General features: G+C 40.4%; 6 protein-coding genes across 12 annotated transcripts; all 6 read right to left on the bottom strand.

The window, feature by feature from the left end:
* Positions 1-1,665: 1,665 nt before the first annotated feature.
* On the bottom strand, positions 1,666-22,463 carry LOC116320713 (ras-related protein Rap-1A-like). Of its 6 annotated transcripts, none has more exons than XM_031740389.2 (8): positions 22,322-22,463; positions 15,234-15,322; positions 13,115-13,183; positions 12,744-12,800; positions 11,434-11,574; positions 7,238-7,381; positions 6,785-6,915; positions 1,666-2,744 (listed from the first exon to the last, which is right to left on the bottom strand). In XM_031740389.2, the coding sequence occupies exons 2-7, from the start codon at positions 15,288-15,290 to the stop codon at positions 6,826-6,828; spliced, it is 558 nt and encodes a 185-aa protein (XP_031596249.1). In that variant the 5' UTR covers positions 15,291-15,322; positions 22,322-22,463; the 3' UTR covers positions 1,666-2,744; positions 6,785-6,825. The 6 variants fall into 6 exon arrangements, with proteins under 6 accessions (XP_031596249.1, XP_031596250.1, XP_039467820.1 ...); XM_031740390.2 differs by having other exon boundaries at positions 15,234-15,327; positions 22,322-22,441; XM_039611886.1 differs by lacking the exon at positions 22,322-22,463 and adding an exon at positions 22,085-22,285.
* A 1,065-nt stretch (positions 22,464-23,528) lies between these two features.
* Positions 23,529-28,978, bottom strand: timm17a (translocase of inner mitochondrial membrane 17 homolog A (yeast)). Its single transcript, XM_031740446.2, has 6 exons — positions 28,863-28,978; positions 26,775-26,874; positions 26,426-26,489; positions 25,941-26,069; positions 25,129-25,239; positions 23,529-24,412 (listed from the first exon to the last, which is right to left on the bottom strand). Exons 1-6 carry the CDS (start codon positions 28,886-28,888, stop codon positions 24,336-24,338), a joined length of 507 nt encoding a protein of 168 aa, XP_031596306.1. The 5' UTR covers positions 28,889-28,978; the 3' UTR covers positions 23,529-24,335.
* An 897-nt stretch (positions 28,979-29,875) lies between these two features.
* Positions 29,876-37,323, bottom strand: lmod1b (leiomodin 1b (smooth muscle)). The gene is made up of 4 exons (XM_031740451.2): positions 37,193-37,323; positions 36,744-37,054; positions 34,028-35,725; positions 29,876-33,949 (listed from the first exon to the last, which is right to left on the bottom strand). Exons 2-4 carry the CDS (start codon positions 37,017-37,019, stop codon positions 33,923-33,925), a joined length of 2,001 nt encoding a protein of 666 aa, XP_031596311.1. The 5' UTR covers positions 37,020-37,054; positions 37,193-37,323; the 3' UTR covers positions 29,876-33,922.
* Positions 37,324-39,355: 2,032 nt separating this feature from the next.
* shisa4 (shisa family member 4) lies at positions 39,356-51,424 on the bottom strand. Its single transcript, XM_031740438.2, has 5 exons — positions 51,112-51,424; positions 47,852-48,029; positions 43,370-43,506; positions 43,089-43,280; positions 39,356-42,237 (listed from the first exon to the last, which is right to left on the bottom strand). The coding sequence occupies exons 1-5, from the start codon at positions 51,188-51,190 to the stop codon at positions 42,197-42,199; spliced, it is 627 nt and encodes a 208-aa protein (XP_031596298.1). The 5' UTR covers positions 51,191-51,424; the 3' UTR covers positions 39,356-42,196.
* Positions 51,425-53,890: 2,466 nt separating this feature from the next.
* Positions 53,891-66,538, bottom strand: ipo9 (importin 9). The gene is made up of 24 exons (XM_031740405.2): positions 66,259-66,538; positions 64,500-64,561; positions 64,296-64,382; positions 63,484-63,685; positions 63,180-63,268; positions 62,906-62,992; positions 62,627-62,746; positions 62,385-62,485; positions 61,906-61,964; positions 61,645-61,796; positions 61,452-61,550; positions 60,689-60,795; positions 60,467-60,606; positions 60,022-60,184; positions 58,915-59,141; positions 58,606-58,754; positions 58,070-58,198; positions 57,691-57,966; positions 57,404-57,570; positions 56,931-57,064; positions 56,720-56,839; positions 56,383-56,496; positions 56,185-56,261; positions 53,891-54,682 (listed from the first exon to the last, which is right to left on the bottom strand). Exons 1-24 carry the CDS (start codon positions 66,404-66,406, stop codon positions 54,572-54,574), a joined length of 3,120 nt encoding a protein of 1,039 aa, XP_031596265.1. The 5' UTR covers positions 66,407-66,538; the 3' UTR covers positions 53,891-54,571.
* Positions 66,539-69,572: 3,034 nt separating this feature from the next.
* On the bottom strand, positions 69,573-106,277 carry LOC116320732 (guanine nucleotide-binding protein G(s) subunit alpha-like). 2 transcript variants are annotated; one of them, XM_031740425.2, is made up of 12 exons: positions 104,535-106,277; positions 102,537-102,609; positions 97,351-97,405; positions 96,544-96,663; positions 88,793-88,905; positions 75,943-75,997; positions 74,575-74,648; positions 74,390-74,448; positions 74,025-74,145; positions 73,007-73,137; positions 72,212-72,279; positions 69,573-71,595 (listed from the first exon to the last, which is right to left on the bottom strand). In XM_031740425.2, exons 1-12 carry the CDS (start codon positions 104,671-104,673, stop codon positions 71,449-71,451), a joined length of 1,155 nt encoding a protein of 384 aa, XP_031596285.1. In that variant the 5' UTR covers positions 104,674-106,277; the 3' UTR covers positions 69,573-71,448. The 2 variants fall into 2 exon arrangements, with proteins under 2 accessions (XP_031596285.1, XP_031596286.1); XM_031740426.2 differs by having other exon boundaries at positions 88,793-88,890; positions 104,535-106,275.
* Between the last annotated feature and the right edge of the window lie 4,450 nt (positions 106,278-110,727).

A 110,727-nucleotide genomic window follows, 5' to 3' on the forward strand; every position in this document is an offset into this window, starting at 1 on the left:
AGCGACGAGTGTGCATGTCTAAAAGCTTTCAGCCTCATCTCTAAAGTAGGCTACATATTGACATACTTCATCCAGTAAATGCAAACTTGGACCTCCAGGAGATGATACTGGAGTGAAAGGACGACACTAATGACTCTGATCATTTCAATCAAAAGACGACGGACAACAATATGCTGCAGAAAATATCAAAATGCAGCACTGTTTAAAGGAAATATTAGAGCAGTGCCAAGAATCATACCAGCTGATTGGCCAAACATACACTGACACATTTAAAGCGGTCAGCATCGTGTTAACGCCTTTAAAGGACCTTTCAAGCTGTTCTTTCCTGATAAAAAAGGACATTCCAGCATTTCTGTTTCAGTGTTTTTATACTCTGTATGCATGTGATCCATGTTGTTGCCTTCTAGGATAAAAGTGGAGGTACAACTGGTTTCATAAGCAGATAATGCACTTTTGTACAGCCTTCACGTGGCTCGTACTACAAAGATTAAATGAAATGACTGATGTGTTACCACGTTTGATCCAGGTTCTGAAAGTAATACATTGTGAGGATGATCGCATTTTGCATCGGTGAGTGCTTTGATTTTACTCAAGCCCACTTGGTACCAAAGAGTCTTTCTACTTTTCCGAGGGGAGTCGGAGAAGCTGAAGGAAGCTCAGAGTGGAGAGTCAGGGGGATGGCAGCATGCATTCTTTCACTGAGAGTGTAATGAATGCAAAAGTGTTTTTTTGATATTACTCCGCTTCTCAGCCGCTAAAGGGATTAGGAGCCTGATGAAGGCTGGGGTGTAGGTGATAAGAGTCAAAAACAAGAAGAAGTGAGTCATACGCTCTGATCCTTTCACCACCGTCCTCACCAGCAGATTTTTAGCATCCTCCTCTGCGTGACACAGACATCCCCCTCGGAGACATAAGGAGCTTAGATGATGCAGCATTTTTTTTTTCCTCCCTCCTACAAGAAAAACTTGAAGGAGACTTGCACTAATAGCGAGCTGGCTGCTTCTGATTTGAAAAACAGGTCAAGCTGTAATTTTATATGTTAACTATTTAATCATGACTTAGCATTACAAAAGAGTACAAGCACGCACTTATATTCTTGAGGTTAGAAAAACCTACATTTATGCTGCTTCACCTCCACGCAATGCACGGTTTAACCTTCCATCGTTTGTTGTATTTATATCTCTGCGCTCTCCTTTGCTCTGGAAATCAGAGAGAAGAGATTACAGAAAATCCCGTCTTTCAGGTGAGAAAGTGGGATTAAAAAGCAGGCTCAGAGTACAAGGTGTGAAGAATCCCCCTTTTCCTTCCGGATGCTCACAGTGTTTGGTGTGAAGCAGGATGTTGAAGGTGCACTGTGTGCAGTTTGATTATCCGATTAAAAGCAGCATTACACGTTAAAAATTAACTGCTGGCTTTGCATGGTTTACTGTGAGAGCTTCTAGGAGGTAGCGTGTCCATGTATTATTCTTGTTAATATACTGACACCTAATGGTAAAGCAAAGCACGTGGAATAACAGTGCACTGAACAGTTTCTCCATTCAAAATCACTGGGTAACTGATTCCAACCAACATTACATCCCCAAACAATTCCCATTTTTGTTCAATGTGAAATTCCAGAAAACAAGAAAATCTTCTGATCTCATATTTCATCCCAAATAAGTCAAATCCACTTTGAATAAAAGTTTAATTCACAAAAATACATTGACCAGTATAATGAAAATGTACTAAAATGTACTTTAATAATCCATAAAAGCTGGAACATCATTGACAGAAAAACACAAGAAGCATTATTAGAGTTGGTTTAGTATAATATATTTCAGCTTCGAGAGACATAGAAATCAATCCTTATTTTTCCCCATATTTCTTCTATAAAAGACCCATTTTTTCTGAAGCATTGTTATGCAAAAAGAAAAATGGCAGAATATATTATGGGAGCTATGAAATCCCGGTGACTGAGTATAAAATTAAGTCACATCAGAGAGAGATATCGGCAGAAGAGAAGTCCATGAACAAGAGGGCAAACAAAGAAAACAAAATGTAATAAAAATAATAATAATACATATCATATCATAGACCTCGATCTATCATCACTGACATGACAGGCGTGGAGAATAGGTGTATGGCTATAAAAAAAAAAATCTCACTTTTCCACTTTGATTTCACTTGAAAACATCTACACGTAATAACTGATGCTTTTTTTCATGCTCGTTTTTGAAGAATATTTATAATCATACAACTAAAGAGGTCAACTTCCATGTCTTTCAAATACAATATTGAAAAAGATGAAAAATACTGAATCCAAGTTCTAACTTTGTTTTCCTTCTTAAATGCTGTTATTTCTTTATGTTAAGCTGTCAAAAAATAAAAATAAGGGGCTGGCCATGTAGGCAGCTCGTGGACTTTTTTTTTTTTTTTTTTTTTAACTTTCAGAGGCTTTGCTGCATTTTAATCAGAACATCGTCAGTTTGTGGTGCTGTTGTTGGTGCAGAGGTGGACGCTGCCCGTTCAGCGTTCACACTCAAACTGAGACACAGAGGAAGGTCCTCGGAGGCGAGAGACCAGAGTCTTCTCTCTCTTACTGTCTTTCTCTTTTCATTCTCTCTGGTGTAGATCATCCTCATCTTTGATAGGAGCAGTTCAGTCAGCTGATTCACCGTTTATGGCTGATGGAGGAAGGGTGGGGTCGGGGCTGTTGGAATGCTGGCACGTTCCAATCAGGGCAACAGTTCTTCATTACAGCATTTCTGCAAGACAGCACACTGTCAGTCGTTCCATAGCCAACCCAAACCACCCTCAGAAAGAAAACTAAGGCGGCAGTGCCCTCTAATGGCTGCTGAATGGCATTGCAAGTGTTGCAATTTCATTAGAAGAAAAAAAAATACACGGGCATATAGCATATATTATACCACTTTAAAGTAAAAGCATTAATGATTACAAGAATGATGTGCATAAACCTGGGATTTTAACACTTAAAAATAAAATTATAAAAAAAAAAACTTATAACCTGCTTTTTGGACCCTTAATACAAAGTTTTGCATTCTTGAACCTCTTAGCGCTTTTCTTGCATCTTAACCAGACCTTGGAAAAGAGATCAAATGTTTTACACAAAGCCTCTGGGGAAAATCGCACCTCAGAGCAGAAAGTGAAGCCAGCAGTCCAAGAGGGAGCACAGAGAAGTACTCCTGCATTATGTTCCTCAGAGGCACTTTCAGTGCCAAAGGCTTTAGAAAGCAGAGTGATCAGCATTTTGTGGCTTCTCTCAGCTGAGCAAAACTTCAATCAGTCCTTTTGCCAAAAGTCATGTGATGAGGTCTGCCGAGTTTCTGCTTGGGATGTTTAAACACTGATCAGGTGCCATATTTCCATTAACAGTCTGAGCTCTTAGCTCATGCTCAGCCTGTGCTTAGTGTAGCTGCTGCAATTAAATGAAGGTCTGTCTGGGCGGACACAGAGCTGCTGGTGTTCAACTCACAAACAGCAAAATGAGAACAGAGCACAAATAACATAATAGGAGTATATGCATGATGCTACAAGTGCAACTAGCAGGCTCGTGATTCATTTGCAGCCCAAGCTACCTTTCAGAGAGGCAGTGACAATAGGTTGGTAATGAGCGCAATAACAGATGCCCTGCAGTAACCATTCTTATTTCAAGTGTTCATGCGGTCTACTCTCATGTTGTTATAATCACATTCTGGCTACAGCAAATCTTGTTTTTCTTATTAGTCTTACAGTTAGCTTTCATAACTTCCATATGTTGTTGCTCGGTTTCTGATGAAGTATTCATTAACAGACCTCTTCAGACACATAGTAGATCTCCTTCAAGAATATTAATGATAGCTTTATTTCATAAAGGTGTTTGGAATCTAGGGCCATGCAAGCTATCAGCTCCCTAAATTTATCCCTCTCCCAGTGAATACAACGACAGATAAAACCAGAGACTCAAAGTTCATGAGCTCATCAGGTCAGCATGCTGGGAAAAAAGCCACAAACTGACATGTCCCATTAACTCTCTGCGTCCTGTCTGTGGCTGGCACTGTATCCCCTCTCTCCCTCTCGCAGCCTATGAGCTGGTGGGCTGTGAGCAGTGGAACAGCGAGGTTGAAATCCCGTTAGTGCTGGTTCATTGGGCTGGCCGGCGTGAGTCGGGTAGGGTGGAGGTGGGGGGTGCTGGGAGTGCTGACGCCACCCTGGGGCATGCTAACAGAGGCCCCCGCTCTCACACACTGGAGCTCTAACTGACCAACACAGATGGGTTCAGACGAGGAACGCAGTGGGTGGTTCAGCGACCCTGCTGTCTGGGCTGGCTACAATGGCACTGTCTGTTTCACTAATCCAGTTTTATCTGCAATATCAAAGTTTTATTCCTCCACCCTGGAAGTTAAAAGTAACTGAAGACGTAAAATCTCTCTGTTGGCTGTGTGAACCTGTCAGGTCTGGCAACACTGAGGTTTTGTTCTGACAACAGAGCCCAAAATACCAGCTAACAGATTGTAAGAGCTTCTAAAAGCGACTGCACTCTAACCAAAACACTGGAGGGAAGAAGGAAAAAAAAAAAAAAAGTTGTTCAGACTGTCGCTTGTTCAGCTACACCCTTTTTAATTTCAAACAACGAAGACTGCAGACAACAAAAACAAATATGAGCTCCATTTTGCTCTTTTAATTACATTTGATTGTTTTCACAATATCATTCACCAACTAACAGCGAATAAACTGTTAAAAGCTTTTTATTCTTGCACACGATTAGATTAGTTTTTTGCTCCAATCCTTATGGCAAAATATCCCATAGGCTTGTCAGTCCTTTATTATTTATCTGTAGGCTTTATGGATGTACACTCCTTATTTGTGGGTTCAGTATAATTATAAAAACAATAGCCAATTACTGATCTGGAAACATTAAAGCAGACTCGGGAGAAGCAGTTCATGTTTGGACATTATATTAAAGCCAGATGTTTATTATTGTGGAAATGCTATGCCACTTTATTACTGACAGGGAAATGTACTGACCAACTGTGAAGAACTTATTTGTCTACTTGGAAAAAAAAGCATAGATCTCTTAAAAAAAACGTTAAGGGTCAGAGTCCTGCTCAAGGGCACATCAGCTTCACTGACACCCAGGCTTTAGTCCTAAAACCCACTCATGTTCCATCCTGCAGCCCTTTGATCACCACCAGATTTAGTCCCCGAGCCCAAACCAAACGCTGGCAAACATTTGGGTATTTAGGCTCCTGTGCTGTCGGCAAACACAGACCAAACAGCTAGTGCAAAGTGTTACGTCATTTGCAAATTCACAAAAGCTAACAGTTACATCTCCTTTGTACAGCGTCTGATCCAGATTCAACCTTTCACACAGCTACTTCAGCAAACAGGTTTAGCCTTTGACAGAAGGTCAAATGACACATCATGCAAACTAGTTTGTTTGAAGCATTCTGAACAGTTTACGCTTCACTATCTTCAAAGTTTGGAAACAATGAGGCCCGATTCAGTTATCTCCATGTGAGGGTGGCTGCACATCCTAAGTTCTTACAAGATTTCCTCAACTGAATAGATTGAGAGTCACCTGAAGGAAACTTTCTACATATGTAGTGGAAACTTTCGAAACTGGTGAGGGGTGGGTTAAATGGGCTCAGTTCTACAATGAGAATTATGACTTCTGAATAACAATGAAGCAAAAGCAAGTACCTAACAGCTTCCTCAATGTGCTGGCCATCTATTAAAATCTCATATATAAGACTTATACAACTGTAGAAGAAACAAGGAAACATATTAGTGTTTACAGAAAATGCTTTGCAGCTCCAATCTGCTCTCATGCTGTAGTCCAGACTTTGACGAATTAACTTTAATTATTGCCTACGGTCATTCTAAAATTAACAGACAAGATCGTCTGTTTGGAAGGATTCACAGAAATAAGCACTTAGCGTGACAGTTTTCAGACTTCCTCATTACCACTGTCCACTCAACACATTTTTTTAAAAATCCTGTGAAAAAGATTTCAAAAGAAGCAGCTCTTCGTCTGGGAAACAACATGCTGACAGATCAGGATTTTCCAGATGTAACGGGCTGCTGCAGCTTGCTGAGGTCTGAAATTTATCTCCAGTTATCGCAGACTGACTCATTCATATAACAGGAATGAAGATTTAAAAAGCATTTCACAGGTCTGAAGGGTAATTCACGGATGCTTTCATTTCTAGACATTCACAAGGCCTATGCGTCATCAGTATCAATGAAATGATATTCACTGAATGACGAGTGAAGTTGTTTGTAGACTGTAAGAGAGCTAATGACAGATCAGTGTTGTGTATCTGCTGTTAGGTGGAAAAGTTCCTCTTCAGACAGTTTTAACCCAAGAACCTCTCTTGTATCCAGTTAAATGAATCACAGGGAGCCAGGTCAGGCATTACCTCATGTTGCTTGCTATTTCACACACTATAATTGTGTAATCTATCGTCTCTACCTGAACCCTCTCTTATACCTCCAGCTGCCTGGAGGGGGGGCTCCATCTCTAAACTGTATATTTTGAGTTTCTACAGGTATAGTAACCACTACAGACAGTTTATTTAGACTATAAAATTAAAGTTGTTTCGACTTAACCGCACGCAAACAAACCCACATGACTAAAACGACAACTGATGTATGCAGTACAATCGGAGACAGCAGGAAGATCAAAGCCATTACATAACAATTAATCTGACAGCTTGTCTATGAATCATGAAGTTGTGAAGATGCCAGCTGCATGGGTATTTAAGACTAATGTGTTTTGAAACTGTAGACACACACACACACACACCTGGCTCAGAGCTGCTGCAGGGGCTGAAGGGAGAAGGGTCTTTAAAGCAGGACACAGTTGGATTTCTTTTTTGCCTTCTTCTTTTCCACTGGCGTTTTCCTATTTATCTGTCTGACCAAGTCATAGAAGATCTAAGAGAGAGAGAGAGACAGCACAGATAAAATGTTAATAAAGCTCTAAACCTTATACCTTTAAGTAGCCACACACAGCCTCGTCACTAAATGGATTTGTGTGACAGTTTGCAGACACAAGGTTTAACAGGATGTAGCCCAGACAATCAAGTATAATCCATCTGAGCTCATTATTACCTACATGTTAGAGAAACCTTAATTATGTGTCTTAAATAAATACAATTCTACTGATGATTGCAGTACACACATCCAACTGTGACAGACGGAAAACAAACTGAAAAATATATAGAGTTGCGTTTTTGGAGGGGACGTTTGTACTCACATCAAGGACGTTGATCTTTGACTTAGCAGAGGACTCTAAAAAGGCACAGTGGTTCCACTGTCTGGCCAGGTTCTGGCCCTGCTCCTTCCCCACCACACGCTCATCCTCCAGGTCGCACTTGTTCCCTACAAGGATCATCGGCACCTGAGGACAGGTAAGAGCAACCAGGTTCTGTTTGTGCCCACATGATTTATCCCCCATTGTCTGGTCATATATTCCTTGTTCATGCATTTTTAAAATTTCTTTTAATGTAAAACTTAACATTTTATTCACAAAAACTTTTCAGATTCCTCCAAATCCATTTGTCCTTACAATCTAGACTCCACTCTGTATGTCAGCAGGCTTTTTTAGGATTTAATATACATCCTACAATTTGTATTATTCACAGCTGAAGCTGTAGTCTAGCTTCACATCCGACACAGATAAATTAGAAGTATACAGGATACAAGTATACAGCTTGAATCACAAGACTGTACATAATGACAAAGGTGTTTCCTGTAAACACGTTTGCATTAACTTTTCTTTTAGACTTGACTCTACTTTTTGTAAACTTAATCATAAACCTTTTAATGCCATCTTGCGGTGAACAAGGACCCTTCTTTGGAGGCGCAGCTGGGGATGTTACAAAACAAACATCATCAAGATTGTTTTAATCCATTTGTCACTCTTTACTCTACCTCAGGGAACGGTTAACAGTATAAAGGCCTGGGCTTTTTTATTGAACACACCAGCCACACACATACAAACAAAGGGGTTAAATCTCTGGGTGGACTGAAAGGTAGTGAAAAAGCAATATTTGCAAAGAAATGTACAACTCAAAGTAAAAGACTGAAGAGATGAGTATTAACAGTCAGTGAGTGTTCTTTTCTCTGAGGCCTGAATTGGAGGGTCACAAAGATGATCAATAAAAAACGATCTCCTTCCCGGTGGGAAAGTAAAGAAAATCATTTAGGTTACACAACTGTGTCCAGAGAGATTAAAGAATCAATATGAACTGACGAGGAAGGTGGTTTATTTTTAACTTTTGTTTCTTTAAAAGGGAAATAAATTAAAAGCAAAGCTGAGGGGACAGTCACTGAGATTAAGTGCAGCCGGTTTTGGAAACTCCTAAAACAAGCAATGCTGCTTCTTTTGTTCTCTCAAATGTTTTAATAACCAAGGTCCCCTCAAAAAAAGAAAAAAGAAAAAAGAAAGCCTGAGGAGGACAGAGTATTCTGGGCAAAACTTCAGCCTCAACTGTCAAAGTAGGCAGAGCTGGGGCAGTCAGGGTGTCGGGATGCGTCTCATCCTGCCTGCTGTTTCCTGCCCGGCTATCTAGGGAGAATGCTGGCCCGGAGGAAGTTATGACAGCCCCGCCCAGCTGGGATAACATCGCTTTCCTTCCTGAATATTTTCAAATGTTTCAGCTGGATTCCATGCTCCAGCTGCTCTCTGGAATTATATGACACAGAGAGTCTGTGTGTGGATGTGTTCATTCAGCCTGTGCTGCATTTCCACATTGAAACTTGGCTTAATAAACTAATTACTGTAAAACTGTATGTTAGAAAACATCTCAGATGTGAGGAAGACTTTAAGATGTTGTCACAGGGTTCATTCACGGGATATCTGTGTTTGTGATACAGCTTTGGAATCAACCGATGGAAAAATTCTGCATGCAACAAAAGAGGCGCCAATAATATATCAGCTGGGGAAGTCTATTTGTGGCGCCAAATAAATTTATGCATGGGAAATCCTGCCTTCGCTCTCTTCTGAGGATCTACAAATGCCCCCCCAGACATGTCTTGTGGATGTGGAAAATCTACATATTTTTAAGGAAAATACCAGTATCCTGACATGCGCTCACTTGTCCATACTCTTTCTCCCCCCCCAGCAAGTCTTCTTTTCAGAGGTTGCTATTGGAACACTACCGCCAGGCTTCTTGAGACAAAGTAAGCTATAGGGTGAGTATTTTGCGCCCTTTCTATGGGGCAGATGACAGGAAACTGAGATGTTTAGATTAACCCCACAGAGGTTGGTGGTTGATGTTTGATATCTAAACAAATCGTCAAGCTGAACTGCTGAATGACACTTCTCCCAGGGGTCCCGGGAGAACCAGTGGTATGCTCTCCTAACACAAACTCTTGAGTCAAGCTGGGATAAAAAGAATGGTGAGATGGCTGAAAGGATGGAGGTATGCAGGGAAAAAAAAAAAAAAAAAAAAAAAAAAAAAAGTTCAGCATCAGCAGAACACAAGGCAGCATTAGCCTACTTGAAGAATCCACACAACCCACAGAGAATCTGTTCAGACTTTATTAACATGCTACAGACAGGTCGTATCCCGCCCACAATGGCACGCCGAAGATTGGATTGTGGGTAACAGTGAACAGGCGGATACAGAACGACAAAAATGAATGGAGTTGGTTCTTTAAAATGGAGCAGTGAGTCACAAGCATTGGAGTCAGGCATTACTACCATCCTAGTCACACGGGCAGAGACTGAGGTGGCCCGGAAAAGTCATGAGACCTCTCTTACATAAGAAGTGTGAAAGGAAATGAAGGAAGTGAGCTTTAATTCACTAGTGTCTGCTCACTTACTTTATTTTTGCCACTAATGGCTCTTCTAAAGAGATGGAATTTGACCCTACTGTGTTCAATGAATGTACAACCATTAAAAGCCCTTTTAATTGAGCCTGGTGATATTAAGTGCATCTGTACATTTTGCCCGCTTTGCAGTAAATGGTGCATGTCAGAGCTGAGAATAAGAACAGCTGTAGCAGCATCGACAGTTTCTGCTTTAGCTCTGCAGTCACTTGAAAGATTTCTCAAACTAAGAAATCTGCCTTCTTGGAAGAAAAAGGGAAAACATGCCCAGCATTTCCTTTGGTCATGCATTCTTGCAAGGGGCAAAAAAGGATAAACAGATATCACGGCTATCAAAGGTAAGGGCACAAATGACCAGTGGACTGATAGCTGGCAGAGTGGCCATAATAGCCAGATAAGCTGAACTGTTTAAACTGAAAGACGTTTTCAAAGGGAACAGATTTCCAGAAGAAAAGAAACATCAACTCTTTCCTTGCGTGTCGAGAAGCCACTGGTCCTGCAATCCATCTGTTAGCCTGAGGCTAACCTCAGCTCCCAAACCATGGAAAGCCTAATGAAGAACCACAGCTTCACAACCCAGAGTTTTTGATGAGCTGAGGCTCTCCTTGCACTTCATGCCTGACAGTCCAATCACCCACATAGAGTGCCAGACCACATCAACACCACAAGGCTGGCCATCAAACAGAGGGGGGAAAGAATGCAACAGAAGCTGAAAAGGCCAGTTCAAATAAAAGCAGCAGAATAATTGCACAAATATAGAGTAAGGGGAGCAAGAAAAAGAGAAAAGAGAGGTATTCTGCTCCAGGCTAGACAGAGGCTTTACAGATGGCTGACGGGGAACAGAGAGACGTAAGGAAGCAAAACCAAGAGGGTGGGTTATGGTAACATTCATTCCCTCAAGAGATCACCAAAAAAGGGCATCTTAGATCCTGCTGACGCACTATCGGCTCGACCAGAGAGGGGATAGAGGGCTTACTCGCTCCAGCAGTCCCACAATTTAGCAGATACATAGAAAACTGGAAATGTGCTGGTGACAAACAACAAGCTTGGAAAATAAGGAGATGACACATGCTCTTATTTGTAGCGTCGATGTGAGGCAGGCCTGATGGAGAAAACCACACAGTATACAGAAAAAAAAACCCACAGGAGTAAGGGTTTAACATCCAAGATATTCCCCTACTTTTCTCCTTAGCCTAGTGAGCACGAGTGCTCGGTGTCTACAACAAACACTGATGAAACCGCAGGGACATACACACACACACACAACGTTAATATTAATCAGTGCTCAGTTATGCAGAGTACACAAGTTTGCCACTGTTTATACTCTATAAACATAACACTGTGACACTGATTGTGTTATGTTCAGATAATACAAATCTGCAATTAATTGCATAACACAGAGTGATTATAGTGTTGAATGGTATCTATAGCAACAGTCTGATCAGGCCCCTGAAAAATGTAGGCAGCTGAGCCCACGGACACAGGGCGTTTAGGTCTAACTGTACTCGTTGCCACTACTCTGCTTTATACAGCCCACGTGATTAAAGAAAATTTTAGCCACAAACTGATAAAATTATAAAACACTTGTACGCTTACACCAGTATGCAGTATACTTACATCCTCTGTGTCCTTTACTCGTAGAATCTGTTCTCTCAGGTCTTGGAGGTCGTTGAAGGTGGACTGTGCTGTGATGGAGTATACCAGGGCGAAGCCTTGGCCATTCTTCATGTACAAGTCCCTCATAGCTGTGAATTGTTCCTACACAAGGGGAAAGAAAGATGGAGAGGCTATGAGCACTGTCATACAGCTTCCAACGTTTTATATAATTTTTACTGATTGTTTTTTTTTTTTGTTACTCTTTTGTTCGATGCACCAGTTTGACAATTACATTGTAATCTTCTCACAGATATGCAAACTTGACTGGATGGTTGAGTCTAAATAATCATTAAATCATTTGTCAAGCTTAGTTTGTTGGCTCTAGATTGTCCCTTTTGTTTTGACTGGTCCATTTGTCAGAATTAAAACAGAAAAAAAGAAAATAAGCAATTTCAGGCCAGTGTGCGTCGATGAAACTGAACACCATTTTATTATAAACTGAATAATCACAGTGGATTGGTTGAAATCCCACTGGATAAAGAAACAGTATTGTGCAGGATAACAATTCTTGGATGTCTGTCGGGTTTTTCAGCAAACGCACACACGCACACTGTAATGCAACGTGGGTCTGTTATAGACAAACCCACACTTAAAACAGTTTTTGCACATATCTAGGATAAGAGATGATGTGTTTCTCAGTCGCCAGTTCCCACACAGACAAATGTTTCAGACATTTTCTTGCACGAGGACACCAGTGGGGGGTAGGGGGGCAGAATCAGACTAATGTTAGATTGTTTTAGAATATTTTGTACACCAATCATAGATACACCATAAAAAGGCATCACAGTGTCCGCTCATAACTGGATGTCATTTCAGCTAATAAAGATCTCATTGCCCAATGTATCTGTGAAATACAACTTGTTTTAATGTTTCACAGTGTGCCAGACAGTCACATCTTGTATCAAATATCATTTATGAATATGTAAAAACTGCAGCTGAGGAAAAAGATATCTGGTGCCAGGAGTCTGTTTCTTTTCCCCCAGATTGAGCCTGAGTAGCATTGACTAATAGCATCTGAGCAGGTCACGCTCGAATGCAGGTAAACAGTGTGTGCAGAGAGAATCGACTGCTTTCTGACTACAATTTAGCTTTAAATACATACATAAATAAATAAAATATGACTGTTTTCCCTAGAGGCCAAATTACCAAACAATACCTAATGGATTCTCTGATCTGAATCACCTCTTGATTTACTAAAATACATATTCAGGAGTGCATATGCACAGCAAAGCTGGGCATCTGGAGATTTCAGTGGCAGTGACTTTACTTACTGTGCCGGCTGTGTCAAGAATTTCAAGCATACATTGCTGGCCATCTACCTCCACTTGCTGTAAGAAAACACATGTAAGAGCATCTTTAATTTCGGGTCACTGAGCAAACAGAATTCATAGGTTATATTCATAGGTCATACACTGAAGACTGAAAGAGACAGCTAACACTGAGGGGAAAACATGAAAGCAACCACACCAGTAGTATGAAGTCGCAGGGAAAAATAAAGAATGAAAACTAGGAATGAGAGGGTAACAGTGAAGAAGCAGTTGAATGAGAAAATTTCCAAGCACAATAATATGTGAACCTGAGGAGCAGCTGGTAACAATCAGCTCATTTCAAGCCAGCACTCTGCCTCTCACGGGACACTCACCTTTCTGTATGAGTCTTCTATTGTAGGGTCATATTTTTCCACAAAGATTCCTTGTACAAACTGAACTGTCTGTAAAGGGAGACACACAGAAAGCCAACATCAAACTTCTGGAGTAGCACATGCAGCCAAAGTGCCATATCATCTAACACTTTGTCCACCTACGATCATCACAACTAGACAGGAATGAGGATGTTCATGAAGCCCAGCTGTGACCAAAAGCACCACATAATTATTCTACTGGCACACTTCTAAATCTGCATGTGCTTGAACTCTGACCATTTTTATTTATCAAAAAATATTCAGTTAGAATAGTAAAATGTAGAAAGTACAAGGGGTGATCCCGAGTTTAGGATTTGCACTTGTTTCCTCATTGCTGTGAACCCAGAAGATGCAGAGAGTTAAGAGCTTTCAATGCAAGCAAAATTGAGTAGCGCAAAAGAAGTTACAATAAAATAAAGTTTAAAAAAAAAAAAAAAAAAAAAAAAAAAAAAAAACTGCCTGCACATTCACATAAAACAATAGTGGATGACAGGATCACAGGATCCTTTTCATGGTAAACAATAATCCTTTTAGTACATCCAGCCAAGTGAAGAAAACTCTTCTAGATGTCTATTATCCAAGTCTACCACAATGAGAAGACTTCAAGACAGCAAACAGAGGGTTCGCCACAAGGTAAAAACAATTTAGCCTCAAAAATGTTGAATATAGTATCCAGCAGTTTAGGCCAGATTAGACCTAGAAATGCAGAGGTGCCAGCCCAGTGTGGAAACAGCATTATTTAGACCAATGAAATGAATCACTCAGTAAGAGAATAATATGAAGCAATAAATATGGAGAAGGCTTGGAAAGAGGCACACATCTCCATCTGTAAAAACATGCTGTAGGACTGCATTAGCATGTGTAGCTTCCAATAGCACTCACCATTTACCAGTGATGTGACAAAAGACAGAGGCAGCTAACTCTGAAGCATATAGGAATATACTGTCAGTTCAGATCATTGACAGGCCAGTGTTTCACAGTACAGATGGCCAGAAATCTAAACCACACTGCAAAACCAACCCAGAAGTTTTTGGAGGTTGAAAAAAACAAAACAAAAAAGAAAAACAGAAATATTCTGCAATGGTCAAGGTAATCGGCTGATCTCAATCAAGAAAAGAATTTACATGCTGAAGACAAAACTAAAGGCAGAAAGCCCCACAAACAAACAACTACAGTCAGCTGCATCAAAGGCCTGGCAAAACATCACAAAGAAGAAAAGCCATCTGTGGTGATGTTCATGGCTTCCAGACTTGGGCGGTATTAAAAATGAACATTTTATATATAATTATATTAGTTTTTCCAATTACATGTGAGGCCTGTGCATAAAAATGGTTATAATGCCAATGTTTCTGATCTTCAATTGCATAGCAGTTGCTTTATTTCAAATCTCATATGGTACACAGAGGCTAAATTATGATAAATGTGTCACTCTCCAAATAAACGGCGATGTCCAAGTTTGGATTGTGCTCATAGTGCTGTGCATAGCAGCAGGTTTACATTGGTGGGGTAGATCAAGTTCACCTAATAACATCTTAATCCTGCCCATTTGAGGGATTAACCTGACACCTGGTTGAAATTAGCTGAGCAAAGCATACGACACATTTCACAGGCATCTGAGGTCTCCTGACAATAAAATACATCACTGCTCTGGTTCTGTTCTCTATCAATCTTAAGAAAAGTAAAAACCAGATTACGATGTCTAGACATACAAACACAGATGAGCTTAGGACTGGCACACTTTGAACGTTTCAAAAACCCTAACAATAAAACCATTATATGTATTATATGTATACATGCAGCTAGTATTAATAACACAGGCCTTGGAGATAGATTAAACCCTTGTCAGCAAACAAGCATGTTCTCAATAAATCCTTTACGAAAAAATTAAAACAGTCAAAAGACAGTTTCATCTGGGCTCTATAAACCTCCATAGTTAACAATCTTTTACCGCATAGTTTCCTTCAAAAGCTAGCAAAGCCTCTTGCTGTTTTATTGACAATTATCTACAAAGTCTTTAGGGAACACATGGCAGGAGTAAGAGGCAGGAGATGCAAGAAGAGGTTTGGAAGGCCATACTCACCAACGCAGACTTGCCCACACCTCCAGAGCCTAACACCACTAGCTTGTATTCACGCATGGCGGGATTGCTTCACTGGACAGCCCAACAGTCTGCACTGGACAAACAGGGAAAAATCAAAATTGGACAAACAAAATGAGCAAAGGTGTGAAAAGACAGTGGGGGGAAAAAAAAGCAAAAAATAAATCTCTTTTCAGGCAAATCAAAGGGATTCTTTTTCCTGTCTGGTCTTTGAGTTTTTCCCACTCCAGAAAGAAAGGATTCTAGTCATTCCTGGAGGATATAGAGGAGAAGAAGGACAACAATGGAGGGAACACCCATAAGTGGAGCTGCTTCAGGGTGGAGGAGGTGAAGAGTATGTGACCCCTCTCTAACAAAAACCAGCTGTGCTGTGTATGTGTAGGGGGGAACTGAAGGAGAGAGGAGATGATACATTGATCTGGCAGATATTCCTCGTAATGACACAATCATTTGGCTTTCACACACCAAAACACACCCTGCTTCCAGATTTGTTAGTCACTGAGTCAATTTTTGGTTTTATAAAACAGCAATATGGTGGCGGTCTCCTTCGCTTATGACAGAAAACAGCTGAGGGAAGTGGAAAATGTGATGGAAGGAAATTGTGAAGTAAAAATATCCCTTTAAGGAACAAGGAGGTTACGAATCACTGGCACACACTGTGGCGTAAAGTCAGATGGGGTAGCCAACTGGGTCACTACAAGCTGGGCTACAGACTCAGAAGGGGTTTAGATGTAGCTAAGCAATGTGGGGATTTCTGATTCCTTATCTACTGATCTAACTTCATATCAAGCAGTATCTCAGGGTTTTTCCTGGCTCAGAACAGGTCTGTGATGAGTGTGTACACACAGCAATAAGAATAAACTCTGTGTACTTTAAAAGCAATCAGTCTGGTACCTTATTTGGCTGAAATCTTTGTTACTTCTCAACATTTTATAGACAAACATGTCTATTATAGTTGAGGAAATTAAACCCCCATTAACAAAACTGGTTTAGAAAAAACAATATTTTAAATAGGAGGAGATTTTCCAGTAATTGTCAAAGCTGCAGTAAAAAAAGACATTCAAACTTGAAATATAAACAATTCTAAATTACTGATACAACCACAAACTGTGGTGGGGATGTATTTAGAGAATACTAAAAACATTTTAATATCGGTTTTCTTCAAATACACGGCAGCTGACTGCCAGCTTATGTTTTAATGAACCAAGCGCTTTTGGATCAAGGGCTAAAAAGTGCCGCTTGTTGACAGCAAGGCTGTAATGAAAAAAATAAATAAAAATCAGATAGTAGCGCATGCTGAAATTAGGTCCCAAGGACAACTGTATAGCCTCGATTAATCATCAACTCTTTTGCAAACATCAAAAGCCCAATCATCAGCTACTCTGGAAGCAGATGATCCTCTTCTGCACTGCTTTTTTTAAATAGCACACGCTAAAGAAACTCTCAGGGGGAGTGGTCAAAGGACGAAGGACCTCCAGCTTCAATCACAAGCAGGGACCATGTGGGACAAGAAGGCCAGAGTGTGCATAATTCATATTCTCTAATCCTCTGCACTCAAAGAGAAGTTCTCCTTGCATGATTAAGGGAGGGGAGCCAATGGGCAGTGAAGAAAAAGAACAGGGATGCGTGAGTGCTATCCAAACGCGCACCCCTGTACGCTCATGTAAACATTCAAGCACAAAGTCAAGTGCATGCAGTGTGTTACATATACAATGTGGTACAGACAATGTCACACTTAGATTTAGGCTACACTTCACTTGTCAGCTATGTGCACATCACAATTCCACTGTGAACGCTGTGGACTGACCCTTGCTAAGACGGATGACGTCAGGGGCTCGCTCTGTGACAGAGGCACTCAGATTATTATGTGCCGGCTTCAGAGGTCATTATGGAGGATGAGTGTTCCTCCAAAAAAGTGCAGTCAAATTCTAGCTCCCATCTTTACCATTTCAAAACTCAGTTTGCAGCAATTGTTTCTAAGGGTCCACTCCTCACATGTGTCAACCAATAAAGTACCTACATGTTTTTTTAAAAAGGAGTAGAAAGGTATAAAAAGACAGTTTTCTTTACTTGGACAGGCTGACTAGCAGGAATATTTAACATGTTATTGATATGAAAATGTTGGGAGGAATGCACCTACAAACTGTCTGCCAACAAAAATTAAGACGACAATAGAAAAGAAAGCATCACAAACTACCAGGCAGATTAACTACTGTACAAAAAAAGAGAAGTGTGCAAAGCTGAATATGACAACAAAACAAAAAGGTCTGTGTGGATCGCCTTACAAAAAAAAAAAAAAAAAAAAGATAAACCAGAATAAGAGCCAGTCCTGACTTATTTCGAAGGATCAAGTCTCACTAATGGCTGGCTCGGTAAACAGGTTGACGTTCAATATCATTCATCTGCCTTTCCAAAATCAGAAACTCCAAAAAACTCCAACTCTGCCTTTATGAACTACAGCTGGTGACAGCAGTCCTTTTTCTGATCTTTAAAGGTGCTGTAAGCTGGAGGGACCCCTAACAAGAACCTACAGAAGGGGGACAACAGGACCAAGAGCCACTACACCAAAAACTCCAAGGCTGCACAGCAGAACAAGGACTGCTGGTCTATAGTACAAGACCGTGGAGTGGAAGTTCAGCCGCAGCATACGCGGCACACTGTTGAGATAAAAGTAAAATTAGAAAGTAAAAGCACAAAAAAAGACTCCAAATCTGTCATCTACATCTGGAATTTTCAGCACTGTAAGAATTACTTCTGACGTTAGCAGAGGGATTCCTCATTTCACAAGAGACGGAGATGTCGCCAAAATTTTGTTTCCTCTAAGAGTTTGCTGTTCAGCAAGTTAAAAATAATCTTTTCATTTACTGGACTAGTTTAGCATTAGTGCCGATCTCATTCCGATTTCACATCCCCTTTTTCACACAAATGTGATGTTATTTTCAGAACAAAATGGAAATTAAGCCTTACACTCCGGGTTTCAGGGTTTTTCACCGTGTCTCTGATACTGAAAAGAAGTTAAGTTTAATATTACTGACATTTAAAGGAGTTTTGTAATCACCTGCCTAACTGTAAGCAGATCTGACAGGGTATGGTTTCCCTTATTGCAATTGTGGGTGCTTACTACAGCATATAAACAAATATATATTTAAAAAAAATAGTCACAGGCGATCATGTGCTGGAAATAAAAGTAACTGAACTGCCAATGAGTACTGAGACCACACCCAACTTCTAAAAAAAAATTATTTTACATCATTTCAAATTAAAAAAATAATACAGAATACAGGCATGCAGCTGAGAAAGAAAGGCAACCTCATGGGCCTCTCTTACTAAATATTATATAGGTCAAACCATAACCGTCAAACCCAACCTTCATTTTGATCTTAGTCAGACCAGGGGTTTCCCCCTTGCATAGAATATTGCAGTGTCCATTCAAAAGGTTTTCTCCATTATTTAATGCCATACTGATAAAATTATTTTTAAACATTTCAATTTACTCCATCTTAAAATAATGGGAACAAATGAAAGACACCTCGCTTTTCTAGACAGGGGAAAACCATGTACACACCTGTAAAGTTTGTCAGTGTCACACTGACAAATCCTGTCCTGAACACCAGGCAAAGAACCTAAAACCACTTTGGTGGTAGTTCCCCCTACATGACCTGTCACTGGGAGCATATTTCTTTAGCATTATGACTCGCACACAGAGATTCTCACAGTGAAAACAGTACCAGACAAACTACTGCAGCTGCTAAACATAGGTGACAGTAACCCAGCCGGCACTTTCTCACCAATTAGCACTGTTGGCAGCACTGATATAGTTTTTTGTTTCAGCTCCTACCTTCAGGCAGGAGCTTCACAACCATCCATGTATGCACAAACAAACAAGCTGAAACACAGCTTTTACCCGTGACATTGATGAACACAGCCTGCCAATAACATATCAATAATCTTAGTGTAAAGTAATTTATATCCCGCATTTTTATTAATTTTTTTTATTTAATAATTTTACAGTTGTGTTGCTACTGATGCACCACAATAAATATAAAAAAAATCTAAGTCTAGAATCGGATTGCTTTCCTAAACTTTCATATGGCAGTCTATGTATGAAAACAACCAGGCAAAGTCCTGGTGAACTAACACGGAAGCTCAACTACAAATGAAGACCAATAAACCACTAAAAAAAAGGAGATACTGCTACTAATAAAGTATTGAGAAACAGACCAAATTTTCTTAGCTCAGAGTGTCTTAATTGATGCTAGAATCACTGGGCTTGGTGCCATCTTTCACACCCCAAATGAACATATTGATTACAGCTCAAAGAGACTCTGCTTCATGTTTAATTTGCCAGCAACAGATTTTTGTTTCTTTTGAGTTTTCCTTGAACTTGCAGCTACCTGCAGCCTCTTCTGCAAAAAGGTACCAAAGTGAGTGAAAAGAATACTCTCGTTCTGACACCTTGCCTGCATGATACCAGGAAAACTACACACAGCACAAGCCTGCAAACACAGTCACAATACCCGCAAACATACACACAGGGCCATTTAAGGACATCAGCTTTTAAAACCAAACCCCTCTCTTTCCACTGCCCTCAACTACACACTGTCATTCCCAAGAAAACAAACACACCACTGCTGTTAATCTGCTTTCGTAGTAACCCCAGCAAATAAGGAGCGGGAGAAGGCCACATGCCACAGAAAACATGCTCCTCTATGACATCACTGCATCACTCACCCTCTACAGCCAAAGGTATGTATCCATCTAAGGCTGGGAATTGGATTAGGTGGCGCCGGTAGCAAGAGCATGCAGCGAATGCAAGTCTGGATAAACTGCAAAACTTAATTTAGTGAACAGGAGGCTGTTCAGCTAAAGTACAACCTCCCAGGATCCACAATTTCCTGGTCTACTGAGATTAATCCAACAGCAACGAAGCTGTCACACAAACTGACTCAGCAGGATGGGATGACTGACAGCTGCCCTCCGTATCCTCCACCCAGTGCGGATGGTGAACATGCACACATCCGCTGGTTACGCTAGCAGCACAATACCAACTCTTGTGGGTTTTCGCTTGCTTGTCAAACTACATGTTGATGAGCTACGCTGTCAAAAACAAACAAAAAAAAAAACAAAAAAAAAAAACCCCTCTACTTGTGGTTTAGAGTGAGATAACAGTTGCTCCTAATAAGTGTTTTTATATGTTGAAAAGTGCTTGATCGCGTGTTACCTCGACTAAAAGTCGCAGTTCACTACACATAAGAAAAAGAAAACAAAAAGTACTAACTTCAGAGGCTGCTGACAGCTAGTCGATGATTAGAGTATAGACAAAAATATCTACAAACATTCCTTCGATCTTAGTTTAGTTGGGTCTAAGTTTAAAAGCACCTGTAATTTACTGGAGGGCGGGAGATCATTTTACTTTACATGAAATGTAAAGTACATGAAATTTCACCTGTAACAGATTTTCAAGTCCCGCTGTATAAATAGCTTGGCAATTAATTGTAACTAATTATTTTGAAGTGTATCAACTTAAACTTGTCTGTAATTTCCTGTAATTACTGCCAAATTACAAACCTCGCCAGGAAATTAGGAATTTACAAGCTTGTGAAATAAACGCTTACCACCAGAGTTACAATAAAGGGGAATGCCATGTTTTCACAGGTAACTAGAGTAAAATACTTTGTGAAGAAATACTCTCTTTTTTTCTTATCTCCTACAACCTTAAATGTCCCCATGAGTCAGAGCAAAACTGCAGCCAGGCACACAAATTCTGTGACTTAATTATGACAAAGACCCGTAACTGACAAGCCTTGTCAGCTGAATGCATCTGTGTTACTGAGGCCCTGACCTGTAACCACATCCTCTTTCCTAAGCGCAAAAAGGCTTCATGCTGATAGGATGGAAAAGGAGTAGCTACCTACTAAAATAACCTCTTCCAGTCTCTGTTCCTGTTCAAGAATCCTGACAGCAGGCTGGCTTGCTTGCTAAGAAGGAGGGTAGGGGTTATTGGCATAGATGGCATCTTTAAAGTCAGGTTCGAGGAAATGTGTCATTTCAATAAAGAAAAAGTGAAATAAAGTACCCTTGAGGCAGTGAGCCTCTTTGTAAAAAGGGCTGATTAACTGGGAAAGTGACCTGCTGTGTGTTTACAGTTTTAAGGATGGGGCACACACCTTTCCTGCTTCACATCTTTCCCCTGCAGCAGAAATAATACGCGATAGGCTGTCACGAAGCTTGGAGTCAGACAAGAGAAAGTAATTTGAGCTCTTTGGTTATCTCACTGTGAATCTACCTAATTTGCTTAAGGCAGCGGCATATGCTTATCACTTCAGGTCATGCCAAGTCCCTGCAATCTGTGGCTCGGACTAAACCACACAGCACAACACTGTCGATGTGTGATTATTACCACATGAGCTCCAGCAACATTAATCAAATTCTGGTCAAATCATAAGCCTGCTTACAGATAAACCCTTAAAATGGCATAATCTATAATCCACGCGAGTGAGGCCGGCATCTGTCCGCAAGCAGTCTAGTTTCAAACCAGCAACTAGCCTAAGTCCCGTTATCAAGCTTGTTAGCAAAATGCCGCTAACTAGCTAGCTTTAACTGCCTGCTGCGGGCCGCCGACACTTCACAAACCGCTAGCTGCGGCTCGTTAGCAGGCGAGCTAACTAGCCGACACATTCCCGACCTCTGCGCACTATCAAAACACAACCACCCTATCAGAAATCTGCCCCAATCAACCCTACCTTACTATTCCCGACCAAACCAGACGTGGCAAGCACTAAATCAAGCCACACTGCATTGTATTTTCTCGGGAAAGCCACAGCTAACGTTACCTGCCCTTCCGTCTGGCCTTGACTAAAATGGGAGTGCACACTCCGGTATGTACTTGCGGGCAATTCCTCTCCTTTATCCGGCGAAAAAACACACACGCATACACACACAGACACACACGGCGTGTGATGATGAATTCGCTAATGGCCACGCGAGCGTCGGCGCTACGTAGTCCCGTGCAAATGACTTATTATTCGACCGCATTCAGCACGTAGTAAAGTTTGGCTTTCTGCACTTACCGTATCTTGCTCGCTGTCTCCTCGCCGCTCCGCAAGTGTCAGTTTGCCTCGGGCCCGTGCGCGCAGCAGACGTCACTCCCCGCTGATTCTCATTTTTCTTAAAAGGGCATGACACATCGGCCGCGCGCCCCGCGTCATTTGCATGATAACGGACTGCACAGTAATGCTAAGTACCAACACTAGTACACTCACGTAACCTGTTTTATAGCAAATAACCTTTGTTGTAACGTTAAGCAGTGCTCAAAGTTAAGCACTTTCTGGTTGTGAATTATGTGAAAAATGCAAACAAATGTAAAAAAAAAAAAAAAAAAAACAACTTAATTTTGTGTACAAAATAATTACTTTTCACTGAGATTACAAATTGTGTGAGATAAAGTCTAAATCAAGTCTCAAGAGCCCCAAGACCACACGTAAAGTGTATTTTTCTTGAAAAGCAGTCAAAGCTGATTCTTAAAACTTTACCAGCCATCAATTAGACTTTAACGATTATTGATTACTTTAAAGGGGGGAAAAAGGTCCTTGAAAACAGTTAATATAAATATGCCCTACTCCCTTTAATGATTGAGCCAAAGTAGAGCTGACAGCTGACACAACAAATTAACAGTAAATAATCACCAACAAGTTCGGGGACTGATTAAGCATGTTTTCTGTGTCACTGTGTCAAAAAATTTATTCTGGCTTCCCAAAACTAAAAATTATGGTTGGGAAGGTTGCTCATGACGGGCATTTTACACAATTTCCTTATCATTCATAATTAAATATTTTTAGGGGAGGCTGCTGTTGCTTTCCTTATCTCTATTTATTGTTCTGGGATTTTATCAGCTTCAGAAGTAAAGTCTGAAACTGTGCCACGGGTACAGTTCTAAAAATCAAATAGCCCACGTGCCGTGCGAGCTGCATAATTGTCCCCTTTAATGTCCAGTTTCTCATCCGGTGTCCACCTGTAAATTCACAGCACTGGCTCTAGAAGGGATAACTGGTGCATGACACGCACATGCAACAATGTGAGAGGAAAATGCTTCCTTATGTGTCCTTTGTAAATACATCTTTAAAGAGTCAGCTGCACCAAGCTGGGCAGGCAAAGAGGGCAAAAGTGGGGGGGGTTTTTGTTTTGTTTTGCAAGGAGTTCCCTCTAGTGGAGAAGCAAAATCCTGCTCTAGCTTGTAATCTATAGTCCCTAAATGTATTCATAAAGCTCCAAAAGACATACTTTACAACTTATTTCTTTAATGTACCAGAGTACAATCTGTCATACAGATTTAATACAGAATACATCAATCCCTTGCTTGAGTTCTCCATTAATATGAAATGTCTGCCTTAGTTTGTCATTAGCAGTCTTTTCCTCACTTGTGCTGAATGTAAAAACCACCATCACATAAAATAGAACAATCTGACACAACTCCTTACCATTGAAAAATAAATAAATGTAAAACAAACTAATATATTCCAGGAATGGCATCTGTGTGTCTGTGGTAAGATGTTTGCCTTCATAACTCTGAATAAAATCAAATAATGAAAAAAAAAAAAAAAAAAAAAAAAGGCCAACCAAGTGTTGCTGGCCAACCCAAGCATGACAATAAAGGCAAATATAGATTAACATAACTGAAAGCTTTACTGTATGTACATATAATTAATTATGTTCCATGTGTGACATATTTTTTGATAGATTCAACATCTCAGATTCTACCTAGATACATGCAGTCTATACTGTATGTAAACAAAATAGAAAAGCACATCTCATCCTCACAACAATTCTCAGCTGTCTGTATTTTACCACTGCTAGGTGAAACAGATGCACATGACAACCCTGACAATGGCAAAAGGCAGATGTGTACATGGCTCCTGCAAGAAGGAAAATGGTGACGTGTTTTGTCGTTCACTTCTCCGACAGTCCATAAAGTTGGGTGCACTTTCTACTGTTTGATGTGTGGTACTCTGCAGCGCCATTTCTTCTTTTTAACTTCAGCAAGGAATTCAAAAAAGGCCTAGAGGATAAAGAGGTGAGGACTTCCTCTCACTGATATTGTCTGTAGTCTCCAAAGGGAGAGGTGGGCATGGGAGCAGGGGCAGGTTCCTCTGCAAACTGGGGTCCTAAGGAGGAAAAAAACTCAGAGTGAGATCAGAGCCAAAAGTCTAAAAGAGCAAACTGATGAATCAAAAAGACTTCCCAAAGGTCCTCACTGACATATGACGACTGGGTGTTTTTTTCCAATTATTCAAAAACAGTCACAAATTAAAATATAGTCAGTTTCTTCAGAAAGCTGACTCAGTCTTCAAATATTCACATTTTGCCATAACTGTAGTATCATCACTGATAAACACTGTTTCAGAATAAGTTTTAAAGATGATCAAATTCAATATGATGATCAAGTTCTGTTTTGTCCCACAATACAAACACAAGCAGTAAAATTTTGAACATTTGCAGAAAAATCAGATGAGATTTATCACACATATTAGACCTGATGTTTATAATCCATGCTACTGTGTGCATGGTGACTGGATACTGTTTTCGGCAAAGCATGTGAGCAAGCTGGGGGTTGACTAACACTCCTAAAGTACAGTCAACAAAGATAAACATATCAGGCGCTGGGCAACAAGAGCTGAAGTCGCAGTACATTCAGTGTTTTTTTTCTTTGCCGCAGTCATGTCATCTTTCATCTAAGTATTCTTTCACGCCTGATGGCTTCTGGTGCTTAGGTAGACTTTTATGTACAGTAATTTATCACAATGGGTCCTCGTTACAGAAAACACTCTTCAGTCTCTTTCATTGAGTTTAATAAAAAAAAAATCACCTAAGTATAACTCACCAGTTGGAAACTGTGAAGAGGCAAACCTAGTAAGCAGGATTCCAGCGCCCTCTATCAATGCCAGCAGGATACCTCCCATGGCGGCAGAGCCAAACATGGCTACCGGTCCATCTATGGACAAACCAAAAGCATTAATTGACTAAAATCACATAAAACATTCATTTCTGCACTTAAAATGTAAATTCAACAAGACTGAGATGGTACTGTTTGTTAGAAAATGCTCCCACCGTCAATTTTTGTATCAGTTTTAATCCACTATTTTTGGATACAACTTATTATAATCCATTTCAATAAAAGGTATATAGCACAAGTGTTTTCATGCTACTTTCCGCTGCTCGCCATTCCTGACGCAACTCCACTGGAAATGGGAATCTTTTGCTTGTCGGGCGAATGTGTAAACCACTTCTGTCCATTCAATCTTTTGTTAAAGTTGTTCAGAATTACATGAGGACCCCACAGTCCCTGTACAAATATCTTCAAGTTTTTCTGCTCCAGTAAAGTAAGCAAAATGACCAGAAAGTGATGCAAAAACTAATCTATAAAGAGAAGTAGACCAAAATTAAAATATGCAGACCAGTTACAAGAATCAACAACTCCATTTCCTCATACTGACTGCAGGAAAGTCTAAACTGGATTTACTGGACCAGCTGTTGCAGGTTTTGTTTCTTTTTTAAGAAACTCCCACAAGAAGCCACTGAAGTAAAAAGCCTGAAAATCTCACACCCAGGAGGGGTTGTAATAAATGTGGACATGCATGTGAAAGCACATTTGCTGTTTGTATGAGGTATGCAAGTTTTCTGTTGGCTACTCACTTCTTGCAGCAAGAATAGCTCCTGTCATGGCCCCACTTGTTATTGAGTTCCATGGATCCTCCTTCCCTCGCACTTTTACTAAACCGCAGTCAATCATGGAGAAGAGGCCTCCCCATACTGCGAAGCTACCTGCAACACGCCAAAGAAAAGATTTGCATCAGCTGAAGTTATCAGTGAAGATACGCTTGTCACTTTGTCAAGCAATCATCCACGTCACATATTTACACAAGTGACTTCTACCACTAACACACTTCAACAGCAAATAAAGTATTAAAAATTCTGTACACAGATTATGCCTTCGGGCTCCAATAGCAGCTTATTTAATTAAAGGATAATTACTTTAATATACGGAGCTGAAATATTTCCCAAGATTAACTTGTCACCATCGGAACTGCAGACGATGTACAACATGCTGCTGACTACAGCCCATGCTCTTTACAAAGGAAGAGAAATGACCTTTGAAACAGTTCGGCAATTGTTCTTACCCCCGAGCTGTGGGGCTCTGGTCTTGATAGCAGTTAAGCTACCCCTCATTCTGTGGCTCATCCCCTACATAAAAAAGAGAGACAAAAAACATGCATCAGTGGAAATTCACTGTCAGGTCAGGATTTCTGAGACCAAAGATTTAGAATTTTCAGATTATGATTGATAACATAAGTTGAAAAGAAAATGGTGCGTCTTCGAAATTCAGGTTGGGTTAAAAAGAAAATTTCCTGTTTACAGGGACAGAAACACTGCTTCATCATCAAGTGTTTTTGAGTGTGACACCGACCCCAAGGACAGTACCTTGAATGTCAGCTTTGACTGAGATCAGAAAACAGTCCTTGAACTTACCGAGGGTGCATTTCTGAAGCCTTTCACTGCCTGAAATATTCCTCCTCCAATAGCTCCCATGGTGAAAGCTCCCCCACAGTCATCCACAATCCTCCAGGGGCTAAAAGCAGAACACAGACATTTTAGTTTCCTTAAGTTAATAATGTCATGACATTTGAGATCTCTCATTGCATGTTCATAACAATCTCTTAATGTTCCCTGTAAGTCTAAATTAATCCAAAGGTAAAGGAAGAAGAACTAGTTTATTACTGGTAATATGACAATAAGATATAGGTCATCTGAATATCAACATTCGTAAAATCTAACTATACACACACAGACTTGGCCTTTGAGAGGGAGACCGATGTAACAGTGAAGCTGTGAAGAGTAGTCAGATGAGTTTAAATACATCCAAAAGCAACCAACAGTGCACAAGAGACGTGAAGAAGAGATTCGGCAGGGCGGTGGTGATGGAGACTAGTGTCAGGGCTGATTTATGACAGCAAGAGTGAAAGGGAAGGTTTACAAAAGAATAGTAGTGAGACCTGCCGAGATGTATGATGTGCAGACAGTGGCACTAACAAAAAGACAGGAGGCTGAGCTGAAGATGTTAAGATTGGCAGTGAACTAAGAGACAATGGACAGGATTAGAAATGAGTATCATAGCGAAAGCTCAGTTTAAACAGAAACTAAGTTTGAGAGGTAAGGCTGAGATGGTCTGAACATGTGCTGTGGACGGTTAGTGTGTCCATACATACATACATACATACATTATATATGTGTACACACACACACACACACATTTGACCAAAAAAAAAAAAAAAAGAAAAAAAAAAAAAAAGGATGCTGAATACAGACCTGCCAGACATGAGCAAAAGCGGAAGCCCTCAGAGGGGCAATGTAGTGGAGGAGGGCATGCAGAGGGTTGGTGTGACAGAAAACGATGCTAGGGATAGGGTGAGATGGAGGCAGACGAAGAAAAACACAGACACGCACACAAACACACAGGGTCATTCTCTCTGTGTCCTATTTTAATGACAACCTCTGACCCAGTGTAAAACATGAAGCATTACGTTTCAACACAAGGTCTGAGCAGTGAGGATTATACTTCGCGTGACCGCATCTCAAATTTAAACAAACACACTGCACGTTTACTTTTCACACACGACTTTATTAGAACAGGTTTACATGGTTAGATGGTTGCATTCTATGTAATATGACTTCTGGTCAAAATCAGGAAAATGTAATCGTTTATGTATGTAAAACTGGATTCTCCATTTTAGTCATAGCCATTCGTTTATGTTAAACAGATGCATTACATCTTAAATCACGAAAAGAACATTTTGCAGTGATACTGAAGGACAGTAACCTTGTGTCCCGTGTTTTTGACCATTAGTATCCGATCTTAAATTGTTATTCAAAGCTGGCCAAAATAATAAAAACATAAGTGGGAGAAAAACAGCGAACCAGGCCAACCTTTAACTTTTAAAAAGTTTATTTAGTTCACGATTGTTATAAATTAAACCTAAACCAAAATAAGCATACACGAGGGCAGCCACCGGGAAAAAGTGTATGTAATTGTAAAAACATTTATTTTAAATCCTCAGTGACGCTGTTAAAAGTTCATAAACTATTTGAACAGGACATGTCTCAAGCTAGCTGGAGTCATAAGGCTGCAGTCTAGATAGCGCACAAGTAGCTAATCCAGCTAGCTTACTTGTGCGCCAAAGCAAAATAATACTAAAACAACTACTCCAACTTTTCCCGAATGGCTACCAGTATGCGTTTACAATAGATGTTATATGCCTTTTTTAAGCACCGGTTTGTGGGGTCAGTAAATTTAAAGCAATGACATGTGGCAATAAAACCGACAAGGTCACAACGTGACTTAGCCGTCCCGACGCAAACTACCTTCACTTGTGTATGCGAAGTTAGCATTTCTGCTAACGACAGCTAGCCGGCCGGTTTCGAGGTGTTTCGGTCGTGTCACGTGATATAAAATAAAAAACATTAAACACAACTAACATGGCATGCATTCAAAACGCAGCCCACTGCAGTACACGCTGAAACAGTGCGGAAAACGGGATTAATTTTAATTTTAGGACTCACCATGGCTCTCTGGCATACTCCTCCATTTTGTTCTTTGCTGTTCCGCCTGACGTAACGATTATCAAACACCTGACGTAACGACACTATAGAGACAACGTCATGTCTTAAAGGAACAGAGCATGCAGGGGTGAAGGACGAGCTTCAGGCTGCTGTCCTGAGAGTTTATTAAAGTTATTACAGCCTATTTCGTAAAGCTATCCATAGAAATACCAAAAAATCTTGTAAAGAATGATGTAAAGTAAAAAAGCAGAACTGTTCAATCACTATAGACTTATATTATACTTGAGTATTTTTAATTCGATGCTGTTTTCTCTTTTTTAACTGATATTGAAGCATCCAGATATTTATTTTGTCTGTTTATTTTGTTTTTATTTTGTCTATATCTTTCTTTCTATTCTATTCTGAATCAGCTTTTACTTAAGTAAAATTTGCTTAAGCCGCTTCAGATCAACTCTGCTGAGAATCATTAAAGCGATGCCTGGGACTTCCAGTCAATCAATCAGTCAATTAAAACAGATTATTATGGATTTTAAAATCTTATTTGGTTTTCATATGTACCTATTTTCAGTGATATCAACTTTAATAGCAGGAAATGAACTAGGCATATAATTCTTTTCTTTCTCTCTTTTTTGCTATATTTTTCAAGTAACCTGTATTTGACAACAGTATAATAAAACTCAAAATTCAGTTTTTTTGTGTGCCACGCCAATGTTTTTAGTCCCCCCTGCCCCCATTGGCCAGCTTTTTAATTATCAAATAAGGGATACTTTGGCTTACCAGAAGCAAAGTGCACAACCAACTGGGTATAGTGTAAATATGCACTGTATGTGACATTGCAGGTAACGGTCTATATACGTGACATTTAAAGTGGAATAAGGGACAAACTAATTTTGCTCATTATACAGGATGTCCCGACTAAAACGGGACAGATGGCAACCCTACCCCCATATGGTCACCCCTATGAAAAAAATCTGTAGACGCCCCTGAAAACAGGTTCCTCAAAGGCAGGCAGATGTAACTAAAAACATAGCTTTTATTAAAGGTTGTTGCTGAAATCCAGAAATGCAAAAGTCAATGAGAAGACGCAAACTGAATCTAACAGCAGACAGGGAAAACATACAACATGACCATGGAATTCAAAATGCAAAGTTCAATGGAGTCAGGACTAGTTATACACATGGAAGGTAATCAGGGGAATCGGAAACATGAGTGTAATGAGACACTGTCCAACCAAATCAAGAAACAGGAAGTTAAACTAATTGCAAGAGACGAGATACAAAAGACTACCAAAATAAAAGAGGAATGAATAACTGAAATACTGAGTCAACCTAAGAACGCACTGAAGGGACTAAATAACTCAGTGGATACAGACTGCGATACTTAAACATAACAGGAACAGAAAGTGCAGCATAACAACACAAAACCTACACAATTAGAAACAATAAACCAGAGCACATAAAAATAAAAATAAACCCCACCTGGCTGCTGCCATCATTAATGGTGTAATAATTCACAGTTTGTTGTGAACAATTCAGTGGGGTATGAATCTTATTATAGATGTATTAAGCAATCCTTTGTAAGCAACACAAAATAAAGCTGTAAAATAATAAAAGCCAAAGATGGCACATTGTACTTGAGATGTTTGCTGATTCACATCGATAAGCAACATGAAGCAAATTAAAGGACAGCCAGACATGTATATGAGAGTTTTGACATTTCTATCAACAGAAGCAACGTCACACTGATCGCATAAAGCCTTATTTACAGCAACAAAGCTTAAAAAACAGGTAGAAAAACAAAAGAACACCCCTTAATAAAATCTTTTTTTTTTTTACATGTTCTGCAACACAAATAGAAATCTTCATAGCAAAATAACCACACTCTGCTGTGCTCCTAGTGTTTTCTTAGTAATAGCAATGCAATGTACTTAGAGGCCTTCTGATGGCACTGAAAACCAGTAATCTCAACATTTCATTCCTTCTCCTCTTTTTCTTCCTTCTGAGACTATTGGTCAGAGTAGCAGCTACAGCTAAAAGACAGAAGGCTGGCTCACTGCCCATTATTAGGAACGAGAAAGGAATGACTTACAGAGCAAGCCCTCATTGAGAAATGACCAAATATAGGCATTTTGTGGATGCAGAGACTGAGGCAAGGCTGCAGAGAGATAAACTGGCCTGCTGCTGCTGCTCTCTTTTTTCTCTGGATGATGGCTACCTTTCCAGCTGGTGGGTGGACACTAGACAGCTCCCAATGTTTCCACGTAGCTTTAAACACATTATGTAAAGAGCAACAGATAGAAGAAAAGTTCTTCGTGGTCCACTGCAGAAGCACAGATATACATGCTACGAAAACATCCGCTAGTTGATATAATGTTTTTTGTCTGGTAAAGGTTCTGCCTTGTAGCTTTTTTGAAATTAATCCATCAAGAAATGCAGATACATAATAAATTTAAAAAATCTGAATCCATGTTTATTTCAGTAGTTAAACTACGAGACACGAGAGGCCTCCTGCTTTCCTGGAAAGGTATTTTTTAGCATATGGACACCGCAAGTTTCCACCTTACCCTAAGTAAGTTATTGGACCCCAGCTAGCCACAAAAATCATAGTGATGTCGTAAAATCCTGATGTGAGTACAAGCCATTGCATTTTTGAATGTATATACAGCTGTGGTCAGAAGCTTCCATACACTCATCATAGGCATGAATGTGATGACCATTTGGGGCTCATAAGGATTTCTTCGAGCTGCTCCTTTTCCAGGGTGGAAGCATCGTACAGCATACGTCTTTATTTACTTTAAAATGCAAGAATTGTGTTTGAATTTATTTGTAATTTTTTCTAATCCACACAGGGTCAAAATTATACACACAGGCCAAAAACAGACACAGACTAAAACCTATTAATAATAAGTGCTGCTGAAGGTTTTAAAGTGTCTTTTAACTCAACAAGGCCGAGGTCTATTTGCTTCTTGCTAATGATCATGAGAGATTACGATTGGTAGTTCCTCTTTGTCTCCATAAAAAGCATCTGTTTGACAGCAACCACTGAATTCCCCAATACTCTGAATAATGGGAACGTCCAACGAACTCAATGAAGTTCAGGAGAATTGTAGATTTATACAAGTTGGGAACGTTTCATGGAACCATTTCTAAACATGCCATCACCATTGACTGAGAGGGTCCCTGATCCAAAATCTACACCTTAAAGCACAACTGAAATTTGCTGCTGACCCCATGGACAAACCAAATGCCTTCTGGAGAAAAGTTTTATGGTCAGACAAGACAAAGATTGAACTATTGTGGTACACTGACGAGAGTTATATTTTAAAGAGTAGAGGTGAGCCTTTCAAACCAAAGACATCTGTACCAACTGTGAAGCATGGTGGCAGTGGTACTGGTACATTGCACAAAGTGGATGGACAAATGAAGAAGGAGGGCTATCTCCAATTTCCTGAATTTCACCTCAAATTAGGAGCCAAAAAGCTGAAACTTGGACAAAGTAGGTTCTTTTAACAAGGCAATACTTCTAAACAGACAGAAAAACTAATAAAAGGCCAAACCTCAATCCTTTTGAAAATTGTGGGCAATGTTTAAAAGGCAGGTCTGTGCCAGGAAACCAACCAATTTAAATAAAATCTACCAATTCTACCAGTATTAGTCAGATATCCAGCTGGAAGCTTGCTGATGACTACCAAATGTGTTAAGGGACATTTAACCAAGTATTATTGAGGTATAAGTATATATTTGAGGCTGTATGTATAATTTTGACCCCGTGCAGACTTTGGAAAAATTAAAACTTGTGTACCCAGTTCTTATTTTTCAAAGAAATTAAAGCTGTGTGCTGTACAATCATTGCACTATGGATAAAGAACAGTTCAAAGAAATCATTAAAAGCCTGAAACATGCCCATGATCAGTGATGTAAACGTCTGAGCACATCTATATTCATACAAATATAATCATATGCACATATATATAGAATTAATGACATTATCATATACATAATTTGATTTATTGTAGCTAAAAATTATAATATAATAACAGATTATTAAAACATTCCAATCACTTCTATCAGGCAGGTATCATTAAACTTGCAAACATAGCAGAATCTTTTATTGAAAACATACAGGCTCTGTAAGAAAAACGTGTAATAATGTATGTGCTTCATTACAACACTCGGGTTTTTGCTAATCACATTAAATTTCCTTTAGAACTGATATTCACTTTTAAATAGCACATTAACCAACAGTAGTGTTGATTTAATGGTGTTTCGGACATTTTGATGTAAAACCCAGGCTAGAATGATTCTGCACAAAACACAACATCAGACGCTGAAACTTATCTTCCTGCACTTCCTGATAAAATGCATGATGTAATTATTTCCGTGCTAAGACTCATTCGTTATGTCCCAGGACTCCACTGGGCTGCTTTCCAAACCTGCCTGAGATGTCTTGAGATTTGAGACACACAATCAAAGACCACCTTGACCTTTTTGTTTTTTCCACCCACCCAGATTTTCTTAAGTCAGGCCGCCATGTTTGTTAATTCCCTGATATTCCCAGTTTGATTTACAGATTTACAGCTAATAAGGTGGATTCCCTCTCCACAAATAAATAACTTTTCAAATTAATCTCAATTACATACTTTTGAGTATTAGTTTTATAGAGTTGTTTGAATCTCTTATTAAGCTCATCACACACTCCCCCACACGTTCAGATGCATATACACGCCAACATGTTATATGATCGGCCTCATATTATCTAGTGCAAATAACCAGCCAAGCGTCAGTATGAATGGAAGACAAACAGCCTCAAACCCATGGCACTCTCTGCAGAGAGCCCTTCATCACTCATTCTCCACAGAGTCTTTTTGGTCCAGTGTTGTTGGGAGAACTCATAGTGAGGGCTGTTCGTCCAATCGTCTCATGTTTCACTGTCTTCATCTGCCCCACTGCACTTTAACCAGCCAGGGGAATTTATAAAGTTTATCCCCTAGAAACCCTCTGGTGAGATGTCTGTTCTCCCTCGCTCTTCTTCTTCTTCACTTTATATTCCAGCAGGAAATATCACTGCAGCCACTTTGGCACCGGCACCTGTGAGAAAAATAAAACATTAGTGAATCCAAACACAGCATCGGTGAGCTAACCTCTTCGTCAACCCTTCTGATGTACCTTCTTCAGCTGTTTTATATTGGTTCCTCTGATAGAGGCAAGCAGTTGGTCCCTTGAGTTCTTCGTACCACCTGGGCGGTTTGCATCCACCATAGGAGGTGGAGGAGGTGGTGGTCCACCCCCAGGAGGAGGTGGAGGTGGTGGTGGAGCCGGACCTCCAGCTCCTTTTCTTGGAGTGAGCTTTGGCGAAGGCACAGGTGAAGGGATGGGTGAAGGTTTAGGCGAAGCTTTGGGAGAACTCCTCAGAGATCCTCCACCTCCGCTCTTGGGCACCTCAAGTGTTCCCTTCTTCTCCCCATTGGCCTGGGCCTGCTTCTGCTCCTGCAGGCGCTTCTGCCTCTGCCTGTCCATGTTCCGACTCAGTATGTTTGTCGTGGTCATTCTGGGTCCTGCTAACTCAAAGTGATAGCCCAGCTTGAGCAGGGTGGTGTTGTCTTTCAGGATCTTGACCATCTCCATCTCGGTCTTCCCTCCGCAGATGTGCCGCTGGTTCTGAAAGCGCAGCTCGGTCAGCGTGGAGTTGTGCTGCAGCGCCTGGATGAGAGACAGGATGCCCTTCCCGGTGAGATGGTTGGAGTCGAGGTTGATGCTGGTGATAGTCTTGTTGCTGCGGATCGTGCCGGCAATGGCATAAGCGACATGGTCGTCCGCACGGCAGTTAGCGAGAGCGAACGTCTTGACGTGGGTGTTGTTGTGCAAAGCTTCTGCGAACTCGATGAGCGTTTTCGTCTTGATGACCTCTGAGTTGTTGACGTTGAGCTCAGTGAGGGAGGGGTCGTTGCTTCGCACCTGCTGCATGAGCTCATCAAACATGCTCGAGTCTTCGTCTTCCTCCTCTGCCTCCTTCGCCTTGCTGTTAGGGCTGTTTTTGGAAGCACAGTTAGCAAGTTTCCCACTATCCTCAGCTTTCTTAACCTTACCGTCCTCTCTTTGCGCCTTCTCCTCTGGTTTCCGCTCAGCATTAAACTTCTCTTTCACGTGGTCACTGTGGTTAACCAACTCTTCTCTGTCTGTTCTTTTCTCCATCTTGTCACGTTTCACCTCGTCTTTCTCAGAAGGTTGTCGTTCGAGTTTGACATCAGGTTTGTTTTTGTCTTCAGATTTCTTCTCCTCTGCTTTAGCCTTCTTCTCTTCAGGTTTACACTCTTGAAGCTGGCTCTCTGATGCCTTGCTCTGCTTCTCCACCATTTTAGAGACAAGCCCATGTGTCTTGATACTGTCTGTTTTTCTCTCCTTTTCCTTGCCCACATCTTTCTCACTTTTTTCTCGTAGCTTTGAGATAATGTCTTTGGTTTTGCTGTCATCTCGTCTCCTGCAGTCTTCCCTCCTTTCTTTCTCTTTGCTCTCATCCTTTTTCTCCTGTAACTTTGAGATCATGTCCTGTGTTTTGCTGCCTGTGCTCACTCTGTTTTCTCTTCTGTCTCTCAGCCTGTTGTCCTCATATTTCTCTTTGTCACGGTCCTCCTCTTTCGTGTCGCTCTCTCTGCTATCCAGCTTCCTGTTTCGACTTGAACGCCAGCTCCCGTCTTCTTTTGAACTTTCAGGACCTTTGCTGTTTCTGTCCTCCGCCTTGATATCTCTTTCATTTGAGACACTAGCTTGTCTTTGCATTCCCACTTTCATATCGTCATTTCCCTCCTGGCTGAGACCCATCTTCCTCAGGTACTCCTGCTTCCGGCTCTCTTTCTTCGGCTCTCCCTGCAGGAAGATGAGGAGTGTGATAAGGAAATGTTTCCTCATCAGTATGACAAAACAAAAAATTACATGGGTCATTTAACATCTGTGAAAAGCAGCATGTCAAAAAATGCGGCACTCTAAACACAATAAATCACAGCAGAGTCTCAATTTATTAGCTACAGAGCACAGAAAAAGTAGTAGCACAGACTTACAGCAAATATTGCATGACATGTAAAGTATGACAAGACATCTGATCGTGCAGATGTGCTGTCTTTTATTGTACAACAGCGTCTCACAATAGGGCATGTGTGTTTACAGTCAGCAAAAGGACACAATCCATTTTTTTAGCACAGGGATACATCTGCAGTGAGGAGCTTGCTAAGTGTTTGATTTGTGAGCCTCCATCTGTTTTGCTGTGTGAGGCCGTGGCCCTGGCAGATGCATCCTTAAAAGGCAGTGAGCATAGGAGCAATCAACCAAGGAATTCCACCAGGCCGGGATTAAGAAGCTCCGCAGAGCCGCTGCTCCAACCACTTAAGTGTCTCCCTTTTAAGCACACAAACTGATTGAAATCATGCTCCCTCACAGACAAACTACTAGCAATAAAATTTGTGTAGCATCTCCAGTGAATTACACAAATGCCTTTTGGAGAAGATACTTGTGCTTTGCTTGCTTGGGAGATGACGATTAAGGGTAAGGAGTGGATGTAGGCAGGTCATAGATGGGGACTCACTGCTTTTCCTGGCACAGGAGTCAACTCTGGGGACTACTATTTTTAAGCTGATGGGACTCGGGGTGTGTGAGGTCCAGTTGCTTCAAGTGAAATGAAAAATAGACATGAAAGCTATCCAGGCGGCTGTGGGTATTATGCAATGCTGTAACATATCAGTCAGTTTGATTTCATAGCTCCTTTTAAATCTGGTTATGTCTCAAAACTGGCAAAGGCAAGTCAAATATAAACATATGAAGAGAGAGATGACGATCATACTTCATCTTAAAACACTCATGAGTCAAAGCCAAAGCATATTTCCTCACAAACCTCAAGTGATGATTCCCTCTGGCTGAGCCTCCCTTTGGTGTCTCTCTGTTTCGTCGTTGCATCCCGGACATTGTTGCTCATAAGTGGCTGCGCAGGTTGGCTCTCCCCTGGAATGATGAGCCCATCCTCGGGGTTAACATCTGGCACCTTCATCATGTCCATCTTCAGCTCTTCTATTTCCTCGGGGGAGAGGGTGGACAGCAGGTTGTCCAGGTCTGGGTCCTCGCTGACCTGGCGACCTATACGGGTCAGGCCTTTCATCTTTCGTCTGGACATCTTGTCCTTACCTTTGTTTTTGGGTTTGTCCTGGTCTGGAGAGGATACACGGAGTTTGTTTCTTTAAAGGTGCTGATGCTGCTAGCACAAGTAAATCCCTCGATTTAAATTCAAATTATAAGCTGACTATTCCTATGTGTTGATGTCCTGCTGTTGTGTCATGTCCCACTCACCAAAAAGCCACCAGAGGCATCAATCCTGGTGCAAAGAGGCTGGTCTCAGAGTCTTGCAGCGAGGGTTACAAGTAACGAACTGTGAGAGGTTCGCATCATCAAAGTGGACTGTGAGGCTGGGACATTCTTCGAAATCCTGTGAAAGTGCATGTCCATATTTAGTTCAGGGTACACACTCCTTTAAAGGTAATGGGAAGGGCTGAAGTTTACAGAGATGCCAGAGCAGGCTTACACAGACTTCCTATTACACAATCTGTATTTATATTGGAGCCCAGTTCAGTGATGTTTATACAGTCCCTCGCAAATAAAAACCTTTTATAAGAGCTCGCTTTTAAACCAGTGGGGATTACTACTCTATTGTAGTCACACAGTCAATAACGTTTTGCTGTAATACAAAGGCCAGTGTATAGTTAATAAAATATTGTATGGAATAAAAATAAATACAAATATAATTAATATATATGTTTAAAATATGCATACTGTATTTATGATACTAAATATTCCCATTATAGATTAAATATTTATTTAATTATTTAATACAAAGATGTGATACTGTATTAGTGTTTCACTGTATATTTACTATACTTAATTTGAGCTTTTTTACTTTTTAAAGACACTTTATGGTATTGTGCACTCGACAGACAATTCATTAGGCACACCTTGCTCATCCTTTTGTCTGTAGAACTGCTTTGATTCAAGAAAGTGCTGGAAACATGCCTCTGAGATTTTGGTCCATATTGACGTGAAGGCATCACACAGCTGCTGCAGATCTCTTGGTTGCACATCCATGATGTGAATCTTTTGTTACACCGCATCCCAAGAGTGCTTTATTGAACTGAGATCTGGTGACTGTGGAGGCCATTTGAGTACAATGGACTCACTGTCAAGATCATGACACCAGTTTGAGATGAGACTTTTTCACATGGTGCATTATCCTGCTGGAAGTGGCCATCAGAAGACAAGTACACTGTTATCATAAAGGGATGAATGTGGTCAGCAACAATACTCGGGTAAGCCGTGGTGTTTAAAAGACACAAAGTTGGTACAAAGGGGTCCAAAATGTGCCAAGAAATTACCCCCTAACACTATTACACCACGGCCAGGGTGAACTGCCGATGCAGGGCAGGGTGGATCCATTCTTTGATGATGTTTTTACCAAATTCTGACCGACCATCTGAATCTGACAACAGAAATCAAGGCACATTTTTCTAATATTCTACAAATTTGAGTTACTGTCGCCTTCCTATCACCCTGACGTAGTCTGGTCATTCTCTGACCTCTGGCATCAACCAGAGATTTTCACCCCAGAGAACTGCTGCTCACTGGATATTTTCTCTTTTTTGGACCACTCTCTGTAAACAGTAGAGATGGTTGTGTGGGAAAATCTCAGCTGGTCAGCATTTTCTGAACTACTCATACCAGCCCGTCTGGCACCAACATCCGTGCCACATTCAAAGTTACTTAAATCCCTTTTCTTCCTCATTCTGATGCTTAATTTGAACCTCAGCAGGTCGTCTTGATCATGTCTACTTTACTTCAGCTTATTTTGTTTTACTTTGTATTAACTAAGTCATATCTTAAAAACTTCAAAAACAAAGTTATGTGAAAAAAAGTCATTTTTATTAGAGAAGAATTTATTTAAACTAAAGGCAATTAATAACTGAATGGACAATAATGAAACTGTTTAATTCAGAGAATATCTAAGCATTTTTTAAAGTAGAAATATTTTTTTAATCATTATTACTTGACATAACTTATGTGTTATCTCAAAAGCTGCAGCTTCAGCCTTTCAGTGAGTAATCCTGTGATCCTACATTGTTTTCTCATTTCTTTCCTCCCAATATTTATATGCAAATATTTACAGGCAAAATAAGTACATATATTTAAAAAAAAAACACTTAAAAAGGAGGGTAACTTTAATAATAAAGCTATAATAAAAACTAATTAAATAATGTTTTTTAGAATTATGATTGTATTTTCAGTCAAACAGTATTGCTGGTATGAACTCATCCAGTGTGTAAGTTCCCTGTTAATATATAAAACACTTTTAAACACCACATTTAAGCTGTTTTGGGGGTGAATGTAGACATCTAGTGGCCAGTGTTATAGATAAAAATCACACTTCTTTCTTTAAACTGAGAAAGACACACAGACAGCAGTTTGTTACATTCCAAAGTTAAATTTTATGTTAAAAGAAATAAACATTTTCCAGTCACTTTATTTTACAGTGTCATACCATCCATATGACGACAGACATGAAGCCATACCTAGACTCTGAACCTGATGTAAGTCATTAAAACACACTCATGGAGTTGGTTGGTTTAGAAGCACAAATGAACAGAAACATCATTGATGTTATATCAAACTACTTATGAAAGCATCTTTACAAAGAAAATCCCAGCGTCTTCCTTGTGCTTTACAAAGGCTCGACAAATCTGTACACGTGGACGTCGGCATCGGAGTGAGTAATTTATGCTGCAGACTAGCTGTGACAGTAATATTAGCTCTCAGGTGTTAACATTATGTTTGAGCTGCTTAATACACTACACCTGAAAAGACAATCCAGGGATCACCTATTAGGAGGAATCGTGTTTTTCAATTCGAACCTTTTAAAGAAGGATCAGGGATGCCCTCGAAGCTAAAGGAGATTACAGGTTATGGGCCCTGACCTCACTGGAGCCCAAACCTGCAAGGACAAATTGAAAAGGACAGTTTGACATTTTGGGAAATCCACCATCTGCTTTCTTGCCGACTTAAAGCCAGATGAGAAGACTGTTAGAGCCAGGAGCCAGGCAGGTGGACGGCTAGAGGACGACCGGCTGGGGTTACAGATGGGAACATGCTGAAGTTATGATCAGGAGAAATTCACGCTGACAGAGGAAAACAGACTTCACCTCCCCCAGAATCGAATCTCAATGCCTAGAAACAGTGCCTGACACTTATTAACATATGTTTATTCTGTGCAACACCCTGCGCTAGAATTCAGATTTTTTTTAAGTTTTGGTAGGAAGTTTCTTTTTTAAACAAAGACCTTTACCCTGCTTCTAGTCTGATGCTGAGGTAGGCTATCGGCCACTTGCTTCTCCTATAATTAACCACACATGTGCAGAAAGGGGCTGACCTGATAGCAGAGTGTGGTGGGTACCACATAAGTGCATTTCCCAACAGCTCAACCTCTTTTTGCTACTTCAAGGCCTCGAAATTTCAAGATAAATGTACATTTTCCTACATTTTTTTTGCAGTTTGATGGGAACTGTTTCACATCTTTAATACAAAACATAATCAGGGTACAAGTTTGTTCAAATAAACTGACGTATCCAGGAAGCAGTTAAGATGAGCAAAACATTATGAGCTGCAACACCCGTGTTAAGGAAGCCAAAAAGTCTTTTTAATAAAGACTTTTAGGTTTAATTATTTTTGCATGTATTTATGCTGCACAAAATTAATACAACTACAGTAAATGTTACTGCTAACTTCATCATTTTTGCTGATTCAATGTAGCATTTTTGTTTTGTTTTTAAGCAGAGGATTATAGACAATAACTATATTTTGGTGCCAATTTATCAAATGTGCCAATAAAGGGGGAAAAAGCAAAAAAAACCAAAATGTGCACCCGTCAACAAGAAAGCAAACACCTTCTCCAAAATGTCAAACGAGTCCTTTAAAGAGAGGTGATCTTTCAGCAGTAGTCGTTTTTGGCTTCGTAGCGTAGTCCAGAAGGTGAGAACCCATTCACAGTTAAAGGTAACTTAAATAGTAATAAATAGTAAATGGAAAGATGCCAAACGTCATATCTCATGGTACAATAAAAATACACGGTTTTAAAATAACTTGTTACAATATCATAAAATATTTAGTTGAAGAACAGATTTACAAAATATTTATTTAAATAGTTAATCTCTTTTTTCCCCATGGTTAGTTACTGTAAGGCGGGATATTTTATTTTAATCAAGCAGCGTGACCTGCAACTCCCCTGTCCTGATATGTTAGAAAGAATAGACGTTAACACGGATTTCACTGTGAAACACCCTACCCGTCACTATGGAATTAATCAAGACTAATTTCTAATTTATTTAAAACCAGAAAAGAAGCAGAAGCGGACAGATATCTTTGACCGGGAAGCATGCTGATGTCGAGATCGTAAAGAAGGGTGCCACTAATAAACTACTTCAAAGTAATTACTCGTGTCAGATATTAGAAATACGAGACAAAGTTTAAACCAACAGGTGACAAAGGGCTTCTTACAAAGAACTGGGAGAACCATTTAGATCTATAAAGCCACCTGCCTCAGATCCAAACATCACTTTTGCAATCAAACGTGGATCCCTTTTTTCCAGTTTATTTTTTTGCTTAGTTAGAAACATCAAAGACAAAGAAGAAGCACGTGATGCTATGATAACTGGTGAAAGTGGATCAGTGGCAGAGATTACCTGGAATGTAACCACAGGCAGTTATCAATTTATTCAAACTTAACAAGGGGGAGGAGGTAAAACATGTTTTTCCTTTTACCAAATAAAGATCGACAGCATGTTTTTCTAGAAGGTAACAAGCACGCTCTTTTGGCGACACCCTGTCACTGAGGTGAGTGTTTCAGATCACGAGGCTGGTGAAACAGCGCCAAGACGCAGAAGACGCAGAAGCCGCCTCGCTTTCAGGATCATGTGACGCCTGCCCAGAGGAGTCAGGCGTCAGATTGCAGGACAGACTTTGATTTACATTAATACTGTGGAAAAGTAGGACGACGCTGCAACTAAACAACTAAAACAGAACTTAAAGTGCCTCCTGTTTTCTTTCACAGGCAACCCACTGCTAATCGAGCTGTAGCGGTTATTTTAGCGTGTGACTGTGTGCTTAACTGCATCTGCGTGTGTGCGTGTGTGTGTGTGTGTGTGTGTGTGTGTGTGTGTGTGTGTGTGAGAGGGAGAAAGTGCTGCTGCCTTCTTTTGAAACAGTCCCTTCTCTCAGCTGCAGTAGTGTCCCGCTGTGTGCGTGAAGAGGAGCCCATCAGTGACCAGGATACTGAGGTGGAGAGTACGGTGGTGGGGCTGAAAAACAAGTAGAAAAAGAAGACACACACATGCACACACACAGTCAGCGCTTCACTGAAAGTCTTGAAGTTTGTGCCCAGATTATACCGGTATTTTAGCTCCGAGCTAGACACGTTCATGAAACAGACTACAACTACACAGAATACACATGGCTGGAAAACCAAAATAGTGACAGGGTAAGAGTGAGAGAGAGTTTTAAATGTCACTGATATTTCTGTATTTGGTGATTTAATGAAGCTGGATGAAAACAAAGTTATAAAAATTCATACTGAGGGCACAAAAAACGTCCGTGCTAAATTTGACAGTTTATGGGAACAGTTGCTGGAGAATAGAGGTAAAAAATAAAAAAAAATGTGATTAAACACAAGTCAGCTGGAAAATTGTCCCAATCCGTTCAAAGGATTAGTGAAAGTTTTAATCGGCTGGGAGCATTAGGGGAAAAGTCCCCAAATTTAGTAAGATTCATTATTAAAATATGACACAATGTTGTTAAAGTAGCAAAGAGATGTGCTACAAATGTGAAACTAGTGAAGACACTATACAGTTCTCCTCTGACAGAGGACAATGTTCCTAATCAGAGAGGACAATGTCCAACCATTGGACAGAACAAAATTCAACACATGCTGGGGTGAACTGCACTAAAGTCTCTAATATTTAAGTTAAAAAAACATTACGGAGAGATCAGGTGATCACCCAAAGAACCACTTATACAGTAAGTTGGCGCGTCATTTGTTGCTTTACATGCAAAAGCAGTTTTTGTTCTTGATTGTGATTTGACATACACTGACATGACCAGGAAACCCTGCAGCCATGTGAGCTCACTCTGAGGGAAGTTATGCAGGTCTTACCCTGACTGTATGCAGGATCCACCGGGCGTGGTACGTACGGTCCTGGCTGCATCACCGGGTACTGTGGAGGCATGCCAGGATATTGGGGTGCCATAGGGTATCCAACGGGTGGATACTCTGAGGGGCAAATTGGTTTACCATAAGCATCGTACATGGGCTCAACCGGGTAGCTGGCCATGGGGATCTGCTGAGCTGTGGGTTGAAAAAGATCGCACAGTTACAAAGGAAAATCCATACTTCATGGTCGTCTGCATCATCGACATGACAACGAGAGGTCTCACCATCATAAGGTGTCCTGCCCCTCTGCTGCCTTCTCTGGTAAAGGTAACAGCAGGAACACATGAAGCAGCAGACCATGGTCGCAATGATGGCCACAAAGAGGAGGATGGAAGACGCAATGCCAGCTAAAGTGGTGGGGCTGAGGAGAAGAAGAGTGGAGGAAGTAAGTTAAAAAGCATTCCCTTTCTTCCTTTGATCATTCAGCCTCATGTTGTTCCTCCCCCTCTGTGCTGCTAATTATGACTCACTCTGGAGGGAATTAAAGCAAAGGTGGCTGTGATGTGAAGCTTTCGATTTAGCGAAGACTGACCCCGACGTCGCATCCCAGCAAATGCCTTAAACTCTCCACCTCTCTGTCTCGACCAGATTCCACCACCTCATGATCTCAGAGAAGCAACAAAGCCCTCCATTTTATCTTAGCCTCCGCTGCCCACTGATCTGATCTCCCACCAGGCTCAATAAGCCGCAAGTTATCCGCTGGGTGCTGAACAGTGCTGGATGGTTTAAAATGCTGTGGAGAAAAACTGTCATGCCGCTGCCTCAGATACAAACATGCTTAGACTAGCATCAGTATTTTTCCCAGCTAAATAATTTCTTTCATCACAGGAGACTCACAGAAAGCTGAGCCACCACTGACCAGATATTATAGCCAAGCGAACAAGTCTATGCATCTTCATAACCTGAGTCCCAACATAACACAACAAGAGGGGACGCAGTGACATTTGTACACCAAAGTCTAATCCATTTGTCCTTTCGTGTTTGTGGCAGGACCTTCACTTGACCATTCTTGACTCTGTTAATGGTTTGTGTGAAAAACAAACTCAAAGGTCTACTTGTTAATTTTTTTCCTAAACTACACTTTCTACTTCCTGATTGAAATCCAGGGGAGGCAGCTAAATGCTCCAAATAAGTTACTAAGTAGAGTTAAGGAGTAATGATTTTACTCCATTTCACTGCAACACACAGGAGACATGTTTTACAATTATTATGTCCTACAGTCTAAGGAGCTTGGAAAGAAAAGCATCTGGACTCCTTTAAGTGGCTTGAAGATGTTTCACCTCTCATCCGAGAAGCTTCTTCAGTTCTAGGGTCAAATGATGGAGAGTCCCAGTACCATTTGACCCTAGAACTGAAGAAGCTTCTCGGATGAGAGGTGAAACGTCTTCAAGCCACTTAAAGGAGTCCAGACGCTTTTTTTTTTTTCCAAGCTCCTTAGAGTACGATGACCTGGATGACTGAGAACCTTCACAGACCTAGACATACATTTTACCATCTTTAACAAGTGTTATCATTTGGCTTTAGTTATGAATCTACAGCTAACATCCATTTTCAATATCCTTTTGTATACAGTGCCATGAGAGCGTATAAGTAGACGCTTCCTCTACTATGTTTTCCCCGTTCCTGTGTGTTCTCAGAGTACTCTGCAAGTCCAAAGATATGTTAGGTTAATTTGTAGGTTTAAATCAGCCTATAGGTGTGACACTGTGTGGCTGTCTGTCTCTCACTATGATGTAATCCACATAAGTGGCCGACGCCATGACCAGCCCTCGTGCATTTGCGTGGTGTTTTATGTGTTGATTACCTTGTGGCCGTGTCACAGTGTTTAATATGCAGTGCCAGCGACGACATAAACAAATAAATTGTCAGGGTTTTTTTTGCTGTCCTGGGTTTCCTCTCTTGGCTGAGGTCAGTTTTTCGTTCCCTCCAGAGTTGAAAGTATTTGTCCCTCAAGTTTTTCCACTTCTGTGTAGATTTCTTCAACTTCATTCTGACAGTTTCAGCAATCTACCTCCAGGAATTTCCTGACATCTGTGAATCCTTATATTCTGGCTATGATTATTACAGGGAGTGCAGAATTATTAGGCAAGTTGTATTTTTGAGGGATAATTTTATTATTGAACAACAACCATGTTCTCAATGAACCCAAAAAACTCATTAATATCAAAGCTGAATGTTTTTGGAAGTAGTTTTTAGTTTGTTTTTAGTTTTAGCTATTTTAGGGGATATCTGTGTGTGCAGGTGACTATTACTGTGCATAATTATTAGGCAACTTAACAAAACAAATATATACCCATTTCAATTATTTATTTTTACCAGTGAAACCAATATAACATCTCCACATTCACAAATTTACATTTCTGACATTCAGAAACAAAACAAAAACAAATCAGCGACCAATATAGCCACCTTTCTTTGCAAGGACACTCAAAAGCCTGCCATCCATGGATTCTGTCAGTGTTTTGATCTGTTCACCATCAACATTGCGTGCAGCAGCAACCACAGCCTCCCAGACACTGTTCAGAGAGGTGTACTGTTTTCCCTCCTTGTAAATCTCACATTTGATGATGGACCACAGGTTCTCAATGGGGTTCAGATCAGGTGAACAAGGAGGCCATGTCATTAGTTTTTCTTCTTTTTATACCCTTTCTTGCCAGCCACGCTGTGGAGTACTTGGACGCGTGTGATGGAGCATTGTCCTGCATGAAAATCATGTTTTTCTTGAAGGATGCAGACTTCTTCCTGTACCACTGCTTGAAGAAGGTGTCTTCCAGAAACTGGCAGTAGGACTGGGAGTTGAGCTTGACTCCATCCTCAACCCGAAAAGGCCCCACAAGCTCATCTTTGATGATACCAGCCCAAACCAGTACTCCACCTCCACCTTGCTGGCGTCTGAGTCGGACTGGAGCTCTCTGCCCTTTACCAGTCCAGCCACGGGCCCATCCATCTGGCCCATCAAGACTCACTCTCATTTCATCAGTCCATAAAACCTTAGAAAAATCAGTCTTGAGATATTTCTTGGCCCAGTCTTGACGTTTCAGCTTGTGTGTCTTGTTCAGTGGTGGTCGTCTTTCAGCCTTTCTTACCTCGGCCATCTCTCTGAGTATTGCACACCTTGTGCTTTTGGGCACTCCAGTGATGTTGCAGCTCTGAAATATGGCCAAACTGGTGGCAAGTGGCATCTTGGCAGCTGCACGCTTGACTTTTCTCAGTTCATGGGCAGTTATTTTGCGCCTTGGTTTTTCCACACGCTTCTTGCGACCCTGTTGACTATTTTGAATGAAACGCTTGATTGTTCGACGATCACGCTTCAGAAGCTTTGCAATTTTAAGACTGCTGCATCCCTCTGCAAGATATCTCACTATTTTTGACTTTTCTGAGCCTGTCAAGTCCTTCTTTTGACCCATTTTGCCAAAGGAAAGGAAGTTGCCTAATAATTATGCACACCTGATATAGGGTGTTGATGTCATTAGACCACACCCCTTCTCATTACAGAGATGCACATCACCTAATATGCTTAATTGGTAGTAGGCTTTCGAGCCTATACAGCTTGGAGTAAGACAACATGCATGAAGAGGATGATGTGGACAAAATACTCATTTGCCTAATAATTCTGCACTCCCTGTATTCCTTATACCAATGTGACGATTCGCATTCAAAAACTGCAGTGAAGAATTAGCCAGAAATGCACAGGAGGAATTGACAGTACAGAACCGGCCAATCACAATCACTGTGGGCTGTTACATTTCCAGAGAGGTGCACAGCGTAGGTTACAAAGTGGGATTTCAGAGGAGTTTGTGGTTACAATGTACCTACAGCATAGATTTAACCCGTTAGCCTCTGATGGTGCACACTGACTTTCACCCTATGTCAGCAGCTATCAGCTTCAGCCCCCACTATAACCCTGAGTTTGATAAGCATCTAAGAAAATGGATGGATATACATTTAAAAATGTGTAAAGTTTCAGCTTTTCTAGGATAACGTCTTGATGCATTCTCAATCATCCAGGAAAGTAAATCTCCAAAAGTTGAATCTGTTCATCTGGACGTAGCGTTTTGTGGGAGAAACGTTTCGTCACTCATCCAAGTGACTTCTTCAGTCTCGAAGAAGTCATCCAAGACTGAAGAAGTCACTTGGATGAGTGACGAAACGTTTCTCCCACAAAACGCTACGTCCAGATGAACAGATTCAACTTTTGGAGATTTCTAGGATAACAGTCCATTGCTAATTATCCTAAACTTTGATCGATCCATTAGCTGTTTTTTGTGGCTTTACACAACCTTTAGTCTTTAAAGGCCCCATCCCAATCCTTTCAGTAATACCATTTCTCACTTTCAACATTTTATAGGCTTTCACTAAAGCTAAAGATCTGTTAAATAAACTGAGAAAGGATGATTTGCAAAGTGTCACAAATTATTTGGAAATAATGACGTTTCAGAGACTTTCTGAGAGTTGCCCAGAAACTGAGCATCGATGCTTATGGTCTGGAATGTAAGTCGGAGCTTTGTGGAAAACCATCAGCTGTCTAGAAAGTCATAGTTTTCTGTGAGAATTTCCTCCTAAAAAGCAACGTGCATGCTTCGAGGGGATAAAAAGCTCCTGCAGTGATTGCCTTGACTCGAGAACACAAACCGTGACGCTTGATGTCAAGTAAATGAATAAATAAGTAATAAAACTGAAGCCCCTGCTGCTGCGTCTACACCCACCTGAACTGGAAGAGCATGCAGCGCTTCTGCTCTCTCTCCGTGATCATCTTGAAGGCGTCCAGGCAGCAGTAGCGTCGGTTGCAGTTCCCACAGCAGAACGTGATGAGAGGGCAGTCGAAGCCGTTGTGCCAGGTGCCATTTTTATCCACGTACCACAGACACTGCTCGTTCCCACTGACTGCAAAACAACAAGAGCAACACAAAGTGAAAGGGAGGATGACACAACAGGGGAAGTGATCAAAAAACTGGCTATGGAAGGAAGCAGAGACATGAGGAAAACAGCAAACGCTACTTCACATGGCTCTTTAAAGTGATTATCTTCCTTTTTATCTCTCCTTTTTGACACGCCGTTGTTTGTTTGTATCAAAGTCCTGACTGTTAATTTACAGATCCAGCTCAGGGTTGCCTCGAGCAAATCATAAATATGTATTTTGAACATTTCCTGGCACTTCTTTCTTACATTTTTCTTATTCCAGACCAGACAGTCACAATGCATTATTCAGCAGTTCCCTGTGGCAGAGGCTGAAAACTGATTCGGGCTCCAGTACTGGAAGGTACCCAGGAGATTTAAGGGACCTGAATGACTGCAACTAAAGATCACTTTCACTGTCAGTAAATCTGACAGTTACCTCTTCTATTAAAAGACGATGTAAAGCACCAAAGTCCTGCATCTGAATATGAAGTACGTATTAAATATTTGGCATTTTTGAGTGAAAACTCAAAAATGGCCTTAATTTTTGCCATTATTAAGGAAGATCCACGCACAGCCACCACAAAATCTGGATGAAAGAAAACTCAGTTTATTTTCCGCGGTCTACGGGCTTACAAAAAAATGATGATTCACACAAACCTTCGAAACACATGCCGTCTCCTGAAAGAATAAACACATTATAAGCCCTTAATTAAGCTGAAAAACGAACGCATGATTATGTTTTCCACATCGTATAATTTAAGGCAGCGCTAAATTACAGGTCACAGTGTGTTTGTGAAGGCTTCACTGCTTTTTTATCCATCAGTTTTCATGTGGAGCCTGGGAGAAAACCGACACACTCTGGGTTTTTCTGCTTCACATTTGGCTTTTGGGGGGTTGACTACACACGACTGGTTCACATACTGCAAAACCAAGAGTTTTACAACACAACTGATGTGTGCTACGCTTAAATAAATGAAACGCATTTTAATAAAACTGTGTTTACATTTTTTAAAAACCCATAACTTTACTACAGTACTAGTGATTTTGTTTTCCACACAGAAAAAAACATTACGCTAGGTCATCCAACCCGAGCTGCAGCCCGTATGTAAATAAGATGACACATTTAGCCCGAGAGAGCTGCTTTTCCGTACTGAGCCGAGTGCATTAAACTGATGGAAACTTCACAAAGGCCGTCTACGCCACAGTATCGGGCCAAGACTTGTATAGACTTGGCTCCTGAACTAGCTGACACTAAATTTGGTTCATGACCTTTGAGTGTTAGCCCTGACAATGCAAGTTGTCCAGCTTTATACAAGCTTTAATTTTAAAAAAAGAAATCTATTACTGTTTGCTGTCAGTATCATTTAGATGCTTGCACTGCTGTGGCCTGTCTCTAAAGCACCACTGGGCCAACTGCGACACAGCTTAACTTGCTGAGTAACAGAAGCAGCCGTGGTGCAGTAAGTCCTACCTCTGTTACAATATTCTGTATTTGAAACCATTTAAAGAGGTTTTAATTTAACTTTATGAGCCCAAGTTTAACACATCATACTGGGAGGAGTTTTATTTGATTATATTAATCAGTCCACGCCATTTAAACCAGTGTGGTCTGTACAATGCAGTGTAGTTCATTCCACAAACGGCAATTATTACAGCAATAAACATTTAAACTTTTAAATTTAAGCCCGAGTTTGAGTCACAGACTGTATAAAACACAGACGTGGCCACCGTGACGTCACACATTATGCAAACTTGGGGACTGAAAAATAAACCACATATATTTCATCTTTATTTGACCAGTGCTTTAAACTGTACCACTGACTTTATCTGACAGTTTTTCATGATCTACCAGGTTCTGCAGAAATCCTGGGTGCCATGAAGAGCAGCGAAAATCAGAACAGCTATTTGCAGGGATAGGGAGATTTCACAGATAAGCAGGGAGCATTGTAGCTTTATATATAAAAATATGTCAATGTTGTAGTCCCCTTAGGCTGTCTAAAGGGCCAGGAAGCCAGATCATAAAGTGCACAGTGATGTATACTACACATTGAATCTGCTATGCTACACAGAGTCCAGGCAGCAGCTGATGCAGATCTGAAGCACAAAAGTTATTCAAATCTTGATATATATACCTGGTATATATGCCTGGTATTATCTGTGCATTCATACAGGGTTTTTTTTTTTTTAAAGTTATATTAAAAAGTACTTTTTACCTATTAGCCTTCCAGCACTGTCTTTAAACTCTAGTCTGAGCAGTTCTTCTGGAGAAAACATTTTTTTGCTTTGTATCACCACATATTAGACGCCATATATAACAATAGTGATATACCAGGTTATTTCCTGCATATAAAATATATAAAGACTTGGAAAAGACTCTTTGCATCGACTACATGTGGACAACTCTTGCTTATATGTAAAAAGCGTGTATATTATCAGCCAACTGACATGTCGCCCGACTCCACTAAAAGATCATAAATGCTTTTTTTTTAATGAATACTTCATATTAATTTTTATTTTTAAATATGAAATGAAGCTTTTTTTAATTTCTGTTGATATATTAAGCTTTAACACACTTCTAATTTTGTTCCAGTATGTACATAGAGTCACTTAGCGCAGTACAAGCCATGAGTTACATGAAGATAAATCAGATTTTCACCTGAACAGGTATCTTAACGGTAAAGCACGAGTCAAAACTAGCTAGCTCCCGGTTCTCCGCTAACTATAGTAGATTTAACGAGCAACGACAGTTCAGTTCATATATAGATGAACTGCTGCACGACTAGTTCCCGTCATAAAGGAGCCAGTGAGAGCTAAACGTGTCCGCTGAACAGCGTTTAGTTCCAGTGATTTAGGCCTAAAATAAACACCGAGGCTCCGGGCTAACAAGTAAACAGCCAAAAGCGCTATGAGATCACGGTGACTGCGGTTCGGTGTGCGGGATAAATAAGCAGCAGTGCCGCAGAAAAGAAAGGGGGGAAAAGGAAAGGAAAAAAACGAGGCAGGGATCAACCGTTACACCGTTACCGTTAGCTAGCGGCGGGGCCTGGATGTAAAGCCACAATCTTACCCTGAGAAGTGCTGAGGACGACGGCGAGCACCGCCAAAGTCACCGAGATGAGGGGCATATTTCCCCCCGGAAAGATCATTCCCGTTTGGATTTTAAACCGAGTAATTTTAAAGAGCAGGTGTTCTCATCGGTGTGCACGAGCAGAAAGAGGCGTGCTAACGGTCGTTCTCACGCATTATCCAGGCTAGGGAACAGCACGGGGGACGGGACGGCTCTGACAGTCCGTAATTTATCCGTGGAAATGACACAGCGCTGCTGTGACGCCGCTCACCCGGGACGAGGGGTGTGCTGCCTTCACGGACTGACTGAAACGTTAGAATTATACCCCATCACTCGGCCGTCGACAGGTTGCCAACAACAAAAACCAAACCGCGTCACCAGTATAATTACATATCATAATGACATCGGAACGGAAACACATCTTTTTACTCAAAAACACAAATACACAGTAAGCCTTTCACATTTAAAAAAAAGGAAAATTATGAGCAATAACATATCAGAGGTACTCATTATGCACAGTGGTCTTTATCAGCATGATGCGCAGTATATCAAAAAGCATAATCACTGACGTGAACATCGTTTTAAATGCTTTGGATGTCTCGTTAAGAGCTCGCGTTTTCGCGCCGCCTTGAATGCGTCTTCCTACCCCCAGCCTGCGCTGTCTGGATTTTAGCAAGTACCTGAAAAAACTGCTTTCTTTAATGTCACACTGGGCTAAATATCCTGAAACCGTGGAATGACCACATGTTTGAAAAACCTGTTATTTATAGGAGATTAAAATAAACCACCTAACTAAGCCATATAAGCCCGGGTTCATTATTTTGTCTGTAAAAATATGCAACTGTGAACCTCATTTGTATGAAGTTTCATTAAGTGGAAGGAAATAACATAGAGATACGGAAAACTTTTCAAATACTCTCTCTGCCCACACAGCTGATTCCGCTCACCTGTTTGACCTTCTTAGTAGCTTTGCTGCAATCTGTTAAGCTGGGAGACATGACACATTTGGAAGGAGAAGCACTCCACTCTGCACACACCAAACACTCTTAATGATAATGTGTGTTATGGACATTTTTGTGTTTTATAGTCATCTAAGTAGTGTTATATATTAACAAACTTTTAGATGTTTCAGATCATTCAAAAAAAAATAGATAAAGATAATCTGAGTAAATACAAAATTAAGTTTTTAATTTATGATTTCATTTATTAAGGGAAATAAGTTATCCAAACACAGCTGGCCCTATGTGAAAAAAGTTATTCCCTCTTCTTGTTTAAACAGAAGCTGTTTGACAAAGTGAAGTAAGCTAAAAGATCTCAAAAACACATCATGGTACAATCTGAAGGAAGTCAAGAACTGACGAGAAACAAATTCAATGACATGTATCAGTCTGGAAAGGGCTGAAAGGCCATTTCTAAGGGTTTGGGACTCCAGCGAACCACGGCAAGGCCCATTATGCACAAATGGAAAAAACTTGGAACAGTGGAGAGCCTTCCCAGGAGGATAGATGCTTTTGCGTGACCTTAAACAGTTCATTCATGTTAGAAAAATCTCCAATACGGCTGAATCAAAGCACCTCTGCAAAGAACAGTGAACCAAAATTCCTCCACAGTGACGTGAAAGAATCATTTCCAGTTATCCTAAATGCTTGATTGCCGTTCCAAGGGTGGCACAAGCGGTTATTAGGTTTGGGGGGAAATGACTTTTTCACATAGAGCCAGATTGGTTTGGATAGCTTTTTTCCCCATTAATAAATGGAATGGTTATTTTAAAACTGCATTTTATATTTACACAGGTTATCTTCGTCTCATATTGAAATTTGTTTGATGATCTGAAACAAGTAGGTGTGACAAATATGCAAAAATATAACAAATCAGGAAGGGGACAAATACTTTTTCACTGCTCTGTGTTATAAACTGTGTGTAATCTAATTTTTGTATAATCTTTTTTTCTGCACATTCCTCTTTTCATAGACAAATATTCACTCTTAGACATCCTTTGCTTGCAAAGGTAAATACCTCTGTGAAATCTGTAACTTGTTCACTGTGTCATAACTGATGTCATGGGTGACAATATGGAGGAATATGTCAACCATTCCATATATTATCCATACCATATTTCATATTCCATACACCTGGCAGCCCCTGTTTAGCCTCGTTTACCCCTGTGGTTTTAGCCCTCGTGTGAAGTTCGTGTTTGAGTCTGAGCCGTCTGGCATGTTGACATTCATAATTAGCAGATTCCATTTTTAAATCCACATTAGCTTGTGTTGCTCACAAAGGTGCATTGGGGTAAGGACCTCAGGAGTGAGCATAAACATCACATCCTTTGGATTTTCTTGGAAAATTTAGTCATGAGTTCTATTAAAATAGAAACAAGTCTGCAAGAAACTCATTTTTAAAGAATCTGTTTGCATATTGGCGTTATATCCACAACCTTTTGGCCTCTTTTCTGACTAGAACTACTTTTCTCTTTTTACCCTCTTGGGCTTCCAGATCTGCCACATCTGAAAAGCCTCGGCTTCTTTGGCATTATAAGGCTCAGGACATAGTTCTGTTAGGACACTGCACTCTGCTTTATGTTTGTGGCAAGCCTGTAAGATCTTAAGTCCTGTATTTGTTTTCTTTAAATCCGTGATTAGTTGTTAATTCTGTAGTTTAATAATAATTTTGTTGCTTTCTATTCCACCCTGGACTCCAGATATGTCAGCAATCAGAGTCCGAGTAGGTGAAACGTTTTTCTGTTTCAGTTTGAGTCGGACACAAAGACAGGAATCTGGTGATCATTCTGAAAATGTTGTCCTGCTGGGACTTTTATTTAGAAATGTTTTCATCCCAAACGCCAATGGGTACAAGGAAATGACAAGGCTGTGAATCACCATGGCAACAGTGTTAATTTCCAAATACCCACCGTACCCAGATACACGACAGCGGGTCTGAAAGCGCTTCATTTCCTGTCATAAACAGTCTGTTTTATGGAATATAAGGCCGCCAATGTTTCTCTCTCTCTCGAACATCCCGGTGTTTGTTTTCCTTCAGTCCATGTAAAATCCTCCTGGAAGTGTTTCTCTGTCTTGCACCTCACTCGTTTCGTTTGTACAGAAACACACACAAAAAAATAAACGGCCTAAATTACAAATAACACATGGCGGAAAAGTCCGTACATACATCAAGGTTCAACCTTCTCGTCCAGTTTGAAGTTCCTTCAAAATGGTGAGACTCTCTTCGAGAACTGACCGGTGCAGTCGCTCACCTCGCCACGCTGCTCATTTTAACAGAGTCCTTCATCCCATCACAAGAATGAAGTAACAGGAGAGTTATGGACACGTGCATGAGTCTCTTCCCACCCCATCCCCCTCCTCTTTTATCAACTTTTCTTTTTCTTTTGCTGTAAATTCATCGTGAGGGACATGTGACGGGGCTGATGATGGAAGATGATGTGCTGGAGCTGCAGACAGCGGGGCTAGAGGCCTATAGACTGAAGGGTTTGTCTCTCGGCTTGGTTGAGGTGGCCTGAGAACATGCTGTAGCATGGCTGCTGGGCGAACTGTGTCAGGAAGTCTGTAAGGTAAGCCTGAAGAGGAGACAGAGGGTGGAGGTCAAATCAGTGTAATCAGGTGGTAAATCCTGTGGGGAAAACTCAGGACAATCAGAGCACAGAATGATGAGCTTGAACGCAGGTAAGACTTAAACATTTCTTCAGCTCAAACATTCAGTAGGATTCGAGGATAAAGCGATCAGATTTTGATGTTGTGACTTTACACCAGCGATTCAAAGCATGAATGGTTCCAGCCGGTCTTTGTACCCACCTAAAAATAAATGGATGGTTTGTATTTAAGGATTCAGAAGATGGTCTCAGAGCTGTCACGGCGACTTCTTTGTACAACCCAAACCTTCAACTTATCGTAATCACCGACAGGAACAGCAGCACATTAGCATATTTTAAAAAGCCGGAACCAATAATGTATTTTTTCATGCAATTCAGTTTTAGTCAGCGCTCACAGGGCTTATCAGCCTTATCTCAATTTAACCCGTTTACAGCAGCAGTTCAACATGAACCAGCAGGTAAACACCGTTGTTCCGACTTACATTATTATTGACTCGGTTCCTCAATAGTACACAACTCGACCCAATGCCATACATCCTGAAAAACGCTTGTTTACCAGCAGATGAAAGTGCAAATTGGGTGTCTTGTCTCCAACGTTAATCCAGCAGGCCTGACGGCATTTTATCCTAAAGCTCTGTTATAATTACAGCATCTTCTCATCTGATTTGACATTCTAGGGCAGAAAATGCTGGTAAACTCGCAGCAATGACCTTGGCCACTCTTAAGGGCTGCAGCCTCCCGGGGAGCGTATATATGAACATAATGTATTACAGTATGTCTGCTGGCATATTGGGTACAACCCAGTACTAGCAAGGTGACCTAATAAAGTGGCTGTTAAGTGCATAATACAGTCAATACATATTTCCCTTGTTAATACTTTGAATAGCTCATTATTGATACTCAAGTATAAGCTACAAAAACGTGAGCAGAATATCTACACAGGTTTAAAGATGGCTAACAGAAAGGTAGTTAGTGAGGAGGTTTATTTATGTGCAACTGCTAAAAATCTATACATACACAGATATACTGTTGGCATCGCTTAAGTACATTTCAGCCACGGCCAAAAGAAAAGTACAGCACTGTAAATTGAGTTGTGTTAAATGAGGTTTAATTATCTCAGGCAGACATTTTTATTTATGAAATAGCAAAAATCCATGTTTTTTATGCTTATGCATCAACCAGTGAAGCTTAATCTGAGCAAGCAAACTATCAATGATGACTAAATGTTCAATCTACATGACATTTGGCATAAATATCTAAATTATTGTTACTAATTCAAAGGGAACCAGCAGAAGTCTTTGAGTTGTGTTTGACTAAGTGAAAGACAACAGAGAGGGCAATAAAATGTCAGAGGAAACCAGCTCCAGCAGTAAAACACAAAAGCTGGCTTTCATATTATTATTCTCTGTCGCTCCTCAGCTCCAACCAGTGTGTCCCACCCACGGTTAGATCTGAAGTAAGACACTTACCTGCAGGTCAATCTGATATATGGGGTCTTTCAAGGCATCTGGATCATCTTCATCGTCGTCCTCGTAATAATCATCATCTACAAAAATAAAATTTTATTCGTTGAGGTGAAACAACGTTCTGTCATGAACACTGAGAAAGACAGAGGGAGCTGCTCTTAGAAGAAATGAAGGTGAAATCCAGTGAGGAGATACTGGTACCGTATCTGTTAGCGGCAATGAGATCAGAAAGAAGCTGCCCTGCCAGCCCTTCGTCCTCGTCATCATCATCCTCCACCTCGTCCTCCCCCTGGTCCTCCCACATACCACTGGAATCTAAGATGAGCAGAAATAACAGCTGGTTACTGAAAGATCTGCTGTCCCAGCAATTCAATAGAACAACTGAACAGACCTGAGTTAACATCACATTTAGGAACTACAAATATAATTGAATAAATGAGCGCATTTGTAAAAGGACTGGAGCTCCCCAACAGGTCTGTGTGATATTTCTGACTTCTGATGGCGGTGTACTGGGGTCCACGAGTACATACTGACTCACCTTGGCTCCAGTCTGCGGCGTTCGTCCTGCTGGCGTTTGCCTCGACTACAGTCGAAAGCTCGTTAATGATCAACTTAAAGATCTTAACCAGCAAAGGAATGTTGGTCCAACGCTCTGGATCTGTTCAATCGAAACATTTGCATTTTCTCATGATAAAACTTCGACTTTCAGCAGTCTCTTTGTTCAAGTTCAAAATCATTCAGCGTCTTACTCTTTGCAGATTTGGAGCGTGTGCGGATGCCGTCGTCTGGACTGTAGATTTCTTCTCCTTTCACCACAATGTCCTGGAGACGTTTATCATCAGTGTTGAGACTGTGCTGCAGCAGCTTGCAGAGAGCCACCGTGCTGCAGGAATTCAAAAGAGTACATTTGAATGGACACATTCTTATACATCGTTTTTACACTCTATTTGACCCTTGTTCACCCATTCATACAAGCACTTTTTTTTTAAAACGCACGAGTGCTTTCACCATGGTGTTCACTTCTTCAGATACAGTCCATAATAGACAAAGCTAAGAGTTTGTGTATTCAGGTTCTTAGTCAGATCCACCTTTCACTCATCCCAATCACTTTTAAAACACAACACAGCCTGAACTCAAAGGTGAAGGTTTTCATGTTCTGGCATGACACATGTTCTTCTTTCTTTCACTGTAGGCCAAAGTAAAATGGTTGGAGTTTTCTTACCTGACCTTCCCCTCGTACTGCCCGTAGAAAAGGTGCTGCCTGCTCATCCACTCGGTCATGACGAACTCCAGGGCGGGTTTCCCTGTCGGTCCAGGCAGACTGCACAAAAACTCCAGCAGAGGTTCCAGCTGAGAGTGAACCAGGTGGGCAAACACCATGATCAGAGACTGGAGAGGGAGGAGAAACAGGAGGTGGTTCAGATACCGGCATCTAATGGAACTCAATTTTATTTAAGAAATTCAGCCTGCGGGCCTTCGGCAAAGCCATCAACCATCTTTCCTTCCTACCTGCATGACACTGAGGGTCTCGGCTTGCTGCATCTTGCTCAGAATCGCTCGGAGGATCTGATCCAGCTGCTCACCGAGCTCAGTTCCAGCCCGAGAGATTAAAGTGGACACCAACCTGCCCACGAAGGCGGCAGTGAACTCGGACGTCCGGGGGTCCAGCAGCTGGTTGACCACCTGCATGACGTACCAGAGGCCACTGTTTCCCTGGTCGTCCCGCCACTGGGCAATCTGCTCGAGGGCGACGGAGACGTACGCCCGCAGACACTCACCGCCATTCTGGAGAGAGGAGCGAAGTGATCAACGCGTTACACCACATGCTACATATTACATAATTAAAGTGACCACATGTGACCTTTTGCTGAGTCTTTGTTTTGTTTACCTGCATTATCGCATTGTCATCAGTGCGCAGGGTGCACTGTGCCACCACAGGAAACGCCTGGCACACCAACAGCTCTGACAGAGGGGGTTTGGTGTTTCTGACAACTGTGGTCAGGATGTCTATTGACGTCTGCGACAGAGCAGGAGAACAGAAAGAGAAACCGATGTTTTCAGAAAGAATCATGATCTATCCTCAGCAATCGTCTCAGCTGGATGCAGAAAATGTCAAGTATTACATATTTAAAACACAAAAAACCCCACATAGGGCATTTTTGGCTTTGACTGATCCAAATTTCGTGGGCCAGTTCTTGTTTTTGTTGGTCTGCACGCTGACTGAAGCAATACTTATGCCCACTGTTACATGAAGACTCTTACTTGTATATTTTTTCTTCTTTAAATGTGGCAAATGTCACTGTGTAATCATTTCAAATAGGTTATTTTGAAGTAACATAATAAATTATTTTATAAAAGCAGACTGACACTTTATTGCACCTCGTAATTCTCTGAACAGATTTGTATATGCCACCTGGTACTTACAGCGCACAGTCCGGTGGGGATCTTGTCATGTGGAGCCTGCATGATGCTGATAAGTGTGGGGATGAGACGCATCTGCATGGGGCCCTGGCAGCCTTCAATCTGTGCCAGTTCCTTAAAGATGTCCTGAGCCAGGGATGCCACCACAGGGTCTGAGGACACAAGGAGACAAATCTTATCACACCTTGTCCTCATCCGGGAAGCACTTTGCTTGGAAAAGGTGGTACAACTTAAGATTTTGGAACCAGGTGCTGATGACCAGAGCATGCTGAGAATTTAGTTCAACAGTCAAAGAAGGTGTGAGTCAAGTACCGTTGTTATATTTAAGGAAAATGGCAATGGTGAGGGGGCAGATCTTATTCTCAGCGCTGGTGGTGAAGGCCGGGTCAACGGTGCAGACGATGCACAGTGTCTCCATGACGAGCGTCAGCACCTCAGAGCTGAACTGGGCGGCCAGTTGAACCAGTCCCTCTAGGATGCTGGGGAGGAAGGGCTGAAGGACATGTGTGCTCTCCGACAGTTTCAGCTGATCACAGTACCTGGAGACAGACATGGATACACGAACACACAGCATCCTTAATATTTTTATGACTTTATAGTCACCGCTTTGAGGTGACACCTCTTCATGTGGGACTGTTGGCTCTACTTCATGATCAGTTTCATATTTTTGTGATGGACAAAACTAACAAGCACAGAAACCATGAAGCAACTCAAGTTCAGACGAGAAAAGGATAAAAACATCTAATCCAGATGCAAAAACCTACGAGACATAAAACCCAACTACACAGCTCCGGAAAAAAAATGAACTTATCTGATTACCAGTTGAAATTTAGACGAGAAGATCAATGTTTGGTAAAGTTAAGCATACAGCCACTAGTCGGTTATCTTAATATCACTTAAATAGTTTACCTAATTTATCTTGTGGCTGAGTAACTTCTTGTAGTCACTGATGATGGCATGGCAGACCCACAGAGAGCAAGATGCTTGAAAGTGGACCTTTAGAGGTTCCTTTAGAAATCTTTTATGAGATTCGGACAAGTCTAGGATAGTGGTTTTCCTTCTGTTCCCAGGTTTTGTGCAAATCTGAAATACCTGCCTGCTTTTTTAAACAGTTCCCTCGTGTAAAAGGCTCCAGCCTGTAGCATGGACCCTGCACTATGCCTGGTGTATTATTGGTTAGTTATGTCTCCCACCTGTTAGTATATTTTATTTGTATTTATTTTATTTATTTGTATTTATTATTGCTCTTAACTTGTTCTGTGAAGCACTTTGGCATACCTGTGGTTTTTAAATGTGCTATATAAATAAAATTGTATTATATTGTATTGTATGGACCAAGACAAAGATGTTCAATCACAAAATAAAAAGATGGTTTTCTTTTGGCGGTGACTCGGTTACAATTACGAACGGCTAGCTCACCCCCAAATGGCCCTGACCGCGGAGATGCGAACGGAGGGCGGCTGGCTGTCATGGAGGCCGCTGACTGTGGCCTGGAGAAACTGCTGGATGAGCTCGGGAGACATGGCGGCTGTGAAGCGACTGGCCGCCCACAGAGCACGGCCGAGAAGGAAGGGAGACGCCGCTGGGAAAGAAAAAACACAAGCAAGACGAGTTGAGGAACATACAGACTTAAATAACCATTTTCATGTTTCATTGTAGTTTGACGGCTCAAAAACTTGTTAAAACACCTCAAATATTAAAATGCAGTCTTTTTATAGTTTATGGGGGGAATTTGACGCCTTGTTAAATCATTCGAGGTCAGAGATATAACAAAGGACTCAAGTTAGTTCTCGTCAGAAGTTCCACGCTCTTGCAGACAAAAACTCAGGAGCTTTGTTCCTGTTTTTCTGCTGACCGGACTCACCCGCCAGGTTGAGATCAGCCAGGATAACGCCGGCCAAAAAACCGTGCATGTCAAACTGGATGCGGCCATTTTTCACGTTCTCTGTGATGATGGTCTTGACTGAGCCGAGGGCCAACATACAGGCCTCGTGGATCTTCCACCTGATTTAAAATAAAAGCAGCATAAGGAACAGAAAGCGAAAACAAAGAAAGCCAGACTGGCTGTGACCGAGTCTGCCCTCACCAGTGCTCATTGCCACCGTTTTTAGCCTGCTCTGCCTCCTGGAGGTGTCTGGTTGCAGCTGCTGCCAGCGCTGCTGCGCTCTCATTCTGAAACTCTGCAGCGACGGCCTGCAAACAGAGGTCAAAGGTTACCGTCATGAGACACCTGATCAGGGTGAACCCCAGGCTGAAAAGCGAGATCATGAGCAAGTACGACTTTGACACCACAACAAACTTCTGAATGTGTTTGACTGCACAGATCTAACCTCCTCTATCATAACACTGCATGAAACACACACAGTGTATAGTGAAAACAAAACTGTGCCCATTTCTTTCACAGCATTAAAATCTGCCTCCAGTGTCTGTGGAGGTTGTGTGTGTGTAGGAGAAGAAAAAGCAGAGCCAAGAGGATTGTTTCTCTCAGTCTAAATACAGCTGCCTGGCAGACACGCACATCCTCATGTTCTCTGCTTTACAACCTCAGATAAATTCGATTTCTTTCATTTCGTTTTCATTTGATATAAATAATAACTAAAAGTTGTAAGATAAAACCTGCAAACTTATTGAAATACCTCTCTATAACCATCTTGGAACTGAAAAGGCTCAAGTCAGTCAAACTAAACTAGATCAAGGAGGCGTGTCAATTTACAAAAAAAGAGTGCCTCGCTGTGTTTAAAAGCAGCCGTCATCTGTCAGCCAATTAAATAACAGCCCTCATACCTGAGACCTTTATCCAATAAGATTGCTTTATCTAAGCAGTGATAATTTTTTTGTTGTTCTCTCACCAGCAGCAGGTCCTGAGCAGAGATCCTGACAGAGTAGGAGAAGGTGTCATCATCCTCATCCTCCACAAACTGCTGCGGGTTAGCTGTCCACACTTTGATCTGAAGAGAAACAACACAAATATACTTGCAGCTTTTTCTTTCTTACTTCCACCTATGCGTGCATCTTCTAGCAGATGTTGCAGTCGTTTCTCACCTGGTCCTCAGTGATCTGCATGTACAGGATGATGTAATAGATGAGTTCAGGCAGCGCCTTCCTCACTGTGCTCTTAAACTTGTTGTTCTCCAGCAGCGTGTGGACAAACTCAAAGATGCTGAACACCAAATTCTCAAAGCCCAAAACCTCACCTGCAAAAAAAACCCAACCAGCCAAATAAATAAATAAGTAAATAAATAAATAAGCGGATAACAATATTAATAACCATGTGTAACACAGCAAGGCTTTAATTCTGCTCACCGTCTGAGTCTACTGGGTCGTCCACTTCCTCTGTATAGTTCACTTCTGTTCTCACATAAGTGAAGATCTGGTTAAGGATCAATGCACTCACAAAACCGTTTTTCTGTCAATAATGGCTGTAAATTTAATTATTATATGAGATGACACTATACAGACAGTTTGTTTGTGAAGTCCATTACCTTGTCACACCCCACTCTGCTTCTTTAAGTATGTCAAAGGAGGTTTTGATCCTGCTGAGTAAGCAGGTGATTTTCATACATTAGAAACTGCGACAGTGATGTGGATTAGTGGTTTAGAGAAACTGTTAAATAAACAAGAGATCACAAGTCACAGCAAATGTCCTGTCTGTCTGCAAGATGCCCAAAAGGAAGTCAAACCTCGAGGTAAGAAGTGTTCCTTAAGCCCCAAAACAAATGCTCTTCAAACGCTTGCTGGGAGCGAGGAAACAGCTAATACAGAGATGACATTGTAAAGGATATAAAGCTGCACTTTCAGTCAGTGTATTCCACACAATGGGTAATATCTGCTGCATGGAGGACACCATGGGTTTAGGGAAGTTCTTTACCAATGCTGTCACTGCCTGTGAGACGAATAAGCAAACAAAACAAGGATTTGAACCCTGGAAAGAAGCTACAGACAAAAAGAAAACTAAAAGACTGAATTAACGTTTGCAGATCATAATCAGTCCTACAAAAGCGTCCAAGTGCACTGAGTTTCTCACCTTGAGGACTTCCATCTTGAGGCCGCTATCAGACGTGGGCCCATCGGGCATCTGCAGGGCTTGGACAAACGCTTCTGTGAATTGCTGCACCACAGGAAAGATCAACGCTTTGGCTGCACCCTACACACAGGTCGAAAAGAACGATTATTAAAAAACACAGCAACAGCGACTCAGGACTATACCTTCCACTTCCATGCAGATGTAAAAGTGATGCATGAGTAGAAGCCTTTTTGAAAGGCCATCAACTCAAAACTGAAACCTTTGCTGACCCCGCCTCACCTTTTCAAGCTCTTCAATAGCACAGATCAGGTTGGCACAGGTGGTGAATATCTCCACTGCTCTGGAGCGAGTACGAATACTGTAAACCTGCAACAGTGAAAACAGTTCAGGGAGGCAATCCATGCTGGTGTATCACACAAATGCAATGGACAATCATTAATGGCAGTCACAGAAAACAGGACTGTTCAGACTGACAGCTGTAAAATGTGTGCCTGCATCCACAGAGTCTCAATACTGATAGAGATAAGGAGCACATAAGGAGATATAGGAGTACCTCTGCCATGGTAAAGATCTTATACATCTCTGGTAAGATGACTGGAGCCACTAGCGGCATCTGGGTGTCTGTCACCTCTCGAGTAAACTCTGCAAACAAAAAAGTTGTAAACAAAGACTCTGAAAAACGTTAATACTTAAAGCTAATCTTCAAGAACTTAGCTGTAGTCTAAGCTAAAACACCCCCAACTGTTCCTGAGATCACAGTCACTTTAAACGTTGACTTCCAAAACAGATTAAATGTTTGTGCAACCTTTAAAATTCCCTAAGGAGACTTATTGTGTTATTTATATGTTACTACATACCCGTGAGCACCCTCATGGCCCCGTGCACGGCATTAACGTCTCCGCTGACCAGCATCTCCATCAGGAGGGTGAAGAGCTGCGGCCACGCCTCAGGCCAGTCCCAGTGGGCGATGGCTGACACGGCGTATGCAACACTGGAGCGGACTTTGCTGATTGACTCCCGCAAACCGCTGGGCAGCAGCTCCCTGATGGCGGCTTTTGCCTGGAGGGGAACAACAAGAGTCCGACTCGCTTTGGCTTCAATCGTGTAACAGGGGTGTAGAGTTGGGTGATCTGCTCCTGCCCTCTCTCACTCTGACCACTGATTATACTTACTAACAATCAGACATAGGTCACTTTTACAATTATTTTCCTTCTTTGAGACGAGGATGGATACCAAAGGCTGTTCTTAAAAAGGGCAAATTATATACCACTGCAGGATTTATAAGCATTGTTGTTTCTTCTTCTCAATAATGGATAAGTTATTCTACTTCTCTGAGCGGGCAGCCATCTCTCAGATACTACAGCACCATGTGGCCCATAGAGTGAGCCCCTCCCTGCTGTAAGTGACAATGGCTTCACACCCCTCAGTAATGATGAATCATCCTTTTCCCATTGCACTGTTGGAACAATACTAGCCAGGTGATGAGCAGTGCCTGAAGCAGAGCGTTTTTGGTTTTTAATACATCTGAAAGGAGGCCTAAAACATGTTTTTTTTCCACTGTCATAGTGAGTGAGGAATGATGGAGCTTAAGTTTGAATTTACAACATAATTAAAAGTGTCTGAGATGTCTGAACATGTTTCCTGAGACTGAGGATGAAGCAGGGTTTACCTGATCTGTGGTTTCAGGAGGCCTGAACTTCTCTGACTGGGAACACCAGTGAGTCTCCACATACTGCTTCAGGATGACGGACGCCAACTGTAAACATAACCAACCACACAAACAAGAAAATGGGGACATGATGAGGAACAACAGAAAAAGTGGTGTTTGTTGTAAAGGTTCATTTTTTTCTTTTTCAGTTTCTCTCCTGCTCACCTGACGAATGGCAAGTGCTCCCTGAGGGTCGACTGTGAGTTCTGCCAGGTGGACGCCAAACTCTACAATGTGAACAAATCAACGAGGATGACAGGATATAAATACACAACTAAATACACATCAGCTTGCTTAGAGCATGATGAATATAGAAAAAGAGCCAAATATGGATGTATAAATACTGAATTTATACATGAGATTTTTGCTGATCCTACTCATTTCCATTATTAATTTTCACTATGGTTTAAAGAGCCTGGCAAAATATCAAAATATGCATCCTTCAGCAGCAACAGGATGACAAGGGGTCAGTGTGTGACATTAAGTAAGAGACATGAGACACACCATACAGGCAGAGGGAAAAAACTCGAGCAGAGCATGCTTTAGTCTGAACCTGGCATGCAGGGTGCCAAAGACATCAGGGTGACATCAGGCGCCAGAAGACAATGTTAGTGCTGACAATCCCATAGCGCAGCTGCCTTAGAGCGGGGCCAGCGGAAAGGGTCGGCTCGCTGCGATGCTGCAGTACAACCGACATCAGTGCGCACAATTAGCCTTTCACCAGCAACACGAGGACTGCAGGACAAACAATGGGAGGTGTCAGAGCTACACCCCCCTGGCTACAGTATCCATCTGTCCCAATTTTACTAAAAATCACAAACAGAAAGTGTCTTTTTATTTCTCTATCAAAAAAAGAAGAAAAGTAATCAAGTCTTCCTTTTTCAAGTCTTAAAACTTTGCCAACAGATGAACTGCATAAAGCAATACCACAAGATTACTTCAGGATCTACATTAACATGTTTAAGGGAAACAGCATCACTACTCCTTTCTTTTTTCCCCTCATTGGTCAACTTAATAAAATTCTGACACACAATCTGTGACTTTGATTGTTTCCTCCTACATTGAAGCCTCAAACTTTTCCCACTCCATATGAAACATTAACAGCTCTTTCATTGGTCATCCTGAGTGTGCTGCCCTCCCTGCTGGTCCTGATGGTGCAGGAAGCTGGAAGTCTGGGAGAAGCCCCTGCCCCCCGGGACACATCTTCGCGGGAAAAAAACAATCTGGCAGTAAGGCATTCGACTGTTACCATAGCGACGGCGCAATTAATGAATGTTTAATATTGGGCAGGCGGCGAGCCCACTATTGTCCGGGCGGTCAAACAGCGGATTTTGGAGTTTGCGTGAACGTGACCAAAGTCGCTGCACTCAAAAAAAAGAGAGAGACAGAAAAAAGTGGCAATATTTTTTATCAAGATGTTCACGCGCACCTGGCTGAAAAGACCACGCGACTCTTGTCTTTCCCTTTGGTTTACTGACGCAGATGTTGAACCCAGAGTTGATCCCGCCGCCGTGCTGCTGAGGCCGGGGTGCACACAGCTCCCATGTGCTTCACCAAACTTGGTAACTAGGTCCGAGCTACTGACCATACTTGTGACACATCCGGCTGTCCGAACCGATCAGCCTGAGCAAAGCAACCGGCCAGTCTCGAACCCCAATCAAAGATCATCATCATTATTATTTTAATCATCACCAACTCCTGGAAATGTGGCCTAATGTTAGCTCCGGGGAGCCAGGACAGTCGCTCGGCTAACGTAATGACTGCTAGCTTAGTCACAAAGTTAGCCCCAATAACGGCGGCCGTCAGCTGTTCGTGCGCTGGGCTCGAAGCGGAGGCCCCCGTGCTGTTAATAAGCGACAACACCCGGTGGATGGAGCCCCGGTTAACTTCTCAAAGCGCTGTTCAGACCCCGGCTGCCACTCACCCTCTGTCACTTCCAGCACTTTGATCTGCTCCTCCGCGGCGGCGCGCACTTCTTGGACCGGGGACAGGATGGCCGTCAGCGTCTCGATCAGAGCCTCTTTAAGTCCCTGTTGGACCGAACCGGGCCGAGCGCTACCCGCTGCACTCATGCCTGCTGTGTTTTCACCCGCAGCCCGCTACAGTCAGTCTACCAGCAGCTGTAGCACCACCACTCGGGGAGGAGCGACAAGCCACGGCCACAGAGGCGAAGCGCGCCAATGCATGGAAACGCGGAGGCGGGGTTTTTGCGGGAGGAAGTGTGTTTGTCGTCCGGTTAGGCCCACGTGTTTTTCTTCCTTTGTTTTTGTTTTTATATTTTAGCGCCCTCTGGTGGAGCGGAGGAAATTTATGATTTTGAGCTCAGGTAAATTATTATTATCATTATTATCATCATTATTATTATTATTATTAATAATATTATAGTTATTATTATTATCATACTACTAGTAGTATTGTGTATAGTAGAGCTCTCATAGTAAAGGCTATATTAGAGATTTTGTGTTATTGCAGGCATGGTTCACGGAAGCTTAGATAGTGAGATCCACTGTGATGTTTGGTATGGAGACGGTGGCACACTAACATGAAGACAGGAGGCTGGAGGTGCCGGAGTTGAAGATGCTGACAATTTCATTGGGAGTGGCCAGGATAATTAGATGAGTTAATCAGATTGATAGTTCAGGTTGAACAGTTTGGAGACAAAGTTAGTTTGGACGTGCTGAGGAGGGATAGTGGACAGAGTCAAGAAGGACATGCAGAGGAAAGATAGGGTGAGAGCCAGAGGCACATGATCTGCTGTGGCATAACAGTTTCTATGCGCTATGGGGCATATGTGGCGCGAGCTCTTCAGAAGACTGGTAACATGTCCTGGGTGTACCCCACCTGGCCCCATGACAGAAGTGGAAATGGATGGATGGAGTTATATTTGGGTATGCCATTTGTCTCGCCATATAAAGAGGTCAAAGTAACCGTAGCCTAACCTTAAGTGTGAACAACTTGCAAAATCTTGGAGGAATCTGAGCTACCAGCTTCACCATATAATCCTACAGTGAAACAGGGTGTGCAATTTGCAAGGCTGTTACATTTACATCCCTAATATTTTCCCTTCACACTGTTAATCATAAAATATGTGGTGGTTTGGATGTCTGAATGTAAAAATCTTGTGTTATTATTCACTGCTCTAAGATGTACAACATACAGGAAAAATTGACTTATGGAAAACTAGCAAATATTGTAGAAACTCAATTACAAAATATAAAAAATATTTTTCTTGTAAAATCCCCGCTCGTATGTGACTTTGGCAAAACTAACCTTACACTCTGTTGCCAGTTTATGAGGTATACCTTGGTAAAAGCACTGCAGTCCATGGATTGGTTTTCATGCCTATAATTATATACTTACAGAAAATCCATTAAATGTGGCGCTCCTCAAGGCTCCATCTTAGGGCCTCTTTTGTTCCCTTTTTTCTCTCGTTATGTTATTCTTTGGCTACATCTCTCAGAAAGAGAATATTTATTATTGCCAACATGTGGATCTGCCATGCTGCCACATTAGTCGATAATGTCATGAAACATTTGACTTATGCTGTATGAAGAAAATCTTTGACTTTTTGGGATGATCTCAAATCACGGATTTAATTTATTTATCATTTGCTTTTAAAGTCCTCCATGGATCAGCCAGCACCACAATATATAACAGTACAAATGTACTAATACCATACTGTGGCTCTAGGTCACTGAGGTCCTCCTCTAAACTTCTTTCAGACCCCAGCTCTTGACTAAGAACCAAAGTTGACAAGACTTTGCAGGGCTCATCCAAAAAGTGGCAATCATTTCTTGAGACTCACCTTTTAGTCAAGTCTGACGTGCCTCGTAGTTTCTGTCAAGTCCATTGTGAACATGCTGCTCTTTCAGTTGTTCTATATTTTCCTATTTGTAGAATTGATTTTCTTTTAATTAAAAAAAAACTCAAGGTAGAAATTAAATTAAAATTACTACTACTACTAGTCTGAAAAACAGAAAATATCCACTGAGCAGCAGTTCTCTGCATAATAGCCAGTCTCCTTCAAGTTGATAGGAAGGCAAGACGATAACCCAAATAACTCATTACAACAAAGGTATGCAGAAAAATGTTACGTCCTGATGAGTCTTGTTTTCTGCAGACGTCAGACGTTGGGTTAAACAACATGAGAGCACGGATAAATCCTGCCGTGTATGAGTGTCTTGAGGCTGCTGGTGGTCTAATTGTGTGGGGACATTTTTTGGCACACTCTTGGCCCCTTAGTACCAAACTTTAAACAGCAAGTATTGTTGCTGACCATATCCATTCCTTTATGATCACAGTTGAACCATCTTCTTTATATAAAGCACAATTTCACAAAATTTGAATAATCTCAAACTAGTTTCTTCAACGTATTTAAAATATTGACTGTACTCAAATGGCCTCCACAGCCACCAGATTTCAACCCAACACAGGACTTTTAGGATGTGGTGGAATGAGAAATTTGCATCATGGATGTGCAGCAACTGTGTGATTTTTTCATATGACTATAAACTTAAATCTCTGAGGAATCTTTTTCCAGCACCTTCTCCATGAAGAATTAAGACAGTTCTGAAACCAAAGGAGGTCCAACCCAGTACTAGCAAGACGTACCTAATATAGTGGCTGGTGAGTGTATATGTGACTTTGTTTTTATTTTTTAATTTGTTATGCACTCTTTGTTCTTTCTCTATATGAATAAAACATGATATACTCTGAACAGCAGTCCACCACTTGTGGTAAAAAAAAGAAAAGAAAATAAGGTTAATAAAATATGAAACCCCCCCTAATCATTAAAGACTGGATTCACTGCGTGGCTGAAGTGTTACACAGTGACAGCTTCAGCTCGTGTAATGTTGATCTAATATACCGATTTCTAAGAACAAACCAAAGACTAAAACAACCGTTTCCTCTTGTTTGAGCAAAAAGAATTTGGTTTATGTAGAAACAAGCAATGTTTTGCAACTGGATATTTCCCTCTTCTCCAAAAGAGTTAAAGCTAAAAATAAAAAAAAGAGAAATGAACACCCACCCGGCTGCACCCAGAATTGCCACCACCTGAAAATATTTGCAGGTTACGGACAGAAAGCAAAGGAAACCCGGGCGACAGCTCACAAGGGTGATGGGGAGGTAAGTGTACAGTACACATATATATAAAATATAAAATCTGACATATATTTTATATATATATTAAATTGTGTTAGGATTCAGTATCGTTCACTACACAGCATTAAAGTGGTGTGTCTTATGATCTTTTTTCCTTCATTTTTCTTTTTTCCAACGCTATCATATAAACCAGAGGAGAGTCAAAGCAAAACAAATGAATCAACAAACAAACAAATGTGGGAATAAAATGGAAACTAAGCAACAGATGAAAGGCCTCCGCCCCGATCCGATGCCTGTCCCCCGTCCCCCTCCACCCCACAACCACCCTCCCCGGCGGGAGGGGTGAGCTAGCCCGGACGAGGTGGGACAGACCCGTCCAGCTGTACAGCGCAGTGAAACATAACTTACATATTAGCTCATTTTTACACGTACAGTCGTGATCAAGGCACAGGGATCTTCTACAAGTTATTTTTTTTTTTTCAATAAAGTTGTACAAAATAATACATTTTACAGTCTGTACAAGAATAATAGTCCAGCAGTAAAATAAAGACAGACGTACTTAAAGCCAGGAGGGGAGGAGGTGGGAATGGGAGAAGTGAGAGAACAAGACGAAAGGTAAAGGGTGTGGAGGTGGGTCATAGTGTGGACAAGGAGGCCTGTGAGTGCATGTGCACGGGTGTGTGTGTGTTAGTGTGTCCGTGTGTGATCCCAGGTCAGAATGTCGCATCCAGCCCCGACAGGTCGTTTCTTCAACTTCGTGCGTTCCTTTTCCGTCGTCATGGTTTCCTTGTTAAATAAAAATTCCACATATTCAATAGTTGTCAAATAGCAGCAGGAGCAAAGGGGGCGAGGATGTATATATTTTTTATATATATATATATATATATATATATATATATATATATATATATATATATATATATATATATATATATATATGTGTGTGTGTGTGTGTGTGTGTGTGTGTGTGTGTCTGTTGGAGGTTTAAATGGTGCACAAAGGCAGATCTCACACACAGTGTACACCAACACACAACATGGGGTAAAAACTAACAAAAACTTAAAAGTTGAATTGCGTTATTACAGGAATATATAATATTTATATTTATATATTTATATATATATATACATATTTATATACACACATATATAAATATCTATATATATAGCTTTGATTTTTTGCACTGCATGAAGTTCACTGGTATGCATGAGTTTATGCATTGTATGATATTCATCTTATTTATTTTTATTTTTTTCTGTTGTTGTTGTTGTTTTCTGCATCCCTCCTTGGTTGGATTCTTGAAGAGCCGTGTGGTCTTCTGTTCAAGTCACGCTCACGTCCGCAGGCAGCCATTAGTCAATTAGTCCATCTGACCATCCCTGGGCACAAAACAGCCCTCCTCTGTAACATTTTGCCACCCTCGCTCTCCGCCATTCTCTTCCTTCGTGTTCAGCACTAGGTGAATAAACTCGTCCCTCTCAGAAGGCATTATTCAATTTAGCCTCTGCTGACTTTGGAAAGCAGTAGAACTTGACTTTTGAAAGGCTCTGTGAGAGTGTATGCGTCTTACTGCGGTATTAAAACCTATCTGAAGTCGTCTGTCATGTCTGTGTGTGTTTGTGTACCTGTGAGTGTGTGTGTTCATTTAACTGAGAGAGAGCTAAAAGGAGAGTTCGCCTACACTCAGGGATTCCAGTCCTGACCCTCTTTCCTGGGTCAAAGTGTAGCTGAGTACAGCAGTCAGTCCAGGCTGATAGTTGATGATGTGGTGTATCTGTAACAACGTTTCCTTTGTTTTGAAAAGAGTCTTTCCGTTGTTCAGTTTTTCTGCAGTTGTGTTTATCAGGAGAAGCTGTATCGGAGTGGAGGGGAGGGCAAGGCGCTCAGTCGCTTGCTCAGATGTTAGGTGAAGTTGGTGGGAAGTGGATGAGTGATTGGCTAACTGGTCGGGAGGGGGTGTTTAGCTAGGTATGATGGTAGGTAGTTAAGTAGGATTGGACACCGCTGCCAATCACAAGAGCTCGTACTGCCGTAGGTGCATCCTCTGTATGATGTCGCGACAGTCATTGAAGACGCGGCGGATGTTTTCTGTGTCGACCGCACAGGTGAAGTGGGGATAACAGTAATGCCGCCCGTCTCCGCTGGCTGTGCTGATCCTCTGAGAAAAGAGACACACTAGTTGGTACTGATGATGCCCTCAGAGTAATGCTGATCTAAACCTGCCTACCACTTTGTATTATATAGAACGGAGACTGTGTATATTATCGTTTCTATATTATCATATATTTTTTAAATGTAACTATTGAGCTGTCATACATTCCTAATATCGAAAGTTAAAAAAAACCTCATGGGCGAAAATCAGAGAACATTTATTTATGCAGTATACTCATTAAAATATAATTATTCTAACACCAAACTGAGGGAGAACTTTTTTCCAATGCCAGGTATTATACTCACCCACTGATACACATGGATAGTTTGTGTACTCTGGTGTAGTGACAAAATCTACATCTCTGGGACATAAGCGGTCCTTCAAATGCTCACAAACACTGAAACTATGTTCAGCTCCTTCAGCAGTGCCAGAGTAGAGAGACTGAGTGGAGTTAAAGCCAATTTGGAAACCACATCCCATGTAAATCAGCCTCTAAAGGAATTTTGTCAGGAATATAACTCAAACCTCATATTAGGCTTTTATGTCATATAAAGAAAAGAAAAAAGGGAAACTAAAGTCAAACAGGCAAAACAGGTTTTACCTCTTTGACTTTTGTACACACCAGAAATTCATCCCGTATGAAGTACTTTGCCCTGGTAACACGGGGATCTTCACCTGGCTCCGGTATTGCTGTTGGGAGAAGAAATCTGGTCACATTTGAGTCACCTTCACGCTGCGGCATTAAACAGTCAGATGGTGCAGCATTGTTACCGCAGAATAAACCACATTAGAGTTAAACTGGTAAAAATGGCCAATACTTTACTTGATCTCAGGACTGTAACTACTAAATCTCACTGAGCGTGAGGAGAAAAACCTCAGCATGTTTACATATTAACATGTCAGTGCACTGCGGGTGTTAGCATGTGTGACATTTCGATGGAGCGCTCCTCAGAACCCAAACTAACCAAGAGCTCCAGCCGTGAAGTCACATGGACACACGATCTAACTGGATAACAGGAGGCAGAGCCTTCAGCTATCAGGCTGCTCTGCTGTGGAACCAGCTCCCAGGGAGGACTGTATTAGGTGATCATGAACCATCCCTTTGTTATTCTGGCTTTGGCTGTGGCTTCTGTCATCTCTAGATTGTTTCCCCTCTTTGAGTCTCGGTCTGCTGGTGGTCTCTCTGGAGTGCTTGCTCATAGTGAACTTTTGGATAATAGAGCTTCTCCCTCTGATGTTGTACGCTCTCTAACTTGTTCCTTGAGATGAAAGTTGTTAACAGGAGCTATATAAATATTATTGTATTAAAGTGGACAGTTCTGGGGATGTTATTGTGTATCATCAGGGATAATGTTTGGGGAAAAAAAAAGACTGACAGCAAGATGAAGATGAGCAGATCTAAGAGCGCCAGCCTTACCATCATCAGGCGTAGTGTAGCGTGCAAACTCCGGGAAATACTCCTCAATTTTAGATTTTCCTGCCAAAACCTTCTCAGCAAGCAGGTCCTGTTTGTTCAGGAAGAGGATTACAGAAATGGTCCGTAGCCACCTGCGGAGGGAAGTGAGCAAGTTCAGGCCGAGGTTAGTTTCAGACCCAAAACATGTCGCAGCTCTGTTGCTGGAGAGTCACTGATTTTCAAGTAGAAATTACATTTTAATAGACTTTGGCTGGAGAACACAGGAATAATTTACTCTCTGGAGTTCTGGGTTAAAAAGGTCTTAGAGCTTCTGCCATAAACAGCCCATATGGAGTCAAAGGCGGACATGGTGTCCGCTCAGAGCTTCGTCCCTCTACATATACACCCTGAATCAGAAATTTCACATTTTCTTGATTTTCAGAAGAATTTTTTTTACTGCATCGTTCATGTAAACGTATTGAGCACTTTGTTTAAATTTACTGTGTTTATCTCTGAAAAGAAATGACTTCTCTTACCAAACTAACAACAGCAGGCCCTCAGATGACAAACCTTCCCAGCTTGATTTGTGTTTTCATTTGCACAGCTAACAGAAGCTCACATCATGTCGCATATGTTCTTTTGATCCTGTTTTATCGTTATTTTCTTCCCGTATTTCCCTGCTGTGTGGAAGATGGCTGGTAACCAGGCATTCCTCTCAACTTGCTAAGATTTTTTAAAATATCTTGTCAGACAAGTCAAAGTTTTATTGTTGTATATGACTTTCTTTTAGCCAAAACAATGGAAAACTACCAGTCACAGTAATCACATACTTCACATAAGTTGCTCTTATGTCTGGAAAGCACCTTCTACATAAAGGGAGCTAGAAAGGGACCAAAGTGTCACAGCATTTACTTTCTATATAGTCTTTTAAGCAACATTTCTTGGTTTTTATGACTCCCTTTTCGTCTCCTCACCTTCAAACAAAAAAAGAAAAAAAAGAAAAGAAAGAAATGTGTCCAAAGAAAATATTGTCTCTGACCTGTTGTTCCAAATGTTCTTGAAAAGATTGAGGGCTTCCTGTAGTCTGTTAGTCTGATTATCTTCTCTGATCACCATGTTGTAGCTGCTACTCGCCACCACAAAGATGATAGCTGTCACATCTGTGGCACACACAACACAGAGCAGGATTAATAAAACCACTATGAATAGAAATACCCAAAAACTCTAGATACACAACTTTGTTCTCAACTTGGACTTTAAATGAATGCACATGCTTCAATCCAGTTACGAATTCTGGAACACTACATATATATCTGCTTTAGTAGCTTTATAAACCCAATGACATGAAAAAAGCAGCAAATATAGTGTTAGATACTTCATAAATAATTCAGGATCATCTCCTACCATTAAAACACTGGATCCACTTTCGCCGTTCATCCCTCTGACCTCCAACGTCGAACATACTGAGAGACAGAGGAAGTTAAAAAGTTTTATATTTACACTTTTAAAACAGTATTAATCCTTTTATTTTACTTTTTTAAATTTCACTATCGCACACATCGTGATAAATAAACATTGAGGTTGCTCACTGGAAATTAACTTTGTCTATTTGAAATCTTGTCTCGAAGATCCCAGATGTCAGTACTCTGCATCTTAGCAGGTCCTGAAAAAAAAAGATAGGAGGAGGGTTAAAGGAAGCACAAGTGGACAATGAAGCATAAAATGGCAGTAAATGGGCAAGAAGTTGACTTTTGCAAGGAAATAAAACAAATAAAGACAACTGATGCGTGTCTCTTGAAATTTCATCTAGGGAACAGCATTTAAACTTAAATGCCGTGATGTGTGGCACAGTTCATATTATGCACTTATCCGTATTGATACACATTATAAATAAAATAATGTTAAAAAGAAGCTGTGCATATAGTCCATTTTCAATAAGACATACTGAATAATAACACCTAATAATGAAGAGTGTTTGTAGATTAGTAGATTTTTTGTCAAACAGGTCAAAAACAATCAAATTCAAAGTTTTATCTGGCTATCAAAATCAAATAAAAGCAGATGAAATCCACACTCATTTTACTTTTAATTTTTCCATATTCACTTTCCATTTCCCACGGCACTGTTCTTACTCGCTTCTACGCCAATTACGGCTGATTGTACATAAACATCTAGAAAGTATTCACCAACTATGAACTTAAAAACTGCCACAAATGTGGTAATTATAATTTTCTGCAAACACAACGACACACATTTTCTATATGCAAACATGACCTGTGCACGGCTCTGCCATCAGTGGTGATGCATAATTACAATGCCGTCATGAAGGTCTCTTCATGCTTTCCATGTCCAATTGGGTCGTTGGGACGTGAACTTCACCATCTGCACACGCTCATTTCATGTATGGCATGACGTGTACTGCAGTTCACATCCTTTGTCTGGTTCCGGCTACACGGTTAAACACACTCACACTTTTTACTTCTTCTCGAGTTTCCCCAAGATTAAACTTTGACACGTCACAGAAGGGAAGGCACAGGCGCCTCCAAATAATATTCACAGAGCATGAGTGTGTCATGATGGGAACCTGAAAACCAGGAACTGTTCTTCTGCTTACAGATTGTTATTGCAATATTATTTGAGTTTGGTGAATAAATGCAAATGTCTGGCAGGCTTTGCTCTGGTGGTTCATCACCTTCAATCCTGTTTGTGTTATTACACAGTGAACTAAAACTCAAAAAATTAAAGCTACAAGAGAAAAAAAACATTTTGATTAACTGGAATAGAAAACAAAAACTACTCTCCATTTTCGTTTTTGCTCAATTTGAACATTATAGAATATACTAAACATTGGTGAACATTTTTAAACAACAAATTAACAGAAGATAATGGAAACTTACAAAACTAAATAAAAATGATAAAACCTGTTATAACTGGTGTTTGAGTGCTGACCGCCTCACCTGATCAGTGGGTGTGTAGTCATTCTGCCTGACCACATCAATCCGGTCTAGGAAGCTGCAAAGACACCACAAAAGCAGTTAAATCTCAGCTGGAACTGTATAGAAAAATATATATACAATATTACAATAAAACTAATGTATTGCTTACTTTCACAGTAAATCAGTCCATTTTAACTAACCACAGTAATCTTCAAAATAAAACCTACTGAACTGTAAATGCAACTTAAAATCCTCCTTAACTCACCAACCTATCAGACTGGAAGAGTTTGGCTTCAAAACGCACACAAACACAGGCCGAGCGCTGCTGCCGAGCACAGCAGTGAGTGCTCGGGAAACATGGAAGATATGAGTCCCTGAACGGCCACGAGGGGGCGAGTGTTTGAATTCGCAGCGAGATCAGAGGCAGCCAGTCTGAGTCACCGGCAGCCGTTTGCTCTGTCAGACTGAAGAAGCCTCGTCAATGGAGCCGCTGTAGTAGTACTTGCACAGAAGGAGTGTGTGTGTGTGTGTGTGTGTGTGTGTGTGTGTGTGTGGCAGCGTGTATGTGCGTGGGTGGGTATGCAGGCCTACAGCGCGTTCATATTTTGAAGAGCGCCTACCCAAATGCATGTTAATGGTCTGTCTGAACGGGTGTCTGCTTTCAAGGTGTGTGAGGCAGCCTGACGACTTTTTCGGGGTTGTCTGGACCACGGACACTTTTACACGAGTACCAGTCGTGTACATGCACACCAGGATTAATAAGATCGCCTAAATTTCACACAGGAAAAAAAAACAACTTCCCTATCATCTCCCTTCGAGCCACTGCACATGCATGTAAATAAAATGAAGGTGGAAAATTAAACTTCCAAGCTGTCCAGACAGGACTTTCAGATGTAAAGAGGTAAACATTATCAAAGAAGAGTTGCTCAGCTGTGGCATGGAAAGAGGAGCGAGCTGAATTCAGGCCAGTTATACCGAAAGGAATTTGGTGATTATCTTTAAGCAGCAGCGTCGCACTCGCCTGCACTGATCGAGCACAAGTGCTGCAGTTTTCCTACAGAAATTGAGCTGAAAACTTCACAATCGCAGCTTTAATATCATGCAAATGTTTCAATCACGGGATTCTGCTCTCAAACTTAAACATTTGCATATTAAACTTTAGCCCTTCCTCATGTGTGTTACCATGTTATATTAAACAACAAGATCTCAAGTAAATACTGAATGGACCTGAAATGCAGTACAAATAATTACAGGGGTCTCCACCAGATATAGCTTGAAATGCAATGGGAGTCTTTCTGCAGAAAGAAAGTTGAAAATTACCTCCATACAAATTGTTAAAATAAAACACCAAACAGGTTAAATGTACTTTGCTTGAACTGGCACCTTATTCTGATGCATTTCTACTTCACAAAATTCCTGAACAATATTTAAATATTAAAGCTTTCCCCTGACGAGCGTGCTTTAAGCAGGAATGAGGGTTATAGTGCGGTAGTGTTAAAGTGTAGCCACACAGTTAATGCTTGCTAATTTTAAAAAATTAACAGACATGGCTTTGATGTGTTAAAGCACTGCTTGCAACTTCATCTAACCAATTTTATTTTAAATCTCTGCAAAGCTTCACCAACCAAAACTGCTTTAAGTAATCCCTGACTGCTTGTTACAGAGTAGTTGCTAACATACTGCATTCCCACTCTGTTCCTCGGCCCGCCCGGCTGTCTGCTTTGAATAATTGTCTACACTCTATTCTTACAACTAGCAAGCAAGACGCTGGCCTGCAGCCGCCTCTCAGAGAACAGGTATGCAGCCCCCTCTAAGATAACTAGGAATGTTGCGGGCAGGGGTGAAATGTGACAGAAGGGCTGCAGGTAACACACTGAGAGGAACAGGGGGCTGCGTCTGCAGGCGCTACAGTGCTGGACAAACGGACAAAAAGACCCCTGAGCCAGGAAGGAGAGGGAGGAGAAAGGGTTCGCAGAAACAAAGAGCGGGCCATGCGCATTTCTCTGCACAAATGCGCACTGACACAGATATTCATGTAAAACACACAGAGAGACCATTAGGCAGTCAGCCGGTCTGGTACCAGCCGCTCTCTGCAGGGGCCAAGTGGCTCAGGTGCTCCCACACCTCAGCACCTTCGAGTCAAACTTCAGCCCATAACATTACATTATTAGTGAGCACCTCAACAACAAAACTTTCATTTTGGGTGAAGGTGAAAGCTACAGCTCTAATGATCAGAGTTAACATGCCTGCCCCCAACACCTGCTGAGGCCAAAATCTTGTTTATCTACAGCTCCGGTCTGAGGCATCAACACGCCCAGGACAAACACACTGCTCAATTTTTAGCACTTCTCCCTATTAATAGGAGAAGTGCCAATAATAACCATGCCTACTAAGCTGAACTAAATAATAGTGGCTGCCCCAGTAACAGAGAGGTCTACGGTGTTATGTATATCCACAGGGTTATTCTGGGGTAGCAGACAGGGTGACTTAAACTCTGGAAATATACACAGGTCACTTGTCTGGTGGCTAAAAATGACCCAGTATTTACAAGAAAAGCTAAAATTCATTCTTCTGTTTTCTTTGGGTTTCTTTTTCTTTTTTTTGCAGATACAATAAATGTAGGCCAGGATTGTGGAAAAATGGAAAAAAAAAAGAAAAAAAAAATCAAGCATTTACACATTTTTAAAATGTCATATTTACTTCAAGTCTTTATTTGGATTCATTGTTTTATTGCCACACAAACAACCCTGAGGGATATTTAAATATGCTTGTTCAAATTTATAAAATAAAAATCACATGTTGTTTTATCAATTATATTTAAAAAAAATAGACTTTTAACAAAAGTTCAATTTCCAAATTTCTTCTATTTTATTGCTACAATAATTAAAGCCTATTCCAGGATTGGACTGCTATGAAAACACCTTTTAGCTGGACCGGCTTTGCACGTGTAATTTTGAACAGGATGAAGTTGAAATTGTTTTAAATTATTGTTTTGTTTTGGTTTTTTTATTCTTCATGTGTTGGGAAAAAAAAAAACTTAACAGCAGCAGCGCACTGTCCCAACAAAGCTGAAAACACTCCCATAATGCATTTATCTTGTAAAAGTGGCAGTATTAGAACAAAGGATTACTCAGATTATGAGCTTTCATACGTCCTCATCTCTACTCAGTATTAGATTACTCTGACACACATCTGTGACACACAACTGTGTCGTCCGGCCTGCAACCTTACAGCTGGTCAGGATAAAACAGAAACGGATCAAACTTAACAGGACGGAGCAGGTTTTTATGTTTTTAGGGAGCCAAATTTTCAGATCATACTACTTTAATTTTAAATTACCTTCATATGAGAAACAGTTATGAAATGTCTCTTAAAGAAAAAAAGGCAGTATTTGATCAAAGAACATGTTAACTGTGTTAACAGTTTAATAGTACCAGAGTAATTATTAAAGTATTTTAACCTGTATCGGGGTTTGTAGTATAATAAAATACAAACACACAACATCTGGAAAACTTTGCCCCACCGCGTCCGAGCAGCTCCGCTGTGTGACAACACACATGCAGACACACACAAATCAGCGAGCAGGATTGCGTCCCTAAAAAGCGCCTCTTTCCACATCTCCTCAAATCTATTCATGTCCAAGCAAGTTTTCAAAAGTTCAACCACCATGTCTTTACACAAAAGTAAAAAATGAAGACGCTCAAAAACTTTTACAAATAGAGAAAATGCACTTTCCTGTCACACTGAGAAGCTGATTAACAGTAAAACTGTAAAACAGTAAAACTGTGAAAACAAATTAAAAGAGAATTAAGAGTTTACAAAAAAGGATACATTTTAAAATTGTAAATTTAAGTATTAAATCCTTAAATATAGTTTAGTGTCAATGTTACTGACAATAATTTGGCCATTTATTAAAACTTAAGTTTGTTTTTTCAGATTAAAAAAAAAAATGTAGTTTAGTATCTCTTTATGTTAACGGGGCTTTAAATTGTGTCTTTTGTTGTTGCTGCAAATCTCACTGCAGACACTCAAATGTGTCACTTCAGGCGCCTGAAATCAATCTCAGCTGCACGAGAGAAAACTGAAGCTTTACAAGCCTCCGAAGCACCGAGTCCACTCCAAAAAATAAATTAAAAAAACCAAAACAACAACAACAAAAAATGGTCTCGGTGCTTCCTCAAGGTGCAGGTAATAGGTGGGTGGAGGGAGGGGGACAGTGCAAGATTTGAGGGGGTTACCGCTTCTTTGTACGTTAGCGCTTCACACTGCGACGAGCTGACCAAACCGAAGGCTTCGCCAGCCGATCCTTAATCAAACACACACCACATCCAGAGAGAGAGAGAGGGAAGAAAGAGAGAGAAGGCTATGTCTGACATTACAGAGCTGCTCCAAAAATAGCTCCCTGGCGCCCTGGCCTCCAGCTTGGTTGTCATGGCGACAGAACCACAGGCGCTATAAATAGACAATCGGCTCCAAATCTTGTGCTGCTGGAGAGAGGCCAGAGAGAGGGAGAGACAGACAGAGAGAGGAGAGGGAAAAGAAGGGAAGTAAGGCAGAAGAAGAACAAGACAGAGAGGAATGGAGCAAGCAACAAAGAGACAGAGAGAAAGAAATTTAGGGAATGGAGTGGGTTAGAGGAAACAGAGGGAAAAGTGCGCGAGAGAAGAAAAGGACAAAAAAAGAAGGAAGACAATTAAAGAACTAACACACGAGGAAAACAGAGAAAAGTGAACAGATTATAAGAGCAGGAAAGGTAGGAGGAGACGAGAACAGAGTGAAAGAGAAAGAGAAAACGAGAACGAAAGAGAAAAACCAAAGATTAACTAAAAAAACTGAATAGGAAAGTGAGACATTAATAAAAGAATGGAAATTTTAGAGGAGAAAAAAGAAAATAAAGAGAAAAAGTAAAAGGAGAGCATAAAAACTTTAAAGAAACTGACAAAGGTGGGAAAGAAACATGACAAAAAATGAAATTAATTGATGAACAAATGATCAGAAATCAAAGAATGAAAGAAAGCAACAAAGAAACAAACAAGAGCATGAAGACAACTTTTTAAAGCGAGACAAAACCCAGAGAAAAGTCATGAAGAAATCTTAAATGAGGCATAAAAATGAAGAAACCCCCCCCAAAGGACCAGAAAGGAAAATACAAATCCCGTACAGTAAAGTCAAAAAGAATACAAAACTGAATGAAAGAAAGCCAACGACAAGAAGAAAAATAAAGGAAAAGTAACAAAGTAAACACGGGGCTTCTAAACAGCATTCAGAAAAATCACAAGACGGCGAGATTACAGCAGCAGCAGCAGTTTCCCACAGCCGCTGTCTCCAAACACATCTACACATTTAACATCTGCAGCTTGCACACACCTGGAAATTTCATTTAAACATCTTCAGGATAACACACAGTGACACTGCCACCCCATCAAAACACAACAAAATCAGTTCGTCTTTGCCCCCATCCCTCATCTCCCCTCCCTCCTCCTTCAGGATGAGTCAGAGACTCAATCCCAGCCATTTTCTGTCCCTGCACAAACACCGCCACACATCACGGAGAGACAGAGAGAGCCGAGAGCAGAGGAAGGACAGGGGGGAGAGAAGAGGAGGACGAGGGTGCCAAAGAAGTACTTTAGGGGGACTCTGGCACATTATCGCTGGGACACCGTTTCAAAGAATCCACAGTTAATAAACACTGTGGTAACTCTCGGCCGGTATCACGGCCAGGCGGCACAAACGGGCACAAACACCAAAGTAACGTCTCTGAGTGACTTCTCCTACAGTTACAAACACCCCCAATTTAAAAAAAGACACTCCTAACATTTGAGAAGAAAAAAACCAAACAATAAAATATATAGCAGAGATTAAACATCCACTACATCTGGTGTTGCAAATCTATGGCATTGCTCTGTTTATATTATTTTATGCAAAATCCTGATGTTATTTTGCATCATAGATGGCACAACTAATTTTTAACGAAGTAATAGAAAATTACTTTTCCCCCCCAAATACATTATTACTTTATGCACTGTAATATATGAACAAATGGAACATTAGCATTTCATTAGGGCTCATGTTTAAGATTCTATGTATTTTTTTTTTGTTAATAAAGTGTTGCATATGGAAGGAATGCTTCATGAAATAATGCATAAAAAAGTCTGTTAAGAGTCCTTCAAAATAAAAGCCTGTAAAAATATAACACCTCACTCCGAGCTTCAGGTCAGGTACTCCTCGTCATATTTTAACACAACGGGTACCTCTATACTGTCATTTAAAAATGAAAAAGCCCACTACGCAGTCAGACAATAAGGAAACAGGAGACCTAAACAATATACAACATCAATATGGTTCTGGTTCAAAAGACTAAATGATCTAATTTATCCAATTTTACGTAAGCCACATACCAGGAGCTGTGCACCAGCTACTATACCAGCAACTTGTCCTTGTCTGATTACAGCAGTTTTTTGTTTTTTTTGTTTTTTACTTGACCTCAAACTGGTAAAGACATGGCTGAAAAGCTCAAACAATTATGCTTGCCTTACATGCTTGCGCATATCCTGGAGAAAGGTTCACGCTCTGCATCAAATCATTTTTATCAATCATTTAAAAAAAGAAATAAAAGTCAGTCTGACAGCTTCAGCAAATGCTTAAAAAAAACATTTTCTTTCAAATTAGCATTTACTTTATATTTTTCACAGATTGAGAATAAAAGCAGCTATGTAATGTGTTCTCATGAAATCAATTAATGTTATTTCACTTATTATCTGTTTCCTGCCAGCTCAACTCCACACTGAAGGTGTGTGTAAGGAGGTGAGACAGTAAGAAAGAGGGTAGGTAAAGAAGAACGACGGTGTAAATGACAGCAGGGTCAGACAGATGAAACAATACCCCTGTGGATGAATTACATGAATAATGTATTTATTTTTGGATGTACAGTTTGTTACATGTTACAAAGTCAGGGAAGCAAATGTTTAAGTTCAGGCTGATGTTGCCTTAAAGTTAAAAGAATGATCTCCAGTCTTTTTTCCCCTCGGTGTGAGGAACAGAGCTTACAGGAAAACAATCTTCATATGATCAACAATGATCATAAACACACACAAAATGATTCATGGTATTTTCAAAAAATCCAAAAAAAGGTGAAGACTGTAAAGCTTACAAAGGACATGTGCTAAAGTATGTACAGCTTTGTTCACTGTTTCCAAATATGCAGCCGTCTCCAACTGGTCAGCAACGTCTCATTATTGGCTTAGTTTTCTTTAACTTCCTTTTGGCCACATGTTTGCGTTATTTCTTTGTCTTTAGGCCACAAGTACAAGTGACTTTCTACTTCACATTTGAAGGAAGGGCTCAGAATTGGTGGCAATCTGCTTTTTAGAGATGGGGGAGTGATGCCTCTGCAGACAAAAAGCAAGCTGCCACTTAGCTTAGACGCATATCTGTCTCTGTCCAAAGATGAAATCTGCTTACCACCCACACTAAAGTCTTACAAAACATGAAAAAAAGGTGTAACCTTTAGATGTTTCGCTGCGATCACAAGAAGCTACAACTAAGGACATGACTTTGAAACAGTTAGTTGATCCTCCAATAAGCCATAAAAGGATCAAAAATAAAAATAAAATGAAAGAGGTGTATTATAAATAAATATTTGCAAAAATATGTGCAAGACTCGACATATTTAAAATCAGGTATTTATTCAACAATTAATTGTGACTTCTCTTAATTTGGTAAATTAATGAGGAAAAATCCTGAAATTTACAGAAGTTTAGGTAAAAAAAAATCTCAAGAAAAATGCATGAAATTTATGATATTATTGAAAAAGTTTGGGAATATTTTTGAGCAATATTGCAGTATTTTCCAAAGATTAGCCATGCTTCACTTTTTACAATTGCATGTTGTCATACAATAAATACCACGTAAATAAAATAAACCACACAAATATTTAACTCTCACAGAGTTAACAAGTATCTAACACTTAAAGAAGTCTCTCTTTTTAATCCCTCTCTTTTTTTATGGCATCTTGTTGAATGTCCTGTAGCCACAGAGCCTCCTCCACACTACCATACTACCTGGCCAGATTACCCAGCATGCCGTTAGGCGGTGTCATTTTATAAATGTAAAATTATTAGTGTGACAAATTGTTTCCCAAAATGTTAAGTGCCATGTTTAGTGACCTGTTAAAGAGAGTCAGTTGTGGGGTTTTAATTGTGTTATAAAGTTACAGCTGTGAGTGAGAAGAAGAAGAAAACGCAGTGAAGAGAAGTCGATGCAGTTTGGATACTCTCTACACAACACCTGGTATCATGTGTTTGTAAAAATTTAAGAATGAAAGTCAATGTTTTCACTCAGCTTTGGTGTGGTAGAATATTCATATTATTTGGGAAATTAAAACCATAAGGGGGGAAAAAAATAAAACAAACCTTATATTTCCTAAAGTTTATAAAATTGGGAACAGCAGTCAGATACGTTTCAACTTGATCTTTGATCCAATTAAATCTTTCTTAAAATAATAATATAATTTGCGCTCATTATACTGAAGCTTTGGACGGGCGATATTCCCCTTTTACAGAGGTTTTTAAAAATGTTTTACATTTCTTATAATGATAAGAAATGTAAGGGTTATTATAAAATGACTTAACTGCAAAAAAGAGTATATTTGAATAATCCGTCTTATATTAGGAATAATGCTGCATTCCATTTGAAGTGGAAAGTCAGAATTCCACTGGATTTTCAGCTCAAACGCCCCCTCCAGTTGGACTTCCCACTCGGAAAGTCACACCAACTCCAACTTTGGAATCCAACATGGCAGCAGCAGTAAAACTGTAGAAAGTGCAGTCTGTACTACCACTGTTGTGTATTTGTGACTCGCCAAATAAGGCATAGAAAACCTCCAATGTCCCACTTTGAAATGATGTGGAAGCTTGGCAAAAATAAAAGCAACTTTTTTTCTTTTAAACATCTGTTTCTTATAAATTTGTGTCTTAAATCTCAAAGAATTCCTCTTATTTTCTGGATATATTTACCATTTTTGTCTTGCAAATTTTACCACTGCAAGCTTAAAAATTTGCAAGGTAAGGAATATTATTAGAAATATTATATAAATAATATAAGTAACTTAGAATAATACCCCTGGCTGTACTATGCCCATAGATTTGTGATTTATGCATTTGTCTGACATGCAAAAGATCCCTGGTTCAAGAAACGTAGGAGACAAAAAGCCCTCGGAGATGAGGTCAGGAAGGATAACCAGCGTAAAAATCAGAAATCAAGTATGGAGAGCCATCCACTGTGGCAAGCTGTGTGTTAGCAAGGGAGCGCCCCCAAAAAGCTTGGATTCATTGTATAACACCTTTGTTATGTGTATAAGGTAACAGTGTCAGTGAAGTGATGAGTAGAGCAATTTGAAAAAAATAAATAAAAATTAAATTTTTTTTCCCCCCGCTTATCTTGAAAATTCTTACACTTACAGCAACTATTACACACTGCTATACTGTATATGATGAGACAACAGAAACCTGACAAACAGGCCTCGTCATCTGACACAAAACAAACCGTTCGCCTCAGCCCTGTTGGGCAGAGGGGGCAACGAGACACTGAGCGGACTTTGCATGTGAACATCTTACAGTTACAGCGCATCCTCAGTGCATCGGGGAAAAACAGCAACAATAACGATGCATCACGGCGGAGCATGACGGAGCAAAGAGAGAACCGGGAAAGCTTCAGTGACTTCCTTCTAATCACACAGAGACAAAGCATCAGTGCCATGTCAACTTCTTCTTCCCTTTTTTTCTGATTTTATTTCCTCCCCCCCCATCATGACACAAGTCAGGTGATCTTTGCAAAGAGAGAGGCAGGAGGTGTACGTGGTGGGCCTCACTTTTCCTGCGCTGATCCAGGGTTGACATTTTCATTTAATGCTAACAACCTTCATCAATAATGCTGAAGTTGTCTCTCTCTTCTAACACAGTCGCTCATTCTTTCTCCTTCTGCAGCCTGCCTGGGTTAAAAATAGCTCTCCCCTCTCTCTTTCTCTGCTTCTCCGTTTACATAAGCACACAGAGGGGGGAGGGGAGCACTTCCGGTCTGGCCACCCAGCCCAACATCTGATCCATCATAACACTGGGGCTGCTGGGTGTGGAGAAGAGGAGAGGAGAGGAGAAGAGAGGACAGAGGAGAGGAGAAGAAAGGAGAGGGTTCCTGCAACAGAGGAAAACCCTCATTCAATTTCAATCTCTCTTTTCGATCTTTTCTCATTTTCAATCGCTGTCTCTCCTCAGATGCGTGAAACGCCGCATGTGTTCAATCACACTTCTTACAGTGATGGTTTTTCATGATCATCTCACTGACAGCCTGTGCTGTCAGCCCACCCGCCTCCCACAAAACATAAGAGTGCCACACACACACGCAACTGTGACTGCGACAAACAACTGTGGTCGCATTTGCAACATGGAAATGACATGTATACACACCCACAATGACAACATACGCTCACAAAGACAGCGGTGTAAAGTAACTGAGTACACTCATCAAAAATATGGCACATAAAGTACAACTTTACATGCAGTAGAACTTCTAATTCTACTTTTTGGAAATGTATACGTAATTCACTCCTCATTCATTTGATTGCTTGAGTTACTACAGTGAGATTTTATGTAAAACGTGCCACACAGAGCTGAAGGTGGACCTGGTGGCATGTCGTCCCTACAGATTAACAGTAAATCCTGGGAGACAAAGTCATTCATTAAGTGTTTCATCAAATAGTTGATTTAACTATTTGTAACATAACAAAAATCTTACAATTTGAACATGAATTTGTGCAGTACAACTTTACTTTTTGCTTCACTCCTTCCTCTTTTGATCTAAACCCAAAGGTTAGAAACTTGATAACCAAATATATGTGAAGCAGTTTAAAAATAGTTCCCCCTCAACTGGCTGCTACAGTAAAATATGCCATTTGAATTCATACATCACCGTTATATCTATGAGCATGCAATAAATGACGAATATAATGCTATGAGCGCTTTTATATTTGATACTTGCTTAAACACAACGACAAATGAAACAGTCAGCACAGGTCCCATACTCTGACTCATGTGATCGTTTTGGGTCTTATAATGAAACCAGACTGACCAAAGACCAAAGGGAAAGATAACATGCTTGGAACAGCAGAGGGAGAGTCAGGCGGCACGGGTTGGGGAAGTTGAAGCTAATGTTCCTCCAAATTTGTTCCAAATTTCAATGCAGAAAACACAAAAAGCTGTTCCAGGAAGGTTAACCAATTCCCCATCCATAAAAACACACACACACACACCATCACCATCCAAAAGGTCTGCACTTTGTTTAGCAAAGACTAACCAGAAATCCACCTGACAGAAAAACCAATTGCCAGCACATGGAAACGAAACCTTTCAACAGTCCAATTCACAGCAGGAACATCTGTAACCAAGCACCATGAAAACTTTAGATCAGGTGAGCACAAATTTTAGCCAGAAAAATGACCAAAACAGCAATTAATTGGTGCCACCAACACCGGCCATCTGTGATGCTTCTTAACGCCCATGCTAGCAGCTCTTTGAGGCTTTACGGAGGCATTGAGGTGCTCTAAGCTAAATGCTGACGCTATGATGCTAACATTTACCATTTTTACTACCTTAGCTTAACATTTAAGCTAATATTTGCTAATTAGCACAAAATAGGAACAATAGTTGAACCAATGCAATGAACACATTTTTACTAATTATGCCACAGTTTTGCCTGACACATTAGTGGCTGCTTGAGGGAACTGTGACGTCAACGCAGCGCCATAGTCATAAATGTGGGCACAAGAAGTAGCAGTGTACTTTTCAGTGATAAACACTTGAATATCAAGCCTTTGCCCACATGCGGTGCGTGCCTTCATTTTCAGTTTTTCACATGCAAAGTTATTGTCTGTAGGATTCAATATTTCTATCAAGTTTTCTATGTGGTAGGGTTCTATTGCTACCTGTTGCTCTGGCATGCTCTCAACAGCACTCGTTACCATGTGGAAAATCTATGTTTTAATAAATAAGCTACGTCAACACGTGCATGGGCAAGTGTCAAAACTGAGAAGAAAATTTAAATGGTGAAAAAAGTATTCAAACAAAGTGACTGCTAAGTTCTTATCTGTTTTTTTTGCAGAACATATCATCACAGGCTTCAGGTTACAAAAGTTGGAAGGTGCATGGGAAACCAAAACGTCACCAAAGGGCACTGCACACCAGGAGCTGTGACGCCATACACAAGCCACAACTGCAAGTATAGACTGCCTGCAACAATTCATACTGAAAGGGGCTTTAACCTTCATAGAAAGGTTTTAGTCCAAACTACAAAGGGAACCCCCTGGTGTCCCCACAAGGGAAATACCCTCTGGGGACAGCGAATGTGAGTCAGCGGTTTCATATTAACCAATTTAATGGTAGCTCAAACATTTCAGTCAATACTTAAGTGGTGGACCAACTAACAAAACACCAACACCTTAAGTGTATATTTGGACATTTGGACCTAAATCCAAATATCCTTTAAAAAAAAAAAAAAAAAAAAAAAAAAAAGAAAAAGAGACCGCGCATCATTATTTCTAGCCTAAAGAAATGATCTACAAACTACTAAAATAAACAAGCCAAAATAAATACACTTGACAAAGTAGCACTGCATTCATTATCACCATTTATCTTCACACCTTGAGCTCACATAAACCACACGGGAAAGAACCCAAACTCCCCCCAGAGCACACACTGAATGGTTTATATGTCTCACCTTTAAATATCAAAACCCGAAAAAGGAAGTCCTTAGAAATGTGCCCGCGTTTAACTTCAAGTGTACGCACAGAGGTGAAAAAAGTATAAGAGAAGCAAAGACTCACTATTGTGCGCAGTCGATGAGTTGATATTCGTTGGACCTTTCCCAGCATGCCCGCACACCCTCGTCTTGCCAGAGGATTTTTGCGTGGTCGTAAAACTCCTGAAAAGACAAAAGCTGGTTTGGATCAGCAACACACCTGAGATCTGCGGCTTTCTGCAACTGGAAACAGGGTAACTGACTGTAAAAACAAGAATTACCACCTTATGGTTGTAAACCTCCACCAACCCCTCAAGTTGCATTAATTCATTTCAATTAAGATGTACAACAAATCAAATCTCCCTCTCTATAGTCATGCAACACATTTCCACATAACCACCACATTTCTGGGAATGCACGGGCGTGGATGGAGAAGTTCACGCCCAGATTTCAGCAGGTGTGTGGAGAAGCTACAGCCAGATGTCATTATTATCAAATGAGACAAAATATTTCTGATGTCCTGATTTTTAAATAACTGCAACGTGATCGAATTTGCAGACATGCTTATCTCTAACTTTTCCCCCCATTGGGCATTTCTGTTCACTGTGAGGCGAGGGGACCATGAAGGGTGCAGGACAGACAGGTGAGACATTTTAAACAAAAAAAAAAGAGCCAGTAAAAGTTAAGACGTCATACCGTTTTAGCAAATCAGCTTACATCTGTCAACTTATGTTACCCAAATACAATTGGCTAAATCACTCTGTTGTATGTCAGATGTTTCTTTGTGCTGGAAGGGATAAACTCCTGGTATGGATGTTTCTCACTTTCTCTCTCAACTGTGCATGTTTTTGGATTTTTGGGGGGCATTTGGACCACGCATTATGCATTACAGATGTTGGATATCATTAACTTACAGGGCCTTTCACACAGGAAGCAACATGTGCTGTGTTGACCTCCAGAAGTTGAGCAAACAGCCCAAAATATGTGTTAAGCTAGCCTCTGCACTCACCTGTACAACATAACTGTTTGCAACCACAAGTAGCTACCGGTCATCCTGGATTTCTATTCGTCACACAAATGTTCACTTCAATTGATTTCAGTTTTATTTATATACCAGCAAATCATAACACTTATACTGTAAGGTAAAACCCCTACAATAATAAAGGGAAACCCCCAACAATCAAACAACCCACTATGAGCAAGCCCTTGGTGACACTGTGAAGGAAAAACTCCCTTTTAACAGGAAGAAACCTCGGGCTGAACAAGGTAAATGGTTTATAACACTGTTCAGTGTGGGCACTAGAGCCCGAATGGTTAATCAGCCGCCTGATACCGTCAGCTGGTATACGCCTGCTGATAAACAAAACTTAAAACAGGAGACGGGAGAAACACCCTTCAACCATGTTATGAGTGTTAACATGGTATAGTTTGTGAACCAGAGGGCACTCTGCAGCTTCCTGTGTTGGCAACACACGTGCTTGGAACACCGCAAACAACAGTCAGCTGATCCGAGCATAGCTGGGAAAATGAGTAAATAACTACACATAAAGAAATGTTAGAGAAATTTGTTTTTTTATGTGTCTAAAAAGAAAACCGCATGGGCTGATTTACTGGAATATTTTTAACTGATACACTATTAGTATTGATTATAAAAATCCTGTATTGGTCAGGCTTTTGTGGAAATGGTAACTTTATTGTCCCTACAGACTACTGTCAGGAGTTAAAGTTGGTCAAATGTGACTAACACTTACTGTTGTCGCATTTAGTCAGCTTTTGCAGGACATTCTGATGTCACAGTGAAGTTTACATTTGACCTTTTAAATATAAAATCCCATCGCATAATTATTTTATTGCATTAAGCATTTGTTTATAATGTCATAATTTCCTGTGATGTCACCGTGACCCTGATCACTGAAGTGTAATCAGTTTAATCGAGTTCGGTTTCATGAAATCGCCTGAAAAGTGTTCAAGAAATGTAGCGTTTACAAGGCATGATACAGAAGGACCGTCAAACTAGTGATCTGCTCTTAATATTAGTGACTGGTTGTACATGAAAAAGTTGCGTGTGATCTTGGAAAGGCCTGTGTCCCTGTCTTACAGCTGTATTTTTCATCTGGTTCTCGATGGCTGAAACCGTTTAAGGACAGCCGAGGGGGGCAGTGATACACCCCAGCTTAGTTTGGAGTTAAAGGCCGGCTCGCCGAGGAGCAGCAGATGAGCAAACTGATATAAGCAGGAAACAGAGCAGTTCACAGAGTTCATGTAGAAACGGAGAGCTTTGTACCGACACAAGGCTAGACTGTCACTACGCAGGGGCCTATCTTCACTGTGATCTAGAAGTGGTCACATACAATAGAGACAGGCACAAATAAGCCATTATGAGCCATAGAGTTAAACTGTATACTATTAAAAAAAATCAGCAAGGATTAAGTAGGATAATGGAATGAGTCTAAGTCATGGGTTATCAGCTGAGCCTTTCACTTTAGAGAAGTGGCCCTGTGGGTAATTTGTACGTGCTGTATATGAGTAGCAATCTATTGTTAGTGTGTGGAAAGTAACATAGACAAAGTTACTGAAAATCGCCATAAAAGTGTTACCAGCTTCAATGTAATTGTTAACCAAATGCTGGGCACTGTGTTTTCCACCTATCAATGCAGAGTTGGTCCGAAAAGTAAAGACTAGCTAACGGCTATGAGCTGGGCTAGAATCACAACACTTAGAAACAGAGGTCTGAGAGATATAACTTGCTATCTACCAAGTCCAGCATAGCTATGCTTCATCTACATTAGCTGGGGAGGGTGGGTAACTAGCTCTCTTTGTTAACCCATTCTTTTTTTTAGGCTCTGTGCACGCTCATGTAAAAAGGAGGCATTTGATGTATCCCTTGACTATTCCTCCAAACAAAATTTAGAGACTGAATGTCGCCTACTTCTGACAGAGGGATGGGTGATTAAGATACATACAGGATATAAGAAATTAAACAAAAATGCAACATATAAAGAGGGCATGGGTTTTTTGCAATTATGGTATGCTATCAGAAGCTGCTGTGTGTTTCTAACATGATGACTACAAAAGGTGGAAAGTGTGAAACTATAAAACATATTATAGGCTACTCAGTACATTCGGGTGGGTCCCGTGAGCTAATGCACGAGATTTAGAAATAAGTCACCAGATCAAAGTGAACTCGATTTTACATATAGGCTAAAAACACAATTAGATGCAGTTCGCAGAGTATAAAACAAATTGGGAAAGGTTGGCAGCACGAGGCCTTTCGCATGTTCCCAACGCGTCTGCATGGCTTCCTAAAGGTATGGATCAACAGGTTACACGTATAAAACACATTCCTTCTGCAGAAAATCGATATTGCTCTTAGAGCACGCTCTAAACGTGGCGATTCCGAAACGACTGTGGTGACCTAGCTAGGTTCAATTAGCGCACAAAACTCGAGCTTTGAGCTCGGCATACCTCAGAAACCCACTAATCTTGCTTCATAGTACACTCATCTGAAAAGTTAACCCTGGGAACTTATTATCTTCTGACATGTTGCAAAAACTGAGATTTTGCACATGACATAAATGTTTGTGCATTGTGCAGGTCCCTGACTGTCACATATCACAGGTGAACTGTATGCACTTGTCTTTAAACACACAGTGTTATTCATTATTGTTATTTTAGTTTATCCCTGTAGGACTGTGGGAAGAGCTCAGAGCAACGTTTTGGACGTGCTGGAATTCAGAAGGTCTAATGACCGTGACAATGATATTAACTTACTTCTGAACCAACTCAGAAAAACTGAATGTAATGACGTAAAAACAAGTGACACTGTAATTGCATCCTGGATTTAAGGGCTTTGAATTTATAGTTTTGGATAGCTAAAAGCTGTGTCAGCTGGGAAACGCTCCAACGCTCCTCCAACCCTAAACTGGATAAACAGTTAAGAAAATAGAAGCAGATGAACAGAATTTTTCAGAATAAATGATCAATCGAAAGCAGTAAGCACCTTTTGAAATAAACTGCAGCAGAGAAAAAAAAGTGCACACAAAAACTTTTTTATAAATATTACTAAATATAATTTAGCATTTTGTTTACTCTGCCAAAAAACAAAAACCCAACAACTATAAAGGATGTAATTTTTTTATCACGATCAGCTCAACTACAAAAAGAACAGCTTGTTAATCAGCTAAAAATGTTGGCGTTAAGAAGAAAAGAAGTGTTTCAGTTAGGAGTAACCACAAACTCACTTATTCTCTTTTTAAACTTTATTTTGTTAAATAATACAGTAACCAGTAATATGTCAATATGTCTTTACAAATAAATTAGTTATTTTATTACCATTTTTTTCCCTTACAGTTTATGCAGGACTGTAAACTTACTGCTGTATAAAAAGCTTGATGCTTGTTATACTATAGCTATGCAAAGTTTTCATGTTAAGAATTGGAGCTTGCTTATAGACCTAATCTGAGATGCTGTGCAGCAGTTATCATTTAATTATATTTAAAAGGGTTCCTACAGAATTAGAATCAAAGTATCATTTATATGTTTTAGAACTGTATGTGTTTATTAAGTCTTTTATTTTTGTATATTATTTTTAATTGCAAATCAATACAGTTAGACAATGAAAAATGATAAGAGCATAAAATAAAACACAGATAAATCTTTATGCCAAATCTACAGAAGACATTTATTTATTTCCCATCCTTTTTTGATGCATCTCGGCCTTATTTACTTTCATGGTCACTTTTATTTAAAGACTTCCTGCATATTTTCTACAGTGAAACGAAAGTGAAGGGGTTGGTGAATTTGTGTACACACACACACACACACACACACACACACACACACACACACACACACACCTGTCTGTCCTGAAAGAGGGATCCCTCCTTTGCTCCTCTCGCTGAACGTTCCTTTTCTTTTTACCATCAAAAGGTTTTTAAGGATAGGGTATGCTGTGTGCTGCAAACAGCTTAGCACAGGTGTGCAACAATCAGTCTACAAAGACTAAAAAGGCTCGAGTAAGTTAGTTAAAAAAGAAAACAAAAAGTTAAGTGGTTCATTTTTAGAACAAAAAACTCATTTTAGTGAATAATAATTATGAGGATTATTGATTAGACATAAAGCTTCGAGGGGAAAAGCCCGTGGATATTCAACACAAGCCCTAAGCTTATTGTCTGTCTTTCTTCCCAGTGAAAGACAGCGTCAACCAGTCAAACTGGTTTCCAGTAGGCCCTAAGGCCAGGCAAGGGGGAGCGGGAAGAGGAGGCAGCTGAGGAGAAGGAGCCGGGCCCATCATTTCTCTTTCCTTAACAAACACGCGTTCAGACGACAAACTGTTCGACTTTTGATGCTCTTTAAACACTGCTTTAAATAACCAGCTATCACTGTGAACTTTTCAAAAATCACAGCAGTACTTCACTAACAGCATTGCCTTCACGTTTGGATTTACTGTAATCCTCAACACCCTAAAATTTTAAAAAAATGAGTTCTGGTTTTTCCCTCCTGCAGTGGAAGTCTAGTGACGGACGGACAGCCCGAGGGAAGGGTCAGCTCGAGATAGGCCCACATAATAAATTTGCCATGACGTAACAGAGACAATATCAGGAGACTTCCTTTTGCTTACACACAAATACGCTCACTCTTCACTGGAAACTCAGCTGTAAATGACAAATGTACACGACAAATGTACACGAAAGGAGCAACCAGTTTAAACACTAAGGCCACCGTGCTGGAAAAACACAGACTGTGTTCTTTTCACTCTTTGTAACCGCTCCCCTGTTAGACAACAACCGAGTAATGCTGCACTCAAGAGTTTTAATTTATTTTCTGCTTATAGAGGTTTACTCATCAGTTAATTTGACCTCTATACAATAAACATAGAAAGTATAAGATCATAAAAAAGAAAGGCTGCAAGCTGACATTTGGGAAACTAAAGCTAGGGATTTTTTTTTCCTCCCCTTTATCAAAAACTATCACTATTAAAGAACTGGTTGTTTGAATCATCGCTTTAACAGTGATTGCCAGCTTCTCATAGCTGGCGTCCCATACGCAAAGGACGTGTTTTTCACTGTGTGTGGTCGCATGATCATAATCTTATTATCAGATTTGTCAGCAGATAATGGGGATAGTTATAGGGCCAAAACAAAATATTCATTAACTTTAAACATGAATTCACTGAATGTCTTAAAAAGAAAAACAACAACAACATTTCTTTGAATGTATGATTTCCTTAAATTTTAAATTAGCACATAAATTAAATGAAAAACAACCAGATAAATGAAGAAAGGGAGATGGATGTAGGGCAGGACACAGGCTGATCTGGTGAAGAGATAATGGTGTGTTTTTCAGTATTAAGCACACCACCATACACTAACCCACCTCAGGAAACTGGTCATTCCATCATCTCAGCAGGCAAATCAGAGTAGCATACATACATAATTCCACCATGTGAATAGGAGCCGTCAGTTCGGCATACAGACGACAAAAGGTCTGTATGCCAAACTGTAAATTGGTAGGTCAGGGTGTCGTAAACCAAAGTGTATACCGATCTGAGAACGTTTGCTGACTGGACAGAACACCGGCATCGCAGTTACGCACAGAGAAATGGAGAGCTAACATCCAACTGACCCCTCTGTCCCCAAAAGTGGACCAGGTGAGAGACCACCTCATCCATAGCTGCAACAAACCGTTCCCAACATAGGCTCATCTATCGAAACATTTTCAACTTTTGCTTCTTCTACATGATCTTGGCTCTAGCTAAGCTAAAGTAAGAGTTTGGGCTTTAAGGGTGGAGGAAAAGCATGCAACATATGATTCACTATAGCAAAAATGCAAAATAGTAATCAATATGCCAGATTCAATTTAAGATCAATCTAATTTAAAAAAATCATTATTTTTTTTAAATAATCATTGGATGCAAAATTGTAATTGAAATTAAAATGTAATTAACCGCCCACTGTTAGCTAGTTAACAAAAAAAAAAAAAAAGGCTGAATTTTGCAGTCATTGTCTACTTACTGAAATATTGGAGATTGTTCAGTAGCGAAACACAAATTTAAAGCCAGAATGCTTCACACACAAAACTGATTCTGTGGCTGCAGATTTCAACCCCAAATGGCGTCCAGTGTAAAGAAGGGTGAACATTACTTTGTAAAATATGTTTGATCAACTAATCTGGAACACCAGTCTTAATACCAGAAAGACATGAGCAAATAAATCAATTAATCAATCTCCAGATCGGTGGTGGGACCTCCATCGACTTCCTCCCAGGCCGCTGGGAGCAGACTGGTCTACGCGTTTATAGAAGACGTGTCCCTCTGGACACATTTAGGTTTATTACAGACAATTAGAGTTAATCGGCGGTGTGGTACTCTCAGGTGAGAGGCTCATTCAATTGACAACCTCCCAAGCGGAAGCACACTTGCTAATTACTGAATCACCACGCAAACACACCAGGCGGACTCATACAGGCTGTCGCGTGATACTTACTCACCTCTAGCACAACTAGCCAGAACACCTGTAAGATTCAGCAGGTTAGTAATGAGAATCTAACACATTTACACCTGTTAGTGCAAAACAGCAGGATTGATTTTACAACAAAAAACACCCACTGGGGAAACAAAGATTTAAATGTATCAACTTGCAGCAGCTTTGTTTAAAACCAAATTGCTCTTCAAAATTTGTGCTGTTCAATTTTGTTTTACTGTCTGATCATATGTTTCATTGTGTCATAACATTCATTATTTTCTTTACACACAGAACAAGAGGTTCAACTGAAAGCAGAAGGAAACAAACTGCAATTAAAAGTCAGAGATATAAGAGGAAGTAAAGTCGAACTTACTGTAGGAAAATCAAAATCCTTCTGGTTTACTAGGTTCAGGACATAATCAATCCGAGACTGGTTCTCAGGACAGGCTAACTGGCAAGGAGGTGTGAGCGTATTCATGGCCGCCACAATCGTCTGTATGAAAAGAAAACACAAACACAAAAAGCCTCATTCATTAATATTATTCCTAAATGTGTTTACACTGCCTCAAAATAGCTTTAGATACAAATTTTCATCATCTTAGCCCCTCAGTCACCCATGCCTGGAGGCTGTTCGGCAATCCCCAACAACCACCACCTGCTAGGGATAAATCTGTATTCCCCATATGGTTGGGGAGTGGTTGCTGGCTGTCACTAAGAGAAAACAGTTGCAAAGAGGTATTCGAGACTGCACCGCAAGCCTCCGTCTGATTGCTTTGGTCGCTAGCAGGTTGCTTCTAGTTTGCATCGCACTTTTTGAAATTTCTCCACCACCCGGCGAGTGGGTAGTGAGTGTTTGTATGTACGGGATGATGCAAACTACAAGTGACTGTGACAATCTGCTACTGCCCAAAGTAACAGCAAGCAGAGTTGTGGTGTAGCTAATTTTTGCAACAACTCCCAGCTGGTCAGGAGCGCACATGGGGTCGCTGACCTGTCTGAAGGCATGTGTGACCAAAAGCCTCCTCCCTTAGAATGAAGCATTGAGTTTTGGATTTTTTTTTAAAGAAGCTATAATCCATGTTTTTTCCTCTTTTAGCCAAAAATCTGCATATCAGACAGAACATTACAAACAAACATCATTCATCTATCAAAGTGGGAGGAAAAAAGGACAGCGTCTTACCTCTATAGCTTCTTTAATGTTGTTTTTAATATCATGAATTTTCTGTTTTTTCTCCCTGTGAAGACAAGAGTTCACATGCGCTTTATTTATTTACTTACTTAAAAGCATAGATGGCAACTAGCTTTAAATGACCTAAGCTGCAAAGGTTAACAGTGAATGATGACATTTAAAGAAATATTCCTGTACAGCTATAAATCCAAATATGGCCACTGCAGTGCGACAGGAACAGGAAACAATATTTTTAAATAAATAAAAACAGTAATTACACAGAGATGTTTTGTTTCCTCAGTGTCAGTCCCAGTGGATTCCAGTGGAAATGTGCTGTGTAATATTAACTTCTCCAGGATGTATTTGTCAGCCTAGAGCTAAATTATATCTGACATCAGTATTACGACTGCCCCACATACACAGATATTTTCTTTATTTGCTGACCAAGTGCAACCACTGAATTTTGCTGATACCAAACAAGAACAGCAGAGCTTGTCTTAATTTTGACAATGACATTCATTAAGCACTAAACCACACAGCTAGTTGACTGTTACAGTACATTTTTGTACTATAGTTTGAGAAGTCATGAACACCAAGGAGCCCAAAATACTGCTAAATTAAATAATACGGTCCACATTTTGTCCTTCCTTGTCGTTGTAAAGATAAACAGAATTTCACAACGTGGCAGTTCATGCAATCTGTGAGCTTTGCTGATATCGCGAAGCACTGACGTCACACAGAAACATAAGTGCTGGATTCCTTCAAATGTGTCCTGACAAAACACAAAAGTCTGGTTGTTGAAATTCAGATTTGATAATGAATTCCACAAATATCTCAACAACCGGCTACTTAACCTTACAGCAAGAATACAAACCCTAAAATCAAGGGTGTACAACTTGTGCTGAGGGGAAAGGTTTTAAATTAAACGCATGGGTGGATATCTTTCACTCATGCGTCCTATGTAAAATGTAAACAAGACTTCCCAGTTGGAGCCACTTCACATGTTAATATAAAAGCACATGTGGGCATTTTAATCAGCTACCATCACTGGCTGGCACTGAAATAGTAAAATATGTCAATATTTTAACCAAAAATATAATATTTCTGGGATGAATGCTGGTAATTTCTAATTGAAATTCAAATCTTTTAAAGCCTTGTTGATAATAAGGTGGATTAATAACAATTATATCAGAACAGGCAACACAACAGCAGCACATGTTCCCCAAAACAACCCTGTGTCACTTATTCTGAGCACTTTCTGCCTTATTCCAGATGTGAATTTTTGCAGTGATCCTCATTCTCACCTATGACTTTTTCTCCATACAGAGACCAACACAGCTGTGCAGATTTCTTTTGTGTGCATATTTACAAATGTTTTTAAAAAGCACCCAATTTCTCTAAATAATTGGCATTTAAATTCATGTCAGTAGGATATATTCCTGACTGGTGAAAGAAACAAGTCAAAAGAGCACAGAAGACCTGAACATGCACTGAAACTGACCTAATGACATGAAACGCATTCAGATATTTACTTTCACAGGATTTTTGCCCACATTCCCGTTTCGTTTTTTCTAGGCAAAAATGAATCGATTCCTTTCTGATTGCTGGTCAAACCAGTCGCTGACTCTATGTGACAACATTCACCAAAACACATGCAGTAAGCAGCTTCAGGTACTTTTCCTGTTATGAACATATGTGTCACAGCCAGTAATCACTAACTAACAGCAAGTCTGTGAGTAACTTGATAAAAGGTCAAATAAAACCTGACTGTGTTTGAGTTTGTGATCTCTCTACGGTCTAAAGGAAGCTTTGCTCAGGTAACACTCGAGTACAACCATGAGCACACTCAGTGTTTCTGTTGACCTGTCATTAATCAAAAAAAATGATGCGAGTTTCTAAACTCGGCTGCTTTAAATCAAATCTCGTAGAAAGCACGCTGTAATTCATAAGGCTACAGCTTTTATACCAAATTATTAACATCATTCTATATTACCATGGTATGCTTTAAAGTGAGCTTAAAAAGCAAGTTGCTAGCCTATAAGTCGCGTCCCTCTGCTTCATCATTAGAGCCGTCTCTCACTCGTAATGTCTAGATTTATTTTAAAAAAACAAATAAAATGGTGATGGCCCAAATACTCAGTTTGATGTTAGTCTATGGGTTTACCTGGCAACCCAACCTTGTCATGTGCTTCATTCTCTTTGTCTAACTTGTTTATATTTTCTTCCAGTTGGCTTATTGGTCGACTCAACAGATATAGCCTCTGTCTAAAAAAAACAAATAATCAAATAAAAAAATAGATTCCTGATGCTTTCGGCTACATCTACATGAACACTCCCACCCGCCTGAAAATACAACAAAGTGATTGCAAGCATTGTTAAGAGCATGCCAAAGTAGCATGTGGCGATATAACCCTAACCATAAGGAAATCCCGGCCAATCAAAAGCATACAAGCAAGCAGCAAACAACTCAGCACACGGCAACTTCACCTCCATCCCAGCTGGGAGGAGCTAGGATGTGAGGGAATTGAGGCTCAATGTGAATGTAATGAAACTCACTCAAAGGCTATATTCCTCACACTAGGACCTCCACAAGATAAATAAATAAATAACAGATCACCTCTATTAAAGGGAGCTGTCCTGCTCAGTCATCTCTTGTGTCCCCCACCCATTTCCTCTTACCCCTCTCCTGGTGTGTAACCAAACACCACCATCATCATCACCCCAATACAGGCACCTTACACTGAATGGCAAAGCCTTGCATGCAGAGGGGGAAACCCACAGAGTGAAACAAACCCTAACAGAGACTGGGGATTCATCACTGCACCAGGGCGCCTGAGTCTGTGAGAAGAGTCTGTTTGATGCGACCCAAAAATAAGCACATGATGATGCTTCTAGCCCAAAACCCCTTTCAAGGAAACTGATGATTAAGAATAGAAAAATGTGACTTTTATTTCCACTGCATCAAGTTGGGAAGGAGTTTTAGGAAATTCACAAGACAGGGTGGCTAAAAGCACCCAAAGCCATGTTTCCACATTAAAAGTTGAGTAGGACAAAGCCTTCTTCCTGTGTCACACAACTTTTCACTATTTGCTCCACAACAATACAAAAAAACCCCAAAACAAAACAAAAAAAAAAAAACAGCCCAAAACTTTATTTTCCTGACTCACAGGAATGACAGGAGCTCCTCCCCTCTGTTAAGACCATTGCGTTGAAAAAGTGAGAATATGTTTAGTATGTTTTACAGTTTACCAAAAGGTAAACTTCTTTTACTTCTTTGTTATAAATGCAAGACAACATAAAGCACCTCTAAAGCTGTGTGATCACCTTAAAAAGGCATTTTGCTGCTTAAACTTTCTCTAAGCAACCTTTTTCAGTCACTGCGTCTATTTATCAGTAATGTTAACAAACAGCTGGCTCACAGCACAACTCAGACACCAACGCAAACTTGCAGCAAGTACAAAAAAAGACATACTCATGTTACTTCAGATGGTACAGAGTTCAACAGAGTTCTCCATAGGGATTTTGATTATGAGCCATAATACTGTAGCGATCCAAAGTAAACATAATACGAGGTTTGATATTGTGAAACGATGGTATGATATCAACCTTCCTCAAACACATTTTATTCACCATGTTGCAGAAAAAAAACTACAACCAATCGAATGGCAGCAATCTTCTACCAGTGTGATTGACAGGAGATCAGTGTTACCATGGAAATGTTTAAATCCAGCTCTATTGTACCAGTGACAAAGTTAGAAAGGAAGTGGTTGGTTAGAAGGATGTCCACCTGATATGTTGGGCATGAAGTAATCTGTCCATACCAGCAGTTAGGCTAATGTTAGCTAACATTGGCCAAAAGAAAGACTGTCTGATGCAACTCGGCTAGCAAATATTCATCCAGCACTGGTAGTCTTATTAAATAAACTTTTTTATCCTTATACTGACACCAAGGAGTACATTTATCTTCAGCCACTGTAGAGTGCATATAAATGACAAGCATAACAGGTCAGGACAGACTGGAGTTTGTCTCCTCACTGATTTGGTTGATGCTAATCGTAGATAGAGAGCGAGTACGTGCTCTGCCGACGTCAGGTTGACTTCAGACCACCTTACGAGAGGTGTCATTACTAACAATGGTTTTCTGGAAGAAAGAGTCTCTGGGTGTTGCCGAGGTTTAATTACCAATTGTCTATACCTGACGAGGCGTGGATAAAGGCATGCCTCAGGTTGGCTCAGGCAAAGATGTCACTTCTTACCTTCATGCTCTCCGGGCTGTCGTCTTTAGCTGAGGTTATTAAGTAATTTAAAATAAAACCAATGTTTCTGCAAACTCTGGACTCAGTCTACACTTTATGTTGCGTTGAGCCGGGCTGTGACATAAGGACCTGGAAGTCTGTTTTAATTCTTATAAACAATGTGGAGTATATTTAACCAGCATACATCCCTACTGATTTTAGAAAAGGTAAAAACCAGAAGATCCTGCTGTGCACGAACTTAATACAAAGTAAGGAACTACTGCAGCAGTGCTTCTGCAATCTAAAAACAGTTTACACTCGCTGCATTACGAGGTTTTATAAAAAGGCAAATGCCTCTTAAAATACTGCACTTGATGCATATTGGTTTAATCCACTATGATAAAATACTTTCTTAATATATGGTATTTGTTGGTGTATAGACATGTATAGAATATCTTTTTTTTTAAACAGTTATCATAAAAGGCTTTCAATCTGATTTACCATTTTCACAATGAATCCAATAACATTTAGTTTTTTTCTTTCATTGTCCAACTAACACTTCAAATACAGTATTTCTGTTAGCTATAATATAAAAACAAGCTGGAAACAGCTGCTAATTCATCACTTCTAAATATATGGTTAAAGAAATTATTTATAGGTAACAGTAACATCCAATGCTTCTTTTTACTTCTGTATTTAAGGCGATTTTAAAAGTAATAACTAGCCAAGTTTCCTGCTCTACCTGAAAACTTGAAGACTCGTGGGAAAGGTATTTTGTATCAGTGGTATCTTCTTAATGCCCCATTACTCCTCTCCAAAACATCATTACATAATTTAGGTATTTGGTCAACAAATATGTCAGTACCTGAGCAGATATCCATCTAAATGGGCGCCTTTACTCTAAAGAGAAACTGTGGGAGTGTTTAGTGAATAGTGAACTGAGGGGGAACCAGCGAAACTTACTCTGCGTTGAAGCCATTAACGTGCAATATTCGCATCTGTTTGACTATCGTACTTTTCCCGGATTCACCAGCCCCTGAAAGCAGAGAAACAACAAGTCAGACAAGAGTTTCATGAAGTTGTACAAGCAACTAAAATATCCAGGAAGGAGCAGAGATGGAAGGCATTTTGGTGTTCCGAGGTTAGACGAGTCCTGGAAGCACTAAACAGCGACGCCTATAATGATTTGAACTACAACAGTGTTGCACCTTAGCAGAGAAGTCCTGTCCATTGTGCACAGACATTGCCCTGTCACAGGCCTTACCTACTTTTAAACAGTGCATGTTACACAAAAGCCAAAAGGCGAGACCTCAATGTACCCAACCTAAGAGTCAAGAACCTTTTACTGTTCTTATCTCTTTACACTGCTCTTATCATTGACTGCTCTTATCTTACGTATGAAGAAACTTGAGTTTTACTTGAGTATTCCCGTTTCAACAATGCATTTTACTTCACTGTGTTTAAGAAGGAAACATTCCTTTTTTAAAACATTACTTCATGTATTTGTTACTTTGCAGTTTTTGATTTTACATTAAAAATACCCAAAAAGGTCAGCTTATTATACACACTGCATTGTTAAAGATTAAACCGGTGGTTCCTGCCACTTCTGGCTGGTGACCTCTTCCAAAGGCAGTTCCTCCAAAGAGAGATTTCCCCTTTAAACGTCTCATTTAAAGAACAATTTGAGACCCATTATGTCACAAAGCAACACACACAGACCAGAAAAGCAAACCTCATGACCTCTTAGATTTCTCCTGTGACCCACTCCGGGTGGCCAAACCCTTATCTTGGGAACCACAGGTAACTTTATGAATTGTTCTACCTCACCTTGGCAAAGCACTAAACACTAGGATACTACTTTTAACTTGTACTACACATTTTATGCAACACTGAATCTTAAATACATTTAGCTTGCGTAGTTTTACATAGGGAGAAGGCTGGTGCACGACACGTGCACTTTTACCAAAGTCTGCCCCTTCTTCCAGAGGCGACAAAAACCAAGGAAAAAAAAAAAAGAAGAAGAAAGCTCTAACATGTAGAGAACTATTCTCTCCCTGAGCATGTCATTCAGGAGAAAAACTGCTAGACCCTGAACCCTGATGTTAATAATTAAGAAAATAAATTTCTGGATAAGAACAGCCTTCAATGTGTCCTTGCAAAACTGAGTGTGAAAGGAGCCCAGCCATCACATCTCCATCCCCAAGCACCAGGAGCCAGCCAGGCTACAGGCCTGCTTTTCAGAGAAGGCGTAGAGCGAGAGAAACAGGCATTCAAGGCAAACTAGTAATCCTAATTTGCACTCTGTAGTCCAGCACAAGGGCTGGCCTTAAGGTTCATACTGCATCATGTCAGGAAGGCTCTCGTGATGAGGCCAAAAATAGCTTTACCAAATAATGGCTAATTAGAGGATATTAATTTCCAGAGTGGGTGGTGTGGAGGGATTATGCAAAAAAAGAGAGAGTAAAAAGAAGTATGTCATATGCAGTATGAAAACTAGGCTCGACCAGGATGTACGCTGCAGCCACAAACGAACCAGATCACAAGTTTGGGGGTTTTTACATGTGTGGAGGTGAGAAAGAGCCATGCACAAACGCCCGCGAGTGGCCTCCCGGCCTCTGCATGGTGCCTCTGTGTGTGTGTGTGTGTGCCTCCCTCACACAGATGGTGGTGTCTGTCTGCCCCCCTCTCTCTCTCTCACATGTTCTGCAATCATGCTCCATAATATCCCATGAATGCAGACAGGCCTGCTTTTTCAACTGTCCTGTGCCAAGACGCTTGAAGCGAATTAGTCGGGACTTCATGGCGTTGCATCAGTTCTTGATGCCTTGCTGTAACAGTGGTCCTAACACACTTTTCATGGGTACAATCTGCTACAGTGGCACCAACATGAGTTAAACAGGTGAAAATACTGTTTTGTAGGAACAAAATGGAAACAGTAATGTTAAATTTCACAAAACCTACCCAACAGCAGTAGCCGGTGAGTTGCCCGGTATATCTGTTTGTCTTTTTGGAGCTGCTTCTCAATCTTTTTGTTGGCTTCCCTCTGTGCCTTCTCCTCATTTCGTTGGTCTTCAGTCTTACTATTGCCAAGGCAGCCCATCTTCCCAAAAACCCAGTAGCAGGTTCAGGGTTTGGAGGCAGGGCGGTTGATTTGGTTGGGGTAGGTGGGTGAAAGAAGACGGTGATGATGAGAAAAGAGAGGGTTTTTTTTTTTTTTTTAAATCAATCCCAAATTCCTAGACTGGCCCAAGAGAGGAACACCTGGCTCAAAATGGGTGACATGTATGTTGCCAGATGCAGAAGTAGACGCCAGGTAGTAGACGGTGAGCTTCACCAGGCTTTGGCACAATGTGTATGTGTGGAGGAGGGGATGGGGTGGGGGGGATGTGGATATTTACTGGCAATTTATCAGCAACAGATCAGTCAGAACGGAGCAGAGCTACGATGCCGCCCTTCTCAGATGCTTGATTCCTGTATTTTTTCCCCCACTGTAAATCCGCAATGAAGTCATCAACATTGATATGAGAGTGGATGTAAAATTTCCAGCTTCTGGCTGCACATGAATGAGCGTCTAGGGGTGGCGGTGGTGCTGGTGGTGGGGTCCAGCTTCCTTAAATGTATTTTTTACCCCCCCTTCTTTTCCTCCTTTGTTTTAAATATACACGTATGTATATTTTCTCACGCTTTGATGTTAAATCTTCCTCAGCAAATGTCTCCTACGGAGCCCATCTTTGGCAGATGCCTCACTCTGCCGTTCAATTCATTTCCACTCACAACCAAAAAGAGCCCCGTTTTCTTTTTTTCCATCGACTCTCCCTTTAAATATAATTTCAGGTTATTATTTGAAATCCTATCTCAGGCTGGCCAGGAAAAAAAGCACATTAACAGGGCGGATGGGGAGAAATTAAAAAATAAATATTTCCTCTTAAAATGACGGCATGTGAATCATCAGGCTACAACCGGGGCTTCTGTCTCCACCACAACAGTCACATTATATAGGAGCCTTATCAATAAGATCCCGTTTTTAGCCGATGTCCAAATTATTTCCTCTCCCCCTTAAGTAGATGCTGGTGCTTGGCTTTTTTTCGGAGGGTTTCACGAGAACCCCCCCACCCCCCAAAGAAAAGAAAAAAGGAAAAAAGAAAAAAGAAAAGAAAAAAGGGGGGGAAAGAAACGAGGCCCCTTCTCCGTCCTTTTTCTCTCCGTAACGTCAATTTGTATTTCTCCTCACATCGGAAAGCTTCTCCGGGGCCGAGCTAAGGCGGTGTTTGGCAGCTGGATGTCCTTGAATATAGCGCGATATCCAGGTGATATTCGTGGAAAATCCTCCGTTATTTTCCCGTTTGGCGCAGGTACAAGGCGCTGTCAAGTCTCTCGGATTTTTGTATTCCTTTTGAATCCGTATGGTAGATTATGGTTACATGTGCATGATACATGAACATACCGCGGTGTTTTCAATCACTGGTCCAACGGCGACGCTGTCATTTTTAACCGCCGACAGGCCGCGGTTGCTCCGATGAACCGGTCGGGGAGGTGAGACTCGTTTCTTTGCTGTGTTACCCTGAATTATTTTTGCCCACCTTTTTTTTTCTCTGAGAATTGAACATTGAGATAGATAGCGTTGTAGAGGTGGGGTGGGGCAAACGGCTCTCACGGAACCCTGGGAACGAAGAACCGTGGTCAAGTTTTCCGGGACGGAGAAACTCGACTTCCGCTGGAAGCTTTCACAATAAAAGCCGAGTGGACGCATAACTACCCAGAAACTAATCTCTTAAAAATAGATGTTTTCGTCCTTTTTAAGTATTTTTTTGCTGACATGTTTACACACACAAAAACAAATCAAAGGGTGTGTATACAGTTAGGTCACAAGTCTTTGATTGAATGTTTTTCTGTGTTTTCATTTTATTTGTATTCTTGCACTCTACAAGACTACATTGCTTGATCGTATACTGGACCTTTGTGCAATCCCTCAGTTCACAGTTCACTAATTCGAGGTCATTTCTTACTATTATATATGGAAGCTTATTTTGACTGAAAATAAATAAACACATTTTTTTTTTAAATGCCATCCAAGTCAAAATTTCTGGTTCTCATTTCAAATTTTAGACTTTGTAACTTGAAACTTCTTTTTCCAAAAGTTTGAGTAAGTTGAAAATTACATATTATCCCACATTTTTGGCCTATGGCTGGCAAAAAAAACTTTTTTGTTTTGGTTGTTTTGTTTATTTCATTCCGTGGCCTGAAAACAAGCTTCCATAATAATTTACAAAATCTCTCTGTTGTGGCCTTCTTCAGGCACAAAAAACTTGTGGACTGATGTGTATAATCAGTAATAATAACATAAAACGGTAATTACAATGGAGGTAATGTAATAGTGGTAGGGGTTATTTTCCCTGCAAAAGGAAAAAAAAACTTCATAATTTTTTTTTCACCTTATATTTTTAAACTTCACCATCATGCATCAGCTACAACTGACATTTCAGAACAGCTGCCTTTGAGGGAAGTGGCACAAATAGGAAGTTGGGCTGAATGATGACCTTTATCCCATGATTATACATTTCTATCTCAATGATGGTGCTCTACAATGTCCCCATTTATAGGTAACGATGAGTCATTAAATGATTTGAGTACAAAAATCATGTCAGCCGTCATAATCCCAACTTAACGTTTTGCAGAAAAACAAAAAGGAATTTTTGGGGTTAAAAAATGCAAATAGTTTGTGACTTGTTTTGATAGCAAAGGCTCAGGTCCTCACAGTGACATGTCATAAATGGCCTTCACAGTCATGTGCTCTCAGCCTCATCCAACACTGGAATTTTAGACTTCCAATTTTAGACAGCACTTTTCACCACTGTTACCAAAAATGCAAGAAAATCTTTTGAACATCTGGGTTATGAGGGATTATCTGGTGGCACATGGTGGTCTAAGACCTTACTACGACAATTTATGATGTTGTTTTGTTTAACTTTTCACCATTATATATACAGGGGTCAGGGTCTTTAGAATTCTAAACCATGCATTTAATAAAAGAGAACGTCAACAGGCTTAGATTTGAGCCTTGGCTAATTTGTCCAGAGGTCCCAAAGAAACCCCAGTACTCCTATAAGTGTAAGAAAAAAGGGAAATATTTTCAATATTTTATTTTATTTACTTATTTAACATGTGACATTTGACATTGATTCACTAATCCATGCAAATCTATGTGGAGCTCAGGGCAAAGGGTTCCTGATAAATATAGCCCTGCAGCAACAGAAAATCCCAGAAAAAGCTTAAAATAAAAATCAGGCATCCAGCATTAATTGAAGGAAAAAAAGAGCCTTTGAAACTTTTGCTATGTGAAACATTTATTCTTTTCACAGATTTTTGCAGTTCTTTTAAAACTGGCTTTAAAATTCTCTCTCTAAACTGCACAAAACTTACGGCCACACTAGTGGAGTTTTAATTATTTTTAAAATATATTTAGTATTAAATACACACATTATATATATATATATATTTTATATATATACACATATATATATATATATATATATATATATATATATATGGTATAACGTTTATATATTAAAGTATAACGTTTTACCTGAACTGCGAAAACAGAACAAACATCAATACTTTTAACCCACCCACCAAATCTTAAGGCCGAGAAGGTACTTTTGGCTTTTATTTTGAGGGTAATGTGAGAGTAACGCTTGTTTCCGCCTGCATGCCACTTGACGCATCTGGAATGAAGCAGGGTCGGATCACATGATTGCCCGGAGCGTCATGAAGCAGAGGTACAGAAGGGGAGAGGCGCCCTCTTTGAAGCAAAATGATTATTATCCTGTCCACCGCCTCAATCAACACCTCTGACAAACTTTACATCAAGTTATTCAAATATCAGCTCATAAAGAGGTTAATACTTCCATATACATTCAATGGCAGTAACACCGCTTGGTTACTAATACCGGGAATATGCTAATATGAATTGAAGGGCAACAATCTTGTTTACCAAATTCTTCAGGTGGCAAAAATGGAGAAAAGTCCGTATAAAAAGTAAATGATAAATCTTGCAGCCTTTCAGAGCAAATGTATCACATGGTTTGGTACAAATTACTACTTTAATGGCATGTTGTCACATCTGATAGAAAAAGTAAAAGTAAGCTCTCCGTTTATTACATTATTATAGTCACTTCATTCCAAACTAAACGGTGATTATGAAAGTCAAATTAGCGCTGTCAGTTATTTGAGAACAAAAAAGAAAGCAGCGATGCCCTGTTGGAATCATATTTTAAAAGCTGTGAAGAAACTTTCATTAAATTACAAAAGACTACAACAGTGAATGCAAAACAAATGCTGAGACTCTCATAGAGGGCTTCAGGAGCTGGAAGGATGTCTATAAATCATATGTCCTGTCTACTCACAGTCTGCAAACCAATTGAACACCTAATGGAGCTTCTGAAACAGCGTTTACAGGGCTTTGCCAAAGACCACTGAGGATTTTCTGGAGGCTTGTAGTGGCACATTGCTTTAGTAACTCATGGTTTTTATTAATCTGGCATTGAGAGACTACCAACAGTTTTTAGGGTATGTTATGGTTAATGCTAAGATTAGGATATACCTTTTTATATATATATCTTATGTCTATAAAAAAATAAAAATACAAAAAATCATGAAGCTGAAATGTGCATTTAGCATTCAGCAAAGACAAGATGTAATAATATTAACATTTTCATCTGTCTAACAACGAATATTGTGCTGTCATTGTTATTCATGAGCGAAACTCTCGTGAAACTCTAAAGTCTCCACCTTGACTTTAGGTACTCAATCAATAGTTCCATGTCATCTTTACCTTCATATAACGGAAGCTTGTTTCAAATGAAAGAACAATTATTTTTGTCATTTATAAGTCAAAATTTGGAGTTATAATTTCAGAAATTCAATCCTCTTTTCTCAGATGTTGGAGTTAGTCAAAGATCTGATATAGCCACGTATGGCTAAAAAAATGTTTGCATGTTTGATTGTTTTTTTTTCCACTGCTGGAAACAAACTTCTATACTAACACACAAAATCTCTGTTTGCATGACTATTTGTTTATCCTCCTAGACTATCAGGAGCTGAACAACCAATCTTGGCACACAGGTACATCATAGGCCCCCCGAGGTTCTTATCTATATCAGATATTACAATGTCATCATGTTGCCAAGGAACCACCTAGCAACGGGCTAAAATGACCAGTTTTTAGTTATCATTCATGCAAAACAGCCTTTAAAAAGCCCTGTATCATTTTATTGTAGGACAACAATTTATCATTTATATCCACAAAAGTTTAAATATGCGTGATATTTTGTGCCATCATGTAACCACCTAGCATATAAATAGCATCTACCACACATATGTTTTATTTATTTATTTACTTTTCTCACTCTGATTAAGTATATAGGTTTGCCAGCAGCATTAACAAGCCAAACATTACTGTTGAATGGACATGTACTTGTAATAAATACTTTAATATTTAATTTACCAAATACTTTATTTGGTAAATGTTGCTCATTATTAGAGTTTAAAAGGATTATCCGGGATACGCTCACTAGCTAATGACTATCTGTGAGTCTGTGGTTTCACAGTCATCACATCTGGTTTCAAAACACCAAAATGATGACAACAATAATGCTAAACATGAGGTCAAAGGTACATCAGAAACTTTGAGGTAACAGGTCTTCAGTAGCCAGTGGGTGAGATCACACTGTGTTTGCTTTGAGGGCTATATCACTGACATCATACAGATCAAGAAGTAGAATAAAAATAGTCTTAACAGAACATTAAGAGCAGTCTAAAGCCTGAACATTGGACTTATTCCTTATACATCCAGTGACCTTATTAAGATCCAATTTTTGCCATCTTTACAATGTGCATTTACTATTGTAACAGTATATATGTGACAGGAAATCTGGAAAAGCATAACACTTCATAATGGTTCTACCCTAAACTCACTGACAAGCTGCAAAAAGCAATACAAACAATTATTTAAAGTAATTTAACAGACACTGAGAGCCATTCAAAAAAAGGACATCCTGTCATCTTCACTCACCTCATGGCGATTTGGATATGCAAGGGGCTCTTTGCCCTTTAGATCACAGACGGATGCATGTAAAACACACACACACACACACAC

Source organism: Oreochromis aureus, linkage group 5 (assembly GCF_013358895.1).
Source record: "Oreochromis aureus strain Israel breed Guangdong linkage group 5, ZZ_aureus, whole genome shotgun sequence".
In the NCBI taxonomy this organism is placed as follows: Eukaryota; Metazoa; Chordata; class Actinopteri; order Cichliformes; family Cichlidae; genus Oreochromis; species Oreochromis aureus.

Bases quoted from the DNA above. Each gene is read 5' to 3' on its own strand.
- LOC116320732 (XM_031740425.2), bottom strand. From the start codon at position 104,673: ATGGGCTGCCTTGGCAATAGTAAGACTGAAGACCAACGAAATGAGGAG. The intron at 97,406-102,536 runs GTAAGTTTCGCT...TTGTCTTCACAG, and splicing joins GTTAATGGCTTCAACGCAGA to GGAGAAAAAACAGAAAATTC. The intron at 75,998-88,792 runs GTGAGTCTTTGC...GTGTCTTTGCAG, and splicing joins CTCATCGACTGCGCACAATA to CTTCCTAGACCGGATTGATG.
- timm17a (XM_031740446.2), bottom strand. From the start codon at position 28,888: ATGGAGGAGTATGCCAGAGAGCCATG. The intron at 25,240-25,940 runs GTGAGTAGCCAA...GTTTGTCCATAG, and splicing joins AGCTATTCTTGCTGCAAGAA to ATGGACCGGTAGCCATGTTT. The intron at 24,413-25,128 runs GTGAGTTATACT...TTTCCTCCTTAG, and splicing joins CTCTTCACAGTTTCCAACTG to GACCCCAGTTTGCAGAGGAA.
- LOC116320713 (XM_031740389.2), bottom strand. From the start codon at position 15,290: ATGCGTGAATACAAGCTAGTGGTGTTAGGCTCTGGAGGTGTGGGCAAG. The intron at 7,382-11,433 runs GTAAGTATACTG...ACCTGTCCTCAG, and splicing joins GAGTAAAGGACACAGAGGAT to GTGCCGATGATCCTTGTAGG. The intron at 6,916-7,237 runs GTGAGTACAAAC...TCTCTCTCTTAG, and splicing joins CAAAGATCAACGTCCTTGAT to ATCTTCTATGACTTGGTCAG.
- ipo9 (XM_031740405.2), bottom strand. From the start codon at position 66,406: ATGAGTGCAGCGGGTAGCGCTCGGCCCGGTTCGGTCCAACAGGGACTT. The intron at 61,965-62,384 runs ATATCCTTTACA...CCAGATCTTCAC, and splicing joins CTGACTGAAAGTGCAGCTTT to TTATGTGAGAACAGAAGTGA. The intron at 61,551-61,644 runs GTGAGAAACGAC...GTTTCTCTTCAG, and splicing joins TGCAGATCACTGAGGACCAG to ATCAAAGTGTGGACAGCTAA.
- shisa4 (XM_031740438.2), bottom strand. From the start codon at position 51,190: ATGATCTTTCCGGGGGGAAATATGCCCCTCATCTCGGTGACTTTGGCG. The intron at 48,030-51,111 runs GTAAGATTGTGG...GTTGTTTTGCAG, and splicing joins CGTCCTCAGCACTTCTCAGG to TCAGTGGGAACGAGCAGTGT. The intron at 42,238-43,088 runs GTAAGACCTGCA...CTTGTTTTTCAG, and splicing joins GGATCCTGCATACAGTCAGG to CCCCACCACCGTACTCTCCA.
- lmod1b (XM_031740451.2), bottom strand. From the start codon at position 37,019: ATGTCCAGACGAAAGATGAAAGGCCTGACCCGTATAGGTCGCCAGGTC. The intron at 35,726-36,743 runs GTTTGTGAGGAA...ATCTTCCTGCAG, and splicing joins AGAGGGAATCATCACTTGAG to GGAGAGCCGAAGAAAGAGAG. The intron at 33,950-34,027 runs GTACATCAGAAG...TTTTTCTCACAG, and splicing joins ATATAAAACAGCTGAAGAAG to GTGCCGGTGCCAAAGTGGCT.